The sequence below is a fragment of the Panicum virgatum genome, chromosome 9K, assembly GCF_016808335.1.
Source record: "Panicum virgatum strain AP13 chromosome 9K, P.virgatum_v5, whole genome shotgun sequence".
Classification (NCBI taxonomy): domain Eukaryota; kingdom Viridiplantae; phylum Streptophyta; class Magnoliopsida; order Poales; family Poaceae; genus Panicum; species Panicum virgatum.
The window spans coordinates 61,550,423-61,689,214 of record NC_053144.1 but is presented as its reverse complement, the minus strand read 5'-3'; the positions used below and the strand labels follow the sequence as shown (position 1 = coordinate 61,689,214).

Sequence of the window (138,792 nt, the reverse complement as noted above, 5' to 3'; positions counted from 1 at the left end):
CTCCACATCACCAAAAATCCTATGTGTCATTGCATGAGACGAACTATGAGACGGATGATATGTAGCAATGTACCAGCCCTAATTGACTTTTCCCTGGGTTGCCTCTCCCGCTCGGGTTTGTTTTCGCTGATATCATTTGGGAATTAGGGAAGGTGAAGGGGATATTTATGAAAATATCTCGAAATTTTTGGAAAAATTAAGAAAAAAAATTAGAAAACAACAATTACATAATATCCTGTAATGGGTCAATACTAGGATCATTACAAGACCATAAACGGTGCAGCATGCAATCTGACATCGGATTCCAGAACCTTGACAAACCTCAAATTTATGTTCCTATGCCAGTTTTTTTGTTACATAGTTGGATTGTTTAGCGTTATTTGACATTATGATGTTTATTTGTGATTTTTTAGTAGTGAGATTACTCCGTTCTTGTCGGTGCCCCGACCCGGGGGTCCGGATCCCAACTAGTAAATGCTGTGTGTTTTCTCGTCCCAGATGTTGATGCAAGAGGCAATACAGTAACGCACGGGTTTATCCTGGTTCCGGCCACGGGGCCGTACGTCCAGCAAGATGGTGTGCGAGGGCACTGCATTATCTTGCACCCGGAGTGCTTGTAGTAGGGGTACAAGCGAGGCGAGAGAGGGAGGGAGGCTCCCAAGTCTCTGCTAGGGGAGAAGCTGAGCGTGGCGAGTAGCGTTGTTAGGGCTAGGAGCGAGTGTGTGCTCTGTGAGCGGTGTAATGCCTAGAGAGCCGACCGACCTAGGTGGCGATGGTAGCTAACGTCCCCCTTAAAGGAAGCCCGCCTCTCATTTTATAGTTACAAGGAGGGACGGTGTACATGCGCAGGGGAGCGTGGAAGTCATCGTTTTCCCCAGAATCGCGGGGGTGCAGTGGTCGAATACTGTAGGAAGTACACTGTGGGGTATGGCGTCGGGCGTGGTGGTCATCTTGGGCATCGTCCTTGACCTCGCGGAGATCGCGCCGGCGTCCTGCCAACCCCAGCAGGCGGCGTGGTCATCGCTGTAGGGTGTACAGTCCTCCAGATGTGGCGTGGTGGCGTTCCGTGGGCCCTGCAGGTCAGGATCTTGCGTGCACCAGCGGTAGCGGGGCACGTGGCGATCCCGGACCCCTTTGGACAAAGTGCCGGCGTGCGCACTAAGGTGGTCCGAAGGTGGCGTGGAGGTCCCGGACTCCTCGAGGGGGGAGGTCCGGGCCCCCGGCTGCTAATGATGGGCACCCCTCTTCGAGGGGGCGCGTGGCGACACCGGACCCCTCCCCGAGCGGGAGGCGGGTCCGGGGCCATATGTGTGATGAGGTGGAGTCCGGACGGCCGGAGTTGGCAGAATAGTGATGGGAACTGTGCCGAGCGCGCTTCGTCCCGTGTCGCAGGTCCCACAGTTTTGCCATAGCGCCCGGGATGGCGCAACAGTGACCGGAGTTGGCGGATGGGACTCCGGTCACAGCCACTGTGGAGAATGGTGGTCTGACGCCGTCTGTGTTGAGAGCTGTGGAGGAGTGGTTGGCACTTAATGCCTCCGTACGACGGGCAGGTGAGCGGCAGGGCTGTTTGTCCCTTACGCCGAGGGGTGGCCTCGAGCGAGGCGGAGGTGAGTTTCCCGCTCGAGGGTAGGTTCGCTACCCTCGAGCGAGGCGGAGATGTTTCGCCCGCTCGAGGGTAGATTCGCTACCCTCGAGCGACGCAGAGATGCGGGGCGCAGTCGAGGGTCCCGATGGGAGCCCTCGAGTGAGGCGGAGATCGCTCCGCGGGTTCGAGGGGGGATGCGAATGGGCCGCATGCTGGGCTTCTTTGAGTCCTTTACTTTCTTCCAAATTGGAAGGAGGCCGTGGGCCTTCGGGGGCCCAGTTGACTAACGTGTGTTTTGCGTTTTTAGGGTGATCTTAGTACCCCGATTAGGGTGTCCCTAATCGTAGTACCCGATAGTAGCCCCCGAGGCTTTGGTCGAGTCAAGGGATTCGGCCAAAGGGTATTTCGGCGATTTTCGCCCTTGACGTGATCAGTCGGTGCTGTGCACCTGCCAGGCGAACCTGTATGCCAGCCCAGCCGGTGTGACAACTCGTCGGTGGGGGTAGTGCGCCTGCGGGGAGAGTACTTCAAGGCGCGTGCCTTTTTTGGTTTGTTCCGGGGACGAGACGCATCCGCGTGCTGAGTGGGCCAGGGCGACGATGTCGCCTGCTACTCCGCAGCTGGCGCTTTCGTCGCGCTGCCCCGCGCTCAGGGCCTCGGCCCCGCTTTCCCTGGTCGCCTTGTGACGTGCCGTTCGAGGGCGGTCGGTCTGGGCCGATGCTGTGCCGCTTAGCGTCCAGGGACTCGGCTTTATTTTGCTGCGTCGTGTCTCGGCACGGTAACCGAGGGCATCTTTTGCTCGTGCAGTGCCGCGCCGTCACGGGCTGCCCAAACCTTCGTCCTTCGACAGGCTTTGAAGCTTGGCGCCCGACGCAGCTATAAATAGGAGTCGTGGGACTCCTCTTCCTCTCCAACTTCCCTGCCTTTCTTCTAGCATTGCCTAAGTCTTGTAATGTTTTGTTTTGCCTTTTGTGACCGGCCCCCAGATGGGGCGGACTGGCTTTTTTAGGTTTTGGTGCTAAAAGAATGCTTGCGAGCGGCGGGGGAAAGCCGGAGAGGGCGTGCGCACCATCCCTCTGCTTCAGTGGGATCAGCAGAAGAGCATTGGGCCCATGGGGTCCTGCTTCTGTGATGTCCCATAGCCTGAAGGGAGGTGGAGACGCCTGACCATGGCACTGGTGCCAGGTTTGGTGGCTGTTCTTCGCATCGTCCCCCCCGACAACAAGGTTGCTCTTGGGGAGACGGTGTGGAGGGTGCTGTCTGCCAGCTCGACCCCCCGCATAGTCTTCGATGGAGGAGATGCTAGAAGAAAGCTTGCGAGGAGAGCATCCCGCTGGACCCGTGCGGTCTGGGGGCTGTTCCTCGCATCCCTAGCAGCCTGGCCGTCGCGTCAGCCAGGGGCTTGGTGCTTTTCTTCGTCGCTCGATCCTCCCTAAGACAGGGAAAATTGCCACGCAGGTGGCAATGTGTTTGTACCTTTCGACGTCTTCGCGCCTGTAACCCTTTGCAATCTTTATTTGCATCGAGTAATAAAGTCCCTTTCTTCTTCACGGGGAGGATGACCGAAGGTATAGGGGTATACAGAGGGTTTCAGCCCTCGAATATGTGTGAAGTTCCCTCCGTGAGGGTGCATCAGCGCACCCGTGGGTATAGCCCCCGAGGCCTTGGAGTAGTGTTTGTACTTGTCCAAGGGCTATAAACGTCGCCCGGCTGGGTTGCTTTACTGGGGTGGCCGTCCAACGTCTTTTTCAGCCGGCATCGGCATTGTTTCAGCCGCCCTCGGCATTCTCAGTGCTGGTACAGCGACCTGGCGTTCAGCTTAACCATCAGGCGGGTGCGCGTTAATAGTAGGGGATTTGGTTAGACACGTGGAGCTCCACAATCGACGGTTGTTGACCTATTCGAGGGTACGGCTTAAGCTGTGGTGTGCGAGGAGCCCCCGAGCCCAGGCCTGCGTGAAGGCGTTCAGGGGAACCCTCGACTTTGATTACGACCCTCGTCGCTCTTCCGCAGGGAGGAGGGGTGAAGCGCACCATGCTACCCATGCCCGGGCCGCGAGCTATGGCTGCTTCAGTGAGCTATTAGCGGGTAGTTCAAGCGGACGTCCGTGCCCCGTTCGATAAGGGTCGGCTCGTGGTCCATGGACACGTCACATAAAGCGCTTGCGATGGTTCGCTAGGCGGGGCTCAGACCCGTTCGATAGAGTCCGAGGGCTCGATGCTCTCCCTCGATGAGATCCCCCTACTAGGCACCCTCGACTAGCCTTGAACACTGCGTAGGGTGTCTCGAACTCTGTGTTCGAGGGTAGCTTGTTTGGCACATCCATGCAGTCCCTGACTCTGGTGATCTGGGGCGCCTGTCGAACCCTCGACGGGCCAGACTTCGAACCCCTGATCAGTAAGGCCTCGGAATGCGATTCCTTCGAGGGTAAAGAGCCCCTGGGAGGAATATTCCGTCATAATTCACGAACGGCGCGGAGTCGTGGGTCACGCGAGCGGGGTTTTCGCCGGTCGTGGGCGACGTGGCCCGGTTCGTGCGGTGCGGTGCGGGCGCGCCTTTTCAGGCGTCTACCTTGGGCAAGCGAAGCGGCATGGGCGGCGGCTGACGGATGGAACAGTGCAACAGTCGCGCCGCGCTCGTCAATTACCGCGCCGTAATTATTGCCGAGTGCGTGCGTGGGAGACTCCGTGGTCGTAGGACCCATCCTTCAGCGACAGCCAAATCTCCCGCATTCAATGCGGTAGATTTTGGCCGTGGCGGCGGACCTGTCCGTTGCGGTGAAAAAAAGCGAGGAGGAAGGGGTTGTTTTGGGCTCACCTGGCCATTTGCCTTCGCCTCCCCTGCCTTCTTCGCCTCCTCTGCCTTCTGAGCACGTAGCCGAGAGCGAGAGGAAGTAGAGGAAGGAAAGCGAGAGCGCACCTTAGCCACCGCAGAGCTTGCCTCCCCGTGTCCCCCCTTGGTCTGAAGCAATGGCGGACATCCAGGAGCCATTGCCATGGGGGAGATCCACCGCCACCGAGGCGGCTTTGGAGCGGCTAGTCGAGTACAGGCTGCTCCCGCTGAACCCCAACTCAGGGGCACCGGTGTGGATCTCCCCGCGCCCGGAGGAGACAGAGCTGAATCCCCCCCGCAGGCTACGTCGTGAGCCTCGTGAGGCTCCACGAGCGGGGATTCGGCATTCCCATGGGGCGATTCATGCGGGCGTTGTGCGACCATTATGGAGCGGAGCTGCACAACTTCAGCCCCAACTCCATCTCGCAGGTGGCGGTCTTCGTCGCCATCTGCGAGGGATATTTAGGGATCGAGGCGCACTGGGATCTGTGGATCCACCTCTTCCGCGGTGAGCTCTTCGTCGAGCACGTGTGGAACCAAGCAAAGAGGTACGCGCGTGTAGGCAGCCTGACGCTCCATTTGCGCCCAAGCCAGAAAAATTTGTACATCTCCAACAAGATGACAACAAACAACGCCGGGTGGAGCCGAGGGTGGTTCTATCAGCGCAACTTCAGCAGCAAGCTCCCGGCGTTCACCAATAGGGTGCTCTGGGAGAGGCCCGAGAAGTGGGACTGGGGGGGGGGGTATCGCCCCCAGCGCAACAAGCCAAGCTCAAGGTCCTCACCGACGCGCTGGAGCGCCTGGATCGAAGAGGGTTGATGGCGACTGCCGTCATCGCGAATTTCCACCGGCAGAGGGTGATCCCTCTCATGGAGAGGGTCCTGCCGATCTTCAAGCTCACCCCCGGGGCCTGGGCCTCGGGCTCGAGGACGGCGGTCGAGCTGCTCCCCAGAGACATCGCTGCCCGGAGGGCGAGGAGCGCGGTGGCGGAGTTCCCCAATGACCCCGAAGATCTTTGGAGGATCAAGATGCGCCCCGAGCCGGGGTACATTTCTCTGGTTAGTCTCGATTCCAGATTCGTTGTTGTCTTGTGCTGTTCCTTTCCCCGCCTCCTGACTTCGACTTGGTTGTGTTTTGCAGGGGTTGAAGTGCCACCCCTCGAGGCCTCCGGTCCCGGAAGAATGCCAAATCAACCGCCTGCACACAGAGGCAGTGAAGAAGCGAAAAAACGCGGCGGAGGCGACGGCCGAGAGGAAGAGGAAAAGAAAAGAGAGGCACGACAAGGCGTGCAAGACTGCACGCGCGTAGGGGAAACCGCGGCGCGCCATGCCCGAATCCACGGACGACGAGGAGGAGGCCTCGGATGCCGAGGTTCACCCCCCGGGCGACGACGAGGCGGCGGCGGCGGCGGGCGCGAGTTCCCCACCGGTCTATCAGGGGGATGGCGACGAGGTGTCAGCAACGGCGGAGCGGAGATCGCCCACGCCGGAGGCGGGTCGAGGGTCACCCTCGCCGGCGGTGGGTGGAGAATCATCTGCGCCCGCGACAGAGCGGAGGTCGCCCTAGCCAGCGACGGGCGAGGGGGTCCCCGCGCCCACGATGTCGACGGGCGGCGATGGGTCCGCGGCGAGCGCGGAGGCGTCCATGCAGATGGCCCCGAGGCCTCAGCCTGCTCCAAGGGTGACACCCTCGGATCAGGTGTCGAGGGGCGTCGGTGTGCCGCGGGCCCGAAGGAGCGGCACGGGCAAGCGCAGCATGAGTGCCCGGTAAGTGTCTCTAGTTCTACTTGTCGTGTTTATTTGATCGCTCAACCAATCCTGCTAACCTCGACCTTCCTCCCCCGATTTCCAGCTCCGGGGCCGCTGCCAAGGACGCAGCCCCGCTCGTGCCTGTCAAAGCCCTCAAGACCGGGGCACGCGCCACGCCGCACACGGCGCCGCAACCTCTGCCCGTCGTAGATACCGTGGCGGAGGCCGCGAAGCTGCGGGCGGCGATGGCTCGAGGGACTCAAGCGACGCAACAGGCTCTAGCACCGGGGAACGGGGGCGACGCTGGCCAGAGCGGAGCCGAAGCAACCGCTCCGGTCGACGCCGCGGGGGATGCCGGCCGGGGCGGCGCAGATGACGCCGCCCGGCCGATCGTCAAGGAAGGATCTAGTGGGGGTGCGCAGGAGCGCCCTGCTGGCCAGTCGGAGGTGGAGACCCTCGTCCCCGAGCCCCCGAGGGCTGGGGTCGAGGGAGTCGCAGAGGAGTCGGCGCAGAGGGCGCCGATGGTGGAGGAAACCCGCATCTTGGCGCCCGGAGAGGCCCAGGATGGGGGTGTTGTTGCGGTAGCAGCGGCACTGACGGTGACGGAGTAGGCGGCGACGGACATCGCGATCCCGGTGGTGCAGCTGCCGGACAGCAGTGGGGAATACGGGGATTCGAGAGACATCGACCCCGCTGCTGCGGCAAGCGCCGCCGACAAGATCGCCGAGTTCACGTCGGCCTGCGCAGAGGTGCTCGACGAGGGGGCATCCGGGGGGCCCCAGCATGGGGCAATCGTTCAGTCCATGGTCCCCGTGGAGGTCCTCTGCAATGAGCGAGAGGAGGAGGCCGTCTGGCAGGCGCAGTACGAGGCAGGTTCTCAGATTCAGAACCTCCTCGAACGCGCCATGGAGCTCCATCGAACGATGGATTACCAGATCAGCCAGGTAAGCAGCTCCTCCCCGAGAATCGTTCATATTTTTGGCCCTGACTTTGCTTGCTTTACCCACGCCCTCCCTTCCGCAGCGGCTGAAGGATATCTCGCGCAGAAAGAGCGCCGAGATGACCCGGCTGCACTCCCAGATAGGCTGGCTCGGGCAGCACAATGCCGAGTTGGTTCTCAAGAACATTGAGGCCAACACCAGGATGACGGATTTGGGGGCGCGTCAGCGGGCGCTGGAGGAGGAGTTAGCGCGGGTTACTGGTGAGCGTGATGTCCAGAGGGTCACAGCAGAGCAGAAGGCTCGGGAAGTCGAGGAGCAGACTGCCGAGCTGCAACGCCTTAGGACGGCGCTTGAGCAAAAGGAGACCGAACTTCTCTAGAAAGAGGTGACCGTCGTCACGCTCTCCGGGACCCTCCAGGAAAAGGGCAAAGCTCTCGAGGAGAAGGAGGTAGCCATCCAGAACGTGGAGGCTGCCCTTAGGGAGAAGGAAAACTCCTTGTCCTCGCTCGAGGAGGCCGCCCGAATCCAGAGGGAGGAGGCGCAAAAGAGCATCGTGGGTAAGTACTCGAAATTTCGCAGTAGTTGGATTTTACTTTTTCGCAGCTGATCTTGATTCCTTTGATCAGAGCTGAGGCAGAGGGTGGCAGACGAGACCGCGGCGAAAGAGGCGGTAGGCACCGCGCTCATGGCGGCTCAAACGGAGTACGCTGACCTTGAGCGAACCACCGTGAGCGTGTGCCAGGAGCTCGAGGGGGGAGGGCGCTATATCTGGTAGCTCGGTGATCAGCCGCTTGCGAGAGCTAGGTGGCCGGATCGCTGAGCACGCCAAGAGCACCTTCCGCCTCGGTGTCCTTCGCGCCCTCGCCGTGGCCTCGACGCACTACCTCATGAACTTACAGAGAGTGTCGTTGGGGTACGTGGTTCCAGACGACGCCGATGCGGATGCCGCGTCAACCATCATGGACGACGCCAATGCAGCCGCCGAGGAGTTCGTGCTTGCCGAGAAACTCAAAGCCGACATCCCCCCGATAGCTGAATTCGACGCTGTCGCAGATCCACAGAGGGGGGATGACAACCTGTAGATAGGCTGGGCCTCGAAGCCCATGTAATAGATTAGTGTTCGTTGTAATCGCACTTTATATTTATGAATAAAGAAATTCATTTTTGTTAAATCGTTGAAATCGACAGTGTAGCCCATCGAGGCCTTATGCGTTCGAGCCTTCGTTTTCTTTACTCTACTTCCGTGTTCTCGTATGCGACTTAGGTAAACTTCTGCGAGGAATTTCGCATTCATAAGCGACGTAGGCGTGGGGTGGTGAGGGGGGTGCCGTATCCCGGAGGCGTAGGCAGATCCTCATACTCGGTGAAGTTAGTGCTGATTGAAGAGGCGTAGGTGGTAGCGTTGCGCATCCCGAAGGGAAGGGGCAACGGCGAGGTCGAGCCCCCCTGGGAGGCACTGGTGCTGCAGCAGATGATGATGCCGGCGCAGACGACGCCGAGACGTGTGATGACGAAGCGGTGGTCCTATTGGCCGTGATGCTGAGTTGCGACATGCCAGCCTCAACCCACGTGGGGGAGCTGAGGCGTGCCGCACGGCGCCGCTCTGCGCGTGCTTGTCGCGATTGCTGGCCCGAGCGCCTATTGCGTCGGGCTGGTGAAGTCGGAGTGACGGGGTTGCGTCTGGGCGAGAGGAGCTCCATGATGTAACCGTTGCCGGTTGCTCTGAACTCGAGACTCCCAAACCAGATCACGTATCCCGCCGGGAGCAGATCCGAGACACCCATGGGGAATGGGTTGGATCTGCCCGCCATCCCAGGAGATCAAATGGGAACAAGAGAGAAAATGTCACGCAGCAGCCCCTACCTGGCGCGCCAACTGTCGGTGTCCCGACCCGGGGGTTCGGATCCCAACTAGTAAATGCTGTGTGTTTTCTCGTCCCAGATGTTGATGCAAGAGGCAACACAGTAACGCACGGATTTATCCTGGTTCCGACCACAGGGCCGTACGTCCAGCAAGTGGGTGTGCGAGGGCACTGTATTATCTTGCACCCGGAGTGCTTGTAGTAGGGGGTATAAGCGAGGCGAGAGAGGGAGGGAGGCTCCCAAGTCTCTGCTAGGGGAGAAGCTAAGCGTGGCGAGTAGCGTTGTTAGGGCTAGGAGCGAGTGTGTGCTCTGTGAGCGGTGTAATGCCTAGAGAGCCGACCGACCTAGGTGGCGATGGTAGCTAACGTCCCCCTTAAATGAAGCCCGCCTCTCCTTTTATAGTCACAAGGAGGGACGGTGTACATGCGTAGGGGAGCGTGGAAGTCGTCGTTTTCCCCCGAATCGCGGGGTGTGCAGTGGTCGAATACTGTAGGAAGTACACTGTGGGGGTATGGCGTCGGGTGTGGTGGTCGTCTTGGGCATCGTCCTTGACCTCACGGAGATCGCGCCGGCGTCCTTCCAACCCCAGCAGGCGGCGTGGTCATCGCTGTATGGTGTACAGTCCTCCAGATGTGGCGTGGTGGCGTTCCGTGGGCCTTGCAGGTCAGGGTCTTGCGTGCACCAGCGGTAGCGGGGCACGTGGCGATCCCGGACCCCCTTGAACAAAGTGCCGGCGTGCGCACTAAGGTGGTCCAAAGGTCGCGTGGAGGTCCCGGATTCCTCGAGGGGGAGGTCCGGGCCCCCGGCTGCTAATGATGGGCACCCTTCTTCGAGGGGGCGCGTGGCGACACCGGACCCCTCCCCGAGCGGGAGGCGGGTCCGGGGCCATACGTGTGATGAGGTGGAGTCCGGACGGCTGGAGTTGGCAGAATAGTGATGGGAACTGTGCCGAGCGCGCTTCGTCCCGCGTCGCAGGTCCCACAGTTTTGCCACAGCGCCCGGGATGGCGCAGCAGTGACCGGAGTTGGCGGATGGGACTCCGGTCACAGCCACTGTGGGGAATGGCAGTCTGACGCCGTCTGTGCTGAGCGCTGTGGAGGAGTGGTTGGCACTTAATGCCTTCGTACGACGGGCAGGTGAGCGGCAGGGCCGTTTGTCCCTTACGCCGAGGGGTGGCCTCGAGCGAGGCGGAGGTGAGTTGCCCGCTCGAGGGTAGGTTCGCTACCCTCGAGCGAGGCAGAGATGTTTCGCCCGCTCGAGGGTAGATTCGCTACCCTCGAGCGAGGCGGAGATGCGGGGCGCAGTCGAGGGTCCCGATGGGAGCCCTCGAGTGAGGCGGAGATCGCTCCGCGGGTTCGAGGGGGATGCGAATGGGCCGCATGCTGGGCTTCTTTGAGTCCTTTCCTTTCTTCCAAGTTGGAAGGAGGCCGTGGGCCCAGTTGCCTAACGTGTGTTTTGCGTTTTTAGGGTGATCTTAGTATCCCGATTAGAGTGTCCCTAATGGTGGTACCCGACAGTTCTCGGCTCAGAAGTATGCATTATTCATATCACTCGCTGACATTGTGTATGACAAGGCCTTTCCCGCCAGATTCATCCCAAACAGTGAACCATCTCTCAGTGTACTGCTTGAGATCAGTAGCTTGGTGAGATTTGTCAATGTATGCAGCTGTAGAATCGACTGTATGCAGCTCTAGGCATAAGGTTCGGCCCGTAAAAGCCATTTGAGACCATTTATTAAAAAATCCTTCTGATCTAACCATTGACCGATCACACTTGTACATGTCCTCACTTATTAATTCAGTTATAAATGTCCAAAATCACACAACGTGAATGCAGTCATACTGTGCAGAATCTCTATTTCATACAGATGCTAATGTCTGTTAGCGTAAGCTTTGATTGGTTTGAATTATTAGTACTGGATTCAAGAAATTAAAGAAAACTGTATCAATTTGATCTTATATTGCAAGTGTAATTCTAGTTCCTATATAAGATCAATCCTATCTTTATGGATCTAAGGCCAAAGCTAAAATTATTTCAGCTTTCTTGATCAAGACGGAACAGATTTGCACATGACGACTGTGGAATGGATGATGCATCACCTTAATGGTGTTATAGCTACAAACATCTCATAGATGGGCCATCATGCTGTACCTTGGGCCAGTTAAACACTTTTCAGTGAATTGAATTTGCAGCGAACCTTATCCAAATTTTAGATCTCATCTTGCATATGTATTCAGAACTACATAGATATATTTTGCTTCTTTTCGTCATGTAAATCCAACACACTGACCCGTATGCACAGAAAATAGTAAAGATATGATCAAAGGACAATGATGAGCGGCGCTTGTTTTTCTTTTTGGAATTAGCAGCAATTAAACAAATATTAAGATAATAAAACAAAGGCGCATTTTATTTGTCAAGTAATGGTATAAAAGTAAAATATCAATTGTAGGCTGTCACATTTGTTTACAGAGCAGTACTGTGGAATACCTAGATGCAGCACAGTCTTCATGCTTACATACATATTTATCATAGGCCCTGGTTGGATACTCTAACTAAGTTAGAGGTTAGAGTTAGTATCTAATTTATGAGTATCTATGAACTAACTCTAACTAAAGAGGTGTTTGGATAGAAGGGTTAGATTGACAATAAATACATCTTTCCAATCATTTGACCTCTTTCTAGCAAGAGAGAGACAGGAGAAAAAGGTGTGCCCCATCTAATCTAACCCCAATAAGCACCCCTTGGAGGGGATAGTTTTTTTGAATGTGTTAGATGCATCTAACCAACTCTAACCCTCATATTTGGATATTTCAGGGTTAGATGAGCTCCAAAAATCCAACTCTAACTCTAACCCTGATATTCAAACAGAGCCATAGATTGTGTTCGGGCTTAAGAGGTCCTGTCTTTGCCATCCGTGCTCTGTAACCTGCCATCTGTGACACCGTGCATTGAGGAATAGCGACAGCTCTGCAAGTGATGAATAGCGACATTAGTGAAAGTAGAGATGAAACAATAGGCGAGCGAGGCGGACATGGACCGCCAATGCTTATATTACATAAATATACATAACTCTAAATCTAGTGATACTTGAACCAAATTAAATCTTAGTGACCTGCATTGACCATTTGGCTTTGTTGAATAAGCTGGTTAGAGACGAAGCTCTAGACAGCAGCAATATAAATTCTTTCTTGGATACTGTAGCTCAAATTATAATTTGAATACAAGCTATAGCAGCAATATATAACTCTGAATCATTTCAATTTTTCTATAGTAATTCATTTCAATTTTTCTATAGTAATATATAGGCTTAAAGAAAGTATTCTTGGTATGATTTTTTTTTGTAACAGTTGCAAAGGGTGCAGGAAATAAGTAAAAATTTGTTTGTACTTGCCATTATTCATCAGCTCTTGGAGCTTGTACGTGAGTACGTCTTGCAGCAGCAGCAGTCTTCATCAAATGTGAGCTAAGACATGGCCGCGGGACCAGTGGCGGACCTAGAAAATTTTTGGAGCCCGGGCCACAATAGTTGTGCCTGTTTATACTTAGATTAATTTATACTTGTTGTGTGCATAGCTAGCTATTTATCCTAAGCTTATGTTTATGGTATTCGTTTGCAGAGAGCTTGTGTGCAGATGCTACTCCTAGGTGAGCCCGGGCCAGTGCCCCGGGTGGCCGGGCGCTGGGTCCGCCAGTGTGCGGGACGTCTGTGGTCCAGCCAGCTTTCCTTGAAGACATTTCATCGAGCAGCTGCTGGGCATCGTCAGTGTTGGCGGCCGCTCGGCCTGTCGAAGCAGTGGCCGGCTGCGCTTTGCAAAGCGGAGGGCGTACAGGTAGTTAGCCCTGCTAATGGGTTGGAACCTGTATCATACCCAATTCATCCAAAATTAACATATTTAGATATCCAACTCCACCCAACCCAATTAGTTAATTTCTCAACTCTAACCAACCCGTCCCATTATAAGCGGGTAACCCATAAAAACCCATGGGTTCTACTATGCAGAGGAATTTAGTGGTTCTACATTTAATGTGAGGACCACATATATGTCTAGCCACACTACTTTGCACAGAGTATCTGTCAGTCATATTGACTCATCTCTAAAAATTTCAGTCAATTTCGATAAAATTTTATAGTGTGAACGCGAGGTATTAATTCCAGGGTCCGGCTCTTGATGTGGAGCCCACGTGTAGTTCTAGCCACGCTACTTTGCATAGAGTAGCTGCCAGTCGTACTGAGTCATCTCCAATAAATTTCAGTCAATTTCGATAAAATTTTATAGTGTGAACGCGAGATTTTAATTCTAGGCTCCGGCTCTTAATGTGGAGCCCACGTGTAGTTCTAGCCACGCTGCTTTGCACAGAGTAGCTGCCAGTCGTACCGAGTCATCTCCAACAAATTTCAGTCAATTTCGATAAAATTTTATAGTGTGAACGCGAGGTTTTAATTCTAGGGTCCGGCTCTTGATGTGGAGCCCACGTGTAGTTCTAGCCACGCTGCTTTGCACAGAGTAGCTGACAGTCGTACTGAGTCATCTCCAATAAATTTCAGTCAATTTCGATAAAATTTTATAGTGTGAACGCGAGGTTTTAATTCCAGGGTCCGGCTCTTCATGTGGGGACCACAGGTAGTTCTAGCCACACTGCTTTGCACAAAATAGCTGCCAGTCAGTTATCTCCAACAAAATTCAGTCAATTTCGATAAAATTTTCTGATATAAACACGTGGTTTTAATTTCAGAGTCCAGCTCTCACGTGGGACCCACATTTATATATAGTTATACTATTTTGTAAAAAATATCCATTTCAACCCACCCAACCCGCCTCAACCCGCATTTATATAGAACCCGCCCCGACCCACCCCATTAACTAATACAACCCATTTTAAATCATTCAAACACACTCCATTTCAAAACCCACCCCATAAAACCCATTTCAACCCAACCCATTAGCAGACCTACAGTTAGTGGTGCGGTCAATCCGTGATCCTACTTGCCTGCTTCGTCGCATGTGCTTTCTTTCGGAGCATCGAATACAATCGGAGGGAGGTGAAAATCCAGCAACGACGAGCCTAATTGCCCTTCATCCGGCCATGTGTGTGCTCTTTCCTAGCGATGGAGGCCATCCATGCTCTGCGGCCGCCACGCCTCGTTCCTCAGCCGCGCACCTCTGGCCACCTCTAAAGCGTCCCCTCATAAGAGAAGATTTAAATGTGATAACAACATCAGTCCCAGGAGGCTGATGACACATTTATTAAATTAGATGGTTCATCACCGTACAACTCTATGCGGTAATGGACAGAGAAGCGTCACTATCGCGAGGATTACAACCCACACCCACACAACGATATTAATTACAAAAAGTGGGTCATCAGAGTCTTGCGCCATGCGGTATCTCCTGCGGGTGACCCTAATCCACAGGCAATGCTGGGTGCAGGACGGTACCCTACTCAACATCATCTGGAACGAAGTCTGGGTCTTCCTCTGTAAAAATTAAGAATGGGGTGAGTACAAACGTACTCAGCAAGTCCAACCACACCCACGGAGGGGGAATAAACAGAGTATAATGCTCAGGGTAATTCAAGGATAATGTTAATGTTTACTTTTGCGGAAAGCAATATTTTATGCAAGGATTCATTTGAAAGAAAATATTTCCAAAACCAGTTTTCTTGTACCGAGTAACACGAAGGGTTGATCCACACATGATCTAAGTTTTAAGCTGCTACCGGGCTCCTCATCCGCCGTAGCACACGACACAACTGCCGGACACTTTACCAAAACAACTCACGCCAACCCATCCCAAAATAAACACTAGTTATGTGACCACACCGTAACTTGCCCAGTACCGTGGGCACGGCTATTCGAATTGGTTTTTAACTCGGCAGAGGTGTGCAACTTTACCCACAAGCGGGGTACCGCAACTCGATCACCTTAGTATCGGTGCATATCCCAACAAAGCCATTACCCACCTTAGCTAGACTTGACCAGCCATCACGGGATACACCAAGGGGTCATTGACCTATCACAGAGGTTGTAACCAGGGCATAAGTCACACAGAGCTAATCCCTTCTCCTCGATCACCCGTTGCTCTCAGCTCTCCTGATGGCTATCAGACTAACTAATGGGGTTTATGCTAAGCCGTTGCCCATTCAACGGTCGAGTGGTTTGCACGATAGTGGAGTTAGGTGAGATGACACACCAACTCGGTCCTTAATTGTGACAAAATGGATATCTCCCTTCCTTGCTCTGCCACACAGGCACGAGCACACCAATCGGCAAATCACACAGAAATGCCATCCATCCCGTCTAGACTCATCTTTCGAAATTCCATTTTTATCCCTTCTCACACACGCACACCTTTTCTTTATAAAACAAGTTGTATTGTGTATAAGATCCTAAGCGTTCTAGCAGCGATTAACGTCCAAACAAAACACATTCAGACATTAATCTAGGTGGTCAAGGAATGGTTATAACATATCAAGGGGTGGCTATCCAACCGTGTTTTCAGCAGGCAAAACATATGCAATTTTGTAAAACAGGGCAATAGGTTGTGTCTATAAAAACTAGGACAAAACATGCATCAAAGGGCGGGATTGAACTTACCGTCTTCAAAGCCTTCTGGGAGGTCCTGGTCTAAGGGCCTGTTTGGCATGGCTCCAGCTCTACTTGGAGCAGCTCCACTCCAAAACTCCAGCTGGAGCTAGCTCTAGGTGGAGTTGGAGCAGACTGTATGGTGTGTTTGGCATAAAGGGTGCCTCTAGCTCCACAAAAGAGGATTTTGAGCGTGGATTGTCCTTTTTGCCCTTAGTTCGCGGGACCCACATGTCATACTCTACCCCTCCCCTCTCTCTTCTTTCTCCCAAATCCACAGGCAAGGAGGCGACTGCAGCTGCTCCGATGAGCCCGCGAGGGGAGCGGCGCCGAGACAGCCTCCGCACGCGCATCATCTCGCGCGGTGAGCGAGCACCACGGCGAGGAGGGAGGGCAGCGGCGTGAAGGGGCTGGCGGGATCGACGGGGAGGGAAAGGAGGGCGCCACCGGCGGGGAGCGCACCGTCGGTGAAGGCGGAGCGTGCCACCGGTGGCAGATGGTGGTGTCGGCGGGGATGTCGGGGCCGGCAGGGAGGGAGGGGAGGGCGGGGGCCGGCGGGACTGGCAGGGAGGGCACCACCGGCGGGGAGCGCGCCGTCGGTGAAGGCGGAGCGCGTCACCGGCGGCAGATGGTGCTTTCGGCAGGGATGTCGGGGCCGGCAGGGAGGGAGGGGAGGGCGGGGGCCGGTGGGACTGGCAGGGAGGGCGCCACCGGTGGGGACCCGGGACCGAGGGGAGGCCACCGTGGGCGACGGCGGAACGGGCCACCAGCGGCCGCGGGTGGCACCTACGGGGACGGTTCCCTGCACGGGAGGGTGGCGGCGGTGGCCAAGAGGAGGTCCGCGAGAGCGGAAGTGCGACCGTGCGAGGGAGAAAGAAAAGAATGAACCGTTTTTTTGTGTAATGGGTGGCAATGGTGGGTGATTTCAATCCAACTCCATGTCTAGGTCCATAATAGAAGTTTCTGGAGTTGCAAAAGAGGTGCTCCAAAACTCCAACAAAAAATGAACTACAACTCCAGAGTTTTGGAGCTCCATAGAGTTTTGGAGTTGGCCTGTTTGGCAAGAAAATTATTTGGAGCTGCTGGAGTTCAGCTCCAGAGCCATGCCAAACAGGCCCTAAGTGCTGTCCTTCGAGCTCGGGGTTGCGGAACTGGTCCTCGTTCGCCTGCTCGCAGTACTACTCGTCGACGGGTTCTCCCTCGTTCACACCGTGATCTACGACGCATACAAACATGCACACAATCAAGAAACAGAAATAAAAGTTTTATCATTGAGCTCGAATCGGAAACAGTTAAAATATGGAGTCTGGAGTAATATTTTTGGGCAGTTTCCTAATGGCATGGATAAAACTATGTTATGAGAAGCGTGGTAAAGTTTTAGGTCGATCTGAGATCGTTTGGCGCATGAAATGATAGGTTATATAAAGATTCGGGGGTTGAATAAGGAGTTAGGGACCTGTTTGTAATATTTCTGAGAAAGCAGGGGCTTGATTTGTATTTCAACAATTATCTGGGTCATTCTAGAAAGAGGTAGGGGTCTATTTAAAAATGTGTTATATAGTGGAAGGGTCTGTTTTGAAATATAATAAAGGGGAGGGCTTCTTTTGGAAAAAAGGTTAGAAAGGTGGAAGAGTTCTTAAAGAAATAATGAGAAGGAGAGGGGCCTTTGGGCAAAAAGCCCTTTCCTCTCCCTTCTCCCTTCCCGCAGAGCAGGGGAGGCGCTTGGGGCGCCGGCGGCAGCCCTCGCCGGCGACCCAAGGCATGGCGGCGGCCCGGGTCAGGGAGAAAAAAGGAATAGGGCCCATGGGAGATCGAGTCCCCCCTTAATTTGGGCGGAGGAGGCCCGTGGAGGTGGCTCCACGGTGGCGGGCGGCGGCGGGCGGTGACGAGCGTGGGGGCGGCGCCATAAAGCTCGTCGGCGGCCCGGACCTGGGGAAAAGGAGAAGGGAACCTTGGGGGCTCTATTGCCTACCTTGGTTTGGGCTGGGATGCAGCGGGGAGGGGAGCTCCGCGGTGGCCGGCGTCCTGGGGCGGCGGCAATGGTGGGCGGCGGCGTTGGGGGCTCGGGAGGAGGCTGTGCAGCGATGGAGGCGGCTTGTGGAGCTCGGCGGCGAGGGGAAAGGCCTATTTAAAGGTGTGGCAAGGCGGTGGGGGCTTGGCAGGATGCGGGTGGAGGCCGGCGAGCGGTGCGGGGTGGCTTAATGGCATCCGCCGTCACGGAGCGGCGGCGCGAGCGGCGATGCGGCACAGCGGGATGTGACGGCTCAGGCAGGACCGCGTGGCGTGCTGGGCGTTGCAGACTCGTGGAGCACGTGAGCGCAGTGCTCGTGTGCGGCGAGGGTGCTGTGCGGTCGGCGGCGAGGGCGGGGTGGCGCACGTGGCTCTGCTCGCGGAGCTCGGGCGTCGAGGCAGGCCAGCGGCGTGGCGGTGATGGCGGCCTTGTAGTGCGCGGCGTGGGCAGGCGTGTGCGCGTGGCAGGCGTGATTTAGTTATGTGGATTTTTGGGATGTTACAGCCTCAATCTTTCTCGGCGTGGAGCGCCCGGCCCCGTACTCGGATCGCACAGCGGATGGCGGGAGGAATGCTAGTTCTAGGGACTCCGTGCCACAGCTGCCGCTTGGACGAGCGCCGCCGGTGGGGGTGTGACTGCGAGGCGGGGAAGGGGCGACGAGTCGCCCGGTCAAGCGAGACAACGCTCAGGACGGCTCTGGAAACGCCGGATGCTATGCTCGCTTTTGGATGGCCCGATCAAAATCGGACGGCAACAAAAAAACAGTCGACGTGGCACAATGAGAGGCCTGATCCAGGGTCAAGTTTCGTCTTTTAGAGATTCTAGCATCGTGTTTGTGCAGAAATGGTGTCAACTTTTGAAGGTTGCTGATCAAGACAAGATGCGGGAGGTGGAAGAACGGTTAAAGGCCTAGGTGCACGTCTTCGTTTCAAGCAACACTACAGTTACAGATATTATGGAGCTTTAGCTTCCTGTTTGTAATTGGATATTTGTTTGCTTTTTGTCTTTTTCTTAAACTGTAAAACTGGTAGCCACAGTTCTGAATCTCAATTTGCTTTCAATATAAAGCAGAGTTTTTGCCTAAGGTTGCTAGCCCAAGCAGCGACAGCTGGAAGGCACCCCGCATGTCGCGAATTCGAACCCTGGTTGCGGCGAATTTCCGGCTGCGGGGTAATAAAACCCCCTCGCTACGTGCTCGCCGCGAGGCATGGCCCTCTCGGGCATGGGTCCGGGTCCGGGGGATTTTTTCGTGGCCGGAAAAAGTCGGATTGCTCACTCTTAATGAAAAATGGTGGGGTTCATTCACCCCTTTTTTTAAAGCAGAGCCCCCCCCCCCAAAAAAAAAAGAACTCAACAATGGCTACGAGAATAATAAGATCTCTGGGTCATATGGAGAGATTGATGCCCGATATTTGATTGCACTGAAAGGCTACTAAATTCAAACTGTTGCAAGACTTCCAAGACGAAGACCAACAAACTGAGTCAAACGCAGGCGCAAGGATTCTCTTTTACAGATGATCTTCCGGTTTCCAGTACTGATGGTGAAAGAGCTCACGTGAATGAAGGACAATTTGCATGTCCTGGTGATTATGTGACCTCAGGCAATCAAATCGAATCACATTACCGGGCTCCTGATCGTGTGGTGTCACACTATTCCGTAATGATCAGATCCCCTCACGGCTTGCTCGGCAACATTATATAGCCCGGGTAGCTCTCTAGACTCTAGTAGTTAAGTAGAAGACTATCCACTAGGAAAGGAACATACTACTTCTCAGCAGTTTCTTTTTGACTTCTGAAATCCTCAGCTGTGAAACAACACTCCTTGCTCTGCGGCAATGGAGAAAGAAACGCAAGGGCGTGCTGACAGAACAAGTATGTTTTCCTTGACAATCTGTCACCTTTCCCTTTGTTATGCGCCTTGAACAAGTATCATGAGTAGACGTTACAGGCAATGAACTTCTATGCACACAAGACATTTGCATGACTCCACTCAGTCCGCCTTTCCTGCTTGTCCACTTCATTCATATTTACTTGGTTCGCCTAGCATTATATATGGATACATAGGACCTTACCGCTCATTTCGGTCGTTTCCCTACCTTGTTTTTGACTAAGGCGAATCATAGAAGGTAGGAACTTCACTATCAAAAGAGGCATCTATACCTGCTTTGTACATTGCTACACATAAATCTTACTATTTCCAATAATGAATACAAGAGAGATTCCACACATAGATAGAATCATGGAGAACCACCCTCGCAAGCCTCTTTTATTTAAGCCTCTTTTCTTAAAAAAAAATTGCGAGTAGTAAGCTAGGAGTTCTGCATTCAAAGGAAATATTTTTTAAATACTCATAGGCTTTTTGTTTGGGTATAGACCCGGCTAGCGAGGCAAAGGGCGAAGGCACCGAGAAAAACGGCAATGACAACGAAGGTACCATCTTTACTGTTTGTAACCTTTACCCATAAGTATTTGAACCATATATAAATTCTGCAACAAATTAAAGGCTACCAATTGCGTTCATATGTAAATCTAAACACTAACAGTCAATTATTTGTTCTGGAGCTACTATGCAGTCTCCATCGATTATTTCTGTAAATTAAACCATGCTCTATGCTCATTCGAGCACAAAGGCATCTCTTGGCTTGAATTATTCAACAGGATATGCATGGGTGACTTTTCGTTCTTATACCAATTAGACGTACGTAGAAGTTATATCTTGAGTCATGCATAGAGAGTATAAATGTCATATCATATCGGTTTCCAAGTTCTCTCTGCTGCTATTGTTTACGTCATCAGCAATAATGCAAGTAAGAACTGCAAACATCATCATGTTGGTGAAGAAAAGCCAGTTTTTCTCAACATAAATTCGGAACACAAATTCGAAGGGCTTGTAACTTAAACATTTGTACAGGAGTAAAAAAAAAGATAAGTCATATAACGTGAAAGTTATACAAAACGGAGCATCTCCAAAAGTTTGTCATATTCTATTTGGCAAATCTTGTGATTTGCCAACTCCCAAAATTATTTGGCAAGTAAAAAAACAGTTCCTCTCCAATAGTTTGCTATTTCAGACTTGGCAAAATGAAAAAAGGCAATAGTTTGAATTATTCAGTTACCGCTTTATTTTGGGTATTGATGCAGTTTTACTGATTTTCACTGAATTCTCCATAGGTCGTTCCGTCACTATTAATGTAGTAGACAAGAACGTTTGGCCATCGGCGGAGACGATCCTCAGCAGGCCAAGACTGATGGGAGAAGCTGACACACCAACAAACAACTCGCGGTGCCACATTATGTCTCCAAAAGATAACAAGTAATGAGAGCCATTTTTCAAAAAAAAAAAAGTAATGAGAGCCAGTTAGACAAGACCCACCACGCAGCTCTTTAGGTGCGTTTTGTCAGCTGTAGCCTCTAATGACTTAAGAGTAGTAATAAAAGATTATGTCAGTTGGGTGCCTGCTCGTTGTAATTTAAGGACCTTTGTGTTCAGTTGTGTGCTCTCCGGCGAGAGCTGCGTCTCGACTCCGCCGTACCCCTTGTGTTCGGGATTAGCCCCCTGTTCTGGCAGTCTCGCCTGTTTTCTCTTTCCCTGTTCTTTGTTGTGCCCTCTGTATCGGGTCCGATGCCGCCGGTGTCCATGGATGCCTCCACATCGTAACGTAAACTGTGTTCAGTTTCTTCTGTTTACCCGGCCGGTGCTCTCTGCTCTGTTCTTTCTCCGTGAGAAGCAAATCTCTTTCCAGTTAGAAAACTAGGTATTTTACGGTATATTTTAATTCCGAGATTTAATATTTTATAATTATATATATGCATGTGTTCAAGTTTAATATTCTACTAGCAAAGATGCTCGTGCATTGCTACAGGTAAAAACTACTTGTATTAATTAGTATCATGAAGAAATGAAAGTGCTCAAAGATTTCTAGTCGTTTAAATATTTCATTTATAATATTATAAATGTGAACCTTTCTAGCTAACAACAAGATGTTAATTGTTTAGTTTTTAATAAAACAACGTGATACAAATTTCATAGCACCTTTTCAAGGTTTTTTCTAGGTTTATTCAAGATTTATTGGACTTTATCTGCGTGCAGTTTAAACGTGATACAAATTTCATAGAACCTAGTTTAAACTTGTTTTCCGTAAGATTGACCGCTTTTTTGGAGTACGTCTCTTGACCGGAGTTACGCTTGGGGGCTACACCATAATCGACTGTTTAGAGCGCAACCCGCAGTCTCGCCAATTTTTTTGTTCGCAACCCGCACTCTCATCGACTGCTTTGTGCACGTTGCGCATCTTATTTGTCACCTTGCCGACTTCTTTTCTGTTTTTGTTGTCTCCTCTCAACGGTTGCTAAAGTACTCGAGGAGCCCACGCCTTAATCTGTGAAACCTCGACTCTCCTGTACGCCTATATTTCTACGTGTGCACGCGGCCACGTCCCTACGCTATGGGCTACGGCTATCAGGAGATTAGGTGCTTAAACGTAATAGGCTAATTGCTCGAGGAAATTACATGGCCTAGCAAGAGCAAGACACAGAAAAAATTTTGCATGCATTTCTACAATGTTGGGTTTTACTCCCGATTTTTTACATCTAAAATCTTGGGATTTGCACCTAACTCGATATCATGTATATTATTTTACAACATATTGCTATGTTTGCCTCACAGAAGATCGGACCTGGAGCATGCTGCTGGGTGAAGTATGCTCCTGAGAGCTGCCTTACTTACCTATCACTTCGTCGGCACAGACAACTCGGCGTGTTTCCGGAAGCATGTCCAGCTCTCAGGCTCGGGGGTTGGACAAAAAAAAAACTACTCGACGTGGTCTCTACGGCTCACCTAGCACACAAGCTGATGGGGACGTGGGTTCCCGATCTTCCGTCAAGTTCTGGAAAACTGTTGTTGTAGGCGGAGCGCGACACACCGATCCGGCTTCAGATCCTAAGACCCGAACCCAGCAATCTTAGTACTATAACTCCTTTGGTTATCAACCGTGTCACAATCCGGTTGACCTCGCCACGAAGGCTAATCTCTGCAAGCGCAACGAAGAACACAAGCAAGAATTCAAAAGAACGCAGCAATTGAAGTGACTCTGCAGATGAATGATTAATCTCACAAGTTGGGGGTCTCACAAACCGATCTAGCGGCGAACTGTTCTTGACAGAATAACTGAAGCAAAACTCAAACCCTAATGGTATAGCGGCTGCTATTTATGAAGACTCTACGGTCGTGCAAGACCCTCTGGATGCACCCCTAATGGGTTCCCACACGATACAAGGCCCAAAGACTGAAAGACAGCATCGCAGCGCCGGGACAGATTGTGTATGTCAAATTTCTTGGACGATTCCCGTCGACTCCGAATGAATTTGGGCCCGAGACTAGTTCCATGGGAAGCGTCTTGAAATTATCTTTCCAACCATATAAATATCATCCAAATCCGAGTCCGTATGCAACCTGGGCGTCTATTTTACTGCGGGCTGTTCCTGGAGTCCGAAACGGACTTGAAGTTGATATCGTTTGGCCTCCAATTGGTTTGGACGCCCCTTACTGGCCTCCTAAGGTGGTGGCCAACGTAGAAGATGTCCTGGGCCATCTCTAAGGTGTTCTCCACGTTCTTGAGGCTGGTCCGGGGTCCCAAGGGTGAAGAAGCATTGTTGGGCTGCCGACGAACCGAATGTTGGACTTTGATGAGCTTGCACTTTGAAACACAATTGTACATTCAATCAAATAGAGACATGTACATGTGGAATCAAGTGAATTGTATAAAAAAATCATTATGCAAATGTAAGAACAAACTCACCTTATAATCAATGTCCATATCCGAAGGTGTCATGTCCTCATCACAAGCTCGGGGGCTAGACGCCGCAAAACTACTCGATGTTGTTTCATGTGAAGACTGGAGGCAAGAAAAATTCTACACCATGAGCCACAACGTTTGGATCCTTAATTCTAAATCTTGGAATTTGGATTTAAGGCTCGGAGGCTGCGGGATAAGTGTCATCGACGACTTATTTTTCAAATTCTTGGAGGATAAGGACCAGTAGACTGAAGACTGATTTGACCCTCTGCCTGATTCTGCGATTCAACCTAAGGCTCGGGGGCTACTCCATATGGAGCGCGAAGTTCATCGCTCACCATATAAAAGAAGATTCGGGGCCTGAGCACCTCATAGCCTCAATGCAGCCAAGAAGTACTTGGAAGACTACTCGAAACACTCGACGGGAAGCTCGGAGGTACTCGACAGAGCACTCGAAGCATTCAAAGATGCCTTCAGAAGAATTCGACGCCTGCGGGACTCGGCTACGAAGAGCTCGGGGGCTTGTCAGACTCGAGCCCACGAGACTGTGCACACCGCATAGATCTGGGTAAAGAAGGAAGGAATCAGACGCTTGCTAGGACTCCTCTGTAATCCTACTAGGACTCTACTTTGTAATCTTTTTAAAATTTTACCTTGTAAACCGACTAGTATCCACCCCTGGACTATATAAAGGAGGGCGGGGTATCTAAATCGGAATAAGCTCAACAGAGCCAAACATACTAGCACAGGGCACAATATACCAAATCACCACACAGGACGTAGGGTATTACGCTATTCTGGCGGTCCGAACCTGTCTAAATTTGTGTCTTTTGTCCTTACGTTTACCTTCAAGTTCCAGATCTCGGCGAGTCTCTGCCTACAATCAATTAGCTTGGGGACACCTAGGCTTAGCGGTTAAACACCGACACCCCCTGGACTATATAAAGAAGGGAGGGTACTTAGATCGGCATAAGCTCAACAGAGCCAAACATACCAGCGCATGGCGCAATATACCAAACCACCACATAGAAAGTAGCGTATTACACTATTCTGGCAGCCCGAACCTGTCTCAAGCGCTCTCAAACACGGTCTTGAACCACCACATCGTCTTCTGTCCTATTCCTCTTTCATAAATTGCTCTCCTGTTTTTCAGCCCCAAAGGAACACGGTGCAACGTCAACTTCATGCCATCTTCTTTACTGATGCAGCTCTTGCTCCAGATGGAATTCATGACAATTCTCGTTGTACAGGTCTGGGTGTATACATCTCTTTTGCAGGTTCAAGACTCTCAGGGTCTTTGTGCATTCGTGCAAGAAGAAGAACCAGTTCAGTTTTGATGGCGGAATTGGCGGCTATGACGCTGGCAGCATTGGCGGCAAAAGCTCTTCAGCTGCATGCTGCTATTTTTCATACAGATTGCAAGGAGATTGTTTTGCAATTGCAAAAAAGGGAGGAGGCTTCTTTCTGGAGGTTGAGGCCACTTGTATCTCAATTTTCAAGCCTTCAAGATTGTTGTCCTTTTAAGGTAGTTAAAATCAGTAGACAGGAGAACTTGTTTGCACATTGCCTAGCTATGCAGGCAAGAGCCGTTCATAATCACGGGTCAATAGTCTTCTCTTGTATTTCTTAGCATCACCAACCTGTTTGTGCTGTTCTTACAGCGCTTCAGAATGTTGCATGGGATCAATTTGATCTCATCGATGTACAATGTTCCTAATAAATAAAGTGAGTTACTATCAGAGAAAAAAAACCCAGTCATCTCCAAAAACCTGTCTGGTATCATAACTACTTGATGTTACCATATATGATCACATTTGGGAAATGAAATAAAATTAGTCCAGTTATCTGAACATTCATATCTGAACTCTAAACTGAAGTTGTCTATAAGTAGCTTTATTCTAACTTTTTGTAAAAGCCATATGTGCATAAATCCTTGTGATCCACCTAAATGACGATGTCTGGGAGCATTGGATTCGGGTCCCACCAGGGCAAAGCCAAGTAGAAGGTACTGGGTGCAGCTGCACCACCAAAAAATAAAAATCAGTTGCTTCACTTATTTTTTTGCCTTATATGCACCCCTCAACATAATATTCTGCACCCCCATAGGCTTGGGAGTCCAACAATAGTTTTATTGCACCCTTCTCCATTTTACTCTAGCTTCGCCACTGGGTCCCACAACAAAAGAAAAGGAATAGGCGAAGGGTATAATCAACATTTCAGCTTTCTATTTAAAACAAATATAATAATATGTGTGGTGTTCTATATCTAGTTATACATATTATAGTGTGTTTCGACAAAGATATTTATTATGCTCACGAAAGGGTATGTAGTCTAGTACAGGAGCTATGAGGACTCCTCCAACAAGCAACGATATTGTTGGTATTAAATGATGTTGCGGAGAGAGAAGTCGCAAAAATTACTCAGCTGGCTCTAATCTCACCGCTAGTGCATGACTCTCTTTCTAAACAATGTGATAGAAGGCACAAACATCGAGGAGTGCTAGGAACCCTTTTTGCATTTTTTTTTACCCACCATTTGCTCCATCTCAGCTTTCGATTTCGCCAAGGTTGTTGGAGGAGGCCCGAAGCATCTTAGATTCCAGGCTCGATTTTTTGTGGGAGCGAATATGCTAGAATTTAATGGTTTTTAGTGGTAATCGATGTTTCCGTCGCCAGCGAGCAATCTTCATCAATCTCGAGAATTTATCGACTCAGTCTTTAAAAATATTGATAAGACTAGAAGTTACTATCGTACTTTCATAGAGATGAGTGCGCATACATTATGAATGTCTGAGTTATATTTTATAATAAAAAATATTTATTATGATCCATAGCAAAATTCATATTTTAACAGTATCTACGGATCAATTTTGCCTTTTCCTACGCATCGAAGCCGGCGAGGTCGCTTTGCGGCTGCCGACCACCACTCGTCCCTTCGCTCTGCATCCCCGCGAGCTTCCTTCGAGTTTGCCCCCCCAGACGCTGCCTCTGCCACCTCCGGATGACGGACAGCACTGTGGCCAGGACCAGAAGATCGCCGCGGGCCCGCGGCGGCCTGTCGCCGTGGAGGACGGTGACGACGATATCGGATTAATGATGTGGACACATGTTGGTGAACATGGTGTTGGATTGACCCACTCCAAGACAATGTTGGGATTGTTATTTTGTATGTGCCATCAGTTGTTCTTGAGTGTTATACCTACTGAATCCTTAGACCTGAGATCGCCATTGTTTCTCACTGTGTGTAGTGGTGCATCTTGGGGCTGCTAAACGCTACTCCGTGACTGGGTAGTTACAAAAGCAGCTTACAGGTATGTCATGAAACATGGAATGAGATGTGAGCGGATCAAGATGAAATTTGCCCCTCCTAGATAACGGGAGAGATATCTCTGGGCCCCTCGAGATAGTTGGATTTGAAAGTGCATGGCCATGCCAAAGTGATTAAAGAGTTAATCATGATGACTAAAGGTTAGTTATGAATAGAATCCACTATTAGATCGAGAGAATGGTCGAGCTATCACAAAGGTGGCACGCATCTCGCTTTGAGCTTGACTGATATCGTGTGGCAAAGGGATCGGTGTATGAGTATATCTATGGTTCGGCCGATATGATCTTTATGTGTATTTGTGAGTCACTATGCCCTGCTAGGTGCCGCTATTGACTTGTGATTCGGAAATGATTTCCGATCACGACCACCTACACATGAACCTAACGGGTCACACACTTAAGGGGTTTGGAATGTTCGAAAGCTTGCATGTATGATTGTCTCTAGTGCAAGTGGGAGATTGTTGGTGATATGCCCAAGAGCCCATCATCACAATACGGTTTAAAGGCCCAAGTGGATATTGATCCAAGAAGGATTAGAGTTACTAATGGGCCTATGAGATAAAAGCCCATTAGTACGCCCTATATATATGAGGGAGGGGCTAGGGGGGAGAGGACCTGAGCCGCGCCACCTCCCTAGCCGCCGCCCCTCCCTCTCTCTCGGCCGCCGCCCTTGCCGTGCGTGCGGTGCTAGCACACCGACGCACGGCGTTTCATCCCCGTACGTGTGGACTCCGTGGAGGCGCTGCTGCGACTGCTGCGCTGATCGGCTGCTGGGATCAAGTACGAGGAGTTCGGTTCGTGGGACGTGATCGATTACTTCCTCTACATCGACGCGCGACTTCTTCCGCTGCGCTGCGCGTCTAGTGGTAACGATCTATGATCTTCTACTCGCAAGTATCTTGGGTTTATACGGTAGTGATGCTAGCATAGCCTACCCGTTTCCCTACAGACGAATCACATGAGCAAATGCTTATAGGCTGCAGCTCAGGCACTAGCGCCGGCCCTCTGCTCTGCATCTGTTCGTCGCGGATGACTCTCGAAGCGCAAATGCAGCGGCATCGAAGCTGTCGGAGAGGCCGGTCTTGAATGTGATCTTCTCCGGCGAGGAATCAGGGACGTACACCTGGCCAATTGGCGACGTTCATCTTCTTCGTTCCTTCAGCCGCTCGGCTCGACGCCCAGATGCCGCCGCACGCCATAGCCACAAGATCGCGCTGGGGACGGGAGGAGGGTAGGGTCTCTGCGCCGCTGGTAGCTGGGGCCGCTGCCCCCACCATGGAAAAGCTGTTGCATAATGGAAGGAGCAACACTAGAGCTTTTTTGCCAAGAACGGCTGGAACTTCAGAAGAAGAATTGAGGACCGGAAAGACTAAAAAAGAAGATATTACATGCAACATTTGTGCGACAAAGCACTAACCACAAATTCCGAGTCGTAGAAGCGTGATAAACGACCGCGGGTGCCGATTCTCTGCATTGCAGCGACCCTATTGAACACCTGGCCCGTTGGCTGCACTCCTTCCGGATCAACGAAGACGTGACGAGAAGAATCAGAGGTCCAGAGCGTCTACGTCAAACCCACTGCTGCAGAGCTTCGGGATTTTATTTCTTCTGAAAGTGGAATGCTGCCCAAGTATCTGTTAGGTTGATCTCCTTCCTAATAGGCCCAACGGCCTATTAGTCCCTTAATCCGCGCCCTGATCAGGGGCGTCCAACCCTTAATGGTTGGTGGGCCCCCGTTGCACTGCGCTATAAAGAAAGGTGGAGGCCGGCGGCACACGGTACGAGGTTCACCAGTGCGCCGCCAAACCCACCGAAAACCCTAGCCGATCTGAGGGAGCGCAGGAGCAACGGGAAGCTGCCGCCTCTGCTTCACTGGCGTTTCCTCCGCTGCAGCCGACTCTCTCCCGCCGTCGCCGCCACCGTCCTCGACACCGTCGGCCCGGCGTCGACCTCTCTGCTTCACTCGTCGCCGCCCTTGAGCGGATCTCCATCAACGAACCCGAGATGGCCGCTGGATCGAGCTCAAGCGCTGGTGGTGATGGTCTCTCTCTACTCTCACACAGTGTTCCTTCCTATACCGTCTATGCAATAGAACTAGAGACTTTTGCACTTGATGCAAAGAAAAAAAAGAAATACTACTCGATTTATGCACTGTGTCGATCCTAACAGCTTAACAATGGTATCAAACGCCTACACATGTGTAGATCGAGGTCAGAAAAGATAGTTTCGAGTGCGAATCGAAACAACAGTCAAAGAAAACCAACTCGATCTCGAATCGAAAAGTTTCAAACCCCATCATTCGAACTCGAATGGATAGAATCAAAGAAGAACAGATCGAATCGATGTCAAATCGATCTCAACAGTCAAACCCTAACCCTAACCCTAGAGATCAAAGGGTGCGGGACTTACCTGGTCCGCGCGCCACGCCGTCGCCAGTGCGTGTGACGCACCTGCGCCGCCGTTCGCCGGACTTCGCGGCATAGTGGAGCCGCCCGCTCGCTGCTCCGGGACACCGGGGTTGCGTGTGCGGGGCTCGAAAGCGTGGCTCCGTCCACGGCTGGCTCGACGGCGGCGCGCTCACCCTCTGGCGAGGGCGCGCGCCGGCGAGCAAGCCGCGACGGCGCCGTCCCGCTCGCTCCCCCAGGCCACCATGGCCAGTGGCCGTCGCCGCCGCGTAGTGTGGAGAGAGAAGGGGGAGGAGAGAATGACGCTAGGGTTTGGGGCGCGGCGACGGCGACGCGGTTTTGTTCTGGCGAAAACTGCGGACGTCCGTCAGATCGAGATCAACGGCCGCGAGAGCGTCTCGCTTTCTGGGCCGGCAAGCGGCCCAAGCGGGCGGGGGAGGGGACGCCGCGGCGGGCCGTTTCGGCGGCCTGGCCGTTGGCTGTCGGGCCTAGGGCCCAAGGAAGGGTGGCCGAGCAGGCCGTGGGCTGGTTTTGCTCCTGGGCTGCTGAACAGTGTTTTTCGTTTTATTGTTTTTCTATTTTTCCAGAAGCAATTTCAATAGTTCTTTTAATGGTTTTGATTATAGTTTGATCTCGATTCAATTTCGCACCAACGTGTTTATTGTTTAGAGATAAAAGTTTATAGTTTTGCTTCTGGAAATAGAAATTCCTACATGTTTCCGCTGCTAAGTTTATATAGTTGCTTTTATACTTTAATTCGAACCAACGAGACAATTAAAGTTTAAGAGCATGGTTAAAAGGTTATTTTTGAGGATTATGGTATTGTTAATTTTCTGACCAACGTTGTTAATTACAATACTGTAATTTCATAGTTCTTGTGCATTTATTTCTATTTCTGCCCAACGGTGATATAGATTTAATTGCATAAACAGTTGTATGTTCTATTTTGACCAACGTTGAAATTTTACATACAATTATTGTTATTATGTTCTCACTATTTTTTGAAATTTTCAGCGGGGATGAACTTGATGAGATTCATCAGTCACATCCCGACTCTAAAAGGCGACAACTATGGTGAATGGATCAAGAAGGTTGATCTTGCTTTCGTCTGTGGAGAAGTGGATGAGATAATCACCACTCCAAAGCCCACTGAGCCACCGGCTCCAGTGAGAGGAGATTCTGACACTGATGCTGAGTGGCAGAAAAAGCAAAGGGACTATGCTCCCTTACAGATGGCTTATGATCTCGAAAAGACAAAGTGGAATAACGCCAACAAGAAATGTGTGGCAGTTATAAAGAACACAATTGATCCTAATATTTTGGGTTCAATTGGAGAGTGTGATTCAGCTGCTGAGTACCTTGCAAAGATAAAGAATCAGTTTACTGGTTCTTCAAAGACATATGCCACACAAATCATAGAGCAGTTGGTGACAAAGAGGTACTATGGCAATGCCGGAACCATAAGAGATCATATCATGGGGATGTGCGCCTTGAACTCCAAGCTCAAACCAATGAACTTGGATCTCAAGGAAGAGTTTATGGTGCACCTGGTGTTCGCCTCTCTGCCAAAAGAGTTTGCAATATTCGTTGTAAACTATAACTCACAGCCAGAGAAGTGGAACATGGAAAAGGCAATTGCCATGTGTGCACAAGAGGAAGATAGACTCAAGAAACAGAATGGTGGGTCTGTCAATTTTGTACATAATAACAAGAAAAGGCCTTTTCATGCTGCTTCTTCCTCTAAAGCTAAAGACAAAGCCCCTATGCCACAGAAGTATCAGCAACAGCGTCAGCAACAGCGCACTCCAGCTCAAGATGAGTGTTTTCACTGCTTTGACAAGGGGCATCGTAAAGCAGATTGTCCCGCTTATTTAAAGATGATAATGGCAAAGAATGGTGAGAATGTAATTTCATTTGTTAATGAATCCCTGTATTTAAAGTTTTCTAAATCTACTTGGTGGATTGATTCTGGTGCAACTGTGCATGTTGCAAATTCTTTACAGGGATTCCGTTCGACAAGGACTACACAAAGAAGCGAAAGACACATTAAAGTCGCGAACGGAGTACAAGCAGATGTTGAAGCTGTTGGCGATGTCTCCATCGAGCTAGTTAATGGTTTCATGCTTGTATTAAAAGATGTTTTATTTGTTCCTTCGCTTCAAAGAAACTTGATAAGTGTATCACGTTTAGACACATATAGTTTTGGTTGTCATTTTGCGAATGGCAAATGTGAATTATGGTTTGATAATAATTGTATTGGTGATGCTGTCCTTTACAATGATCTTTATTTATTATCTATGCGTGATAAAGTGCATTATGTATGTAATGTGAATGTGAATGAATCCTTGTCAGAAAAAGAAACAAAGAAAAGAAAGAGAACTCAAGATACTTCATCGAAATTATGGCACTGTCGTCTAGGCCATATTTCGAGGGGGAGAATTGAAAGATTAGTGAAGAGTGAAATTCTTCCACAGTTAGAGTTCTCTGATCTTGAACAATGCGTCGAATGCATTAAAGGAAAATTTGTAAAGCAAATTAAAAAGGTTGCCAAACGAAGTGCAGGAACGTTAGAAATAATTCACACTGATATATGTGGACCGTTTCCTGTGAAAAGTGTGGATGGCTATGATTCGTTCATAACATTCACAGACGATTATTCTCGCTATGGTTACATTTATCCAATTAAAGAAAGATCTGAAGCATTGGATAAATTTAAAATATTTAAAGCTGAGGTTGAAGATCAGCTTGACAAAAGAATTAAAATAGTAAGATCAGACCGTGGAGGGGAGTACTACGGTCGACATACCCCTTATGGACAAGTTCCTGGACCTTTTGCGAGGTTTTTACAGGAAAATGGTATAGTTGCCCAATACTCTACACCGGGGGAGCCTCAGCAAAATGGAGTAGCTGAAAGGCGCAACCGTACACTAATGGATATGGTGCGCAGTATGATGAGTTATTCCTCATTGCCATTGAGTCTGTGGATGGAGGCGTTGAAAACCGCCATCCATATTCTCAACAGAGTGCCAAGCAAATCGGTGCCCAAAACGCCGTATGAGCTGTGGACAGGAAGAGAACCCTCACTGACTCACTTACGGGTCTGGGGGAGCCCAGCTGAGGCTAAAGTGTTTAATCCAAATATTGGAAAACTGGATTCCAAAACTGTAAGCTACCATTTTATAGGCTATCCTGAAAAGTCGAAAGGTTTTCGTTTCTACTGCCCAGACAGACATACAAAGTTTGTAGAAACGAGACATGCTGTCTTTCTAGAAAGTGAAATGATCAGGGGGAGCATGGTACCTAGAGAAATTGACCTTGAGGAGAAGCGGGTGTATGTGCCTACTCCTATGATTCAAGAGCCATTTTTCTCACTACCTGTTGATGCTGCACCAAAAGTTCCTGAAATAGTGACATCAGTACCTTCTTCGGTTGTTGCTGCGCCAACTATTCCAGTTATTACGGTGTCAACATCTGTCGCAACTCCACCCATACTAACTGTGAGCGAAGGTTTGGAACCTGTCATCCAGGAACCGCCTAAACCCGCTGTTGGACATGAGGAGGAGGTGCTACAGCCCCCTATGGAAAATATGCCAGAAGTTGAGGCACAAAATGTGCCACAAGCAGTGGCCCTTAGAAGGTCACAAAGAGAAATAAGGTCGGCTATTTCTAGCGACTATGAAGTTTATAATACAGAAGAGGTTCATATGGAGGGTGATCCCACTTCATATGAAGAAGCCATGAGAAGTATTCACTCATCTAAATGGCCGGAAGCTATGAAGGATGAGATGAAATCAATGAGTTCCAATGGTGTTTGGGACTTAGAGGAAATTCCTAAAGGAGCCAAAACAGTAGGCTGTAAATGGGTTTATAAGATAAAACATGACTCCAAAGGGAATGTAGAAAGGTTCAAAGCACGACTCGTGGCAAAAGTCTTTACACAAAGAGAAGGGATAGACTATAACGAAACTTTTTCTCCGGTTTCGTGTAAAGATTCCTTCAGAATTATAATGGCATTGGTGGCACATTATGACTTAGAGTTACATCAGATGGATGTAAAGACGGCATTCCTTAACGGGGATTTGTATGAAGATGTTTACATGGCACAACCAAAAGGTTTTGTCGTGAAAGGAAAAGAACATATGGGGTGTCGCTTAAAGAAATCCATTTATGGATTAAAGCAAGCCTCTAGGCAGTGGTATTTAAAGTTTGATGAAACCATAAGAAAATTTGGGTTTAAAAAAAATGAGGAGGACAATTGCATTTATGCAAAGTTCAGAAGTGGAAAATTTATTTTCCTGATCCTATATGTGGATGACATTCTACTTACTAGTAGTGATGTTGGTCTGCTACTGGAGACAAAGAAATTCCTGTCCTCAAACTTTGACATGAAAGATCTCGGTGAAGCTTCTTTTGTTTTGGGAATTGAAATTCACCGAGATAGAACAAAGGGGGTATTAGGACTGTCACAAAAGGCATACTTAGAAAAAGTTCTAAAGAAATACAGTATGTATATGTGCAAGCCTTCACCTGCTCCAATAGTCAAGGGCGATAGATTTGGGAAATTTCAATGTCCCAGGAACCAGTATGAGATCGATCAAATGAAAGCGGTTCCGTATGCTTCAGCTGTCGGAAGCCTACAGTATGTTCAAGTTTGTACACGCCCTGACTTAGCTTTTGTTACCGGGATACTTGGCAGATATCAAAGTAATCCAGGACAGGCACACTGGATCATGGTAAAGAAAGCATTACGATATGTGCAAGGCACAAAAGGCCTCATGCTAACATACAGAAAATCCGATTCCCTAGAAATAGTAGGGTACTCAGATGCGGATTTTGCGGGGGACATTGATGACCGAAAGTCCACGTCTGGTTATGTGTTCACACTCGCAGGAGGAGCTATATCGTGGAAAAGCTCCAAACAAAGCGTCACTGCATCATCGACGATGTATGCTGAATTTGTGGCATGTTATGAGGCCTCGGGGCAGGTTGAATGGTTAAAGAAATTCATACCCGGTTTAAGAGTGGTAGACAGCATTCAAAGACCACTCAGAATGTACTGCGATAATGAACCAGCAGTGTTTTATGCTCACAACAATAAGTTAAGTGGTGCTGCCAAACACATTGACATAAAGTTTTATGTTGTGAAGGAGAAAATCCAGAATCACTCTATTACACTCGAGCATATAAGTACAAAGAAAATGCTTGCGGATCCGCTCACTAAAGGCTTACCACCCAATGTGTTCATGGAACACATAGCCGGCATGGGTTTAAGGGAAAGCCTGTGATTTCTGGAAAACAAAAGGGCCCAAAAGATAAAGAATTTGTTTCAAAACAGTGATGTGTGTGGTAGCTGTTGAGTCTATCGGTCTTGGACCGTGATGATAAGGCATGCTCTATTCATTAATCTGTGATGGAACAACTAAAGGAAAAATTTCAGGTTAAAGTATAAAGTTAAAGTACAAAGTGAGATTAAAGGGGAGAAAGTTAAAGTTAAAGTACTGGTAGCTGGGGCCGCTGCCCCCACCATGGAAAAGCTGTTGCATAATGGAAGGAGCAACACTAGAGCTTTTTTGCCAAGAACGGCTGGAACTTCAGAAGAAGAATTGAGGACCGGAAAGACTAAAAAAGAAGATATTACATGCAACATTTGTGCGACAAAGCACTAACCACAAATTCCGAGTCGTAGAAGCGTGATAAACGACCGCGGGTGCCGATTCTCTGCATTGCAGCGACCCTATTGAACACCCGGCCCGTTGGCTGCACTCCTTCCGGATCAACGAAGACGTGACGAGAAGAATCAGAGGTCCAGAGCGTCTACGTCAAACCCACTGCTGCAGAGCTTCGGGATTTTATTTCTTCTGAAAGTGGAATGCTGCCCAAGTATCTGTTAGGTTGATCTCCTTCCTAATAAGCCCAACGGCCTATTAGGCCCTTAATCCGCGCCCTGATCGGGGGTGTCCAACCCTTAATGGTTGGTGGGCCCCCGTTGCACTGCGCTATAAAGAAAGGTGGAGGCCGGCGGCACACGGTACGAGGTTCACCAGTGCGCCGTCAAACCCACCGAAAACCCTAGCCGATCTGAGGGAGCGCAGGAGCAACGGGAAGCTGCCGCCTCTGCTTCACTGGCGTTTCCTCCGCTGCAGCCGACTCTCTCCCGCCGTCGCCGCCACCGTCCTCGACACCGTCGGCCCGGCGTCGACCTCTCTGCTTCACTCGTCGCCGCCCTTGAGCGGATCTCCATCAACGAACCCGAGATGGCCGCTGGATCGAGCTCAAGCGCTGGTGGTGATGGTCTCTCTCTCTACTCTCACACTGTGTTCCTTCCTATACCGTCTATGCAATAGAACTAGAGACTTTTGCACTTGATGCAAAGAAAAGAAAGAAATACTACTCGATTTATGCACTGTGTCGATCCTAACAGCTTAACAGTATCGACAAGGGAAAGACGATAACTAATTAACTAGCATGGGAAGTATTGCAATGCCAAATCGACCGTTGCTTCATCACACCTGATCGGCATAATTTGGCACATCTCCACATTGGTTCTCAATCCTGAAGTACCCGCAAAGAGCTCAAGAATGGCTACAATAATAATAAGATCTCTTGGCAATGGCTTGGAACAGATCACGGACCATCTGCATAGATTGATGCCCGGTATTTGATTGCACCGAAAGCCTACAACTAAATCCAAAGCTGTTGCAAGACTTCCAAGACAAAAGACCAACAAACTGAGTCAAACGCACGGGCAAGGATTCTCTTTACTGATGATCCGACGAGCTGTTGCAAGACTTCAGGAAAAATCTAAGACACGACTGGTCGCGCGACGGCCCGGCTAAGGCCTTTTTTTTTCTTTTTGCATCGCGGCCCAAGCAACCTTAGAGCATCTCCAAGAGTTTGACATTTTTTACTCCCCAAAATATGGAGTTTGCCAACTCACAAATTAGTATAGGGAGGAAAAAAAGAGGTCATCTCCAACAGTTTGCTATAATATACTTCCAAAATAATCAGTTTTGTGGACCCACACACTGATCCATGGCAATGTTTTGTCCCACTTTATTTTTGTGGTATTTTTTTGCACGCAAAAGTCTTCAACGCCGCCGCCGCTCCTCTTCCCTTCGTTGTGCCCTAGCGCTGCCCTGCAGTCCCAGCCGGCGGTGGTTCAAGAAGGCTAGATATGTGTATATGCCATGACGGATTATGATTTGAAAACCTTGTACATAGTAATCAGCTGATACCTACACACGCACACGCACGAGCCGGTAGCTAGCTAGCATGCTTGCGGCCGGCGGCGCCAAGAACTCTTGATGATGGCCTTGGCCCATCGTGCTCGTCCAGCACCACGTCCTTGTAGTAGATTTGCAGCAGCAAGGCAACATACATGTCACAAGACGACACCCACGCACTCCTTGAGCAGAAGATCAGAGACGGGAGGAAGAGGTCCTTGTGCGGGTCTGACGGAAAGAGAAGACGCACATGCATTTGCGCGACGGAAGCCGGCGCGCAAATATGAGCGTTGAGGACCTCTATTTACCATATCAAGTTGCTAAATTTTGCCAAGTCATATGTCAAACTGTTGGAGGCATGTTTTTATTGTTTTTTCAAAAAACTAAGTATAGCAAATCAATTTGGCAAATTCTTGGAGATGCTCTTAGGTGCCAGGTCTAGCGACCCTGCATGCTACTATTATCATATTTGCTGTCCACGTGCGCAGCATGTGTGCTAAGGAAATAAACTTCTTTTTTAAAAGATATTCTAAAAAATATTTTATGTACTTCGTATTACCTCCTTTTTGATAATCGATTGTACCAATATTTTCTAGGCGACGAGACGGATAAAACTAGACCCCACTTGTATAGTATGTTTTAATGATATTTTACACTAGTAGCAACTTATGTGATGACTTGCCTTTTTTAGCAACTTATGTGTATATCAATAAGAACTTATGTATATAACCGATTCTATTTTTGTGACAAATTATGTTCATAACAAATTATGCTTTTGTACCAACTTCATTTTTGTAACAAGTTATAGATATTTTTCTATAACTATTATCTTAAATGTGTGATAACTTATATCTTATATGTGTGGAAACTCATGCGTATTATATTATGTTTTTATGGGAACTTTTTTTAGTATGTCACAACTTTTATTTTTACCACAATTCTTATGAGTTCGATGCTTATACTTACTCTCTTTTTTAGCTGCTTATGTATGACATTTTGTGTGTGACAACTTATATATATGACAGATTTTATTTGTGGCAATTTATGTTTATAACATATTATGATTTTCCGGTAACTTTACTTTTATAATAATTTATAAATCTTTTTATGATAACTTTTATTTTATATGTGTGACAACTTATATCTTATACAAAAGGACAAGTCTACCCTTGTTGCTTCCCCCTCTCAACCTTCACTGACATGTGGGCACAGGGGGTCAGCGCGGCCCAAGCCGGGTCAAGGCAGGCCGGCGCCTTGACCCAGGGCGAGGACACACCCACGGCGCGGCCCCCGCGCGCGCGACGCGCGATAGCGTGGCCAGGCGAGGTCGGAGTAGGGCGGGAGGCGCGCGCATGACGTGTTCCAGGGCGAGGCGAAGCTCGCCACGGTGGCGAACGGCGAGGAACGGCGGCGGACGGCGCACGCGGTGAAGGCAGGCGGCGCCGGCGGGAGGCGCTCGCCGGGGCTCCTGCACAACAAGGGAGGAGCCCGGTTAAGGGGCGGAATCGGTCGAGGGGAGGGAGGAGAAGCTCCCCACACGAGGAATCGAGCCACGGCTCCCTGCAGGCGACGAATCGCGGCGGCGACGGAGCTCCAGATAGCGCCAGCGGCAATGGAGATGGGGAGAAGTGGAGGCTAGAGTTTGGGCAAGGGGACGGTGCATTTAAAGGACGAGGAGGGGAGGCGAGCGGGCAGACGGGCGCCTCGGTGCCAGGCCACGCTGGCCAACCGGCGGCAGCCGAGGGGGCGCCGCCGCCCCAGCAACCCAACAAGCGCGCGAGGAAGAAGAAGGGCGACTGATATGTGGGCCCAAGTCGTCAGATTCTCCTTCAACCTTCAACCATCTTCATCCTTTCTTCCATGGTGGCTGTCTTGGGGGTGAGGACGATGGGGGAGGTGGGGAGGGTGACGAAAGAGGGGTCGCTACGCAGGAGCACCACCGCCAGCCGCTAGGAGCACCACCGCCAGCCACCGGGAGCACCACCGCCGGTCGCCAGGAGGAGCAGCGCTTGTGATGCCCCATGCGCGAACCGGGATGAGAGGATGGGGAGAGGGGACGACGACGAGAGAGGGGCCGCAGGGGCACTTTTGTCCTTTCGACCGCCTATCTTTTGTTTTTTTTTGCAGTTTATTTTAACCAGTACTAACGGTGTTACATAATAGGTGTAGACGGAGGGTTCGTTTGAAAAAAATGAGGATAAAAATGCAAAGTTAAAAAAATGAGGGCAAAATCACCATTGGCCTTCAAAGTAAGGGTAGCATCACCAAATTTCTTATCTATATCAATATCTAAATCTATATTTAAGAAATTTGGCGTTCTTCCCCCTGTTTCTATCTCGAATGGTGATTTTACTCTCATTTTTTAAGTTGTGTGATTTTACCCTACTTTATTGAAACGGAGGCTCCGTTTGCCCCTCCTTTTAACACTATTAGGTGTATGCCCAGTAAAACAATTAAAATAAATGGGAGAAAAACTCAGAGCAACGAGAAAAGACCATACTACCCTTAACCCTATCCTTGTCTCTCTCTCCTTTCTTGTTCCAGAGAGCCTCATGACTTGAAACCCTAGGATAGCAGGCGGAGGCAGCGGGTTTACTGACGATGAGGCGAGCAACGGCGAGCCGGCGCGCACAGGCATGGGCCCAATCCGCCACCAACGCTGCGCGTGCGGGCTCGCGCACTCGCGGGGCCAGGTGGTAGGCGGCGGCAGCAGCTGGCGGCGGCATTAGCAGCATACAGCAGTAGCTGGCGGCATTAGCATTAGCACCAACAGCAGAAAATTTTGAAAAATTATCAAATTTTGGTCATGCTTGAATGTTATAAAAATTTGGTTTGAATTCACATGAGAAAATTGTTTTATACCTGTCAAATTGAGAAAACAGGAGTAAAATCATCAAATTTAGATAATAATAGGGGCAAATCCGCAAGGGAAAATTAAACTAGCTGGAGTGGTAGCTTTATGTTGGGCCATTTGGTTGTGTCGGAACGATGCAATTTTGTGTCAAACATCTCCTAACTTCTATTTGCAGGTATTTTTCAAGAGGACCTTCTGGGCAAGGAAATGGTCGCAGTGATTTAAAGAGGAAGAGAAGAATCTTATAGTGAAAAACTGCTGCATAATGGAAGGAGGAACACTAGAACTTTTTGCCAAGAACGGCTGGAACTTCATAAGAAGAATTGAGGACTAGCTGCTCCTTTTGCTGATCCGTCAACTATTCTCTCTTGTTTTTACTTAAGTTTGATACTTTGTGCTACTGCAATGTTGCTGACAGCATGTTTTTTGTTTGAGCTGTTTGGTGTGTAGTTTTGGGTCTTGTCAGTGTTTCTTTCTGAAGCTATATGCTTGGCAGTCTGAGTATTGTATTTATCTGTTGGTTGTAGACATTCGTTTGTGAATGTTCAAAGTGGAAATTTTTCTTAATCCAAAAAAAAAATATAATTTCCTCGTCGCATCTGTACTTGGCGCTTCCCCCCGTTTCTGCGTTCGGGAGCCCTACCCGGCGGCGTATAATCCAGTGCGTGGGCGGTTAAAGTACGTGCTTGGAGTACAAAGTAGACCTTCTAGTGCTTTACCTAGCTTTTAATCAATTTCCTTCCTCTTAAAGAAAATTGTGCTTAGCCATGGCCGCGAAGAAAAGCTTTTATTCACTTTTCATGGCTGAATATTCTAAAAAATGGAGCTTTTATTCACTTTTCATGGCTGAATATTCTAAAAAATGGAAATAGTTTTCATGGCTGAATATGAATGACAACATTGCTGTTTTTCTATAGTTAAAAAGAACAGTTTTTCTTCCTTTTAGTCCTGTATTCCATATGCTAATTGTCTGTTTCTTTTTTCCCTTTTGTTATATTCCATTACCATTTCAGCATAGAAAGAAAGAATTTTTTAAGATACATGCTCACTGCAAGTGAACTGTACTAGTAAATTTTTAAAGATACGTGCTCACTAAAAGTGAACTGTATTTGTTATATTACAAAAATATAATTCGGAATGTCCAGTTATAAGCTAGAAAGTTTGCGTTGGATACTCTCCCAACATATGCCGGCACGTCCAATACTAGTCGACCACGACTAGTACTTTCCCCTCGCATAACATTCCGATTCAACCGCGGGTCCTCGTCCAAACCCAAACTTCCCCTTCCGCAAGGACAGAAGGACTATATTATACAAAAAAAAAATACTTTCCTCGTCGCATCTGTGTGCTCGGCGCTTGCTGCCGGAAACAAATCCTCTGCAGTAACTGCAGGAGGACTGAGCCGCTGTCACGCGGGCCAGGAGATCACCTGGGCCACACGGCAGTGGTCGAGTCCCTCTGCAGTTACTGCAGAGGAGACTCATCCCTTGCTGCCCGATTCTCCGTTCGGATCCAAGGGGACTGCCCGGCGGCCGTCTAATCCAGTGCGTGGGCGCCTTTGCTATATCTTTTTTTGATGGGGGATAGTATAATCTCCAACTGAGAGCTCCGAACTTGCAGCCGCGCTGTGTGAAATCGCTGCTGGAGATGAAGACGCCGGGACTGGAAGTATCGTGGGTACAGGTCTTCAAGTGCATCACCATCGGCGACGCAGGTCTTTCACTTTGGCATCCTGGCCTCTCCCTATCCAATATGTTGGTTAGATCCCTCCTCTTGTTCCTTCCGTCGGATCAGAGGTAGTAAATTTCCCGGTAATTGATTGATTGCTGCGTGCAGGCGTGGGGAAGTCGTGCCTGCTGCTGCAGTTCACGGAGCAGAGGTTCCGATCTGAGCTCGATCCCACCCTCGGTTGCGATTGTAGCACGCGTATCGTCGATATCTATGGCAAGCCCACCAGGCTCCAGATTTGGGACACGGTCTCTGCTCATAATCACCCATCCTTGCTTATACTGCTTCTATTTCCTGCAACTTATCTGTCTGAGAATCGACACTAATAAATTAATCTACAATGCAAGTAGCTGAAATGCCTGCTCATGCTACTATTATCTCTTTATTTTACAGGCTGGTCAGGAATTATACAGCTCTATTAATAAATCATATTACAGAGGAGCTGAAGTGGCGATCTTGGTTTATGACATCACCAGGTAATTGTGTTGTTTAAGCTTCTGCATACATACAATGCTCCTTGTATATGCTTGACTAACCTCAACAACAGGAGGGCGACTTTTGATCATGTTGCGAGGTGGCTGAAAGACTCAATGGAGGTTGCATCAGCCAATCTGACCACAATTCTAGTTGGAAACAAATGTGATTTGTCTGATAGACGCACTGTCAGCTATGAGGAAGGTGAAAGTTTTGCCAAGACGCATGGGCTCTTCTTTATGGAATCATCAGCAAAAACTTCTCACAATGTGGAGGAGGTGATGTTTTATCCCTTGTGCTTTTGGTACAATTGCATATTTGTTCCTCTTAGGAAAAAAGAAAACACATGTCGTGGTGCAGGCATTCACTATGGCTGCTAGAACAGTATGGGAGAAAATCGAACAAGGAGTACTCGATCCAACTGAAAAGGTATTGAATTCATTCCTGATTCTGCATTAATGCGTTATGTACTTATCATGCCACACGTCTAATGTTGTGTTTTTAGACACCAGAAAAGTGCTTGAATAACATCTCAGTGTGATGGCATTTGTATTACAAAAAAGTCTTGATTTGTGTATTTGACACATTTCTTTTACAAACTGATCTAAAAATCATTTTACGTAATACTAGTATATTTCCTGAAGAAAAAGATCTCTTGCATGTTCCACTTGACATATCTCAAAATTGTGGGTGAAAATCTATGTCCTACAGGACTACTAAAATTTGACATTAGCACTAAGCAGCTGCCTATGCCCTCCTAACTACCATTTACCTGTTATTAGTTGCTGGTCTAATGCTGCAGTACTGCCTAGAACACTGGACATAGGATTGAGTGATAAACATTCTATTCTTTGTTTTCTGTTGGGGAAAAGGGAAATGCTTTGGGGGGGCCCACAAGCTACCTTTCTTTCTGGACAGTAATAGGAAGCGCAATTGTGCTCTTCTTTATGTCATTCAATCATCAGTGTATTGAATGATTGCACAATTTGCTTGCTCAGATAGGTTTCGCCTCAAAGTTATGATTGCTTTTACTCTCCTATACTAGGTGCATATCCATAGTTTGAATATTCTCTACGGTCCTGAGATATTTCTTCCGCTTGATTCTGAAAGATATGTCATTTGCTTAGTGCTAAGGTGCTGGTTACCACTGCTGTTGGCAAGATAAAAACAAAATCCCTTTACAGCGACTCTTGTATCAAACTTATGGATGCAAATTTCTCATTTAGGACAGTTTTCATATTTTTATCATAGTTAATAAGGTTCTTTTCCCCTGGCTGGTGCAGTATGCTGGTTTGAATTTTGTCCCCGATATATCCAGAGGTGGTCGTTGCTGCAGCTAAGCAGACCAAGACAAGTCCAATCAAATCCATGGTTGTGCCTAGTTAAACCATAGTTTGGAGATCAAGACGACGCACGAAGAATTTGCTGAGAAACTATGTTACTACTTCTAGGGTTTGGTAATTAGCCGAGAAAAGTTGTATTGACTGCGTGTGTCTGTTACAAGCCTCGGTCGCACCTATTTGTGCCCTGAACTGTGACATCCCGACCCAGGGCTTAATAGGATTAATAGGATATTCATATCAATAAGTTGCAATTTTTTTTCCGAAAGCCGATCTTGAAAGAACTCCGAAGTTAAGCGTGCTTTGCCCGGAGCAATTTCGAGATGGGTGACCGACAGGGAAATACTTCCCGGGTGCGCACGAGTGAGGACAAAGTGTGCAGAAAAGACATGTGTTGGTCTGTGAGGATAGTCTGTGTCCTAGTTAAGCTGCCAGATGTAAGCGGGCCTAGCCTCGGGGAGGCGAGACGTTACAGAATGGTATCAGAGCCGACTCTCCCGGTTTCATGGGCACATAAGTGCGCGAGCATGAGCACGGTCGCGTGGGGGCGCAGATGCCACCGGCATGTGGACGGGCGCGTGGCGGGTCAGTGCACGGGCATCTGGGATGTGCCGTTAGCACTGGGCGCACGAACATTGCACAGGGACTGTTGGCACTGGACGCACGGGCGTGGCACATGGGCCGTTGGCACTGGACGTACGGGACATGGCTAAGAGAGGATGTTCCTGGCTTGGGATTGACCGACGGGGACGTCAGTCTCTTAAGGGGTGGAAATGTGACATCCCGACCCAGGGCTTAATAGGATACTCATACCAACAAGTTGTAAATTCTTTTTCGGAAGTCGATCTCGAAAGAACTCCGAAGTTAAGCGTGCTTGGCCCGGAGCAATTTCGAGATGGGTGACCGACCGGGAAATACTTCCTGGGTGCGCACGAGTGAGGACAAAGTGTGCAGAAAATACATGTGTTGGTCTGTGAGGATAGTTTGTGTCTTAGTTAAGCTGCCAGATGTAAGCGGGCCTGGCCTCTGGGAGGCGAGACGTTACATGAACTAAAGACTACTACTCCCTCCTTCCCCATTTATAAGGCATGGTGGAACATGACACGGTCTTCTAAACAACACTTTGACCATTTATTTATCATATATTATATCACTTTTGATTATAAACTTATAATTATTGTAAACTATATTTGATTATGAATCCAATCATATGAAATTTGCATTATAAAAATAAAAATTTAATAGTCAAATTATTGGTCAAAGATGAGAAGGTTTGAATCTTGATATACGTGTATGCCTTATAAACGGGGAAGGAGGGAGTAGTTAATTAGGACAAATTACAAAACTTGACTGAAAAAAAATAAAACTACTATATTTACAGAATTCTATAAAAAGAGTTGGACTCCATAAATCCTTTGCTAACGTCCTGATTCTTGTCCGACACGTACTGTTGCGGATATCTGGTGTCAACAGCATGGCCCACAATTTTGAAATAAAATAAGTTTGTTTCGAATTTCTCTCAAGCAATTATGATCCAGCAAGCCTGCAGTGGTCCGCTCCTCCCCGCAGCAGTCGGGTGATGAGCTTGGTGGAGGAAATGTCTTTGCGACGGGCCTGCCGGCAACTTGCAATCAAATTGAGTAACGTGACTCAGGAGCGTGTAGTGGTTGCAAATCTGGAGTAGATCTCTGCTGGTCTCGTCAAAGTTTGTGTTGGCATAAGGCAATCTGCAGTGAAGTTTTGTTTTGTGCGCGCGGAACTGCAACTGCTGATTGGAAGGCTGGATACTCTTGTGAGCGAACGTACTTTCCTTCATTTCTCAGAAGCAGAGTTCTTCTGGGCTTCTGGAGTCAGCTGGCCAGCTAGCAGCTAACGGGCGTCACCGTTTGCAGAAAATGCAGTACACTGTGTTGGCTCAAATTTAGGATCAGATCTTTCCGAAGTCACAACTCTCTCACCCAACTTCAAATCAGACGTTCTATGTATTGATCATCTTAACGAGAGCTACGCAACGGTGTAGTTAAATTTGTATTTTGACAAAATTATCCAGACCGATCTGACTGGTTTGTGCACACCAGTCGAACAGGTTTATTTACCTTCGCCAATTTTTGATGTCAATACACTGCTCCTACTGAACATATGACGACACGCCAAGACTATGTACCTTCGCAAATTTTGGACGTCAATACACTGCTCCTACTGTACATAGATGCGGTCTCTTCAGAGTCTTGGCCTGGGATCTGCATTCATTTGACCCCGTATCTGTAGGCTGGAGTTTCTACGCCCACTGACCTCTTCCGCTGCTCTTTTCTTTTTCAGCGGCACGTACACACACTTCGCAGCTAGTCCTTCAGGCGCAAGATCAGAGGTGGGCCCAGGATTTAGGAGGTGTATATTCAAAATTTCAAATGGTGCACACATTTTTTTGACAGCCTAAAATACACATTAATAGCATATAATTGAGTACTGACAACATAAATGATTTATAACTTGAAATTATTCAACATATAGATAGTAGATGCATTAAATGATCAACATATCAAAGTTGGAACATCTGAAATAAACAGAGGATAAAATTCTAAAACAACAAATGACATTAATTGAGGATACTTACATATTGTAATAACTTTACGATCCCTCATGGCTTGAAAATACTTGATGATGTTCTCACCCTTTGCAAGAAGAATTCCCTTTTCAATGAATGTGATGTGACTAAACAATTATTCAATTTTTTTGCCCCGTCTTGCTATTCTTCCTCCTTTTCATGGTTCAGACCTACACCTACAGATTACGAGCAATCGAGTTACAGAAATAATTTCTCGCTAGTTAAATGCTCGTGCGTTGCTACGCGAGCTAAAAAAAATCAAATGTAAAAGGATATAAATCTGCCAACAAATAACAATATTCATCATATATAACATTGTCGCTAAGGAAACTATGCAAATAGAGTAATATAGGTCCATGCACGTACATTGCTACGGGAGGCAAAACATTTAGAATAATAAGAGAAACATAATTACATATTCTATCTCATTTTAACTGTTTGAGTCACGTTTAGATACACAAGCTGACACATGACAGTATAAAAAAATAAACAAACAAAAAAATGTATTCAAGTATAAAGTTTAAATTAAAGGGGGCAAGTTAAGTTACCCTACAAAGGCTATACATCAATATGAATGATTAATATCGCATAAATCATGACCTTTACAACATCATGTTCAATAGGGAAAAAGATCTCCGTACAAAGGAATGAAAAAAGTCGTCCATAAAAAGATACAACTTATAATCAAGTTCATCGGTGTAACGTATACAAAAGGAACATGTCTATATCGAAACAACACCAACAAATTGGATCAACCTATCACCTCTGGTTAGTTGCAGGGATCAGGTGGCGCAATCTGATCAACCCATTGGAGCTCCACGCCTGTCCTTATGTCATGTTGAATAAGTATTGCACGGAAGAATCTTAAGTACTCAAGCCAGTGATTTTCAGCAACTATGATCTGACCTCTACAATGCAAGTAAGATATTTATAAAATCCAGGAGATGCATGTATCATCTAAACATTAAACTATTGAAAACAACTTAGTATCTCTGGAATGAGAGAAAAACATAAAACATTAACTTGAGCCAAAATAAAAATGCAAGTGCAAAGAACACGAATTGGATCAAAGACAGAAACACTTGTTTTTTTGAGGAAAATATAACTGGAGCTTTATATCCCATATTGAACATAAGAGACATTGTCCCAGAATGGATTCAAAGCAGGAGCATGCTTCATGACTATATTGGACAGGTTATAAGTTTTGCATTAAAGTATGCAGCCGGATACTATCAGTTTAAAGCATACAAAATCTTCTCAAGTGGCAGACTACGATAGTCCAGTATTGGAAACAATACAGCTTACAGCCTACCATAATCTAATATTAAACTTTAAAGGATCTAATTAAAAACAGTGAACAATCCAAGATCAGAAAAAAAAAGATCTCTTGCATGGCAGAGGCTACTCAATTAGGGCAATGGTGTCTGTCGGGTGGTAAACCCAGCCAGGTGGCAGAATGCACCCGCCTAAGACCTCAGGGAGGATGAACTCGGGGGTAGCTAGGATTAGTCCGATCTAGATGCAAGAACACGATGAACACAGAAAGTTTAGAGTGGTTCGGGCCGCCGGAGCGTAATACCCTACATCCACTGTGTGTTGTATTGCCTGTCCTCACAAGAGTTTGCTCGAGAGTGGTTCTAGCCGGTGAGCTGAGAGTGTGAGGGAGAGAGTATGAGTCAACTTGTCCAGAGACTAGCGTGTGCTCCCCTTTCATAGTCAAAGGGAGGCACATACATAGCCGTTGGGACCCCGACAGGTGGGCCCAACGTGGATGTATTTAAATAACATAACGCCTAGCACTATTATGATGCTACGCCTGGGGAAGATCTTATTCCGGGATTTCACTGCCTCGTCTGCATAGATGTACTGACCGGCGCAGATCCTCCGACCGGCGTGGTCTTGCCCTGTCTTGACCGTAGGGGTCCGGCTGCTCTGCTCTTCAGCGCGTAGTTTAGGATAACTACGCGAGTCCTTACCCAGACGCAGTAGGAGGGGGTACCCCGGTCCCGGGCTACCGACAGTGGTCCCCTGGCCCACCTCGGGAGAGGCTACGAACCCGAAGGTGGGGCCACTACTGTGACCTTGCTTCGATCAACTTGGTTGCTTCCAGCGCTCGACTGTGCGCATTGCAGGAGTCTTGTCCGGCTTCGACCATCCATCGGATTTCTCGTTGCCTCATCACATCGCAACGGCTCACTGACTCGTGGTCCCCACACACAGTGGTACACCTAGTCATGCGAGTGACGCTCGGCATTGTTGCAGCCGGGGTAAATGGAATTTTTACCACCAGCGCAGCTCCCGAAAAGTCTGGTCTTGCCAGCGCTTCGTGCGCGCACGTCAGCTCAGCTTCTGCCTCGCTTAGTGCGCGGGTGACGGTTCAGATCCCGCTTTCTCACACCCTCACTTGTTACCCGCGTCTCATGATAGGTGGGCCTGGGCCCCCTGTCATGGACTAGGCGTCTAACTCTAGGCATGAGTGTCGCTTGACTTCCAGCGACGGTTTCGGGGCGTGCCGGATTGGTCAGGCTTTATTAAAGGACCGTGCCGCTGAACGCGACTTCCTTTTCGCATTCACCTTCTTCCTTCCAAGCCCTTGTTCCCCTTTGCTTTCAAGCCTCCTCGCCCCTTGCTCTTCTGCGCAGATTGTTCCTCGCCTCCACAGCAAAATGACGTCCCTCGTCCATCCCCGCCCTTTCCAAACTGAGGCGGAACTAAACGTGGTGCGCCGCCTGCTTGGGTGGAGTCCACGGAAGACCGCCTGGGGAATTCGAGCAGGCTCGGTTCCCCTCCGTGATCTGCGCACCGGGGAATTTGTGCTGTTTGTTTCGCACATTTCCACCGTCATGGGGCTGCCAATTTCTTCGTTCTTCCTGCTGCTGCTGGAGGATTTCGGCCTCCAGCTCCAGCATCTCACGCCCCACTCCATCCTCCTGACGTCGATCTTCGTCCACCTATGCGTGATGTTCGTGGGGGTGCGGCCCTGCGTCATCCTCTTCCGCTACTCCTTCGTCCTGGTGAAGTCCGGGAAGAGCAAGGATGAAGTCAGGGCGTACTACTTCCAGACAAGGAACGATCTGCAGACGCCCTACATCCCCGGCCTCACTGGCAGAAAGTGGGAGGATTGGCGCAGGGAGTGGGTGATCGCCACCACCGAAGCCAACGAGCGTCTCGTCATGCCGACCGAGGGGCCCGCCTCCGACCGCCAGTCCTGGAGGGCCAAGCCATCCCTGCCGACGGCGTTTGAGCCCATGCTAAGCAAGATCAAGACGCTGGCGGAGAGCGGCCTCACCTCGCTGCACGTGCTCGGGGACTTCCTGAAGCGCCGGATTGCCCCTCTGAAGCTGCGGCCGTGTCCTTCCTGGAGCTTCACCGGACCCCAAGACTGCAGCAGGACCCACCGCGGGGAGGACAGCGATCTGACCCAGGAAGGCCTGGAGGTCGTGGTGCGGGCGGTGACGGGGGAGATCTTCGTTTCGGAGCACCTGATCCTCCCTTAAGGCGTCGTTCCCCTCTGCGAGGACTCGAGCCTGAGGGCTGCGGTGCTAGCCAATCTGCCGACCCTTGACGACGGCGGTCTGGCACCGCGCCAAACGGGAGGCGACCCCAACCGCGGCATCCAGATCCCCGGCGCGACTGGGGGCCTAGCCCAGACTGGCGCCACGAGGTCCGACCCTTCTGCCAAGGGCAAGCAGGCTGTGGCTGGTAGCTCTGCCCCGAGTGGTTCCAGCCCGGGCCGAAGCAGCTCCGGCGCTCCGCCGGTGGAGGTGAGTCGGCGCAGGTTGCACCGTAGCGACTAGACCCTAGTTACGGAGCCCGCCGCAAAATGTCAGAGGGCCGCTGAGGACGCAGGCCAGAGTAGCTCCCGGTCCCGCGGCTCATGCGGGACCCCTGGTGTAGCTGTGCCGCCACCACCACCGCCGGAACATGCCTCTCCCCGGCGGCAGCAGCAGCAACAACAACAACCTCCACCACCACCGCCACCACAAGGGCAGCAGCAGCAGCAGCCATGAGGTGCGCCTCTGCCACCGCCACCGGAGCAGCAAGAGCAATCGCCTCATCGGACGGCGCCCTCGTCTCAGCAGCGGACAGCGCCACCACCACCTCCGGCGCCACGGCTGCAGGATGATCTGGCGCCACCGCCACCACCGCAGCAGCAGGATCCGCCGCCGCCGCCGCCACGGTAGCAGCGGTCTCCCAGCCTCCGTGGACGCTGGAAACCCGGCGCTTCGGGGTAAGTGTTCTTCCGTCCACTCCCCTTATTCCCAGTGCTTCGCTTTTTGCTGAAGAGCTTCTTCTCTTTGTTTGCCAGGGCCTCTCGCCCAGGCAGCTCTTCCGCCGCCCCGACCGGCTCCAGCTCGACGCCCCGAACCACCGAGGGGGTTCCAGCGGGGGTCCAGGCGATCGGTGCCTAGGCAGCAACGACAGAAGTGACGGCGGATGTGGGAACCTCGGGTGCAGCGACCTTTGCTGACCCGAGGGCGCCTAACGCAGCGGCGACGGATGCGCCAGTGCCAGGCGCAGTGACGCCGGATGCGGTGGCCCCCGAGGCCCCGGCTACGGCGGCAGACGGGCCGACACCGGGCTTGGCGACGGCGAACACAGCGGCAGCAGACGCAGCAACGACGAGCACATCGGTACCCGAGAGCCCGGCGTGTGTGTCAGATGCTCCCACCCCTAGCTCCCAACCTGCAGCAGAGGAAGAGCTGGAGGTGGTATCTGGTAGGCGGCTCTTGCAGGGTCCCCCAGAGGAGGATGCGGTTCCCCTCCCCCGTGTGCTGGTCCGGGTCCGGCGGACAATAGAAGAGGCGACTTCTACCGCCGAGGCAGCATTCCGGCGGGACTGGACAGCTCTAGAGAGCGAGCATCAGCGCCTCGGCGACTGGCACATCCGCCTGGAGGAGCACACGAAGGCTGAGGCCTCCCGTGCTGCCGCCGCCCGGTCCGAGCTTGAGGCCGACCTTGAGTCCTACAGAAAAGGGCTTCGGAAGGTGTTCGACCGGGAGCTCGCGGCGGCGGGACGGGAGAAAGCCCTGGAGCAGCGGGAGGAGGCTATTGCCAAGAAGGAGGTCAGCCTTGCGGCCCAGCGATCCAAGCTCGAGATTCGCAGCGAGGAACTCGAGGTCCGCAGGCAGGAGCTCAATGAACTCTCCGAGTCTCTGCATCGATGACGCCAGGAGCTGCAGGAGACCGCCAGCCAGCAGGCTGTTGCTGAGATGGACCTCGAGGAGGAGAGGAAGTCCCTTGCATGGCGGGAATCTCTCACCACCAGCATGGAGCGCGCCCTTGAGCGCCAGCGCGACTCTGCTTCAGAGAGACTCCGACGCCTGGATCAGAGAGACTCTGGCGCCTGGATTAGATCCTCATTGGCCACCTTGAAGCTGAGGGCCGTGAGCTGTGCCGGATGGTGGCGGAGTACATTTTGACCTGCCTCCGGAGCCACGACCCTGCCATCTCGGTCGCCCCTGTCGTTGATGGTCCAGTGGCGGAGACGGAAACCTCCGCTCGGGAGAGCGTGCAGGAGGTCGTCGACTTTGTTGCTGCTTATTTCAAGTGGGAGCCTGTGTGACAGAACCGCCAAGTTAAAGGGATTAATTAAGCGTAATGTGCATCATTTGAACGCATCAGGCGCAATAGCTTAATTAAGTGTAACATGACAGCTTGTTTCCAACCCACAGGTAGATTGAAACACACCAGAAGTCTCGCGCGACGGCGAGCGCAGACGGTACCAACATGATACAATTTTACAAAATAGTAAATAATATTAAGGTATTTACAAAATGACTTTTACAAATTAAAGTTCATATAATAGATAACAGCAGCGGTAGAGAGAGTCTAACCTGAGGAAGATTTTCATTAGAAACCAACTGAAATAAATTGAAATAAAACGATAACTACGGGACGTGAGGACGTCACATCGAGCCCACCGATGTGAATCCGGGTTAGCTCCTATACCTGAAACCGGGTAAACAACAAACCCTGAGTATACTAATACTCAGCAAGACTTACCCGACTAAGGGTATACTTAGCCCATTATCTAGACATGCAAGGCTTTTGGCTGGTGGGTTTGTTTTGCCAAAAAGCATCTAAAATAGATCCTTAACTTCAAAATTTTAGCTCCAAATTATAACAATAAATTGGCTAAACATCTATGATTTGCATATCTATAGCAACCAAGGTGGAAACATAATTAATTAGATAGCATCAGTATTTATCAACTCGTTTTGTTTCATTTCCTTACTACGATGTGACTCGGAGATCAAGGTGCTCATGTCCGAGAGCGACTGATGGCGAATCGATCCGATTTAACCTTGCAAGGTGGACCTAACCAACACGGCACGCATTTGCCCCGTCGGACTATACGAGCCAACCATTCCCTCCCTGCCTCGAACTACAGAACCGTCCCACCTGCATATAGTCATCCGAGCCCTACGAGAGACCACCAAAAGTAAACATATGCATCTCAATTCTCCGCGGCCACTCGACTGCCCTAAGGGGTGGGTAGAAGTTCTGTACTTTCGAAACAAGGCAGTACTAGGCTTACCGGTTTCGACTACCTCCTACTCCTGGCATATAATCTAGGTACGCTAGATGTGCGACACGTGGAACCGGAGGGCAATGTTGAAGCCGAGCCAGAAGATGGTGCACGGGTGGACCAATCCAGAAGACAGAAGGACTGACTGAAGTGCATGCTTGGACTGGGATGATGTCAAGCCGGTGCAAGACTACAAGCTAACTAACTGACTTTGTGTCAAACCCAGGCAAGCCCCGGAGCATAACCTTTACTTTAAATTTACAAATTGTTATTAAGTTATGTACTTGTGCATTAAGTTTCTAGGAGTTGTATGGAACCCTAGCTGCATAATCTCTAGATTACCCTGTGTTTCTTCTAGTGTGGGCAGATTGATAGCACTGCTACGCTTGAGTTAAACCCGGTAGAAGACGGGTGATTTCCTGTCACCCGCGAGAGATAGGTTTGGTACTTCAGTAAAAGAAGTGAGAATAATACTGTATGAATGAAAATGGAGACCGGGTGGAGGAAAGTTGGACATGGCTATGGAATAAAGGAAAACCAAGACTCCACCTGTGTCGATTGAGGACCGTACCGTTGTTGGCACTATTGATCGAGGATTGAACAGTACTAACCACATGCCGGGAGTAGGAGGTAGTCGAAACCGGTAAGCTAATTACCTAAATTGCGCCGAACTCTGATTCTCGATCTGCGGTGCTGGGTAGGGATGACGGATGGTGAAGTGGTCCACGGGTTCACCGGGTGTTCGCACATGCGGGGCTCATCATCCGCGTGTTTGCGGGCTTGATTCAGATTTCGGGGTAATAATGGGAATGGTTGCTCGGTGTGACTCGACGGGGTTGCACTTGGCGTGTGAGTTAGGTCCACCTTGCAAGGTTAAATCGGATCGATTCGCCGTGACTCGTAGATATGAGAACCTTGATCTCTCTGTCACATCGTAGTAAGAATTGAAATGAGAATGGAACGATGATGAGATGAATATGATGATGTTATGGTTGAAGGCTTAATGTAGTCCACCATGCTTGTTCTAGCTGTTGGTGCAAATCTAGTTAGTATTGTATAATAAACTTGAGCTAAAATATTGAAAGTAAGGATCCACTATTAATAGCTTTTCAGCAAAATAACTCCAGAGCCAAAGAGCTTTGCATGTCTAGATAATGGGCTAAGTATACTCATAGATGGGTAAGTCTTGCTGAGTATTAGTATACTCAGAGTTTGTTGTTACCCTGTTTTCAGGTATTTGTTGCTGGTTGAAGCTAACCAGGATTCACACCGGTGGGCTCGATGTGACATCCTCACGTCTTCATAGTATCGTGGTTTTTACATCAAACTTTTATTTAAAATTTGCTGTAGTTTGAACTCTGATATTTTACATAAACTTATTTTGTTAAGCTCTGTTTGTAAATAAAAATTGAGAAATTTCTGTATGCTTGTAATCATCTGTGCTCGCCTTCGGGTGAGACTTCCGGTGTTTTCGATCCTTAACCCAACAGGCTGCCAGATTACACTGTTTTAAGTGAGCGGTTACTTGATTAATGCTTAAGATGATAGTTATCGCACTTAAACCGGTTTAATTTAGGCGGTTCTGTCACAACAGAACCTTACCAGCTCAGCGGCATCCTGGAGTATTGTCGGCCAATAGAAGCCATGCCGAAAGGCCTTACCAACAAGCGTGCGAGATGAGGAATGACTTCCACACTCGCCTCCATGGATCTCCGCGAGTTACTCGCGGCCCTCTTCCCGGGAAATGCACCGCATGAGGACACCATTGGTGCCACGGCGGTAAAGATCCCCTTCTACCACGGCGTAGCGTTAAGCCAATCGTACTATGCGCTCAGCGGCTACATCATCTTCAGGAAGGACGTTGTCTTTCAAGTAGTCCCGGATCTCGGAGATCCATGCATCGGAACTTCCCTGAGTAATTGGTGGTGGCCCTATGAGGTCTCCGGGATCCTCGGTAGCACACACGACCCCTGGCGGGCTCCATGGATGGATTGCCGCCGGGATCGCTAGTTTCGAGGTGCTAGATCGATCCCCTTCACCCAGTTCGGCAGGCTGGGTGGTAGGTTTCAGCAGCCGTCTTTCGAAGACGCCCTCGGGCACGGGTGCCCAGGTAGATGCTCTCGTGGAGAGGTCATCTGCTGCTGAGTTGAATTCGCGGGGAACATGTTGCAGTTCCAAGGCGTCGAAGTCCTTCTCGAGCTTCCTCATATGTATGAGGTATGCTGTGAGCTGTGGATTGTTGCAACTGCACTCCCCTCGGACCTGCTTAATGGTCAGCTGAGAATCTCCCTTCACCAGGAGCTGTCGGACCGCCATAGACAGGGCTTCTGTCAAGCCAAAGATCAAAGGCTCATACTCTGCCATGTTGTTGGTGGCCTTGAACTCAAGGTGTACCATGTACTTCAGTTGATCTCCATTTGGGTCGATGAGGACCACACCAGCTCCGGCCCACTGCTTGCGGACGGACCCGTCGAAGAAGAGTGTCCAGTGGGGCTTGGTGAAGACTGGTGTCCTGACTTCCGGCTCCGAGGGTCCGGCGTTAAAATCCGGACCCCCAGAATTGCTTGGGGAAGGAGTCCATTCTGCTATGAAATCAGCCAGGATTTGGCTTTTGACTGCGTGGCGGGGCTGGAAGTCCAGCTGGAACTCAGCCAACTCTGCTGCCCACTTGGCGATGTTGCCCGTGGCATTGGAGTTGTGTAGGATCGCTCTCAATGGATAAGAGGTCACTACGACAACTCTGTGCGCCTGGAAATAATGGCGCAATTTCCTGGACACAATTAGTATGGCATAGATATGCTTATACGTCTCAAGATATCTGGCCTTTGCTTCATGGAGGACTTCGCTGGCATAGTAGACTGGCTTTTGGATGGTCCGGACCCTGGCCACCGGGTCCGGCTCGCCCTTGTCCACCACGTCAGGTGCTTGGGCCCCCAGCGGTTCTGGGCTCCCTCTGGGCTGAGGCTCCTCCGGACCCCCATGTCTGGGGTTCGGACCTTCAGACAGAGGTTTGGCTGCCGGACCCCATGTCCGTGGTCCGGCAAATCATCGTTGGCCGGAGGGACCCCCGGTGTCCCCCTGGCGGGCTTGCTCAGTCCTCTCGGCCACCAGCGCCATGAAGACCGCCTCTGCAGACGCAGCAAGATACAAAAACAATGTCTCACCTGGCTCTGGAGCCACCAATACTGGTAGCGAGTTGAGGTGCCGCTTCATTTCTGGAAGGCTCGTTCAGCCTCTTCAGTCCAAGAGAATGGACCGGACCTCAACAGCTTGAAGAAGGGGAGAGTCCTCTCTGCCAGCCTTGAAATGAAGCGGCTAAGAGCAGCCAAGGACCCGGTGAGCTTCTGTACATCCTTGATGCGGCTAGGAGGCCTCATCGCCTCGATCGCCTTGATCTTGGCTGGGTTTGCCTCGATGCCTCGATGTGAGACCAGGAAACCCAGCAGCTTCCCTGCCGAGACGCCGAAAACGCACTTCTCGGGATTCAGCTTCGTGCGCGTGGTGCGTAGTCGGTCGAAGACGAGGGACAGGTCCTCAACTAGTGTTGACCCTACCTTAGTTTTGACTACGATGTCATCGACATATACCTCAACTATATCTCTAATTAAATTACAGAAAGTTTTGTTCATAGCTCGCACAAACGTGGGTATTGCATTCCGCAGTCCATATGGCATGACAATATAGCAATAAAGTCCATCCACTGTTACAAAAGCAGTATGTTTCCTATCCTCCCTAGACATCTGTATCTGGTGGAAACCAGAGTAAGCATCTAAAAAAGACAAAAGATCCCACCCGGAGGTGGAGTCCACAATCTGATCGATATGTGGAAGAGGATAGGGGTCTCTGGGACATGCCTTGTTGAGGCTGGAGTAGTCGATGCACATCTGAAGCTTCCCGTTGGCCTTTGGGACGACGACCGGATTGGCCAACCACTCGGGGTGGTGGACCTCCTCGATGATGCCAGCGTGTAGCAGCTTGCAGACTTCTTCACGGATGAAGTTCTGCCGCTCCACGGACTGCTTCCGAGGTTTCTGGCGTACCGGTTTGGCGTCGGGGTAGATCCTCAGATGGTGCTCGATCACTTCCCTGGGGATCCCGGGCTTCTGTGATGGTTCCCAGGCGAACACGTCCTCATTTGGCCGGAGGAAAGTGATGAGCGCATCTTCCTATTTTTCCTCCAGGTTTCCCGCGATGCGGGTGGTCCTAGAGGAGTCCGCTCCGACCTGCACGGTCTTCACGGGTACATTATCTGGGTCAGACGGCTGAACCTTAGGTGCCCTTGCGGGCGCCTTGGCTCGCGAGGTGGAGGGGGTATCCTCCTCGGAGCGTGCAGCCTCCGCCGCCAGAGCATGCAGTTTCTCAACTACAGCGATGACAGCGGTGCGGTCACCCCACACGGTGAGGACACCAGCAGGGGAAGGCATCTTCAAGACCAAGTACTGGACGTGAAACGGTAGAGCGCCGGCCTGCCAATGATGGCATTGAACGGGAGGTTTACCTCCGCGACGTTGAACTGGACGTTCTCCGTGCGGAAGTTCTCCTCAGTCCCGAACGTGATCGGTAGAGTGATGCTCCCCAGAGGGAACACCGGGTGTGGACCCACTCCTGAGAATGGGCGAGAGGGAGCCAGCTTGGACTCCGGGATCTGTAGCTGCTTGAACGCTGCATAGCTGATGACGTTGAGGCCAGCCCCACCGTCGATCAGCACGTGATAGAGTCTGATGTTGGCAATGACAGGGGCGGTGACTAGAGGTAGTACACCAGCCCCGGCCATGTTCTCCGGGAAGTCAGATGGCCCGAAGAAGATGGTGGTGCTCCGCCACCTGTGGTGAGGCGCCGCCCTCGGGACCCCCGGCTTCACCGAGAGGACCTCTCGGCGAAGGGTCTTGACATCTCTCCGGGAGACAAGTTCCGAGCTTCCGCCGTACATCACGTACAGCTTCTTGCGGCGCTCGTTATCGCCAGAGTCAGTGTCGCCATGGCTGTAGACGCCTTTTAGTTTTCAAGCAAGGGATTGGTACCCCAGCCCCTTCTCCACGGCAGCGGCCTCACTGTCGGAGGCTTTCTCTTTGCCAGGCCGCTGGCGAGGAGGGGGTGAGCCGTCCTTGGAGGCCCACTGACCCGCTTCATGAGTTTCTGGATCTCACAGCAGTCAGCGGCGCTGTGGCGAGCGGTGGGATGAACTGGGCATGAACCACCATTGCCACCCTGCGGGCGCGGGCGCTTGCCGTTCGCATTCTGGCCCCCAGCTGCCACTGCTGCAGCTGGTGCTGCTGCCGCAGCAACTGGGGCTCCAGCCTGGGGCCCCCCGCGACCGCGGTTCTTGTTCTTCTTTTTCTTGCCACCGCCCTGGATGGTAGCTCTGGAGCCACCAGCCTCGGCGACTCCGTCTTGGGGGGCTGAGTGCCATGCGCGGCCCTCAGTGGCCCTGGCACACTTGTCGGCCAGGGAGAAAAGCGTGGTGATGCTTTCCACCTCGTGCGTTGCCAGTTTTTCGAGCATCTTCTCATCACGTACTCCCTGATGGAAAGCAGTAATGATAGATACATTAGAGATACGAGGAATAGTACCTCGTACCTTGGTGAAGTGCGAGATGAATGCCCGGAGCGTCTCTCCGGGTTTCTACCTCATGGCTTCGAGGTGAGCCTCCACACCATGCTGCTGATAAGCACTGGCAAAGTTCGCCGTAAATCTAGCGCAGAGCCCCTCCGAGGACTAAATCGTCCTAGGAGTGAGATTCATGAGCCAAGTCCGGGCTGGCCCAGTCAAGGCTACATGAAAGTAGCTTGCCATGACAGCGTCGTTGCCACCAGCTTCTGTGATGGCGGTGACGTACACCTGCAAGAATTCCGACAGATTAGTGGTACCGTCGTACTTCTCCGGCAGTTGTGGATGAAACTTGGATGGCTAGGCCACCGCACAGAGATGATCCGCGAGTGCGGCACAGCCCACCCCAGCAACCGGGGCAGCCGCTGGTGCCCGGGCGTTTCCCGGGAGCTTGGGTGCCGCTGCATCCAAGTCGGCGTTGAGATTGCGGCCCTCGATGTTGAGGCGGCGTTCTCGCAACCTTTCCACGGAGACGCGGGCATCCTCACCCGCGCGCCTGCGGTTGAGCTCCGCCCGCAGGTCTTCTGTTCGCGCACGCCTCACCGCGGTGGAGCGCACAGATGCCGACGGGCCGCCCTGGCGCCGGTGGTAGGGTACCACCGCATTGCCAGGCGGAGGTCTTTGCCCAGTCCTTGTGGAACTGGGGGAGGCCTGAGCCAGATGGAGGAGACGATCAACGTCGTCCCGCCACTGTCTCAGGGCGTCGGGCGAGGCTGCAGCAGCCGGAGGGTTGCAAAGCAACTCCCTAGCTGCCGCCAGCGCCCCGCTGCTCGCAGCTTGTGAGGGGACCTTTGACGGGCGCCTTGATTCTCGTTGGCATGCCGCTGCCATCGGTGGCTGCTCCACGGGCACGGTTGCCCGTGGCGCAGGAAGGCGAGAGGCGCGTGGCGCGGATGACACCACACCCTCCACCATCTCCACGTCGTCGTCGTGGTTGGAGTGCTCAACCACCCGAACCATGGAGACGAGCAAGAGATGAACTAGAACTAGCTAACCTGCCCCAACCTGACGCGCCAAATGTCGGGTGGTAAACCCAGTCGGGTGGCAGAATGCACCCGCCTAAGACATCAGGGAGGATGAACTCGGGGTAGCTAGGATTTGTCCGATCTAGATGCAAGAACACGATGAACACAGAAAGTTTAGAGTGGTTCGTGCCGCCGGAGCGTAATACCCTACATCCACTGTGTGTTGTATTGTCTGTCCTCACAAGAGTTTGCTCGAGAGTGGTTCTAGCCGGTGAGCTGAGAGTGTGAGGGAGAGAGTCTGAGTCAACTTGTCCTGAGACTAGCGTGTGCTCCCCTTTCATAGTCAAAGAGAGGCACGTACATAGCCATTGGGACCCCGACAGGTGGGCCCAACGCGGATGTATTTAAATAACACAACGCCTAGCACTATTATGATGCTATGCCTGGGGAAGATCTTATTACGAGATTTCACTGCCTCGTCCGTATAGATGTACTGACCGGCGCAGATCCTCCAACCGGCGTGGTCTTGCCCTGTCATGTTGGTGCGGCGCTTGCAGCTAGCCGGGTAGGCTGCACCACGCATGCTGTTCATGCCGCGTAGCTTGCGGCGTAGGCGGCATGATGGAAAGGGCCGTGCCGTCGTATCCATTTAATGCGGCAGACTAACGTGCAAGCGCGCGGCGCCTGCGGCTGCACTGTGCACCTTGATAATATGTGATCAATAGTGGAGTCTGGCAAAGGCTACCCCGTACTCTGCAATGGCAGAGCACGCCTCAGCCTCCCGCATTAAATGTGGTGGGTGGGCGAGTCTTCCGGCGGAAGACTCGTGCCCGCGCCCGCGGACACGTGGCGGCTCCGGACCCCTCCTGGGTGAAATGCTGGTTCGCCGCGCGCCGGGGGTCCGGATCCGGATGGCATGGGGGGTCCGGGGACCCCCGGCTATCTGCGCCGAGCGCTGCCTTTTCTGGGACACATGACGTCACTGGACCCTCCCCCGAGCAGAGAGCAGGTCCGGGGCCGTTGGCCCGGCGAGGTGGACTCCGGACCGCAGGGGTCCGGCTGCTCTGCTCTTCAGCGCGTAGTTTAGGATAACTACGCGAGTCCTTGCCCAGACGCAGTAGGAGGGGGTACCCCGGTCCCGGGTACTGACAATGTCGAATCTAACTTAGTAAATTCTAGGCTCAATTGTGTTTTGCGGCAAATTCTAGGCTCAATTGTGTTTTGTAGCATAAACATTTAGCATTCATATAATCATATCACAGTGGAGACAACTGAAAGACTAAAATTTAGGAGCACCTAAGACTATATATATAATCTGCCATAAGAAACAATGTAGAGTGACTTTGAGATATAATTGTTACCGGTCTGAAACATCATTCTGGACAATTCAGTGTAATTAAATTCCACCAAAACGGAACCAAGAGTACAAGAGTGTACTTACTCAAAAAAAAAAATGAGTACAAGAGTGTACCTGCAGGCGTTGAGGGTGGTCGAGAAGGCAACTAAAATCCTCACAAATATAGCTTTTATTTCTACAAAGCATTGGAGATAACCATTGAGCCTTTCTCTAAAAAATATAGGCTACTGTATCAACAATCAAGACCATTATATTTTCTACAGATTAGGAAAAATTCAAAACCAGACTTCCACTTTGAATAATACGATCTCCACGAACCATGTATTAATCAAATTCGTATATAACTCAGTTGAATGGAAAAAATAACTGTTGCTGAGACACACTGAGCTTAGAGTTTGCAGTAAGCTCCTACTATGTTCGACAAGTTCTTTGTTCCGCTTTCCAAATTTCTTCGCTAAGAAATAGAATTTAAAATTTTTGCATGAAGAAAATGAAAGAAGTCAACCAAACTAAGTATGTCTGTCTCGAACATATAGCAGCAAACAATCAGGAGAGTACTTGGTTAAAATTTAACTGGACACCATATAGACCGATGCCGGCATGCTTCAGTGGAAGTGTTGAAGTCAGAAGCCATACAAAAAGTTTATCCAAAAGAATAAGGGAATAACTTAACAGTACTAGCTCCTCCAATACTTGCTTGTGATGTGCTTTCTCAAACCTTGCCAAGAGCTGCAAATATCGTACACTCATTTGAATTCAACCTTTATACATCACTTAGGTCAGTCTCATTGGGAGTTTCATAGAGGGTTTCATGACATTAAATATTATAGGAGAGAATAATGAGATGTATTCCTCCAAACCCTAAAAGGGTGGGATATATAGATCATATACATGGGCCTCTAGATGGGCCTCTATACATGGGCTCACATATACACCAACACCCCCCCCCCCCCGTAGTCTGAACTACCGGCGCAGCGGTGTTCAAGACTGGACAACAAGAAAGTCAACACCCCCCGCAGTCTGAACTACCGGCGCAGTGGTGTTCAAGACTAGACAAGAAGAGAGTACAAAGAGAGCACAAAGGGCAAATACCCCACGCAGCCACAACTAGCCACCTGCTACGTTGAGGCTGGAGCGAAACTCCGAGAAGGTCGAGGAGGGTAGTCCCTTGGTGAAGATGTCGGCAAACTGGGAGGTAGTCGGGACATAGAGTACCCGAACATCACCGATGGCGACTCTGTCGCACACGAAGTGTAGGTCGATCTCCACATACTTCGTCCGCTGATGTTGGATGGGGTTGGTGGAGAGATACACGGCGCTAACGTTGTCGTAGTAGACGAGCGTGCTCTTGGCGAGCGGGCTGTGGAGCTCCGTCAAGAGCTGTCGGAGCCAGGACACCTCCGCCACACCGTTAGCGACAGCCCGGTACTCCGCCTCAGCACTGGAGCGGGAGACAACTAGCTGCCGCTTGGACGACCAGGAGACCAGGTTGCCGCCCAGGAAGACAGCGTACCCGGAAGTAGAGCGGCGAGTGTCCGGGCAACCAGCCCAGTCAACGTCGGTGTAGACCACCAGCTCAGAGGTGGGAGAGCGGTGAAGTACCAAGCCGAAGCCAACGGTGCCACAGACGTAGCGGAGGAGACGCTTCATTACAGCAAGGTGAGACTTCCGGGGATCATGCATGTGAAGACATACCTGCTGAATGGCATAGGTGAGATCTGGCCGGGTGAAAGTCAGGTACTGCAAGCCACCGGCAAGGCTCCGGTAGGCAGTAGGATTAGCCACGGGATCACCCAGATCAGCAGACAGCTTCGCCTGAGTATCGACAGGAGTGGAGCATGGCTTGCAATCAGTCATCCCAGCCCGCTCCAGAATGTCAAGTGCATACTGCTGCTGGTGAAGGAACATGCCAGACGGGCGAGTCTCAACAGTAACGCCCAAGAAGTGGTGGAGCTGACCAAGATCCTTCATAGCAAACTCCTGCTGCAGAGAGGAGATGACACGCTCAAGTAACTGCTGACTGGAGGCGGTGAGCACAATATCATCAACATAGAGCAGCAGGTAGGCAGTCTCATCCCCACGGCGGTAGATGAACAGAGAAATGTCAGCCTTGGCCTCGGTGAATCCCAAAGTCAGCAAGAACGTGGCAAACCGAGAGTACCAAGCCCGAGGAGCCTGCTTCAGACCATAGAGGGACTTGTTGAGCCGGCAGACCATATCAGGACTACTCGAGTCCACAAATCCCGCTGGCTGAGAGCAGTACACTATCTCTGACAGAGTGCCATGAAGAAAGGTATTCTTCACATCCAGCTGATGCACAGGCCAGGAGCGAGAGAGTGCGAGCGAGAGGACCATGCGCACCGTAGCGGTCTTCACCACTGGACCGAAGGTCTCATCGTAGTTCACACCAGGCCGCTGGGTGAAACCCCAGAGAACCCAGCGAGCCTTGTAGCGCTCTAGTGTGCCTTAAGCCCGACGCTTGTGCGTCCAGATCCATTTGCCGGTGACCACATTGCAACCAGACGGATGCGGCACGAGGTCCCACGTCTGGTTGGCAAGGAGAGCCGCATACTCCTCTTCCATCGCGCGACGCCAGTGAGGATCCGCTAGGGCGTCGTGGATAGAGGAGGGTACCGAAGAGACCCGCGGCTCGCCCTCTGTGGCGGAGAGAGTCGCGGCCTGAGAGGCCATCCGCCGAGTCACCATGGGATGGATATGCCAAGAATCCCGATGGATGACTGGCGGGTGGTACACCGCCGGCTCGACTCGAGAGCGAGTCGACGGAGGTGGCGGCGGCGACGGCTCCGGTGTAGGTGGCGGCAGTGACGGCTCTGGTGTAGGCGCCACAGGAGCCTCCGGAGACGGAGGCGGCGCCGGTGTCGGCGCCGAACGACGCCGGTACACCTACACCGGCTGAGCATACCGCGGCGGCACTGGAGTCGGCGCCGAACAACGCCGGCACACCTGCACCGGCTGAGCGTACCGCGCAGGTGCAGGGGAAGGCACCGGGGCCGCGCGTGGTGCAGCAGGAGACACCGGGTCCGCGCGCAACACGACCGAAGGTCTGGGGGCCGCGCGTGGCGCGACCGCGGGCACCGGGGCCGCGCGTGGCACAGTAGGGATCACCGGAAGCGACGCTGGTGTGCCGGGAAAACCTGTAGGGAAAGGACAGACAGGAAAAGGTGGCTGAACCACCGAGTCAGTCGGAAACAGAGACTCCAGCTCGGAGTCAGGAGAAGGTGTGGATGAGGTAGAGTAGGGGAAATTCGACTCGTCAAACACAACGTGTCGGGAGATCAGGACGCGGCGAGAGATGAGGTCTAAGCATCGATACCCCTTGTGGTCAGGGGAGTAACCAAGGAACACACACCGAGTCGAGTGGGGCGCCAGCTTGTGAGGAGCAGTGGCGGAGGTGTTAGGATAACACGCACATCCGAAGACCCGAAGGTGGTCGTAGCGAGGAGGGGTACCGAAGAGAGCGTGGTGTGGAGTGGGAGCAGGAGAAGCAGTGGACGGAAGACGGTTAAGCAAGTAGGTGGCGGTGTGGAGGCTCTCAGCCCAGAAGCGCGGGGGCAGAGAGGCCTGGATCAGAAGGGTGCGCACGATGTCATTCGTCGTGCGAATCATCCGCTCAGCCTTGCCGTTCTGGGGAGAGGTGTACGGACAAGACATACGCAGCTGAACACTCCAAGAGAGGAAGAAAGAACGGGAGGTGGAGTTGTCAAACTCACGCCCGTTGTCACACTGGACGGCCTTAATGGTGAGGCCAAACTAAGTGGACACCCAGGCGAAGAAGTGGAGGAGGGTGGGAAAGGTCTCAGACTTGGCGCGCAAAGGAAAAGTCCAAGAGTAGTGTGAGAAATCATCGACCACCACTAGATAGTACTTATAGCCAGAAAGACTGAGAACTGGAGAGGTCCACATGATGAGAGCACGACACCTTCGGATATGACCATTGATTATAAGGTGAGCTCGTTCCAAATAAATTTGTCATCTGGATTTGAGAATAAATTACTACCTAATGATTTAATTATTATTAGAAACCATGGAGATGATGAAGAGGACGTTGCCGAGGAGTTTGGAGGCGTGGTGGACTAGCAAGGGCAGCCAAGCCGACTTGGAGGCCCAATCCAAGTCGAGTTCGAGTCTGCTTCGGAGTCCAGGAGCAGCCCGCACCAAAATCAACGCCTAGGCCGCATACGGAGTCCGCTTTGGATGCTCTTTATATGGATGGAAAGATAATTTCAAGGAGCTTCCAAGGCAAATGTTAGGAGTCGCTCGGGCTACTAGCAGTCAAACCATCGCACAAGGCCCAATAACTATATTTTGTTCTGGAACAATTTTTTTTTGTTCCCGAACAAATTTTTTGTATTGCTAGAACAATTAAAAAATTATTCCGGAACAAAATAAATTTATACTAGAACAAATTTGATTATGGGCTAGTTTGTTGGGCCAGTTTAGGCCCAAATATATAAAATCTGGAGTGGGTGACAAGTCCGCTGGGGGTAACACGTGTGACCCCCAGCAGCCCCCGCTTCCAATGGCACTGTTTTGAGGCCCAAATTCATTCGGAGTCGACGGGAATCGCCGAAACAATATGACGTCCAGAATCTGTCAGGGCGCTGCGCCGCCGTCTTTTGGGCTGTTGGCCCGTGTACGGTGTTGGCCCAAGTGGTGGACGCCCCCTTGGCCTCCACCAGCAACCTTAGAACCTCCCTTAGGATATAAACTCAGTAGCCGCCGCCTTTTAGACTTGGGTTTTGTTTAGTCTTGAGTTTTCCTTTGTGGAACAGACATTGCATCGTTGTATCTGTGGCGACAAGTCCTTATACATTGATCTAGGGCCCCCGTTCTTGATCTCCTCCACTGTGTCGATTAGTCCTTTGAATTCGAGTTCTTGAACCCCACTTTGATTTTCGCTTCATACACATCTGCAATTTTAGATTACGTGTTTATCCTTTCTTGCTTGTGTTCTTCGATTCGCTTGCAGGAAAAGCCTTCTTGGCGAGGTCAATCAAGTTGTGCTTGGTTGATAACCAGCAGAGCGGTGGTGTAACAGTTGCAGGCTTCGAATTCGTGTCTGATTAGAAGTCGGATCGCCAACGTCATGTACTCCATCAATCGAATCCACCCTACCTCTCGGAAGATTGGGCCGCGTCTACATCACCACAGGCCACAGTGAACAAGATCAAAGGTATGCGCAGCATGCGAAGAGGAAGAAGAAAAAGGAAGCCGAATATGACGACCGAGCTGGCACGCATGGCAGAGGTGCTCAGCAGGAGCCCTAGTACCAGGAACATCGGTACTACGACTGAGCTGAGCCAGAACGTCGCGGCCAGGGTGACCAAGACGGCGGTGCCAGGTGGTGGAAGACGGCGTCGCGGCAGAACAAGACGGCCAGGGCGAAGAAGAAGGTGAGAGTGGTGCAGCGGAAGAAGGAAGGCGAAGGGTGTAAAGGGGCCCCGTGCTGTCACACCAGAGTAGCGGACGTCGGGAGGCCGAATCCTTTACATTGAGGCCAGAAGAATCAAACTCGATGGAACAAGAATTCTCAGCTGTAAACTGACGAATGGAAAGAAGGTTATGAACTATCTGAGGAGCAACAAGGACATTGGGAAGACGAAAAAAGCCAGGAGCAGAACCCACGGCGGTGACAGGAAGGCAAGACCCGTTGTCACACCCTGAAATTTTTGGATTTCAAGATGTGATTGAAATTAAAAATAAATAAACAATTTTCTCATAGTTTTAAATTTTTTTCCAACATTTATTTTCTTTACAGGGAATTTAGTACAAGAAAATAAATATTGGTTGTTTTTCCAAATTAAATAGGGTCTTTTTGTTTGTGTTACATTCATGCTGCAGTGCGTTGTCTATTTGTTTGGGTTTCAATTTGAATTTGAATTCCTTGAATTCGAATTTTAATTGAATGTGTTTGTTTCTTCTCAAGAAAATGCCAAACCTTTTCCGTTTCCCTAACTCGTTTTCAGCCCGGCCCAATCCCTCTTCTCTTTTTCTTTTTCTTCTCGGGGCCCAGGAAACCTCACGCCGGCCCGTTTACCTTCTTCCTTCCCGGCCCAACCCGCTTCGGCCTCCTCTCCCGCAGCCCACCGATAGGCGGGGCCCGCCTGTCGTGGTCGTCCCCGAGCTTGGGACGAGCTCGGACTCTTGCAGAGTCCAGCTGCGCCCCGCCTCGGCCAGCCTGCCCTTGGCCCGCACGCCAAGGCGGTCCGCTCCACCCTATAAATAGCGCCCCGCGCCCCTTGAACCCTACCAAGCCGCAGCACCGTTTTTGCCTTGCATAAACCCTAGCTCCGCCGCCAGACGAGCTTGAGCTCGGAGCCGCTGCCGTCCCACCATTCCGCCACTCAATTGACGCAGACGACCGCCGCCAGAGCTTCGTCTCGATGTGAGCAACCTCGCCGGACACATCCCCTCTCTTTCTCCCTCTGTTTCGTGCGGGAATAGCTCGTCGGAGCTTTTGCTCCGCCTCTCACCGGCGCACGCCCCGCTCCGGACCCTAGCTCGCCAAGCCGAACCCGCAGACACGTTCGCCGTGTCGCTTTCTCTCTCCCAGTCCAAACCCGAGCCCAATCCGTGCCCGGACGGCCGTTTTCGGCTAAGTCCGGCAAGCTCGCCGCCGCGTAGAGCCGCTGCCGGCGACTGCGCTGCCGCCCGTCGCCCCCCTTCGCCCTGAGCCGTCCGATTGATATCCTAGGGCCCAGATTAGATCTAACGGGAGACAACCGAGCTGATACCGGTGAACCCTAGTCCATTTTGCAAAAGAGCCCTTCCAATTTTCCAATATCAATCCGCGATCCACAGATGTTCAAAAGTATTTACATGGTAGCCCTTTATTTTCTATTTTAGCCTCTGCCTTTTCCTAAAATCTAACCCGCCGCCTAGGATCTCTAGTTTTGCCTTCTAGCCCCTGTAGTTTAGGTTTAATCTCATTTTAGTCCCTATTTTATTTAGAGCTAGCCCCTAGAAGTTTAGATCTATCACAAACAAGTCCTTGGAACCTTGTTTTAGCCATATCTTTCACGTTTTAACTCCGTTTTCATCAATTCTCGCGCTCACGTGATCCTTGCAACGTGTGCGATAGCTTTATGACCTTGTTATCCTCTATGAGCATAGTTTTTTGTGTCTTGCAAATCTTTTCCGCTAGCTCTTAACTCTATAGTTAATCGCGACTAGATCCCTGAAGCATCGTTTATCCCATAGAATCGCCGTTTTAGTTCCGTTTTCCGCGTTTCTTGAGCTCTCATAACCATAGCAGCGAGCCCTATCCTTTAGTACGTTCTTTTAAATCATTTATTTTGTTATGGTGTAATGTTCTTAGTTGTATCTTTTTGTTTGCTTTGTATGGTTGCTCGTTGATTGCTCCGAATAGAAGTATCGCTGTTTGAAGATTGAAGATCAAGAGTTGCAAGCGAGTAAAAGCTAAGCAGCAGTAAGAGTACATTTTTCGTTGGAGAAAGGCAAGTGACCCTAACCATACTTCTATCTATGCTTATTTATGAGAATACTTGATTTAATTGGAACATGGAGAACCACCCAAGAAAACCGTACAACCACAATACTACATGGCTCTGGTCTTGGCTGATTAATTAGAGACTCTAGCTTGTGACAGTCTTACCAAAAGGGCAAGAGGGGATGCATCGATAGGGTATAGCTCGGTCCTCTTGGGGCAATTGGTATTGTTTAATGGTCCTTTGGCAAGGTACCACCTCATTAGAACAGTGTTATGACCACTTTGGCTTGAAATCTTAGCGGATTGTCACGGGTTAGGGAATCTTTGTAAAGGCCTCGTAGCGTCCCTATGCAATCACGCCTCGGAAGTGTGATATTGTGCCTAGCTAGCACATTGCGTGGTTGGGTTCAAAGTTCTTCGGAACTTTTACGCGAATTATGGTGAAAGTGTACAACCTCTGCAGAGTGTAAAACTGATATATCAGCCGTGCTCATGATCATGAGCGGCTTGGACCCTCACATGATTAATAAACTTAAAGATGAATATAAATCATATTCTGGTTATTTCTTGTGGCCTTGCTGAGTACCAACCATAAGTGTACTCACCCTTACTTACTGCTGCTCAGAAGGAAAGATGTGAGAAGTATTTTGAAGATGATGCTGAGTTCTAGGCATGCGCAACCCCCAGTCGATTGCCTGTGAAGTTTGAAGCCTTCGTTTCCAGGATAAGCTGTAAACTCTGATAGTCTTTTAGTTGTTGTTTTTCTTTTTTTTCGTGATATTGTTACTGATTATTCACTTATGATGTCTCTATATGTATGAAACTTGATCCTGGCATACATATAGTTATGCATTCGGTTTTGTCCTTAAAACCAGGTGTGACACCCATCACCAACCATGATGGAAGAAGGACAAGAAGGGTGTGGGGGTCGGACAGAAGAGAGGATACCGGCATCTGGGGTGGTGTGGAAGGAGGCACCCGAGTCGGCGATCCACTCGGTGCTGACCGGCGGCGTCCACCCCATGGCGCTGAAGGACTGCGCCAGTGCGGCCTGGTCCCACCCCCAGGCCAGGTCAGCTGCTGGCTGGGTGGAGCGGGTGGGGTCTAGAACAGCGCGAACAGGGGAGCAGCAGCGGTGAGCATGGCCGCCGGCTGGGGCTGAGGATGAGGGGCCCCCCCCCTTGACGCTGAAACGGCCACATCGGGATGCGCCCTGGCCATGGGGCGCTGAAGGATGGCCAGGGCGTACCCCCAGGGCCAGGAGCAGGAGTGGGAGCCGGAGTCGGGTCCAGAGTGCCCCGAGCACCACCACCACGTCCCCTCCGCCGACGACGCCCTCGGCCTCCGCCACCCCCGATCTGGCCGGTGAGAGGAGCACCAAGGAGGGAGCCGGACGCGTGCAGGGGAAGTCTGGCAGCAGGGGCGGCGCCAGGGGCCCCGGGGAAGGCGGATCCGGCGGTCGGGACGGCGGCGGCGCCCTGGGGCAGCCACGCGTCGGGGGCGGCGGCCTGTGCGGCGCGCGCGGTGGCGAGGGAGGAAGCGACCCTCGTGGGGTCCCTGGGCGCGATGACCTGCGCGGCGGGCGCGATGGCCTGCGCGGCAGCGAGGGAGGCGGCGGCCCGCGCGGCGGGCGCGACGTCCTGCGCGACGTGCGCGGTGGCATGCACACTGGCCCTAGAGGGGTCGTGCGGCGGCAGCCATGCGCCACCAGTGCCAGGGGAGGCAGGGGACGATAGCGGGGGCCAGGCGCCGGCCACACCCACGGCCGCACCCCCCACAGCAGAGAAGGCAGGGGCCAGGCGCCGGCCGCACCCGCGGGCTACTGGGCGGCCATCGCGAGGGAGCTGGCGGGCGTGCAGCCGCTGGTAGAGGTGCTCCCGCCCGCCGCGCGGACGGCCGCGCCCACGCCCGCCACGCGCACGCCAACAGGGGCCGCGGGGCAACAGGGACGGCGGCCGTGGCCGCGCCAGCCGCGCCCGCAGCGTGGGTGGCCGCGGCGGCGGCGGGAGGCCGAGCAGAGGAGTCGGCGGCTCCAATAGCAGAGGAGGTGGCGACGCCCTGGATCCACGCAGGAACAGGGGTGTGGCCGCCGGGAAAGAAAGAGAAGCCGGCCACGGCGCCAGATCCGGAAGCAGGGAAAGGAGGGAAGGAGGAGAACACCGGCGGTGGCGGCGGCCAGCCAGCCATGGTGGCGGCGCACGGTGACCCGGCGGCTGGAGAGAGAGAGCACTAGGCTATTGATACCATGTATGAGAGAATAATGAGATGTATTCCTCCAAACCCTAGAAGGGTGTGATATATAGATCCTATACATGAGCCTCTAGATGGACCTCTATACATGGGCTAACATATACACCAACAATTATCATTAATTTTGCTGGCATGGCAAACAGGGAGAAGGATGAAGTTTCATGGGATGTGAGGAGAGTTTCATCACTATAAAACTTATCTGGCACGGTTACCTAGTTCTCAGTCTATATATCTGTGACTATGAAACTTCCACTGAGACTGGACTTATGAGAACTAATGGAAAATTGGCACACAAAAACATGGCTTATCATTAAAAAAGGATGATAAGTCATGAATGACCATGTAAAGCAAAAAGGTTAAGCCTTCAAATGCGGTAAATCAGTGGTCTGCTTTTATATGGTCAACAAACAGAAACCTTACAAATAGATTAGGCAAACGTATGTGGATTAGACAAATGGATTACGCCCATAAAATAGCCCATGTACACATTTGATGTGGGGGGATTGTGTAACCTGCTGCTAGGTAAGGAATCAAATTCAAAGTGACGTGATGGCCAGGGTCAGGGTTCTGGATAGACCGGCGGATGGGGTGAGGACCAGCCCAGGAGGCGACGCGGATGGCACGGCAGGCGGGGGTAAACAAAAATCAAACGGCAGGCGGATGGCTCGGCAGGCGGCGAGACGACGGAGCGGAGGAGCGCGGTGTCGCAGGCGATGTACGTTCATCTTCTTCATGTTTTCGATGTAAGTCTTGCAGGAGCTGTTTGGTTGGGTGGCTCTGGACAGGCTAGTGGTATGCAGGTTCGATATGTTTGGTTGGCTGTATAAGCTCAAGTCAGACTTCATCAATGCAAAAAGGGGTTGTGGTTTGGCTTTCTAAAAGGTAAAATTGAATTCATATCATTAAAAAAATTAAAATTTAGATATATACTATTAAAAATGTCCTTAGTAGATATATGCTATGAAAAAAATTGAATTTTACAGTTATTTACCATTTTGTTAGCTCCCGTCACCTTCATCCGTTAAATTTAGATTTAATGAGCTTGCTCGCTTCGACTGACTGCGGCTGCCGCTGCCACCAGCAATAACCGAGCACACCTAATGAAGTTACGTTTTTGCCCTTGGCCTTTGTATCCTCTATTCTCCATTCCCACCATCCACTGAAGCACCGCTTCAAATTTTGCTCCGTCCACCCCGCATCCTGCCCCCGCTGAGGTACCAAATCCATGTGCACCAACAAAATCTACCCAGCAAATCCCCCCGCAACAAAACGAACGGGTCAGATTAGATCACTGTGAAATCGAATGACCCAGACCAAAAGGCTTCAACGCGCCGCGGGCTCCAAATCCCCCACCCGCGCCCGCCCCAGTTCGAGTCGCGGCGCTCCTATCTCGCGAAAAAAAATCACTCGCTTCCTCATCTCCCGATCCCCCGCGCGCCGTCGCCTTTGGTCCCCTCCCGCGCTGCCAGGCGAAGGCAGGTCCTCCGCCGGCTGCGGTGGGGCGGCGCGAGGACCGGGGGACGGCGGCGCTGCAGGAGGAGAAAAATTAATTGGTTTTAAATTTGATTTTGCTCTATGGATGTTGTGCAATCAACATAATAACTCCTTTTTGTGAAATCACGTGTTGTTTGACACACTTAGTCAGAAAGAAATAGGACGCAGAGGCCCACGAAAGCCTGGCGCTCAGCTCGGCCCTTCGTCACTCGATTCGCCTCGCGCGGAGGGGCAGGCGACCGGCAGCACGCTCCCGGCGGCACCTCCCCAGCGGCGCGCTCCCCCGGCACTCCGGCAGTAAGGCAGCCACACATCTCAGATTTGTTGAGGCACTCATTGTATTTTCAGATGCTGCAGCTGCTGCTGTCGATACATGATTTTGACTTATTTGGTTGTTTAACTGACCAATGATCAATCTCTCAAATGGTAGGGGGAGATTAGTTTAGTCCTGTCCCCGGCACTGGTAGGATCCAAGCAGCCTAGGTCACCGAACCATCACCATCACCAGCAGGCCGCCATGGAGGAGTTGGCGGGGAGCAGGAGGCTACAGCAGGAGCACCACCACCTGCAGCACCAATGTTGAGGACTAACCCTGATTCAATTCAAAAATTTCTCTCGGTATAAGAGAATCATCCCAATTTCCAACTACCTAAAGTTAGTAATCCTCTTCTGCAGGATGACCAAAATTGGGACAATTTTCTGAGCCAGATAATGATGAATCTAATCTAGTACTCATTGCTGGAGCACCGCTCTCTTTCTTGGCAACTCAACAATTGTTGCTTCTGGGGTAGTCATCTGAGATGACAGACTGCAATAGAAAACAAAAGGCATAAGTGTCATGCTCCTGCAAACATAGAGCAGGAGAAAATATATCATAGCGATTATTTATGACCAAGATTCAGGATCTGCTTGAGTGTGTATGGAACAATCTAAAAGTTGAAGCCAACTTTTGACAATTTCAGTTGAAACAAGAGCTCGAAGAGGATATTAATCTGGTTCAGCTACTTAAATGTAGCTTCACTATCTCTCATAAGTACTATATGCTTAAATGGTTTAACCACAACACCACATGTATTTGACAAAAAAAAAGAATCAAATATGAAATAAGAGAAAACCTTGCAGCATCTATCAGGGCTGTCCTGATCAATTTAAGCAGGTCAATGATACCAGCCTTCACCATATCCACATATTCACCTAGGTTGGAAGATAAGTTTGCATAACCAAAGTTAGAAACATAACCCGAGTCCCCAAGGGTCAAGGTGATCAACAATGCACCCTACCTTTAGCTGAATCGTAGCCTAGACAAGTGTTTTCCTGTCCCAAAAGCTTGCCAGCAATAATAGCTCCTTCTGCATCTGCATTTGAAGCAATAGTCTGCACCGGGGTCTGCAAGATCCTCCAATCATCAGATGATGGAAACATGAGCGGTTCATCTGAAAAAGAATCAACTTCTTCAAACCTTCAAAGCACTTGGCATGATTTGAACACCAGTCTTTTGATCAAAGTTTGTGGTCTCCAATTTATCCAGGTCTTTTGATGTGTAGAGAAGGGCAATACCACCTATGTGCATCATACACAAATAAGATTTTCTGCCATGCTTATATACTGATACAGGTTTATATCAGAAAACTCAACACTGGAGTTCCAGCTCAGTACTTGGCACAATGCCATCCTCAACTGCAGCTTTGGTTGCATTTGGTGCATCAGTCACTCTATCCTGCTCACCAACTTCCACTTCACTTGCGGCATCAATCTAAAGAAAGATCAAAACACATTATCAGTAACCCAGGGCATCAGAATCAATATAAAATGCAATGTCAATTCTTTTACCAGAACTACAATACCAAGTACCTACTGAATACTCCAGACATGATACATGTCTGCCAATTTACACATTATCTAATCTATTATTTGAGTAATATCCTAGTAGTTTAGACTGATAGGTTTAATATTGATATCAAAATTGAAGTTGCATGATTCAACATGGATAACAATTTTCACCTTTAGAACAGCAACACCACCAGAAAGTTTTTCCAATCGCTCTTGTAGCTTTTCCTTATCAAAGTTAGAAGTGCTTTCCTCAATAGCAAATCCCAGCTGTTGAAAACATTATTTTATTGCAATAAGCATATAAGAGTCCAAATTGACTCACGGACACTAAACTGATAGAATGAACCTGCTCAGTTCTCCCTTCAATTGGCTTCTTATCTTCAGCTCCATCCAGGATGGAAGTGCCATCCTTACATATTTCAACCTGCATTTCATCACCAGCCGATAACGTTAACACTGAGCTCAATAGTGTTAACATGATAGTAAGAAAAATACAATGAAGTCCTACCATGGGAACATGGCATATACAAGAGCTAATAAAGATAAGATCATCCAAGTAAGCTGACTACATACACTAGCATCTTCAATGTCACTTAGATCCCAATAACTCCCACATGTAAAGTTATTGTGCATGAAAAAAGTATGTACTACCATATTGGCTATAATAATAGCCATAGAAAACAGTCCAATAAGTGTGGTAGTGACAATTTACACACCAATAGTAGTAATATGATACAGAATTATATGAACTCCGACAAACAGCATGTACAATTCAGAGATCATGAACTCTGCACAAGTTCATATTCCAGATTCTCCCTCTCTTTGGATTTCCACTATCATGTAATTAGCATATTAGTTAATTTGAATCAAATCCTTCCCAGTGCAGACTTTACTCTTCACACATTTAAAATATTTCACTTCCTGGAATAATAAGACAGTGATCATTTAAAACATATATGCGTACTCTTGGCTGGAGTAAGCAACGGTTGCATTCCATGTCGAGTGTGCGGGTATTTTGAAGCTTAACTTCATCAATGGTTGACTGGTTGACAGAGATTTGGTGGATCAGAAATATAGTTAGAAATATTTCATAATGGGAGGTAGGTTTATAAATAATTCAAAAGAACTAAAATTTGATAATGTACTCACTTCAAAATCATATCTTCCACTGTATGGGGCACACGCATTAACCTGTTTATTGGTAAATGTTGGCATCAGCTTTGCTGGCATATTAATACATTCAAGTTCAAGCAAGGCCTCAATTTCTGTTAAGTCTTGTCTCCATGACCCTGTTAACTGGCCATTTACCCCTAATGAACAAGATTAGTTAGTCATCAAGTTATTGGATATCATCCATTTTAATAAAGTTTATCACAGTAATCACGTTATTAAATAGTATACATGTTAATAAAGGTAATCACCTTTTTCCCATGATCTGCTAAGGACAATGGGATTGAACAACAAGAGACCCTCAATCATTCCTATTCCACCCACAATCAGCTCCCCATTTTCATCACGGAGGGCACAAAACTCCTTCCCCCATGAATTAAGAAAGATATATATTGTGCTGCCCTGATAAAAGATTGCCCCAATGAGCATCACAGCATGACCCACAGCATTACTCACTGGAGGTGAATAAACTTCGCCAAACTTAAGTAGATGTAAATTTTTTCCTACTGGAAATGCTCCGACAACACCACGACCATCAGCTATACACTGACAAATGTGCTCAAATTTGCCCAAGTTCACAGCAACAACATCCGAATGTGTTGCTCTTTCTGTGTCCTGAATTTAGAACATAACAGTAAAAGAGTGAATAAGCTAGTCATTCCTAAAGCATAGTTTTGGCAAATAAATTTATGAAAAGTTATACAGTTAATTTACCTTCACGGTTCTCCGACTACACTCTTTTAGAATAAGACCTGTATAAAGCATTTTGTGCAGGCCAGAATACTCCATTATCTTTTCATTCTCACCAAACATCATATTATAGGTATCAGCTAGGATCATAGGATCCATAGCATCAATCGGAGAATCATCATCTAAGATAATGTTTTCCATGATGTCATTAAACTCTTGAGCATGTGCGAATGCATAAAAAGCACAGTCCGCTGAAACAAAGAATGCAAAATATAACTATATCACCATCAAATTTTTGAATGAAAGAGTAACTAATGAAACAGCATATTTCAAACACTTACGCTTTCCTCTTTGATGTTTTACTTCTGGTAAAATAGACTTCCCATTAACTTCGACGTCAGCCAAGTTAAAGTAAATAATACCATCGTACTGAAAGCGGGAAAAAATAATAATTAGTATCTAAGTACAATAAGTGAATTTTAAGCAAATACATGGCCTAGCATCTAAAGTACAAAAAGGTAAATGAAGTTTATCAAGGCCTAACCATTTTCTTGCATCTTCCACAATAGAAGGCTGGGAGATCAAAAATCAAGAAATGATTGATTTTGTTGAAATTCCCGCAAACTTCACATGACCAATCTTTAGCTGCGTATTTTTCACTTCGCGTTCCTCGTATGATTTGGACTACCACTGTAAATATAAAAAATAGACTTACAAAATTGTCAAATAGCTATAAATAGAAATGGATGGGTACAAAGTTTTCACTTACTGATTGGTAGCTAAGAGTATCTTTTGTACTTCAATAAGACCCTATTGAAAAGTTCTTATCCTGTTAAAGAACATTGAGGGAAAGATTTAAGAGGAGTAAAGAAAACAGGAAGGCTAAGAACAGCATGGCTCACTAAGGCTATGAAACCATGAAAATGGAAGATGCAATCTGTTCTAGAAGCTTTGTCTTGACCCAGTAATTTATCTAGTGCTACAGGATCAAGTCATCATAAAGTAAACGCTAGTAGGCCTTCAACATGAAAAGTGGCTGAGAGCATGCTGCAAGAAAAGCTGAAATAATTTCCCAAACTGGAAGAAAGAGATTATTACGATTTCATCTAACAGGGCTGGTAGACATTATTTTAGGTCGTAGCCTGATACATATATTTAGTACTGCTCACCAGAACTCCTAGAAAATATATGAAATCTGAAAATTAGCAGCATTGTTAGTATTTTAGTTGTTGGCACAAGTCAGAAATACGATTCGTCTCCAACTCTAACCAGTGAAAAGTAGAAACAATGTATTTAGGATACAATTATGATGTAAAAATGTAGAAATAAAAAGGCGTAGATAGTTTGATCCTAACTTTCTTAGCTTGAACTGCATATTTTGTCTGCAATTTGAGCATGCATTCTACCAGCAACTAGAAAGATCGATGTATCACAATAAGATTAGAAACGTATCACAATAAGATTAGAAAGTTGATGTACTCCCTTCTGTCATCACAATAAGATCGAGACTATGCAGCTAATGAACAAGTCATATATCTCTAAACAAAGCAATCCTAAATCTTTAGAATGCAATACTGAATTATGCATCTAGCAATGATCAATTGACTAGATCAAGCTGAAATGTTCAGAGTAAACTGACTGAATTGCTGAATAGCCAAATATCGATGGGTGAGATTGCACAGCATGCCAGTAATGCAGTAATGCAAACAACTATGAGACAAGACCATCACTTCCATAACATCTAGCTGGACAATTTTAAGCAGTGTAAATTCAGAGATCTAAGTCAATTTAGAGAACTGTTGTCACCCAGACAAATGCACACGTTGCCTATTTCAGAGAAGAAAACATCATGCGATGCTATGCTACCTGGGCAGTCCACACACACAAATCTTGATGCAAAGTGATTACTCCTACTAAAATGGAATTTTCCCAGACTAATTAACAATCATCATATCATGACAACACCAACTATCTCAGCTAGAAAGAAATTAGGAGTACTGGAAATAGGCAATACCATGTCAGTGGCCAATCATAATGAAATAGAAGGTTACATCAGTTAAGAACAGAAATTCGACATAGACCTAGGTAGAATCGATCTCTTAAAACACAACTAGGGGGTTCCTACAAGCATTTCTGTTCAGAATTTCCTCCACTCATTAGCCACAGCTAGTCGTATCCCACCTGTAGTCTGTAGTCAGTAAAGAGGGATCAAGTTCGCAGGGACCTACAAGAAGTGCTACCACGCCTGCTATCTGCTGAACCGGAGGAAGTCTAGATGGCTTGCGGCTAGAAAATCAAACCAAGAACACAAGCTACAAGAAATCATAGGGCACGGGAGAGGAGAGGGGAAGAGGAGAGCGGCGCGATTACCGGTGGAAAGCAACCGGAAGGGAGAGCGGCGTGGGGCCGTCGCCGTCCCGTCTGAGGCCTCGGCAGCCAGCCGCAGGAATCGCCCGCCGCGTCGCCGCCGCAGGAATCGCCCGCCGCCGTTGCCGCAGCGTCTCCCGAAGATTCGTTCCAACTCGAGGTTTGTTTTCCCGGGCGGGCGGGAGCAGGGCGAACCGGTGAAGCGCTGGGTGGGGTGATAGCATCTCCAGCCGTCCCCAGTCTCCAACCCAACTATTATATTAAAAAAAAGATAGATAAGAAAAATAGTGCTACAATAGTCTTTTAATTTTTTTCTCTTTTTTCAATGATTATTGGGACAACCCAATAATTCGCCACAACTCTCCCTAAATAAAAAAAAAGTTGTGACTCTTTCAATAAAATAATTAAATTAGAAAAAGATTATTGAAAGACTGCAAAAGCAAATTTCTCAATTAGTGGCGAAACTGGAAAGAAATTTTAAGAGGGATTGAACAAATTCTGATAATATTTGTAGATACAAAATTTTTTTTAGTAATTTGCACTAACCTTTTTTGACCGTCAATATGCACTGGCTACTCACAGTAGCCCATGCATACGCTGGAATAGAAGAAACCAAACGTGGCCGCACCTCCCTCCGCCACCGACCAATAGCGAGCCGCCGAGCTCAAGCATTCTTCTCATCAAGGGCATGAAGCGAGGCTCGAACGACGCGTCACGAATTGTGCCTCCACGTAGCAGGGGTGGATCTACTGTAGTAGCATGAGGTACAGTTGCACCCCCCAAGCTTTTGCTAAAATACCAAGTATATACAACTCCTAGTATATTGTATATATAAAATAGCTTGTAAATACGAAGTTGCCAATCGAGAGTAAAGCAATCCAAACAGCTTGTGCAGGTGATGCCGTGATGCGGTATTCTGCTCTTGAATTGATCATGCATGATGTACACTTCTCTCTTCCCTCTCCCTTGCGGCCTTATCCAAATTATTGGTAATAAAGTCCGGCTAGTTTACATACAAATTTTTTTGTTAACTTTTGTTATGGCTAATAACAACTAGGTATCATTCACACACACAATTACAAGTTAGAAATCTGCGTATTTTAACTTCTGTTAGTTTATGAGAAACATTGGGTCCGTGATGACTGACGACATATGGAAAACAAAGCATTACGGTACATGACTTGATATGGTAGTGATGAAGCTTTCAATACTACTTACTAAAAAACAAAAACAACTTTTAATTTTCTTTTTCTGCTTTAACTTAAGCAACTCAAAGTTTTCGATATAATCATGGAGATATCATTTTAGACCCATAGTCATGCAGAATATTCCACAAACTACAAAAGTTCACGATGTTGTAGCTATTTTAGAAAACAATGGTACAAAAACTGTAGTTTTATAAGCCATAGTTTGTGGTTTATAAAAAACCACTTTTGAAAACGAAAATGTTTTTCAAATTCATAATATATCTATCAAATTCTCCAAAAATATATTGCTTGGAAACGGAGATTAAAGCCGTGGAAGCCCATGATGAAATCCCCTGCTTTAGCCACGGTTGAGGCTGTTGGATACTGTTGCAAGTAACAGCCAACTCTCTCTCCTCCGGAGTCCGGACTACGGACGGGAGGCCCGACATCGACGCATCCCCTGCTTCTCTCCAAGTCCAATCCACCCCTCGATCCTCCGGCCATCCCCCTCCCTAGCGGCGAAACCCTAGCCCGCCCCCCGCCCCGCGCCGCCCGGCCCGTATGTCGGCTGCTTGATCGGCCCAGCAGTCCGACCCACCTCTGCCCTTGGCCCCCCATCTGATGTTCCTCTCCCGCATCGTCCTGCGCGACCTGGACTCCATCGACTCCCCAGCCTCCATGGCGTCCTCGAAGAAGGTGGTGACCCGCGACGAGTGGGAGCGGAAGCTCCGCGACGTCAAGATCCGCAAGGAGGACATGAACCGCCTCGTCATGAACTTCCTCGTCACCGAGGGCTTCGTTGACGCCGCCGACAAGTTCCGCATCGAGTCCGGCACCCAGCGTATTGCTCGTTCCTCCTCCGCTGCTCAAGTTCCATTGGGCAATTCGTCTGAGTGTCTCGTTTTACTTTTGCAGCGGAGATTGACCTAGCGACCATCACGGACCGGATGGAGGTTAAGAAAGCAGTACAATCGGGGAATGTTCAGGAGGCCATCGAGAAAATCAACGATCTTAATCCCACGGTTCGATTCTGACTTTGTTCCTGTCAATATTACTTCACTTCCGGCAGATTTAGTTTCCATCCTTACTGAGAGACTGAAATAAATACCGTCAACTAGGGAAACAGTCAGTTTTGCAATGTGGGCAATTTGGATGCCGTGTTGGTGATCACTATATTTGCCAGCAATTAAGAGCAGCAACTAGTTTGGGATACAGGAACAAAATCCTTACCCACCACCCATATTTGCTACCCAATTTGGTGTCTTGTTGTGTGTTAATTTAGACATTTGATGTTTGGACTTCGTTTATTATTAGGCAATATTAGTTATCTACGGCAATATTAGCTTCCATTCTATCAATTGATATGCTTCTGATTTGGTTAACACTTCTTGCTAGATATCCTGCTCTTTATATTAGTTATCCACGTTTGGCACACTTGCTTTTCAGATAAGAGCTGTCCTTCCTGCTGAGCAGGCTGCATTATTGAACATCTTTGCGGTGATAGGAACAATTGAAAATAAGCAGCATCCAATATAGCTCGTACCAATTTAGGAGTTAGGGCTGAGTACTTTTAACATGAAAAAAAAACAGCAGTATATAGACCACACATCATGGGTTATTGATAAAACTCAGAGTTGACAATGTTTACCCAGTACTAACGAGTGATGAAGTGAGGATCCCAACTTGACGTTTTTTTCACAAACATCGTGTAGTATAGAACAAGAGTTAATATATTAACTCATCTGTTTCAGAAGCCACCCTCCTATTGTCTTACTTGGAAATAGCTAACAAAGTTGTGAGAGGATTCTTCTTGTTTGCAAATACAAACAACTCGGATAACGAGATGGCTAGAAAAATTTCAGTCGGAGTGCAGGGATAGCTGATCTAAGGTGTTCCATTGATTATGTGAACCAATCAAGTAGATTGCTAAGCCAAGCGTTGTGAGAACCATGTTTTTATTTTGGTCTTCTCCCTTTTTTTAAAAAAAAAAAGATGCCGAAGCCCTACCCTCTTGGTCCTAAAGATCAGTCATCTAACGTTAGATTTTTTTTTAATATCAGAAGCATGCATTTTTCCCCATATGTGTTCTTCTGATGGGAGCTCAGTGAAGAAAACATCATTAACTTATGGCTCCTTATACTGACTTGGATGATTATATGCAGATTCTGGACACGAATCCCCAACTATACTTTCATCTTCAGCAACAGAAACTAATAGAGTTGATTCGCGCGGGAAAAATAAGTGAAGCTTTGGAGTTTGCTCAGGAAGAGCTCGCACCAAGAGGCGAAGAAAATGTATTTATTTCTATATTTACTGTTATTATTATTTAATTTAGGTTTCAGGATTCAAATCTAAATTATTCTTCAGGCAACTGAATTTCTTTAAAGAAACGACTGTGACTTCTGCTTTTCCCTCCGGTTTTGCAGCAAACATTTCTTGAGGAAATAGAGAAAACCGTAGCACTACTGGTTTTTGAAGATGTCAAAAATTGCCCTTATGGCGAACTGTTGGACGTTTCTCAACGTTTGAAGACTGCAAGTGAAGTTAATGCTGCTATTCTTACGAGTCAAAGTCACGAGAAAGGTTAGTAAATTTTGTGGACAAAAGGACATCAAGGAATCTGTATACTAGGATATGACTGATATCTACTATTTACTTGGAGATTAGATTTAGCAGAATTTTATACTAATCTTTTCATGTGTAAATGTATATGCATCTAGTAGTTTGCTATTTAAAATAGTCAAAGTTGTAGTTGGATAAAACAACGCGGGGTTAATGCCAATACATGTTAATAATCAAGAAGAGGGATGGATGGACATATTATTCTCATTTTGCACCTCAGAAATTTGACATTGAATTTTTATCAATTATTAAGTCAACAATGTTATCACAAGGGTGTAAAAAATAGATTAAAACCAAAATGGAATGTATTATCACGTCTGTATAAAGGAAATAAAGATTTTTATCACTAGCTAATTTGAATGTGTCCTGGAATGTACTATCACGTCTATTGACCTGGATTCTGTGCATTTGGCAATACATATATGAGTGGAACTTAAGCAGTCAGCTAGACTGAGAAACACGGTCAGACAGATAGTAATTACCTCATTTTTTGTTTTGTTTTTGCAATGTACTGATTGTAGAGTTAATTAAGGCGACATACTGGAATATTTTAAATATTCAGAATTTGTGTTTAAGATTTTCAGGCATTTAATTTAACTTAATTTTTTGGACGTTAGTTATTCAGGTTATATGTTGACTATCATTCAGTACCAAGAGTAATTATACACTTGTCTTCTTTGTTAAGAACCCATAAAGTGCCATTTGACTATCATTCCGTACCTTGCTTTCCCCTGTCGCAATATCTGGCTTTACTTACACTCCTTTGCATATTCCTTTTCCCACAAATGGCAGATCCGAAACTTCCAAGCCTGTTAAAGATGTTGCTTTGGACTCAAAATCAACTAGATGAAAAGTCGTCATATCCACGAATCAATGACTTGACCACTGCAGAGCTGCAAGATCCATCGATATGAATATGCTGCCGAGGATGTAACGGAGGTAGGCACCACGCCTGCTTGGTGCCTCCACACGTTATTCCCTGGATCTGTCAATAGGTCATCGCCTGCAGCGATTGAGTGCACTTCTTTCTTCAGTGTTTGAGCTCAATGCAAGCAGTTGGCCAGAAAACTTCACCTGTGCTGTACCTGTACATGATGTAGAAGACATTTTTTCGTCGCCTTCCAGTCAGTGGAAAATTATTGAATTTGATTTTTCAAACTTGTTACCTGCAAACACATGTGTTCAATTGAATTTTAGGCCGTGAAACCGTGCTCCTGCTGTCATTTGACGCCACGCAACTATGCAATGCGAAGTGACTCATCCCGCCTATCGGCTATCAGGACTCGCAGAGCGCGGTCTAACTCGGCGCGCCCGGCGCCCCGTTCGTCTCGTACTCTCGCCGCGGCGGCCATGCATGCGGTCGCGCGCCGCCTCTCCCCGCATGAAGCGCCCCTCCTTCTCAGTGTCGGTGACCACGGCGTCGCAGGTCCACGACGCCATCGATCGACTCCTCCCGCTGCTCCGCGCCGACGCCTCCCACGCCCCCGCCGCGCGCGCTCTCGCCGCGGCCGCCGCCTCGCTCCGACCGCCCTCCACGCTCCTCTCCAACCGCATCCTCCACCTGCTCTCCTCCCACCCCGCCACGCTCCCGGACGCGCTCGCCCTCCTCTCCTCCCTCCCCAGCCCCGATGTGTGCTCCTACAACACCCTCGTCGCGGCGCTCGCCCGCTCCCCGCGGGGTCTCGCCTCCGCGCGCGCGCTGTTCGACCGAATGCCCCGGAGGGACCACTTCTCCTGGTCCGCCATCGTCTCCGCCCACGCGCGCCACGGCCAGCCCCGCGCCGCTCTCGCGCTCTACAGACGGATGCTGCGGGAGCCCGGGAGCGCCGCCGCTGACAACGAGTTCACCGCGTCCAGCGCGCTCGTCGCGGCCGCGGCTGCCCGGTGCGCGCGCGCGGGGAGGGAGCTGCACTGCCACGTGGTCAGGAGAGGGATCGACGCGGATGCCGTCATCTGGAGCGCGCTCGCAGACATGTACGCCAAGTGCGGGCGTGTGGACGACGCGAGGAGCGTGTTCGACGAGATGCCTGTCCGGGACATTGTTTCTTGGACAGCCATGGTGGAGAGGTACTTCGACGCCGGGCGTGGCAGTGAAGGTTTCAGGCTCTTTGTCCACATGCTGAGGAGTGGCGTTCGACCGAATGAGTTTACATACGCAGGGGTTCTGCGTGCTTGTGCAGAATTCACCTCCGAGAAACTCGGGAGGCAGGTGCATGGTCGAATGGCAAAGAGCAGGGCAGGGGACTCGTGCTTTGCAGAGAGCGCGCTTGTGCACATGTACTCCAAATGCGGGGATATGGGGACTGCGATTTGCGTCTTTGAGGCGACGCCAAAGCCAGACTTGGTGTCGTGGACAGCCGTGATATCTGGTTTTGCCCAGAATGGGCAGCCAGAGGAGGCGTTGCGTTACTTTGATATGTTCTTGAGGTCTGGATTCAGGCCTGATCATGTCACGTTTGTTGGTGTTCTATCTGCGTGTGCTCATGCCGGTCTGGTTGATAAAGGTCTGGAGGTCTTCCATTCGGTAAAGGATGAGTATGGCATCGAGCACACTGCTGATCATTATGCTTGTGTGATTGATCTCCTCAGTCGTTCAGGTCAGTTTGAGCTAGCAGAACAGATGATCAACAAAATGTCTGTGAAGCCCAACAAGTTCCTATGGGCGTCCTTGCTTGGTGGTTGCCGGATTCACAAAAACATCCGCCTTGCAAGATGGGCAGCTGAAGCATTGTTTGAAATAGAACCTGAAAACCCAGCAACCTATGTTACACTAGCCAACATTTATGCGTCAGTTGGTCTGTTTGATGAAGTTGAGAACGTGCGACAGATCATGGGGTCAAAGGGCATAACTAAAATTCCAGCCTCAAGTTGGATCGAAGCTGGGAAAAGAGTGCATATGTTTCTGGTTGGGGATAAGTCGCATCCTCAAGCTGAAGAAATATATGCACTTCTGAAGAAACTGTATGTGAAGATGAGGGAAGAAGGGTATGTGGCAGACACCGGCTTTGTTCTCCATGATGTAGAAGATGAGCAAAAGGAGCAGGACATTGGTTACCACAGTGAGCGGCTTGCTGTTGCTTTTGGCATCATTGCCACTCCGGGAGATGTTCCTATCAAGGTTTTCAAGAATTTGCGCATTTGTGGGGATTGTCATACCACTATTAAGTTTGTATCACGGATTGTGCAGAGAGAGATCATTGTCAGGGACTCTAACAGATTCCACCACTTCAAGCATGGGAGTTGTTCTTGCAGGGATTATTGGTGATCTGTGCTTCATATATGTATGATTGACTTTTGAGATTCAGAACAACTATCTATGGTCATGCGCGGCAGCTACTGTTGTAGCAACAACTGGCAGGTGTGGATATGTAATGCAAGGTGGTTAGCATGTCATATGGGAAATTCTGCTTCTTTTTGCTGTAATATGTGATGTGGAGTTGATTACTAAATGTTCATTTCACTTGCTCTTTTCTCTCAGATAAGCATGAATATACAATAGAGTTCCTCTCGGCAAAGCAGAAGAAAGGTGAGGAATTCACAAAGCGACGAACTGAAATTTCTTTCTTAACCTTGCACTATTATGCTAGAATATTGGCTTTTATTTATGCATTCATTTTTCCTAGTATTTGTTAGTAATAATTCCTGGAAATGAGGAATTTAGAACTCCATAGCAAATGGTTTAGTCTTACCTGTATGCTGTTATTGTCTTTCAAATGGAATTAAGGCACTAATAAAAAAAAGGCAAAACATGAAACAATTTCACTGAAAGACAGCTGAAAGCATCACGGGCTACACATTCTATTCTGTACAATTAATTGCTTTTGATAAATATAATGTCTGAATAATTGACTATACATTAAATGCAATTACTGGGCTTTCTTATACCTGTATCTTGAAGCACAACCAATGAAAACTATCAAATTCACAAAGCTTATCCCTGCAACCAACCAAAAGAATCGGTCGAGATGGCCTTCGTTCAGGTTATCAGGTATCCACCCAGGACCTCCTCCTTGAGTTGTAATGTATGAAACCAGTGTCAGTATGATTGAACTTACGTAGCTTCCCATTGAACCTGTGAGAAGCGCAAATGCACTACAAAAACTCCTCATGGCATCTGGACCCTGATCGTAGAAGAGCTCAAGCTGACCTATAACAGTGAACACCTCAGCAGCACCGACCAAGAAATACTGTGGTATTTGCCAAAGAATGCTCATAGGAACATCAGCCTTCTCATGAATAAGACCTTTGGACCTGGCAATCTCTAAACGCTTCAACTCAACAAGAGCTGCAGATACCATTGCAAGAATGGACAGAACCAGTCCAATTCCCATGCGTTGTAGCTCAGAAAAACCCTTATCCCTTCCAGTGAACTTTCTAGCCATGGGCACGAGAATGCGATCATAAAGAGGAACCCAGATGATGACACTGATTACATCAAAAGTTGAGAGGGATGCAGGAGGAATGTTGAATGATCCAACCCGCTTGTCAAGAACCATGCCCTGCTCCACAAACAGGGACGAATTTTGGGCGTATACAGCAAAGAATATGATAGTAGTCGCCCAAATAGGAAACATTCTTATTAGAATCTTCAGTTCTTCCACCTGGGTGACTGTGCAAAGCTTCCATGGATCTGTAGAAGTGCTCTTCAAATCAGCAGATGAGACAATGGCGGCTCTATCGAGGAACCTATACAACAAGAGATAGGTAAAAATGTTATTATTGTCATACAACAACGAAAAATAGAAGTATGTACATCAGGCTACTTATAGACAAAGCACAATTGAAAAAGGTACACTTTTAGGAGAGTAACATATGTGGGCTTGCCCTACCCTGAACCTCTAGTTATGTTACATACTTATATTCAATGAATTTACAAGCTTAACATCTGCAGAAGACTCAGTACTAGGTGACGCAATAGTTTTTTTTTTATCCACAGAATCTCAGATCAATCATCACCACTAAGAATTCATTTACACCCAGTATGCTCCTATTGTTTTAGGAATCAACACGATGGTTTTGCCTAAAATTCAACTTTAACCATTAATTTCTTTTGCAGTATAGATTATAACATATAGCAAACTATTAATATGGTCCTAGTATTATTTTTGAAAATACACTTTTCAAGGAGATATTGATTGCCAAAGTTTAGACTGTTCAAGTACAATCAGCACAACATTTCTTCATATTTTTTTGGTGAGTGGAGAAAGCATCAGGCTGTCTGGCACCATCCATAATTCTATATTCTTTTTTGTTGCATTTATGTCCTTACTTTCCAGTACACTCAAACTGAAACAGTTAAAATTTGCAAGAAAGAAAGAATAAAATGAAACGGTAAAAATTTATGTTGAAGTTCAATGTTTAATTGGGTGTGATTAATGATGTCATTTTCAAAGATTGTATGAACACCTAACACTAAAAGCAAGAAAGTGATTCATTGCAAAATGAGAATTACCCAAGTTCATTTGTGTGCACCAGCTTCCTGCTTCCCTCAATTGCTGAAGATTGGCCATCAACTTCGTATAGAAGAGACATATCATTTGGTAATTCGACATGCCGCTTACAGAATGCTGCTACAACTACCTGACACACTCTTGTGAGTGGGCTCCCACCAGGTTTCTGAAATCTGTACATATCTGAGGCTGCAAAGAAGGATGCAATAGCTAGTGCCATAGATATAGTAGGAATGGCAAATCCTATCCCCCAACCAGAGTTATCTTGTATCCACACTATGACAGTGCCTGAGATGAATGAGCCCATATTTATACAGAAGTAGAACCAATTGAAAAAGGAACCCTTCTTTGCTCTCTCTGCTGGATCAGTATCATCAAATTGATCAGCCCCGAAGGATGAGACACAAGGTTTGATCCCTCCGGTCCCTAAGGCTATCATATAGAGACCAATGAAAAATACGCCATACTGAAGTAAGCCAGCTTCTGGGCAAGCAGTTCCAGAACATGTAGGTGGCTGCAGTTGTGGAACAGATGCTGATAGCGTTAAAATAGCCAGTCCCTTCATTTGGAATAAAAATAAATTGGTTATAAAGTGGGCAAATTCTTTCTTCTTCCACAAATAAAATCACAAAAAATTGCAAATATTTAGATGCTCAAATTGATCTGAACTACTACTATACGGCCAAGGGCGGAGCCAGGAATTTGTTTTTTTTCATTATTAGGGGGGCCAACCATACTAATTTATATAAAAATTTAATCAAAATTCAAATGTTCAATGTAAATTTGGGAACCATAGGGGGGGCCAGGCCCCTGCCCGCCCCCTGTATACGGCAATCCAAGATCCCAGATGTTCACAATAAAGTTGAATTCTAAAAAACTAAAAATCAAGTTTTCAAATATAAAACTATTCACCACTAAGTAGCATATGCGCCATTTGATTTTATGTTCTTTTTTTCTTGGTCAGCATATGTTGCTTAATGTACTAAAGTTGGGTTGTAACTTGAATGGTAATGTTTTGTACTCACAATAAAATAAATTGATGAGAAAACAGCAATAGTCGAGTATTTTCCCCAACGAGAATCTGCTAAGATGGCTCCAATGAGGGGAGTGAGATAGCATGTCCCTTGCCAAGTGGTAACAGTTCGTGCAGCTTCGAGATTTCCTAGATGAAGCTTTGCTTTCAGATAAGTGATCAGGTTTTTGGCAATTCCATAGTAAGCCAGTCTCTCGCAAAACTCATTCCCTGTCAAAATGACAATAAATGCTTAAACTGGACAAACTTCATTGCTGAACTTTAAAAAGTATCCCTACAAGTTTCAGTTTGATTCGTAGCATATTCTGTAGTATTTATGTTTATTTTTGAAATGGTCTGTACATTATATTCTGGGCTTCTGGCTAAATGCCTAATATATGATCGTGCTGAGAGTTCAAAATTTCATGGAACAAACTTCCTCCATGGGTCAAATGCAGGTGTTTTTGGAGAGATGCTTACACAAAAAGAATTAACTGGTTTTCTTGTTTTATCCCCACATAGGGTAAATAACGTTAGCATGTGCTTTATTAAACATCAGTGAATGGCAGGTGCCTATGCAGTATCTTCGGTTTGCAGAACTATCTAAGCACCATTACAAAGAGGTGCTCAAAGTTTGAGCTCCTAGATTGATGCTTGACATGGCATCTCAAACACCTTAAGCACTGCTTTCATTTTACATGCCATTAAAAGACTGAATAGTTGAAATTGCTTTATGGAAGTGGCTGCCTGCTATAAATTATTATCTGATTTGAGGCAAAAACTGCCTTCTCAGCAGCTATATAGCTGAAGCTTTACTGCACATGCATCCGGAAATAGAGTACCTAGAATAGAAAAGCACGCTCTCCAATTGCCTGTTATGTGCTTTGATGCAGGACTCCCTCTGATATCAACAGTTCCATCACCTGTGATAAGACCAACATCCTGCTAAAAAATAATAGCACTTGGTTTCAAACCCCCAAAGGAGATCCTGAAAGAAAATGCATTGATCTTCCCTTAATGAATTAGCAGAGCTCCTGCTATTTTCCTAAAATGAAGGGACTGGATTGCATCACTAAGACTGGGAGATGGGGAATGGAAAGGCAGGCAAAGCCGCAACCACATCAATCTTCCCAACATGGACAAAGAGGTTAAGAATTAAAAGTAGGCCTTAACATTTTTCTGGAGAGTCAAAGTTCCCACATCACTTGCCTGAGCTAGAATTTAGGAGCCAGCATGTAGGTGTAGCACCAACTATAGGATTGTTACAATAAACATGATGGACAAAGAGGTTATGAACTGCCTCATCTTGCAGACTCTATTTGAGTTCTGACTTTTGACTCGGATGATCGATTCCTTCTGCAGGATTTTTCTTTCAGCAAAAAGAGAAGGAAACTGACTGGCAAGGGCCGGAACACGGATTGAATCCTAGGATAAACCGGCAAGCAGCGGAGTAGAGAACCACTCACGCACACAACAAAAGAAAATGGAAACGGGGGACTTCACCCGTGGAAGGAGGAGCGGCTCTTGATCTCCAACTCCACCCTCTTCTTGCAACAGCAGCCTGCTCCCCTCGGCTGCCTCATCCATGGAGAAGGAGGCGCTCCGCCGAGGAGTCCGGTCAGGGAATCAGCAGGACCGAGCAGGTGGCGGAACGGCGCGCAGGCGGCAGGCAATGATTAGAGGGTGTTCGGCTGGTAGAATAAATAGTTTTCGGCTGATAGAATGAATAGTATTATATGAAAGAAAATAAATCGAAATAAACCAAACCGGCTGGTAGATCAGATCAGCCGAACAGCCGAAATAAGACTGCGGGCCGCAGTGGACTTTACGTCACGGCGAATGGAGACAAATGATTGGGTTGGGGTGTGGACAGTTTTTTTTTAAAGCCTCGTGCGTTTTTCGTGCCCATGAAATGCGTTTTTTTTTAGCAAACACCCTCGCCTTTTCTTCTTGAGATAACAAGATGCGGAGATAAGCACCCCTGCAATTTTTGTCGCCCTCCAAGCAAATTCCTAGAGCACTTGCAGTGTGAGCAAGGACCAATTTACTCAGGATCATGGCACCCCTGTGTGACTGTCCATTGTTTTGCTCCTCTCCCAGTGACCTAGCCCATGTGCCAGAGCGAGTGTTGCCACTTACAAACAGATCAAAACAATCAAACAAGTAATAGTGGTTAAATTGCGTTGAATTCTTATCGAAAACTGCTTCCTGTTTGAAGTAAAAAAAATTCTTAGCAACATCAATGGATGGGATATAAAATAGAATTCACTATAGTTTTGTTTGTATACGAGTGCGCCTCAGTGACAATGACATATCTATGGATTTATTTGGAACTATATGTTATTTATTGGTATGTATACAGAATGCCTGTGTGTATCAAGTATACTTAAGCATTTATAGTTATCTCGGTCGCTGATATGTTTGTTCATGAATTTTTTTTACCCGTAGCAACGGGCGAGCATGAACCTAGTATAGTGGTTAAATTGCGTTGTTCTAATGGTATACTGTCTTTTGTGAACCGGTGCCAAAGACAAACCAAACAACTTTCCCAGAAGGCCAGAACTGTAACAAGCGCAAATGCACTACACAAACTCCTTATGGCAGATGGAAGAAGAAACTCGACTTGACCAATACAAGTAAACACCCGAGAAGCACCGACCAAGAAACTCATGATGCCATCAAAGGTTCTAAACGGAAGTTTTCTGACCCAAAAGTGTTGATAAATATCTACAGGAAATATTTATAGAAACGATCTAGATAAAGCATAAAGCAAAAATGTTGTCCAAAAAGTCTGCAATGGATCCAATCTTCCCCAATGGAATGCCCTTGCCGTGCGATACGGTTTAATTCTTTCTGAATGCAGTTCAGGCAACTATAGCTCAAAAAGCCACAAGGCAGAGCCACTGTACAAATTTTCTCTAGGGTTTTCAAAAGATAACTGAAGCAGCACGTGTTACGTTCTAGCATGATTCAATGCATTTGATGAACATGGTATCTGAGATCAAACTACAGGAACTGACTATACATTGTAATATAGTTACTGGGCTTTCTTATATCTGTATCTTGAAGCACAACCAACGAAAACCACTAAATTAACAAGGCTTATCCCTGCAATCAACCAAAAGAACCGGTCGAGATGGCCTTCATTCAGGTTATCAGGTATCCATCCAGGATTGCCTCCTTGAGTTGTAATGTATGAAACCAGCGTGAGTATGATTGAGCTTACATAGTCTCCCACTGATACTGTAACAAGTGCAAATGCACTACATAAACTCCTCATTGCATCTGGACCCTGATCATAGAAGAAGTCAACTTGACCTATAGCAGTGAACACCTCAGCAGCACCAACCAAGAAATACTGTGGTATTTGCCAAAGAATGCTCATTGGAACATAAACCTTCTCATGAATAAGACCTTCAGACCTAGCAACCTCTAAACGCTTCAACTCAACAAGTGCTGCAGATACCATCGCAAGAATGGATAGGACCAATCCAATTCCAATCCGCTGTAGCTCAGAAAAACCCTTTTCCCTTCCCGTGAACTTTCTAGCTATTGGCACAAGAATGCGGTCATAAAGTGGAATCCAGATGATGACACTGATTACATCGAAAGTTGAGAGGGATGCAGGAGGAATGTTGAAAGATCCAAGCTGCTTGTCGAGAACCATGCCCTGCTCTACAAACAGGGAAGAGTTTTGGGCATAGACAGCACTGAATATGATAGTGGTGGCCCAAATGGGGAACATTCTTACGAGGATCTTCAGTTCTTCCACCTGGGTAACTGTACAAAGCTTCCATGGCTCTGTAGAAGATTCACTCTTCACGTCAGTAGATGAGATAATGGCAGCTCGATCAAGGAACCTAGACAAAAGGGAGATATATAAAATATTATCATGTAAAACCACAAAATACAAGTCCATAGATCAAGCTACTTACATACTTCCATTTTAAAATAAATGATGTTTAGGACAAACTAACAGTTAACTGATTACCTTGTCCTAAATTCATTTATTTATGAACGGAGGGAGCAACATTCTTAGAACAAACATAAATAAGAGGAACACATTGTCTGGCCCCATCCTGAATCTCAATGTATGTTACATACTTAAATTCGATGGATTTACAAGTTAAACATTAGCAAAATACTCTTTAACAGGTATTGCATTAAATTTATTTTCATCCACAGAATCTCAGATCAATCATTACTATTAAAACCTCAATGGCATCCAATAAGTGTTATTTTAGACATCCAATAAGTATCAGTAAGTGTTTTAGAAATTTACAACTAATCTCAATGGTCCCTAATGTGAACTTCTAAAATGCTACCCCACCCAGTTTCCATAAGTGTTGTTTTAGACATTGACAACTAATTTCTGTTATAGTATGTATTTCAAAAATATAGAAAATTTACAAATTGTACAAAACTACATTTTGAGTCAACTATACTCATATCAATGGCCAGAGTTTAGACAATACAACTACGATCAACACAAAAAAGCACATTCTTTCTTTCTTTCTTTTGTAACTGGAGGGGGTATCAGGTTTTCTGGCCCTATCCGTAAATCAGTATTCCGGTTTGTTGCATTTATGTACTTACTTTCCATTACACACAAATTGAAAAAGGAAAAGTTTATTTTGATGATTTATGTTTTATTAGATATAATAAGTCTTGTAATTTTCCAAGATTCTATCAATACAGTGGCACATGACACTAAAAGTAAGGCAGTCATGCAATGCAAAAATGAGAATTACTTGAGTTCATTTGTGTGCTCCAGCTTTCTGCTTCCCTCAATAGCTGATGTTTGTCCATCAACTTCATATAGAAGAGACATATCATTTGGCAATTCGGCATGCCGCTTACGGAATGCAGCTACAACCACCTGACACACTCTTGTGAGCGGTCTCCCACCAGGTTTCTGATATCTATAAATATTTGAGGCTGCAAAGAAGCATGCAATAGCTAGTGCCATAGATATAGTAGGAATGGCAAATCCTATCCCCCAACCAGAGTTATCTTGTATCCACACTATGATAGTGCCTGAGATGAATGATCCTATACTTATACAGAAGTAGAACCAATTGAAGAAGGAAGTCTTCTTTGCTCTCTCTGCTGGGTCACTGTCATCAAATTGATCAGCCCCAAAGGAGGAGACACAAGGTTTGATGCCTCCAGTCCCTAGGGCTATCATATAGAGGCCAATGAAAAATACGTCATATTGAAGTAAGCTTGCTTCTGGACAAACAGTTCCTAGACATGTAGGTGGCTGCAGTGCCGAAACTGATGCTGATAGCGTTAAAATAACCAGGCCCTTCAGTAAAAATAAAATGGTCATATAGTTGGCAGAAGTACACATTTTTCTTTCACAAAATAAAATTACAAAAATTGAATAGAGATGCTCAAGTCAAACTGAATATAACGCAAACACTGCAATCTAACATGCCATGTGGTCATGTTAACAATGAACAGTAAAAGCCAGGTATCAAATACAAAACATTAATAAAAATAGCATATCCACAGCATTTGATTTATTTTTCGTTTTCAGGACCGCAAATAGTGCATGCGTACCAAAGTAGGGTCATAGATTGGGTGGTGATATCTTTGCACTTACAATAAAATAAATTGATGAGAAAACAGCAATAGTCCAGTACTTTCCCCAATAAGAATCTGCTAAGATGGCCCCAATAAGGGGAGTGAGATAGCATGTCCCCTGCCAAGTGGTAACATTTCTTGCAGCTTCGAGATTGCCTAGATGAAGCTTCACTTTCAGATAAGTAACTAGGTTTCTTGCAATTCCATAGTAGGCCAGTCTCTCACAAAATTCATTGCCTGTCAAAAAGATAAAATGCTGAAACTCGAGAAGCCTCATTCCCTGTCAAGAAGGTAAGATGCTGAAACTCGACAAATCTCATTGCTGAACTTATAAATATGCGAACATCTTTCACTTTGATTTGTAGAATATGATAGTATTTAGGTTTATTTTAGTGATTTATACCAAATGCCTCCAAATGTTCTGGCTAACTAGAGGACTTAAAATCTCATGAAACAAACATTCTATAAAGAAATGTACAATGCAGGTGTTTCGACAGATGCCAACATAGGATAAATAAGGTGCATAGTTGATGAGGACATCCTCCACTATTACCCGCTGGCAAAGACGCAACAAAATGGGCCAAGTGGCCCAGTTGTAGTCGGGCGGCGACCGTATGAGCCTCTAAATAATCCCACCTTGCTTAGCTTGGGAGGAGGAAGCCACCTTAAAAGAGAGAGCCACTCTTCCCCTATCAGACTAGTCTTTCAGGGAGATTGGGCCTTCCCCGAGTGGGTGCGCCGGAGTGCGGTGCTAAGATTGCCGAGGCACAACACGAGGCCCTAGTGGCGTTGTAGGCCGGATCGGTGCGTCGTAATTTCGGATGCTGGTGCTAAGATTGCAGGATTCGGAGAATCCGGATCGGTGCGTCGAGCTTTTCATCCATCCCCACCTGGGCCGGATGCATAATAGTCCACCACATCGTGTTTGATTAGACACCGGTGCTTGGAACAACTTATGCTGTATCTTGGGTTTGTGCATTGTACATGGCATACAACGACGGATAGTTGAAATTGTTATAAGGCAATAATACATTGGAAAAAAAAGGAACAGTTTGGATAACAGAACAAGAAAATTCCCCAACACTACAAATTAGTATGTGATTCGAGGCAAAAAACTGCCTTCTCAGAAACTATACTGCTGAAGTTTTATGGTGTGTGTATCTGAGAAAAAAAGATTACCTAGAATGGAAAAGCATGCTCTCCAATTGCCTGTGGTGTTCTTTGGTGCAGGACGCCCTTTGATATCAACAGATCCATCACCTGCGATGAGATCAGCATCCTGCTAAAACAATATAACACTTAGTTTCAAACCACCTAAGGAGATTCTGAAAGAAAATTTATTAATATTCCCATAATGCATTAGCAGAATTCCTGCTGTTTTTCCTCAAAAAAGGCACTCAATTGCAGAACACATCAATCTTCACGTTCAGGTTAATAACTAAGGCCAGTCTTAGTGGAAGTTTCATGGACACAGATACCTAGACTGGGAACTAGGTAACTGTGTCAGATGAGTTTTATGGTGATGAAACTCTCCTCACATCTTATGAAACTCTCATACTTCTCTCTCCTTGCCACGTCATCAAAATTGATGATATTTAATGTCATGAAACTCTCCATGATAGACCCACTGAGACTGGCCTAAAACTAGGAGTTCGACAAAGCGCTAATGAAATTGACCCATCGCATTTATTAGGGAGCCAAAATTTCCACACCACTCCACTTGTCCGAACTCAGAATTCAGGGAGATATAGCAGGAAACATCAAAATAATGATTATCATCGATTAAAAAATAATTCAGGATTATCATAGTAAACATGGAATGTACACAGAAATTATGAACTGCCTAATCATGTAGAGTTCGTTTTTGACTTTTGACTGGGTGATGGATGCCTCGGGCAGCATTCTCCTTTCAACAAATAATATAAAAAAAAGAAACGAAAGAATGACTGGCAAGGACGGGGGGAACGGATCAAATCTCAGGCTGGGTGGGATAAACTTCGAAAGAAATTAGAACCACAGACGAGATTATCAGGGGGACTTCACCTGTGGAAGCATGAGGAGCCGTTCTCGATCTCCGTCTCCGCCCTCTTCTTGCAACAGCAGTCTGCTGCCTTCTGCTCCCTTATCCATGGAGACGGAGGGGAGGGGCTCCGCCTGGGAATCCGTTTCAAGGAAGAATCAGTTGGACTGTTGGAGCGGATCAAGAAACTGGGCTGCTTTGTTTGCATCAGAATTCAGACGGGCCGCAGTGGACTTCACGTTCAGTCCAAGCGTGTTTTGACGCAAATACCCCCGCATTTTCTTTTGAGGTATAGCATCTGCACTTCTGCAGTAGTGGCCATTGGCCAAGGATATCAAGTTCAGTCCGGATCATAGCAGTCCTCCAGCCCATGTAGACATCAATTGCCACCAAAAGTTGGTGTAGCGGTTGGAAAAAAATAAATTTATACTACTTCATTTTGTTCGCAACAGAAGCTTGCACCAAAGTACTTCTTATTTGGCTCATGAAACCTTAAAATTGGCAGTGTCTTTCTATTTTCTTTGGCAAGTATTAATTGCTTATTTTTCATCCCCTTCGGTGAGAGTATTTCTTACAACTATCTATCAAACGTTCACTATATGGCATAATTCTTATACTTGGAATTTCAATTTTCTTGTGAGCATTTTGATTGTTTGTGTATGACATGTGTTGACCTATTTTATGATGATAGAAAGCTTCTAAACATGTCGCAATAAAAACTAGTAGGTAAAATTTATATTTTTCAGGAGGTGATAGTTTAAAGTAACCTGAAAAAAGTACCATAACAACGGGAAAGAAAAGAAACTATTCATCTACGAACCCTGCAGAATACATGTAACTAACTAAGCCGTCTAATTGAATATTACAGGGCCGTGACCTCGCGGCCACCACAAAATTATTGATAGCAATTCGATTCAGGAAACACTCTTGCGCTTGTAGTGCGTCGCGCAGTAGACGAAAGCCGCCAGGTTGAGCGCGCTCATCGCCGCGAGGAGCCAGAAGAAGCGCTCGAGATGGCCGTCGTTGAGGTCATCGGGTATCCACCCGGGCCGCCGCCCCTCGTCGTGAGCCACGCCACCGCGGTCACCACGAGCGAGCTCGCGTAGCTCCCGAGCGCCACCGTCAGCAGCGCCAGCGCCGAGCACAGGCTCCGCATCGACGGCGGCGCCTCGTTGTAGAAGAACTCCGCCTGCCCGACGCACGCGAACACGACGCTGGCGCCCACCAGGAAGTACTGGGGCACCTGCCACAGGATGCTCGTCGACGACCGGCCCTCGCCGTGCGCGCTCGCCGTCGCCAGGGCCAGGCGCCGCGTCTCGACCAGCGCCGCGGTCGCCATCACCAGGACCGACACGAGCAGGCCGGCGCCGTAGCGCTGAAGCTCCGAGATGCCCCGGGCGCTTCCGGTGAGCTGCCTGGCCGCCGGGACGAGGACCTGGTCGTAGACGGGCACCCAGATGAGGACGCTGACGGCGTCGAACGACGCCAGGGACGCCGGCGGGATGGCGAACGCGCCGACACGCCTGTTCATCGACCTCCCTTGCTCCAGGAACGTGGAGGAGAACTGCGCGAGGACCGCGAAGAACACGATCCCGGTAGTCCAGATGGGGAGCATCCCGATGATCACCTTCAGCTCTTCAACTTGCGTCACGGTGCAGAGCCTCCACGGATCAGATTTAGACGGGTCTTCAGCTGGTGAGATCACTGCAGCCTTGTCAAGGAATCTGAAGAAAGAAATTGCTATGTCACAGTAATTAAAGATGGAGTCTATGAAAAGATGGTTCCGATGCACATCGGGTTCAGACAACTAGTACCTGAGAACAGGCGTGTGCTGTAATCTATGGATATCCGCCGCCATTGGTGTCTTCTCGGGGAGCTCGTGGAGAAGAGAATCGTCGTAGGGCAAAACTGCATTCCATTTTCGAATAGCTGCAACTATAACCTGAAAAACTCTTACGATTGGACTCCCCATAGGCTTTTGCACCCTGTATTTACTTGAGCCCAGCAAGAAGCTTGCAATGGCCAACGCGATGAACAGAGTTGGGAGCCAGAGGCCAACTGCCCACCCGTAGTGATCTTGCACCCACACAACCGCGGTGCCCGAGACAAAGCTGCCGATGTAGACTGCGAAGAAGAACCAGTTAAAGAAGGAATACTTCTTCAACCTCTCAGCTGGGCTGGTGCCATCGAACTGGTCAGCGCCGAAAGACGAGACGCATGGCTTTATGCCACCTGCTCCTATGGCCATCATGTAGAGGCCAAGGAAGAACACAACAGACTGAGATGAACCACCCTTCAGGAGCGATGCTGAAATAGACTTTGCAGCCATCCCCTGGTGTTGTACAAGAACGACAACCACAAACACGAACTAGTTAGATGTTGCTTCTAGAACAATGACAGCATTCAGTTCAAAAAAAAAGAACAATGACAGCATGGATTACAATTCCTCGAACAAAAAGGCAGTGTGATGAATTTGCTTGAAAGTTTCTTGAAGGGTGAAACTTGTGTGCTTACAAGTAGGTAAACTGTGAAGAAAGCAACTGTAGTCAGGTATCTGCCCAGATAGGAATCTGCTACGATAGCTCCAACCAGTCCCCTGCCAATTTGTGTAGTTTCTTGCCGCAGTAACATTGCTGTCATGCAGCACTGTCTTGAGAAAAGTGACCAAGTTGAACTGGATCCCAAAGTATGCTAGCTCCTCAAAGCATTGTGTCACTGCAATTCGTGAGAGGATTGGCAGCAGGAAATTAAAAGGTGTTCACGCGAGAAAGTATCAGAGATAAGAGTTCTCAAACTCGTTTCGAAGATTTTTGAGATTCAAATTCAATAGCTTTGTGTACCTAAGATGTAACTGCATGCTCTCCAACTGCTGGTGTGGTGTTTTACTCCCTGGATGTCAGTAGTCCTTTCGCTTGTACGCGCTATTGAATTCTGCCATAACACAAACCGAGTTCTCTTTAGGACATATAGAAGGAAGAGATATGCAGTACTGGTCCAAGGAAAAGGGCCTAGAATTAGAGCTCAAGTAGCAAGAAGAAATTGGTCACTAGCTAGTGGATTTCTTACAACTCTGTTGGTTCTCATTTCTACATCATGGATACAAAAACGAACTCTTTTTTCAAGAATTATTTAGAGCAAAGGACAAGCGACCAAATGGCATTGTACAAACGCGATGATAATTAAAACAAAAGTTCCAGAACCTTTCAAGAGACAATTGCACCTTTTCCAGACAAGTATAAGGAAGAGATATAAGATCATTTGCAGTAAATATAATTTACAGTTTAATCGGAGATATTGATAGAAAAAGTTTTAAATGACCGTGCACATTTCCAAAACAATACGTATTTAATTTGTGAACAGAAGAATTTATGTTATCATGAAAAGACATCTGTTTCCTTTGTGTTCATGGTAAGCATGTGACGCCAAAAGGAAACAGAAAGCACTCACGTGAAAAGGGTACCAAAGAAAGAAGTGTTGTAAGCTTGTATCAACCAGTAAAATCTGAAGCAGACTTGAACGCAAAAGAACTAGTAGATCAATTGAATTTTACCTTAGGAAATGGCTCTTGACTCTCTATCTCCATGGTAACTTGTACAAAATATTGAAGGAACCACTTGAATGCCCAGAACTAGATACTGTTCTAGAGATGAAAATAATCTAAAAGTAGACTAAAAGGTTGATTTTGAATCCACGATAGCAAAAGCTTAATCGAAAGCTCAAAAAAGAGATCTAGTCCAAGATCTACAATAGAAACTTCAAGTTCTATTTATAATGGAAAGAGTGCATCTGAATTACATGAGTGTATTGCCTCTATTTATATGTTCCAAAGCCTTACACTCTCACTACTCACATGCAACTATATGACAAATATTACCAACTGGATGGCAGCCAAATTGACAGCTGCTCCCACCGTTTCAAACTTTTAGATCATTTTGTTTTTTCTAGATGAATATTCTTTACTATGTATCTAGACATGACGTATATATAGGTGCGTAGGAAAAAACTATATTCTAGAAAAACTAAAGACAACCTATAATTTGGAATTGAGCGAGTAGATGTTACTTACAACAACTCAGCTATGACCCAATGACACCTAAGATACCATTTTTCTAGGACAACAAAGTAACTTCTAGCAACATAACGGCATAGGCAATGATATCACCATACAACCCCTCATAAAGGAGAACTCAAGTTGATTTCTTACTCTTAGTCGCAAAATTAGGATTTGCTTGTAAGGCTAAAAGTTTCTTTTTTATTTTTTGAAACGAATCAGACAGGAGAGCTGCCAATCTATTCTTCTATCTATAAAAAGTTGAAAGAATTAAGAACATTTCTCACCAAGATTTAGGCACCCATACCTCTCACAGAGAGGTCCACAAGTCAGGCCGGAGGTGTGATAGGATCAGGGTGGACCGAAAAAAACGAGAGAAGGAAAATGATTCCGTCAAATTGAAAAACGATTTTGACACCGCAGACTCTACTTTACCCGCGTGATGTACCCACCGAAAATTTCCTTCTCTCACCTGACGTTTGCATCGTAAATTCAGCCACCAATCATATAGCAATCATCAATCAGCTAATACGAAGTCTGCCAAAATTGCAAGATCGCGGCCACAGGTTTCCATTTGATTTTGGGCCTTGTGCCCTTGTGCGATCAGCCTACCCTTGTGCAAAGTACTCAAGCTTTGCTTGTTCTCCCTCTCAATGCGAAGCTCCCGGCTGTCTCACCACTGATGCGCTGCCTGCGAACTCCATTGCGTCAGTACTCAATTCAGAAAAGCTGCATGCTCTAAGTCTGAACCGAGGAACAAGCAGATGGATGCATGATTAGTACAAATATAGCATGATGAATGGACTCCATGGAGCCATTTCATCGAAACTGCCATGATGTTCTTCCATCTACCAAATACCCCGGCGAAGTGTACAAGTGAATTGCTCATCGAATTGGCTTAGCATGAGCCGAGAAAGAAATCAAAGCATCATCTTGCTCAATCTACTGCACACCTGCTAGCTCAAGCTTCTGAAGCCTAGACCAACCGACCCACTTGAGGCACTGCACAAACTCGCTCCCCTCAAACTCAGATTGATCACCAGGCCGGGAGAACGCAAGACACTTGTCTCCGTACGTCTCCATGGCGCCCGTCGGTTCCTTCTGGTGTCTGCCAGCTTCCGGAGACGGACTCCGTCCTCGTCGCCGATCCTGGGGCAACTTCCTTTGTGGGCGGCGGCGCGTCTAGCTAGTGGAACCTTGGTCCTTGGCGCAGCAACGCTGCAGCAGCGCGTCGTCGAGGGGGACGGAACAGAACGCCGCGCGGCGCCCCGGCGCGAGAGGAAGACGAAGGGGACGTTCTCCACCTGCAGTTACTCACGTCGATCTCGGCCGCACAACTGCGATCGGACGGCTACGAGAGGCCCAAGGGGTGGACGGTATTTCATCTACCGTCCACCCCGGGACGGTACGTCCGCCTCTTGTTCGGGCCGGCCAGCGCCACGGACGGCAGCCACGACGTCATGGCCTCCACCGCTAGCTCTCCTGGGCTCCAGACGGTGGAAGGACGTGTTCCGGAGCGTGAGGGAGGACGTGGCGTCAACGCCGGGCGGCGAGGATGAGCCAGGACGACGGGGCCGGCCGGCACGCGAGCCGTGAGAACATGGAGATCGCTGTGGATTTTGGACGCGTGGGACACTAGGAGATCGCTGGCGCGAGCGCGAGCAAGCTCCTCGACGCTGTATTCGTTCCGGTTCGGCATCTAGACGGTGGCGGGCGACGCGAGTCATGTTCCAAGCGTTCGCGGCGTTGATGGTGACAGCATGAACGCGGCCGAGATCACCGGATCGTGGCCGGTGTGTGCTTCAAGCCCGGCATCCAGGCGGTGCACGACGACCGGTGCGTTGCCTTGGTAACGCGTTAGGACTCCGACTCTCCGAGAAGGGGACGAAAGGTCCCGTCGGTCTCAACTTTGGTTCATCAGCGAAATCTATCAGTCCACAACAAGGCGCCGCCTGCTGGTTCAGATAGATGGGCACGGCCGGGCAAGCCCGCCCCGCGATCACTCTCCGGTCTCCATGCCCCGATGCCCGTAGCTTCCTTCTCGCTGCCAGCTTCCAGGGACGGACTCAGCCTTTGTCGATCATCATGGGAGCTTTGCGCAGCAGCGGCGTCGAAGGGGGCAGAGCGGCGCGCGGCCCGTCGCGAGAGGAAGACGAAGAGGGGACGTTCACTGCCTGCCGCTATCCTTGTCGATCTCGACCGCAGGACTTTGATCCGACGGCTACGCGAGGCCCAAGGGGTGGACGGTATTTCATTTACCGTCCACCCCCTGGACGGTAAACTGAATACCGTCCGCCCCTGGCTCAGGCCGATCGGCGCCATCGACGGCAGCCACGCCGTCGTGGCTTCTACCGGCTGTTCCCCTGTGCTCCAAACTGTGCGAGGACGTGTTCCGGAGTGCCAGGGAGGAGACAGCCTTCTTCGTCGCAGACAGGAAGGCGCCGTCGCGGCACCGCAGTCCGGCGCGCCACGCCGCCGGCACGGGCACCGACCGCCAGCTGCGGAGCTACTCGCTCAGACCGATGCGTGCAACGGCTGGGGCGGCGAAAAACGTGATCGCGAGTCGTCATAGAGACGAGCTTCCTTGACGCGCTGCGGCACTGCTGGGGCTGGCCGCTGGGCGGCTGCCGGCTCTGGACCGGAGGCCGTCGCCGTACTGGTGGAACTGTCGCTGCCCGACAGGCGGCACAAGCGGGTGTGTTGCAGCCTTGCAGGAGTGCGCCGCGGCGATGAGCCTGGACTTGTGGCACCACAAGGCCGACGGGCGTCCGATCCACTCGACTTCGTCGACGAGCCGCAGTCCCTGCTGATCGACGGCCGTCGGCCGAGGAATGTTCAACTGCTCCTTGCTTGCTCCCGGCAGGCGCTTGCAACGCCTCCTGCCCGGACTGCGCTGCGCCTTGCCGGCGCGATGTTCACTGCCGTGCCGGGGAAGACCTACCGCCTTTCGTCGCAGAATCAGACATTCCTATTTTCAGGAAAATAGTAAATCAAACCATGCTTATCACTGCCTTTGGTGATGAGTGTGATTGAGCGATGATGGATCTTTTTTTTTTAGTAATTTGCGATTTGCGATGATGGATCTTTAAGCCTCATTCTGAACCTACAATTAGTCCTAACTGATGGCCGAAAGGACAGATTGCCATTTGCAACCACCCTTGCGTATGAAAGTTATGAATTCAATGTAATTAACAACTTGCAAAGACCAAGTGTATTCACGATCTACATGCCCTGTTATTGGAGGACACATCTGTCTGCATATTCCTCATGAGAATTGTTGCGTTGAGCTTCTGCCTGTCAACGTTCACGTCTGAACATTTCAGTGAATGTCCATGCCCATCTGTTATTCCTTTTGATTAGCCGCTTTCCTGGTTTTCTGAGACTTTAACTGAACAACGCCCCTTGTTTGGCATTCAGCATTCAGGTCCCCAATGCAAACACGCCATCACCTATTGCTTGTTAAAATAGTGTTGCAATCGAGCAAAATTCACATCAGCCTGTAAATCCTTTTCAGTTAATTCATTTCAGATGTTGTAATCAGGACAGCCGATTACCTGTTGAAACACCAAATATCATTGCTGAAGCAGCCCACAGTCAATTTGTCCAATGGAAACATGAGGTCGTGCTAGGCATCAGTATCAAGCTCAGTATTCTGTAGATAGGAGGAACAGTATGAGGTTGTGCCAGTGGTGTCCTCACCTGATTCATCATGCAAAAAAAAAAGAAAGTGGAACAGTCCCCAAACCACCTTAGCTACAGTGCATTGGAAGAATGGATGACCAATTGATTCAGGTTCAGAGCAAAAATAACAAGCAATCGTCCGCACCCCACTTCCTCCAGATCATGTTATCTTTTTTTTTGAACGTAGATCATGTTATCTTTAGTCAAGATAGTTTTTTGTTCCAAAAGCCAGGGCCAGGCTGGCCTGCGCCGGCGTCGTGCACTCGAGTGCTCGACATAGCCATGTCGAACTCTTCTGCCCCGGACAGCAAGCTCAGTCGCTCGAGCTTTGAGCTTGTGATCTCAACCGTGTATAATCGTCGAAGCATTGGCCTGCTAGATTCAGACGTCAAAGGCCACACTGCCACAAGCCCACAACGTCGGGGCACGTTCTGTCCGCGTTCGCCGAGCACGGGCATCGACCTCATCGTCAGTTGTCACGGCCAGTCTACGATGACCTGGTCCCGGCATTGGCCGGTCGTCGGTGGCCGCCAGCCCGTCCCAGGCGCTGCAGTGGCTCCTCGCCGGCGTGCGGCTGTACTTCCTCGGCCCCGCGCGCGAGCAAGACCGGCGTCGCCGTGGGCAACGAGGTGTTCGTGCAGCCGGGCGCCGGTCCTGCTCGGGATGGACGCGTACGTGCGTGGGTTCACTCCGTCGCCGCGCTCGCCACCTTCCACCGGCGGCAAGGATGGTGAGGTCGCCCCGACGGCCCCGCTGTCGTCGGTTGGCCAAAGGCCCAAAGCCGTGTCCGGGTCCGTCCAATCAACGGTTGCCCAGACCAGAGCAGGGGGGGCGAAGCGGCGAAGGCGTTCCCCGCGCCCTCGCCCGACGAGCCCGCGGGGGTGGCCCGCCGCGTTCTAGAGATCCGATGTGACGGACCTGGGCCTCCGTCCTCCCCTCCGCCATGGCGCCGGTGGGGGATTTTAACTTTTTATTTTTGCAATTATAAAATTAGCACGGGAGAGAGAAATTCTTTATATTTTTATCACTCTTGCTCGCGTGGCCGGCGCGTGGTCGAGGGCGCGCCCTCAAAGACGAAGTCCACAGAGGAGTCCAGGAACGGAAGCCGGCGGTCGTTTCCCGCGACGGCGCTGACCACACCGAGCTCCTGCAGCGCCAATGCCTCCTAGGCGCCGCCGAGGCAGACGGCGGCGCGGCGCCGATGCAGGGCGGCGTGGGCGCGGCGACGGGACGACGTGGTAGAGAAGCGCGGCGATGAGGTAGACCGCGGGAATGAGATGGCAGCCGCCGCGGGCGACGCAGATGGCCTCTTTCTTGCCCCATCCTCTTTATCTTTACACAGCACAAGCAGAAACCGCCGCCGGTGACCAAAATCCGGCCAACTCGGGCCATCTCTCTCCAATCGCTCGGACCAATGGCACCACAGCCTTCCTAGCTTGCTCCCCGAGGCCTTCCACCTCCAACTCAGCCGCTCCCTTACCAGAAATTTCAGATGATGCAGTGCCATTGCCGTGCAAGCCGAGCTCCACCAACCACCACTGCCGGAACTTTCGGCCCTTGTCCTTGTCATCCAACCCCTCAAACGGATTAACGAAACCGGTGAACTCCTTCTAAATTAATTAGCTTGCTTATTGCCTATCTAAACAACACGGAAGGAAGCGGAGCCTGCGGAAGGCATTGAAGCTCAGCTGCTCATGTCACATGACCGCCGGTCACCACCACGATGGCGAGGCCGTAGTTGCTTCGCGGCCGCGCGGGTGGATGCAAGCGAGATGTAAGGCTGCCTGGACGCGCGCTGAGGAAGAGAAGCCAGAGAGCACTCCGTTGTGGACGCGGCCACGGTGCCCGCTGCGTCCATGAGCACTGCCGCGTCGCCGATGTCCTCCGTCTCCTCCCACGTCTCGCCACACTCGTCCAGCACGCGCACCACGAACCCCTCCCCGCCCGTCGCTGCCACGAGGCGTCAGCTCGCCGCGGGGGACTCAACCAGGAAGCTGCGCTCCACGTACGCGCTCGGCCGCCGCGTCACGGAGGGGATGATCTCGGGGGACGCCGACCCCAGCCCGTGGAGCTCCGACGCGGTGGCCGCCGCCGTAGCTTGCCGTCCTCGACGAGGTGCTCTTCGTCTTTCCTGCTGCAGGCCGCGTGGTTCCAGGCCCGAGTGGAGAAGAAAGAGGGAGGCAGGGGTGTCGACGGTCATTTTCCCTCTGGTGCTGACTCGGATCCACGCTGGAGCGACGACCTGGCGTGCCACGCGAGCAAGAGTTGTAAAAATGTAAAGATTCAAGAGTTGTAAAAATGTAAAGATTTTATCTCTCCTGTGCTGATTCTGTAATTGTAAAAAAAATGCTATCTCAGGACGTAGCGATCTTATAATGGTATAAAGTTAAAATCCCCGCGCCGATGGCATCCAGCTCCCGCACGGCCGCGCCTGCCTGACAAGTGACAAGAACAACTGAGTCGTCGCCGAATCTGGACCGTAGGAGACCAATCCAACGGCTGGTGGGTACGAGGACCAGGGGTGGACGGCATTTCAGGCCTAGTTTGGAAGCCCAAATCCCCGCTGGGAACCCCGTCGATTCCCGGCGTCGGCAGCCCGCGCGGAATTCTTCCACGCGAAGCCCATCATGCGCTTTTGGAAGCCTTGTGCGTGGGGTTTTTTGGCCCGGGTAAGCCCAATTTCCCCGTGGAAGCTGGCCCGGCCTCTAGACATCGGGCGCCGCTCCCCTCCCTCGTCTCGCTCGGGGCGACTCCGCGAGGACGCGAGGTCGAGCGGAGAACGCCGCCGCCGCCGCCTGGATCTCCTCCCGGTGTTCCTGCAGCCATCTCCTCCTTCGCATCAGGTGATTCCCCTCTCCCTGTCCCCCTGCATCTCCTTGCTCCCATGCTAGGGTTTATTCTCTCCTCTCCTCACACCTTTTCTTGCAGATCCTGCAAAAAATTGCGGTCGAGGGAGCCTACGGCGGCTATGAGGGACCCGACGTCGAGCTCCGGGGCCACTTCGTCGGTATGTACGCACTCCTCCTCCGCATCACCCCCCGCACGCACATGCACCTGGGCGTTGTCTCGTCTTCCCGTCCGCGTCACGCTGCGCCTCCGTTCACTGGCCGCACACGGTGTAGGGTAGGAGTATGCAGTCCAATCTTGTGTTATCATTGGGTATATGATTCCCAGATGATGAACTAGACTTTGCAGGTCAAAACAAAATGTATGTGCAGATAGAATGCAATACATATTCAATGTACAGGGTTTACAAAATATCGATCTATAGATATGGTCCTGAGATACTATTCTGATGTTGCATTCCAGCTAACTCCCGCAGGATTTTGGCGTGCATGTTGCCAAAATGCCTAATCATGCTTACTAGTAAGACCCTTTTTTTAGCGTTGTTCTCCCTACCCATTGTGCACGCAATGAACAAAATGAAGCTCAATCTGCTCCAAGTGAAGGAGGAAGTGGGAGAAAGCGTAAGCAAAGTCACATTGGATCTGCACTTGAGGATTATGTGGAGTTTAAAAAGAGTCAAACAAGCAAAACTTTGGAAGCTCTGAATGAAAAGAAAAGGCGTGCTGAGGAATTTTGTTTTGAGAAGTGTGCTGATCAAGTGGATTCTATAAATGAATTAACAAATGATGAGAAGTCATATGCTATGGAGCTCTTTGAATCTGATACAAACATAGAAGTGTTCATGAAGACCAAAAATCCTGAAGTTCGTCTAATTTGGCTAAAGAGAAAAATCAGGTATGTTCTTTATACAGTTCAGTTGTACTTTGGAGCAGCTTGTACCTGTTCTTGTATCCATGGTAGCATGGATGATACATCTATGGCAGTTCATGCTTTTAGTTTTTGGTGTTTGGATTATTTGAATGCATAACCATTAGATTTTGTGTTTAGAAAAGTAATATTGACATGCATGCTTGAAGCTTTGTGTCATTACTTTTTCATATGCTTTGGTAATTATATAATTAATGCAAATTTTCTTTGTGCTATTTTGTAGAGCACTTGCTGCAAACAGTGCATAGAAGGTAGAAGTTATTTCGTAACAGGAGTGGCACAAATGCAGAGTGAGTTACTCATTTATCTTTTCTTGCCATGCAAGTTGATCGGTCAACTGGTATTTGTATTTTGCTATGTGGGATTAGCTGTACTGTTTCTTCCAAGTTATGCACTTGTTTCCTGTGCTACTATTATGCCGTTCCTGTACTGCCTTTTGCTTGTTATAGTTTCAGATCTTTAGGATATCTGTCTTGCGATCTTTGAGAATGTTCAGTGATTGGTTTATGTTCATGATTACTATGCATGGAACACTGGTGTTCTTTGAGAATAGTTGAGTGCTGATGTGGAACTTATTCCATGTTTCGGGGACCACGAGTATGAATGGATGGATACAAATGAGTGCAGGTGCTGTTGCCTAACCAAACGTTCAAACTGAAAAAGTAACACAAACCTGCATTTTCCACACTGTTCCAGACCAGTTTGAAATTGTGTAGACTGCAAGGGCAATTGCACCAATTGGATCGATCCACCAGTAGAATCTATCGCCAAGGACAGCAGCAGCCAAACCGACGACATTTGTGACAACATCAAAATAGTGATCCTGTGGAAACAAATCCATAAAAAAATATATGATAAATCATGTTCAACTGTTAATATAAGTAAAAAAAATTCAATCCAAGTTGACAAATGAAACTAGACACCAACCTTAGCATAAGCACGGACGATCTTGTTACCAGATGTTCGGCAATAGAGCCAAAGAGCTAGTTTCACCACTGTTGCAAAGATCATGATTGAATATAGCCACAATAGTTGTATTTGGTTCAGTTTATCTGGAGCTTCATTCACTATCAGCTTTTCAACAGCTTGAATAAATACTTGGAAGCCTGGATATGCAACTCAAATTAATGTATGGTATCTTGACAGGAAGATCACACTGAGTAAAATTCTAAGATGGCAGTACACATAAGCACCTCCATTTGGAGAAAAAGCAAGCATACCTAAAGTGGCCATGACAGCAGCAAAGATGATAATGCCTACAGGCTGTACCCTCAGTTTGCCAATGGGGTACTTGTAGACATTGATGCTCTTCATTGACAGATGTGTGAACCAAAGGATACCACCAGCCATGAGATCAAGCAGTGAATCCAGTGTTGAGGCAGCTATAGCAATTGATCCACTTCTAATTGTGGCGTATACCTGGAGAGAGAGAAAAAAATCGAGCAAGTCTAGTGATCCTTGAGGAGTTCATGCATAGGGAAAGGTGGGGCGAGAAACCAACCTTCAATACTAAGAGAATAATGTTTGCATGTTCAATTTAGTTTAGTTTCGTCCTTGGGGACGCCGCCGTGGCTCGCCGGAGAGCCGCCGCGCGCCAGGCTTCAGTCGCCTCCTTCTTAGCGAGCACCTTGAGGTCGTACAGAGCCGGCGCGGCAGGCCGCCATCGGCGATGTGCCCGACCAGTTACGTCGCGTCCTCGGTGCCGTCCGGCGCGAGCATCGCGCCGCGGGGCATGGTGTGCGCCCTGATGCCCGCGCGCACCCGCCGCGGACGGGCTAGGCCGACGCCGGCGCCGGCGCCCAGGTGGAAGTGGAACTGCCACACGCGTCCATGCAGAGCCAGCTCGCCATCGCGGCTGGCCAGACCAAGCCGACCTGCGCCGGCGTCGCGCATTCGACGCTGGCGCGGACTGGCGCGCAGCTTGTCCTGAGTACGGCCTGAAATTCAGATAGACGCCACCTCTCTTTAGCTTTGTGCGATTGGGACCTGAAACACTCTTCCGATCAACCGGATCCTCTTAATTGCTCCATGTGTAGCTGAGTTCGTTAGTTAGGACTCAGAAGTTAGAGAACAGCCCTAACCCTGATGTATCTCAAACTTCAGATTTCCTCCTGTCTAAACGAGTAGTCGAACATCCTAACTAGTTCAATACGTCGAATCCTCAACACTTTGAATTCCATTACAGTGAGACAAAATGACAGAGCTTGAAGTAGCACCACTGCTGTGAGCTTGTGACAGTGACACAGCTGCTTCTTGTGTGCTAAGGCTTTGTTTAGTTTCCTTCAAAATTTCAAAACTTTACAAGATTTCCCATCACATCAAATCTTTTAACGCATGCATGAAGTATTAAATATAGCTAAATAAAATAACTAATTACACAGTTTGTCTATAATTTACGAGACGAATCTTTTGAGCCTAGTTAACTCATGGCGGGACAATAATTACCAAATACAAATGAAAGTGCTACATTGCTTTACACCCAAATCTTTACGCATCTAAACAAGCCTAAATCCGAGGAATCAGAAACTGAGCAAACAACAGTGTATTTGTTGTCTTATGCGGGATCAGACTCACATTCAGACATCATCAGTGCAGTAGCAGTTTGAATCTAAAGTTGCAAGGGTGGGTCGTTTCAGACCCAGTTTAGTTAGTGAAAAGTTGTTAGTTTTGGTACTGTAGCACATTTTTGTTGTTACTTGACAAATAATGTCTAATTATGGACTAATTAGACTTAAAAGATTCATCTCGTGCTAATCAGTTAGACTGTGTAATTAGTTATTTTTTAAACTGTATGTAATGCTTCATGCATGTATTTAAACATTCGATATGATAAGTACCGTAGAAATTTTTTTTGGGAGCTAACGCCCTGTTCGGACTGGAGTTACTGTAGTTACAACATCACTGTCGCTACAGTAGCCACTTATTATGCCGCTCCATTTTGTTTCAAACATGCGCAGTACCAAAACGCTACAATAACAGCTGCTACAGTACTCGTTCTCTCGCAAATTCAGCTGCTACAGTATCAGCCCAGCCCATCCGGTGCAACCGAACAGGCTGTAAACAGGGCCTGGCTTTCAGCAGCTACAAACCACACAATGTTTACTAGGATTAGCATGTGCAGATCACAAACACCATCTTCCATTAGAGACTTAAAACAATCATCAACCGACCATAAATTTTTTTCCCTGTACAGCTGAAGCATGGCTAGGAAACTAGGATACTCTGATAGTCTGATGGTGTCCTACGGGCTACAGCACCTCAAAAGAAGCATAACCACGGTCTCTCCACTGCATCCGGTGGGCATCGCAGCGGTAGGAATCCTATTGTCTTGAAATTGCTCGTGAATTCACTGATGGGACTGATCTCCTCGCATCCTCCTCAGAGTTGCGGCCCGTTGGCCATTGCCCTGCCCGGTGAAGCCCACTCCGGCGGCGGCGACGAAGTACAATACGAGCCGGCGGCCGCTACGGATGCTTGCCCAGACCAGAGCATGGGAGGGCTGTCCTCGAAGGAAGCGACGACGACGTTCCCCACGTCCTCGGCCGCCGAGCCCGCTGAGTGCTCCACCCCGTTTCAGAGGCGCGACGGACCTCGGCTCCGGCCGCGCCCCTCCGCCATGGCGCTGGCGGGGCATCCAGCTCCCGCCCGGGCCGTCGGGCCGTGCCTGCAGGACAAGGACGACCGAGTCCTCGCTCGATCTGGGCCACACGTGACCAATCCAACGGCTGACGGGTACCACGGGTGGACGGTATTTGAAACACCGTCCACCCCCGGACGGTATTTCGAGTACCGTCCTCCCCAGGTCGTTGCGTGGACGCCGCCTTGGCTCGCCGGAGAGCCGCCGCGCGGCCCGGGATTCCGTCACCTACCTCTCCGCAAGCACCCTGACGTCGTAAAACGCCGGCGCGGCAGGACGCCATCGGCGATATGCCCGACCAGGTATGCCGCGTCCTCGCGTCGCGGGACATGGCGTGCGCCATGATGCCCGTGCGCACCCGCCGCGTCCGCGTCCGCGCAGAGCTAGCTCGCCGTCGCGGCTGGTCAGGACCAGGCCGACCTGCGCCGGCGTCGCACGCTCGACGCCGGCGCGGACAGGCTCGTAGCAGTCCTCTAGCGTGTGGGGGCATAGCCGAATAGGAATAGGGACAGCCGAACAGGGCACCTCTGGAACGTGTTGCCGGCTGGGATGCAACATGTGCATCGCCGATGCGCTCTATCCCAAGCTCGTCCTCAGCAAGCTTGGCAAGCTTTCCAGTACAATTTGGCCTAAAACAAGAACGTCGTAGATTAACATGGCCTCCAGCCAGTCCCAGGCGCTGCAGTATCTCAGCGCCGGCGTGCGCTTGTACTTCCAAGGCCCCGCGCGTGATCGGCATCGCCGTGGGCAATGGGGTGCAGCTCGCAATGGACGCGTGTACGTGCACGAGTCCACCCCTCGCCGTGCTCGCCACCTCGTACCCGCCGGCGGCAAGGGCGGCGCGGTCGACCCGACGGCCCCGCGGTCCGGTGGCCATTGCCCTGTCCGGTGAAGCCCGCGCGGGCGGCGGCGGCGAGGTACAATACGAGCCGGCGGCCTTTGCCCAGACAAGGGCGCACGAGGGCTGTCCCTCAAGGAAGCGGCGACGGCCTTCCCCACCTCCTTGGCCGGCGAGCCCGCCGGTGTGCTCCACCCCGTTCCAGAGGCATCCAGCTCCCGCCCGGGTCGCGCCTGCAGGGCAAGGACGACCGAGTCCTCGCTCGATCTGGGCCACACGAGACCAATCCAACGGCTGACAAGTACCGGGGTGGACGGTATTTGAAACACCGTCCACCCCCGGTATTCCGAGTAGCGTCCTCCATGGTCGTCGCGGGGACGCCGCCTTGGCTCGCCGGAGAGCCGCCATGCGCCCGGGATTTGTTCGCCCCCCCTCTCCGCGAGCACCCTGAGGTCGTGCTCGGCGCCGTTTCGCCTGTCCGACATCACCAGCGCGCCGCGCCAAAGGTGCGCGCCCAAATGGATGCCGCTGCCGCTGCCGCCGGCGCGCCTCGTCGGCCGGTGCTGCGGCACCAACCGGGTGCACGGCGTGCTCCTGCGATGCTCACCGAGGACCAGCACGGATGCTCGCCGAGGATGTCGCGGTTCAACGAGGTGCGCCTGCTGGGTGGTGGCCAAGATGTACGGGCGCGGGCTCGCCTCCAGTCTCCATGCATGCCCGGCGCTTCCTTCTCGCTAGGAGCATCTGGACAGACTCCTCCTTCACCAGCGATCCTTGGGGCAAGCTGGCAACTGCCTTTCTCGGCCGCGCCGCGTGGTACGCCGAACAGCGCGTCGTCGCAGGGGCAGAACGCCGCGCGGCCGCCCCGGCGCGAGAGGAAGACGAAGTGGACGTTCTCTGCCTGCAGCTATCCTTGTCGATCTCGGCCGCAGGACTTCGATCCGACGGCTCCGCGAGGCCCAACGGGTGGACGGTATTTCATTTACCGTCCACCCTAAATTGAATCCCGTCCGCCCTTGGCTCAGGCCGGCCGGCGCCATCGACGGCAAGCCACGCCGTCCGACCTCCACCGCCATCACTTCTGTTCTCCAAACGGTGCGGGGACATGTTCCGGAGCTCCAGGGACGAGGCGGAGCCATCGGCCTTCTTCGCCTCGGACAGGAAGGCGCCGTCGCGGCACCGCGGTTCGGCGTGCCACGCCGCCGGCACGGGCACCGACCGCGAGGCGCGAGCTGCGGAGCTACTCCCCTTGCCCCATGCGGCCAAGCCATCCACGCAGGATCCTCCACCAGCTTGAACGTCCTCGCCGGGAACGGCGCCACCCAACGAGACGCAGATGCGGCGGTGCCCATCGCCATCGAGAGCGCGTGTGCCAACCATGTTCCGTATCATGGCGACCACGGCAACCCGAACCGGCATGGCTAACTACTGGGGCTCTGCTTTGTATATCAGTGGGAGAAGAGCGTATGTTTGCTGGCCATTCTTTAAGAGAAGAGCGTAAAATGACAGGTGCTATGAAAAATCTGATCCTCCCGGCTAAATCAACAGATTCAGAACGCTTAACTCTGAATCAGGTGACAGCTCACAATCTGCTTTTACACTTTCAGAGTGTAATTGTAGCTGGCTGCCATGCACTTACGGCTTGCATTGCTAGTTTGTACTAGAGGTACACAGCAATATAAAGTAGTTCTCCATTCTTGGTGATGTCTTCATTCTACTAGATGATGACATTGGTCGCCACTCACTCCCCATTATGTATTAATTGAAGTGCATGCCTTAATTTGTTTTGTTGTTGTGTGTGTGTGGGGGGGGGGGGGGGGGGGTGAGTTTCCTTTATCCAAGTAATGCTGTATCGGTACCAAAGATGATGAGATACTGTACACTCCACAGGTAATTTTGCATTCATCGTCATTTTTCAGCATAAGCAAATTGGACATATAGATTTTCTGTACAAATACAAATAAATAGCAAAGAGGAAAAGGAAACCCAGAACTTTAAGCAACAGAAGCTCTCTTGCACTTGTATTGTTGGGCATAATATAGGAAAACTAGGAGATTAAGAGAGCTGAGGCCGGTTATCAGCCAGAAAAAACGGTCAAGATGGCCTTCATTCAAGTTATCAGGAATCCACCCCAATTTCCCATTTCGAGTCGTGAAATATGACACCAGGGTCAAGATGAATGAGCTGAGATAACTCCCGAGTGACACGGTAACAAGAGCAAAAGCTGAGCATAGGCTTCTCATGGCGTCTGGTGACTGATTGTAGAAAAACTCAGCTTGACCAATTGATGTGAACACCTCCCCCACACCGACCAGCAAGTACTGAGGTGCCTGCCAAAGGATGCTCATGGGAATAGGTACCTTCTGATGAACCAGATCCTCCGCCCTTGCGACCTGCAGACGCTTGATCTCAACTAATGCTGCAACTGCCACTGCGATTGTAGACACAAATAAACCGATTCCCATTCGTTGAAGCTCTGAGAAACCTCTCTCTTTTCCAGTGAATCGCCTGGCTATGGGCACAACTAATCTCTCATAAATTGGAACCCAAACAACAACACTGATAACATCTAAGGATGACAGAGTGGCTGGTGGAATCTTGAAAGAACCAATTTGGTTATTGAGGGCCATCCCCTGTTCTATGAACATTGATGAGTTTTGAGCACACACGGTGAAGAACACAATGCCTGTTGCCCAGATTGGAAACATCCTCAGCAATATTTTAAGCTCTTCAATTTGTGTGACAGTGCAAAGTCTCCATGGATCATTAGAACCACCGTGTTCATTCCACAGAATGACTGCAGCTTTGTCAAGGAAACTGTTGAGGGGAAAGAACATGTCAATTGAGACAGTATGCAAGTTTTTCATATGTACAAATCCTGCGTATCCTTACCTTCCGTGGTTCTGAAAAAGGTTGCTGTGTCCAGGATGTTCCAAGACACAAGCTTAAAAGCATGAATTGTCAGGACAAAAGTGTAATAAATGGAATCTGTATATGTTATATTTTAGTAAACTTTTATCTTTTCTAACTTAACAAATACGTGTTTTTATTTCCAAATATGTATCTAAACACTACTGAATGTTTTTTCCCTTAGTTGAGTAAAAGGAATAGATCTTACAAAGCAGAGTAAATGATTCTCACTGATAACCAAGAAAAGTACCTGAATTCACTACTGTGCTCCAGCTTACGACTCCCCTCAATAGCTGAACTCTTACCATCAAGCTCATAGAGAAGAGAGCTATCAACAGGTGAATCCGCTTTTCGCTTGCGAGTGGCTGCCACAATTACCTGGCATGCTCTTGTAAGTGGGCTTCCTCCTGGTATCTGAAATCTATATATCTCTGAGCCTATAAAAAAGCTCCCAATAGCTAAGGCAATGAAAAAAGTAGGGATGCCAAATCCAATGCCATATCCACAATTCTCTTGTACCCAAATAAGAACAGTGCCAGAGATCAAAGAGCCAATATTTATGCAGAAATAAAACCAATTGAAGAAAGCGCCTTTCTTTCTTTTCTCAACTGGATCAGTATCATCAAATTGGTCAGCACCAAAGGATGAGACACATGGCTTAATACCTCCAGCTCCCAAAGCAATCATGTATAGTCCAACAAAGTATACAAGATACTGAGGTAACGTCGGTTGTGGACAAATAGATCCGACACATTGAGGGGGCATGAAAGAAGGAACTGATGCTGAAAGTGTCAATGCTGCCATCCCCTTCATTAAATGCACATGAAGAAGCTGTTAGCATGGACTATCTGCAGGAGTAAGTGCTTAAGCAAGATAAAAGACTCACATTTTACAGATAGGGCAAGATAAGTAGGTCCCTTCATGCATCATGAATATGTTTTCAATGAACTACCATGCCAGTAAATATGTGTAAAATAATAATATTACTTATATGCCATAATTGAACAAGATATATTTGTTGAAATCTATCCAGTCTTTTTTAAATTCTCAACCATGATTTAATTTTAGGGTGCCTAATACATGGACATGACACTAAGGCACTATAACGAGTTTCTTGGGATAAATGTACATTTGTAACTTACAAGAAAGTAAATAGTGGAGAAAACAGCAATAGTTCTGTACTTTCCCCAGTACGAATCTGCTAAGGTTGCTCCAATAAGTGGTGTGAGATAACAAGTTCCTTGCCAGGTTGTGAAGTTCCTTGCCGCAGAGACATTTCCTTCATGCATTCTTGTTGAAAGGTAAGTGACCAAACTTTTTGAGATGCCATAGTAGGCCAAACGTTCACATACTTCAGTTCCTATATCATATAACAGAAAGTCAATTTCCAATTGGACATGATATTAGATCTAAGTATGAAAAAAACTTGTGTTTCTCAAGTTTAGCGCATCAGAGACAGTTAGATTTACAAACACTAATAAGCTCAAAAATGCTTATAAGGTTTCCACTTAAACCAGTTGCATATTAGAAACAAAGAAGTCAGTTGGACATGGTTCCATAAATAAGTTTACAGTGATAATGATCGCTCAACTGGTTTTCATTTGAAGAAAAAAAAATGTGTGCATGCTATTTCTCAGTGGAAAGCTCTGACTGAATTCTTACCAAGAATCAATGAACACGCTCTCCAGTTCCCTGTGTTACGTTTTAAAATAGGATAACCTCTAAAGTCAACTGACCCATCACCTGTGTACTCAGCAAGATCCTGTGTACAAAATAAAGTTGTTTAAATTTATTTGTAAACCGTTTGACAGGTGGGTGCTTCCTACAACATCATCAAAATCATAAAGCAAAGGGAACATAGAACACAGATTACTGAAAGAAACAAAAGGAAAAAACTAGCAGATAAATTGTGTAGGAATTAGCATTCTATAGTTGATCACAGTCTTCCATACCTGCCAACTATGATCAACCTCGACTAGTTTTACAATATGTTGCGCAGAGGATGTGTCGAGCATGACAGTTCTCAGGATCAACAGAAGATGCTGTCCTAAGTGTCCTTGCTGGGTGTCCATGACTCTACACTGTTCATATATAGTTACTTCTCAAACCAAAAATCTAACTCATCATGCGCTTCGTTAGTTGTTCATCAGTAGATAATTCCACCACTGTTGCTAATGTTAGGAGAACTACTCCAGGCAAAACGAGGAGAAATTTCCCTTTATATCAAATGGAAAGATTACCTCCAAGAATTATCTCAGGATATCATCATTACTCTGCATTCTGAACACATAGATAACTTATATCCACAAGGTGAAACATATCACATCTCCACAAGGTAGCTCTTTGTATATTTTAACAATGATGCTAACTTCGACTCCATGAACTATCTAAATTTCAGATCCCCTCTTTACTCGTCTAACCTCACTTCACTAAGTTTTTTTTCCCCCTAAAATTAGTCAAGGAACCTTTATTGTTGGTGTTCCGACAACAATATAACAAAATTTTGGTCCATAATTAGGTTGGTAACTGCCTCTCAATGTGAATTGTCACTTTAAATTTGAACAGTTGAGCATTACAAATATCTTCTTTTACTATTTTTGAAAAGCTATAGTTGACAAATATATATTCTGCAAGAGCATAAACTAGTAGGAATATCCACAGTTGAATAGTGGCTATATGATAACAATTATTTCAATTTTAATTAGTAATCGGAAATAGCATGCTGACCAATATTTTGGTTGAAAAGCAAAGATTTTTTTTCTGCAGAGGGTAGATTTTGAAGCTGAATAACCAAAATGACAGTGACAAGAATAGATAAACGGGTCTAAATCATTCACGTTTCAGTCAAACATGTACAGCCCATTCCACTCCAACTGTTTCAATCAAGATTTTGTAGAAAAAGATATTCAATACCAGTAAACTTAAACTTCAGAGCTCTCAAGCAAAGCAACATCAGCATATCTTGTACTTATAAGTAAATCAAATTTCTGGAAAACTGATTTGTCTCACCTCCACAAGTAACTTTCACAAGTCAATGGATCTATAGTAGTCCTTAAAACAGTGGCGTGTTGCAATCTAATACATCCAATCCATGATTCCAAGACGTATCCTATTTTTTCCATTTCTTATCCAGCGTGTCAGGAGGAATCCCGGATTCTACAGCTGAAGTCTGAACCTTCCCCCGTTTCCCTTGTAGGCTTGTATTTTCCTTTAAGATGACTATTCAGTTTTGCAACCAACCAATTAAAAAAGCACATGCCAATCAATTCAAAGGTCTACACGATGCCAAGAATCCCAGGAGCTGAGCAATCGGAGTATCATTTCCTCCTCCTCCCTCTCGCGATTCTGGCCAATTTAAGCATTTGCACTCAAGTTGAATTTAACTAAAAGAAGAAACTAAAGAGTACCAGAAAAGAAACCCTACGGATTCTTGAATCATGGTGGAAAAAACAATCAGGAAAAACAACAAAATCTCCATACAGAAATGGATGAAGTACCTCTGGCTCCGTCGCGCGCACCAGCAGGCTCTGCCGCCGCTCCCCCTCCGGCGACGACTCCATGAATGCAGCTTTTGAAGCCTTGGGCGATTGTCCCCTCCTGGAGGAAGATAGAACTTCGAGTTTTGAAGGCTGATCAGCGATTCCTTCTTTGGCAGCAGCAGCTGCTGCTGCTGCTTCAACTAATACCAATTCCCCGAGCAGAGACGACGAGGCAACGAGCTCATCGTTTGAGTTTTATAATGACTTCGCTGCCATTTAGGTCCGGCAGAGTCGCCATGTTTATTGGAAGTTCAGAAGGAAATGCTTGTCGGCAATATTACATCCATGTCCTCTTAAAACTATGTAACTGCAAAAGTGTTGAGCACCGGAACCTTTGGAGCACAATTCATTATTCAGGTTATTTTATTTAATTCTGTACGGAGTATCTACTAATTGGTTAGGGTAATTCCTGCAACTGAGGTACTATAATAACTTTGGATAAAACTATTGTTAAGTTATTAGTGTTCTTTATATACATGTTTTTTAGATTCTTTTTTTTTGGAATTACATGTTTTTTAGATTCAATCGGTGGATACACCAATGTGATTTTTATGTGGATACACAATTAATGTAGACAGAAGCTTTAAGAATAAGCTTAACTAGCTCAAGATAGGAGTGATGACAAACGACATGATAGCTTGGTGCAGGTAGGTGGTAAGCACATTGCAACTACGAGCTGCTAACATTGCTGTGCTAAGGGCCAGTTGGGATGGAGCTAAAGTTGTGATATAGTTTTTAAATTTTAGTTAAAGTTTAACCAATTTTATTAGCACTCCTATTTGAATAGAATAGTGCTAAACTTAGCACTTTGAAGTATTAGCACTTGGATTCAAACACCTCTAAGAATGTTTCCTCTTATTTTTAATTTGTATATACATGATCATCACTAATATGAATATGAACGTGTCTCACTTTATGTAAAATTTAATCTTACCGAGCCCTCTCGCGCAATAACTTCTCTTCTGCAGTGCCTCCCTGTGAATTTGCACTTGGCGTCGTGCGGCCACGCGTCATGGAGAGCCCCTCGAGCTACCGGATGGTCCGGATGGGATAGGCCATTGCTGCCAAGAAAGGCGTGGGCCGCAAGAGGACGACGGCGATTTCAGGCAGCAGGTGGGCGCAGAGCTCTTCCCTTTTAGAGCAAGTTTTATAATCCCAGCCGGCTGGGAGCACGCCGCTTCCCAGATCGTAGCGCGCGTTAATGTGTTGCAGTGAAAGCAGGAGAGTTTTCGTCGGCTCCAGCAAGCGATTCGCAGGCCGCCCGCTCCGGCTCTCTCTCCTTCCCACGTCGGATTCCAGCCGGCTCTCGATCGCTTATAATACCTACTCTTATGCCATGTTTTTATATGTTCAGCTATTGTCTGCACTCGGCAGTTGATAGGAGTCTATGGTTTGGGGATGTGACTAGATGTGGCTAGGCTGGGCGTGGTAAAGAATTTTAAATTTTGACTTAAGATAATTTAAAAGTCGAATTCTAATTTTATATGAGCTAAAAATATATGAGTCAAGCTGGATTATGAAAAAATTACTAGTAGAACTATGATCCATTACCACCTCTAGCTGTGGGTGATGAGTGGAGGAAGATTTGAATAGAAATGTTTGCAGGAACCCCTAGTTGTATTTTAAGAGATCGATTCTACCTAGGTCTATGTCAAACTTTTTTACTGAGATTCCAATTGCCAAACCCGAACAGGAGTGAAACGGATGGTGTAAAGACAATAAATCAACGAAACAATAGCAATGGTGCTATATTCCAAATTTGATCCTTTTTTATAGTCGAAGGATGTGCTTGAGCCTTTGAAGAAAATTGAGAGATAAAATTGCACGTACCTTTTTATTACATCATAATTGTATCCTAAATATGTTGTTCTACTTTGCTCCGGTCAGAGTTGGAGACGAATCTTATTTCCGACTTAGCTTGTGGGAACAACTAAAATACTAACGATGCTGCTATTTTTCAGTTTTTAGTTTTCGTATATTTTCTATGAGTTCTGGTGACCAGTACTAAACATATGAGTTCTGGTGAGCAGTACTAAACATATGCATCAGGCTACGACCTAAAATAATGTCTACCAGCCATATTAGTTGAACTTGTAATAATCTCTTTCTTCCAGTTTGGGAAAATATTTCAATTGCGATAGGATGCCTAGCCGGATTGGTTAGGTGGCCTCAGTAGCACTCCTCAGATCCTGGGTTCGACTCCCGGTGGGAGCGAATTTCGGGCTGAGATTAAAAAAATCCCCTCGCCTGCCTACACACCAAAGCACATGGAAATAGGTCCCAGCTCACCCCGGCCCGCTCTCACACGGGTTACGGTATGGGTTACGGCGCCCTTTGTAACGGTGGGACAGGGGTTCGGGGTTTTTCTCGACCTGCACGAGAGATCCTTTTTCTTACATTAATGCCCGGGGCGGTTTGTTCCTCGCGGGTCGAGTTTTTTTTTTTGGAAAATATTTCAACTTTTCTTGCACCTGCTCCTCTCAGCCATCGCAAAAAGAAAACAAGATAAAATCCGTCTCGCGGTGAACCCATCGCAAAAAGAAAAATCAGCACGACCTGTACGGACCCTTCGACCCACACCCACCCACGCCATCGGACCAAAATGTTCGGGTCCGGACCGGGCTGCCCACCGTTTCTTTACGCGTATTAATAGTTGGAAAAAAAAAATCAAACCGGGCCGAACGCATCCAAATCTTTTTGGGGTCGGAAAAACTAGTGCCATCCTATTGGAGCCGCGGACCGAGCTTCTGGGCCGTCGGGTCGGTCGGGCCGGCCTCATTTGCTCTCCTGAAACCATCTAAATTCAGGCATTGACTGAAAATATTACAATAAAATTCTTGATATTCTCTTCAATAGACAAACATTGTATTTCACTCCTGGACAACTACTCCCTCCATTTATAGCTGAACAGAGGGAGTAGAATTTATTAAGCGACAATATTGTAGTAGGATTATTGTTTACTCCCTCCATTTTAAATTGTAAGTTAAAAATAATCGAAGGCTTACAATTTAAAATGGAGGGAGTATTTCTAACTCACAAACAAGGGCAGTAGTTGTAAGCATGGCGGGAAAATTGTGCATGTCGAGGAAAAGTCCATTTGACCCCTCGCGACAGTCCGATTTTCCCTCTACTGTCGTTATCGCGGCCACTTCTGGATTGTGAGGTCTTCCGCCGTCAAGCCCACGGAATGCATGTTGAGGTTGAATTATGGCCAACCTATACTTCTACCTCTGAAGTCTAAACCTGACACCACATGATGACATAAACACCACATGTTGAATTGTTGAGTTGAGTTTGCACGAGCACGTGAGGACTATTTATCTTTATACGCAAGCTTAGGCCGTCGGGGATAAGAAGTCCTAGAAACATATGTTGAAAGCAGAAAATCTAAGTTCTAAATAAGCACAGCTGGCGGGAATCTGTGGAATGAACAGCTGGCGACGACCCAGTCGCATTTCCGTGTGTATATATTAGTAAGGGAGTCCGCAAAGACTAGCTATTTAGCTAGCTAGATCTGATGTGGCAATGAAAAAGTAAGAAAGAGAGTAGTCACTAGCAACGAGCAAATAGCTAGTCTATTTCACGTAGCTCAAGAACATGTGAGAGGAGCGTGTGGGTCCAATAGTATAAAATAATTTGAACCAAATGATATAGTTTGGGAGATAAAATGAACCAAACAATAGTTTAGGAAATTATCCAAACATTGACTATAATTGAGGGGAGTAATTTAGACTTTTTTTTATATTTGATAAATACGCTCGTATGTTGCTATGGTAAAATTGGTATAAGTATTAATATTTATATAGTTGTTCGTAGAATCTATAGGTGATGCCCAACTCGCATACGAACGTACTAGTCAGACTTCGCTATTGTCGACCGCGCGGATCATCATAAGCAACAAAGTAGCAAATACGCGTCAGTATCACATAAAGAGGATTTTCGACATACTCCACAAGAACATTAGTTCCTAGGTGTGGTTGAATCAGAATGTTATACGAGAAGGAAAGTAGTACTTGTCGGTGTCCCGGTCCGGCGGCCCGGATCCCAACTGGTGAATGCTGCGTGTTTTCTCGTCCCAGATGATGATGCAAGAGGCAATCACAGTAACGCACGGTTTACCCTGGTTCCGGCCGCGGGGCCGTACGTCCAGTAAAGGGGGTGTGCGAGGGCACTGTATTATCTTGCACCCGGAGTGCTTGTAGTAGGGGGTACAAGCGAGGCGAGAGAGGGAGAGAAGCTCCCAAGTCTCGGCTAAGAGTGGAGTCGGTGGAGATGAGTGCTCTGTAGACCTTGCGCGTCCTCTTGAGGAGAGAAGCCAGAGAGGCCAAGCAGACTAGAGTCCAGACCAGAGAGATTAGCCCGCCCCCGCTAAAGGAAACCCACCTCCTCCTTTTATAGGCATAAGGAGGGGTGGTGTACACGAGTGGGGGCATGGAGGTCGTCGTTTTCCCTTAAATCGCGGGGTTACAGTGGTCGGATACTGTAGGATGTGCACTGTGGGAAGGCGGCGTGCGTCGCTGTCATCCTGGATGTCGTCCTGTGAGGATTGCGCCGTACGCCCTGCAGTGTTCCGGTGGTAGTAATGGCGCGGGATGGCCCCGGACTTCCTGGTCGGAGTGCTGGCGTGCACACTAGAAGGTCCGGGGGACGTGTGACGTCACCGGGCCTTCGAGAGGAGGGGGGAGGTCCGGGATGTCGGCGGGAGCAGTACCGAGCCCATCTTGTCCCGCGTCGCAGGTCCCAAGGCGCTGCCACAGCGCCCGGGATGGTGGTGTGGTGACCAGAGTCAATGGATGGGACCCCGGTCATATCTACTGTGGGAGTGGCGGTCTGACGCCGCCCGTTCTTTGAGCCGTGGTGGAGTGGCTGACTTTGAATGCCTTCGTACGGCGAGCGGTTGGGCGGCGGAGCCGTTTGTCCTTTGTGCCGAAGGACGGCCTCGAGCGAGGCGAGAGATGAGACGCCGCTCGAGGGTAGATCCGCTACCCTCGAGCGAGGCGGAGAATGAGTTACCCGCTCGAGGGTATATCCGCTACCCTCGAGCGAGGCGGAGATTGGTTTTCTGCACGGGGGTAGTTTCGCTATCCTCGAGCGAGACGGAGATTGCCCAGCGGAACCGAGAGGGACCCTCGAACGAGGCGGAGATTGTTCAGTGGGTTCGAGGGGAATGTGAATGGGCCGCACGCTGGGCTTCTTTGAGTCCTTTCCTTTCTTCCGGACGGGAAGCAGGCCGTGGGCCTTCGTGGGCCCAGTTGCTTTAACAAGTATTTGTGTTTTTTAAAGCGATCTTAGTACCCCAATTAGGGTGTCCCTAATTATGGTACCCGACAGTAGCCCCCGAGGCTTTGGTCGAGTCAAGGGATTCGGCCAAAGGGTATTTCGGCGATTGCTCCCTTGATGTGATCGGAGGCTGCCGTGCCCCCGCCAGGCGCGCCGGGGCGCCGGCCCGGCGGATGTGACAACTCGTCAGACGGGGTAGTGCGCCTGCGGGCAGGGTGCTCGAGGCGCGTGCCCTTTTGTTTGTTTGTTTGAAGGACGAAACGTGTCCGCGTGCTGAGGGGGGCCAGGGCGACGGTGGCGCCCGATGCTTGGCAGCTGGCGCTTTCGTCGCGCTGCCCCGCACGCAGGGCCTTGGCCCCGGCGTTCCTGGTCACCTTGCGGCGCGCCGTTCGAGGGCAGTCAGCCAGAGCCAACGCTGCATCGCTTGGCGTCCAGGGGCTCAGCTATGCTTTATTTCGTTCGGTCGCTTCTCGGCGCGGTGACTGAGGGCATCCTTTGTTCGTGGAGTGCCGCGTCATCACGTACGATACAAGCCTCCGCTCTTCGCCAACCGCGAAGCTTTGTGCCCGGTGCAGCTATAAATAGGGGTCGTGGGGTTCCCTTTCTTCTTCAACCTCCCAACTCTTTTTTCCAGCGTCGCCCAACTCTTGTAATGTTTCCTTTGCCTTCTCGTGACCGGCCCCCGGACGGGGTGGCCTGGCTTTTTTAGGCTTTTGGCGCTAGAGGAATGCTTGCGAGCGGTTGGGGAAGACCGGAGTGGGCGTGCGCTCCATCCCTTAGGTTCAGTGGGATCAGTAGAAGAGCATTGGGCCCGTGGGGTCCTGCTTCTGCGATGTCCCCTAGCCTGAAGGGGGATGGAGACGCCTGACCATGGCGTTCGTGCCAGGTTGGGCGGCTGTTATTTGCATCGTACCCCAGGCGACAAGGTTGCTTTCGGGGAGACGGTGTGGAGGGCGCTGTCCGCCAGCTCGACCCCCCGCGTAGTCTTCGGTGGAGGAGATGCTAGAAGAAGGCTTGCGAGGAGAGCGTCCCGCTGGACCCGTGAAGTCTGGGGGCCGCTTCTCGCATCCCTAGCAGCCTCGCTGCTGCGTCAGCTAAGGGCTCGGTGCCTATCTTCGTCGCTTGCTCCCCCCCAAGACAGGGAAAATTACCACGCAGGTGGCAATGTGTTTGTATCTTTTGATGGCTTCGCGCCGGTAACCGTTTGTAATCTTTATTCGCATTGAGCAATAAAGTCCCCTTTCTCCTCTGCGGGGAGGATTACCGAAGGTATAGGGGTGTACATAGAGTTACGACCCTCGAATATGTGTGAAGTCTCCTTCGCGGGGGCGCGTCAGCGCACCCGCGGGTGTAGCCCCCGAGGCCTTGGAGGAGCGTTTGTGCTCGTCCAAGGGCTATAAACGTTGTCCCACTGGGTAGCTTTACTGGGATGGCCGTCCAGCGTCTTTTTCAGCCGGCATCGGCACTTTTTCAGCCGGCCTCGGCATTCTTAGTGCTGGTACAACGACCCGGCGTTCAGCCTAGCCATTAGGGGAGCGTACGTTAATAGCGGAGGGTTTGATCAGACACATGGAGCTTCACAATGGACGGTCGTCGACTTATTCGAGGGTGTGGTTTGTACCGTGGCGTGCGGGGAGCCCCCGAGCCCAGGCCCGTGTGAAGGCGCTCAGGGGAACCCTCGACTTTGATTACGACCCTCGTCGCCCTTCCGCAGGGAGGAGGGGTGAAGCACACCATGCTACCCATGCCCGGGCCGCGAGCTATGGCTGCTTCTGTGAGCTATTAGCGGGTTGTTCAAGCGGACGTCTGTGCCCCGTTCGATAGGGGTCGGCTCGTGGTCCATAGACACGTCTCATAAAGCGCTCGCGAGGGTTCGCTAGGTGGGGCTCGAACCCATTCGTTAGGGTTCGAGGGCTCGATGCTCTCCCTCGATGGGATCCCCCATCTAGGCACCCTCGACCGGCCTTGAACACTGCGTAGGATGTCTCGAACTCCGCGTTCGAGGGTAGCTTGTACGGCACATCCCTGCAGTCCCTGACTCTGGTGATCTGGGGCGCCTGTCGAACCCCCTGAAGGGCCAGGCTTCGACCCCCTGATCAGTAGGGCCTCGAAACGCGACTCCTTCGAGGGTAAAGGGACCCCCAGGAAGGAATATTCCGTCGTGATCTGAAAACATCGCAGAGTCGCGAGCCACGCGCGTGCGTGAGTCTTCCGCCAGTAGCGGGCGGTGCGGCCCGATTTGTGCGGCACGGTGTGGGCGCGCCTTTTCAGGCGACAGCCTCGGGCAGACGAAGCGGCGTGGGCGGCGGCTGACGGATGGGATAGCGCAACAGTCGCGCCGCGCCCGCCGGTTACCGTGCCACATTTGTCGGGCGTGCGCGCGTGGGAGACTCCGTGGTCGTGGGGCCCACCCGTCAGCGATAGCGAAATCTACCGCATTCATTGCGGTAGATTTGGGCCGTGGCTACGGATGTGCCCGACTAAGTGAATAAATACGAAGAGAAAGTGGGCATTTTGGGTTCACCTGGCCATTTGCCTTCATCCTGTTTCGCCTTCTCCGCCTCCGTCGCCTCCTGAACCCATAGCCTAGAGCGAGAAGGAGAAAGGAGAAAGAGAAAGAGAGAGAAAGAGACTTAGCCATTTCGGAGCCTTCCTTTTCGCATCCCCCCTCGACTCTCGGAGATGTCGGACATCCAGGTGCCCTTGCCATGGGGGAAGTCCTCCGCCATCGAGGCGGTGCTGGAGCAGCTGGTCGCCGAGCGGCTGCTGCCGCGGAACCCGGACTTGGGGGCTCCGGCGTGGATTTCCCCGCACCCGGACGAGACCGAGCCGAAGCCCCCGCAGGGCTACGTCGTAAGCTTCGTGCGCCTCCACGAACGGGGCTTCGGCGTCCCCGTCAGCAAGTTCATGAGGGCCCTGTGCGAGTACTACGGAGTGGAGCTGCACAACTTCAGCCCCAACTCCATCTCGCAGGCGGCGGTCTTCGTCGCCGTCTGCGAGGGGTACCTTGGCATCGACGTCCACTGGGATCTCTGGATCCACCTGTTCCGCGGCGAGCTCTTCATCGAAAACGCGCGGAACCAGCCGAGGCGGTTCGCGCGCGCCGGTGGCCTGACGCTCCATGTCCGCCCGAACCGGAGGAACCTTTACATCACAAGCAAGATGATGACAAACAACTCCGGGTGGAGCCGAGGGTGGTTCTACCTTCGAAACTTCAGTGGCACGCTCCCGGCGTTCACCAACAAGGTTCTTCGGGAGCGTCCGGCGAAGTGGGACTGGGGGGTGTCGCCCCCGGCGCAACAAGCCAGGCTCGAGGGCCTCACCGATGTGCTGGCGCATTTGGCGAGGAAGGGATTGACAGCGGCGGCTGTCATCGCGAACTTTCACCGGCAGAGGGTGATCCCTCTTGTGGAGAGGGCCCTGCCGATTTACCGGCTCAACCCCGGGAGCAAGGTCGAGGGCTCGAGGACGTCGAGCAAGCTTCTTTCCCACACCAACGCCGCCCGGAGGGCGAAGTATGCGGTGGCGGAGTTTCCCCAAGATCCCGCGGATCTTTGGAGGATCAAGATGCGCCCCGAGCCGGGGTATATTTCCCTGGTGAGTTTTGGCTTCGAACTCGTCGTGCATCGTGTAGTTCCCCTTTCCTGACCCCATCTCGGGTGTGTTGTACAAGGTTTGAGAAGCGGCACCTCGAGGCCCCCGGTCCCAGAACAGCGCCTGATCAATCGCCTCCACGCGGAGAAGATGAAGAGGCGGAAGGACGCGGCGGAGGCAAAGGCCGAGAGGAAGAGGAAAAGGAAGGCGGCGCACGACAAGGCGCGCCAGCTCGCTCGGGCGGAGGGGAAGCCGCAGCCCGCCACACCTGAGTCCTCGGAGGAGGACGAGGAGGAGGCCTCGGACGCCGAGGACCACGCTCCGAGGGGGGACGGGGAGGGCGCGAGCCCCCCACCGTTCTACCTGTGGGATGATGAAGAGGGAGCGACCGCGGCGCCAGAGGAGCCGAGGGCCGCAGGGGGGTCATTGGCGAACCTCTCCCCCGAGGGTGCGGCGCGGGGGTCATCCTCGCCGGCGGCCGGCGAAGTGTCGCCTGCGCCCCAGTTGCTGATCCGTGGCCACGAGGCCGCGGCGGGAGAGGAGTCGTCCGTGCTGGTAGCCTCGAGCCACCGGGCCGACACGAGGGGTGCAGCTTCAGGGCTGACTTCGAGGGACAGCACGATGCCCCGAGCCCGGAAGACCGCCACGAGGAAGCGCAGTATGAACGCTCGATCTGGGTAAGTATTTCGGATCTCGTTTTCGTCACGTATTTGGCGGATTTCTCGATCCTGCTCAACTCGCGTCTCTTGTTTTCCAGCCCCGGGGCCGTTCCCAAGGACGCAGTGCGGCTTGCCCCGGCCAACGCTCTCAAGACCGGGGCTCGTAGCACTCCGCACACGGCGCCGCAGCCCCCGCCTGCCTTGGATCTCGAGGCGGCGGCCGCTAGGCTACGGGAGGCAGTGGCCCGAGGGGCCCAGGCGGCGCAGCAAGCCCGGGAGAAGGAGGGTGACGCCGGTCAGAGCGACACCGGCCACCGTGGCGCCGAGGCGGCTGCTCAAGCGGCCGACGCCGAGGAGACCGGCCAGGGCGGTGCTGGTGGCGCTGCCCAAGCGGTCATTGATGTTGGGGCCGGTCAGGGCGACGCAGATATCGCCGCCCGACCGGACATAGAAGGAGAAACCGGCGGGGGCGCGCAGGAGCACCCTGCCGGCCAAACTGCGGAGGAGACCCCTGTCTTCGAGCCTTCGAGGGCCGAGGGCGAGGGCCTCGCAGAAGACATGGCGCAAGAGGCGCCAGCGGTAGAAGGAGCCCCCATCTCGGAGCCCACCGAGGCCCGGGACGAGGGTACCGTCGCGATAGTGCCCGTGCCCACGGCGCAGGAGGGCGCAACGGCGGTGGTGGAGCTGCCAGACAGCAGCGAGGAGTACGGGGACTCGATGGATATCGACCCCACTGCTGCGGCGAGCGCCGCCGCACATATTGCCGAGTTCGCGTCGGCCAGCGCGGGCGTGCTCGAAGCGGGGGCGTCGGAGGGGAGCCACCTCGGGGTTATCGTCCCGTCCGGTGTCCCCTCCGAGTTCCTTCGCAAGGAGCAGGAGGAGGAGGAGGCCTGGAACAAGCAGATGGGCGTTGGGCGCGAGATCTTGCAGGCCCTCGACCGCGCTTATCAGCTTCATCAGAACGCGGATTACCAGGTCAGCCAGGTAAATATTTCCCGCCGAAAATTAATCAGATTCGGTTTTAGTTTTTTGCGTGTCTTCACCCACGCCGTCCCCCTTTGCAGCAGCTGAGAGAAATCTCGCGCGAGAAGAGCGCTGAGATGAACCGGCTGTACTCCCAGATGAGCCAGCTCGGGCAACACAACGCCGAGCTGGTGCTCAAAAATATCGATGCCAACACAAAAATGGCCGATCTGGGAGCGCGTCAGCAGGCGCTGGAGGAAGAACTGGCCCGGGTCACCGATGAGCGGGACGCCCAGAGGGCGGCAGCGGAGCAGAAGGCCCGGGAGGCCGAGGCGCAAGCCGCCGAGCTGCAGCGCCTTCGGACGGCGCTCGAGGATAGAGCTCGAGAGGCTGAGGCGCAGAGCGCCGAGCTGCAACGCCTCAGCGCCACTCTCGAGCAGCAGAAGGCCGAGCTCCTCCACAAAGAGGTGGCCATGGTTGCGCTCGCCGGGACCCTCCAGGAACAGGGTGTGGCCCTCGAACAGAGGGAGGTGGCCCTCCAGAACATGGGGGCTAGCCTTAAGGAAAAAGAAGCCTCCTTGTCCTCGCTCGAGGAGGCCGCCCGTACCCAGAGGGAGGAGGCGCAGAAGAACATGGCGGGTGAGTACCTTCGATTTTTCATTGATTTGTTTCTTTTCGTAGCTAATGTTGATTTCCTTTACTCAGAGCTGAGGCAAAAGGTGGCGGACGAGACCGCGGCGAAGGAAGCGGTTCACACCGCGCTCACGGCGGCACAGATGGAGTTTGCTGAGCTGGAGCAGACCGCCGTGAGTGTGTGTCAAGAGCTCGAGGGGGATGGTGCCGTCTCGGGCAGTTCGGTGATCAGTCGCCTGCGCGCGTTAGGCGGCCGGATTGCCGAACACGCCAAGAGTACCTTCCGCCTTGGTGTCCTGCGGGCTCTCGCCGTAGCCTCGACGCATTACCTCATGGATCTCCAGAGGGTGTCGTCGGGGTACGTCGTGCCCGATGATGCTGATGCGGACGACGCATCGGCCATCATGGATGAAGCCGACGCGGCCGCGGAGGAGTTCGCCACCGTCCTTGCCGAGAAGCTCGAGGCGGACATCCCTCCCATCGCCGAATTCGATGCCCCTGAAGACCCGCAAGGGGGGATGGTAGCCTGTAGAACAGTTGGGCCTCGAAGCCCATGTAAATAGATTAGTGTTTATGTCATAGTCGCACTTTGTTATCGCATCCTATGAGTATAAGAGATTTCATAATTTGAATGTGTGGCCCGTCGAGGCCTTGTGTGTTCGAGCCTGTGTTTCTTTACTTTATTTCCATGTTCTTCGTATGCGACTTAGATAAACATCTGCGAGGAAGTTCATGTTCATAAGCAACATAGGCGTAGGGTGGTGAGGGGGGTGCCGTATCCCGGAGGCGTAGGCGGTCCCTCGACTCGGCCGGCCCCGTACCGTAGTTGCTTACGCCTCGCGTCCGTTTTTTCCAAGGATACGAGAAACTTAGGGTCGAGACGGAAATATTTCGAAAAACATTGGCGACTTTTTTGGGGACGTTCGGGGGTTCCCCCCATAATAGCCCCCGAGGGAGGCTCGGCTTTGCCGAGGGTAAAGCCGGGCGTACCTCAGTGGTAACGCGCATCCTAGCCTTCGAGGGCCCGGACGGTTCCCAAAAACAAGCCAGTAAAGCATACTTTATTATTTCGGGAAATTGAAGATACAAGTACGAGCAAATGCACAAAAAACTTGAAATTTCTAGGGATAAAAACGACGTAGCTGTTGTATATTCCAAGCGTTGGTGAGGACTTCGCCTTTTTCGTTGGCCAGCTTGTACGTGCCGGGCTTGAGCACCTTGGCGATTATGTACGGTCCTTCCCATGGAGGTGAGAGCTTGTGGCGGCCCCTGTTGTCTTGTCGAAGCCTTAGCACCAAGTCCCCTTCGTTGAGGTCTCGGCGCCGGACCCTCTGCGCTTGATACCTTCGCAAGGACTGCTGGTAGCGCGCAGAGTGGAGGAGCGCCATGTCTCGAGCCTCGTCCACTTGGTCCAACGAGTCTTCGCGAGCTCGCTGGTTTCGTTGCTCTTGATATGCCTTGAGCCTCGGCGATCCGTACTCCAAGTCAGTGGGGAGGATAGCCTCGGCACCATAGACCAGGAAGAACGGAGAAAAGCCCGTGGCTCTGCTCGGGGTCGTCCTCAGGCTCCAGATGACCGAGGGTAGCTCTGTGAGCCACCTCCGGCCAAACTTGTTCAGCTTGTTGAAGATTCTTGGCTTTAGTCCTTGGAGGATCATGCCGTTGGCACGCTCCACTTGCCCGTTCGTCTGCGGGTGTGCCACAGCCGACCAGTCCACACGTATGTGGAAGCTGTCGCAGAACGCCAAGAACTTCTTGCCTGTGAACTGGGTGCCGTTGTCGGTGATGATCGAGTTCGGGACCCCGAACCTGAAAACGATGTCAGTGAAGAATTGGACTGCTTGCTCGGATTTGATCTTGCCGATGGGTCGAGCCTCGATCCACTTGGAGAATTTGTCGACCGCCACCAGCAAGTGGGTGAAGCCCCCGGGCGCCTTTTTTAGCGGACCGACGAGGTCCAGTCCCCACACAGCAAACGGCCATGTGATGGGGATCGTCTGCAGGGCATGAGCCGGGAGGTGTGTTTTTCGAGCGTAGAATTGGCAACCCTCGCAAGTCCGTACGACGTCAGTGGCGTCGGCGACCGCGGTGGGCCAGTAAAAGCCTTGCCGAAATGCGTTACCCACGAGGGTGCGTGGCGCGGCGTGGTGGCCGCAGACGCCAGCATGGATGTCGCGGATCAGCTCCTTGCCCTCGGGGATGGGGATGCATCGTTGCAGGACACCCGAGGGGCCACGCTTGTGTAGCTCATTGTCGATTAGGACGAAGGACTTGGCCCGCCTGGCGAGGCGTCGCGCCTGAGCGTGGTCCGAGGGTAAGATCCCTCGAACTATCCAGTCAAGGTACTGGACGCGCCAGTCTTGCGAAGTGGGGGCCTCGTCAACTTCCATTGCTTCGGCCTCGTCCGAGGAGGTGGTCCCGAGGTCAAAGTCCATGGGCTCGACCCCGTCCGCCGGGGGGTTCCCGCCGGAGGGCCCGGCGGACGAGGGGCTTGGCTCCGTCGGTTGATTGAACTCGACGGAGGGCTTGGGGATGTCGCGAGCGAAGACGTTCGGGGGGACGGTGGTCCGCCCTGAAGCTATCTTGGCCAGTTCGTCGGCGTCCTCGTTATACTTGCGCGGGACATGATTGAGCTCAAGGCCGTCGAACTTGTCCTCGAGGCGGCGTACTGCGTTGCAGTACGCCTCCATCTTCGGGTCGTGACAGCTAGACTCCTTCATGACTTGATCGACGACAAGTTGAGAGCCCCCGCGTATGTCGAGGCGTTTGACGCCAAGTTCGATGGCAATGCGGAGGCCACCAAGGAGGGCCTCATACTCCGCCATGTTGTTCGAAGCAGGGAAATGCAAACGGATTACGTACCGTATGTGTTCGCCGAGGGGTGAGATGAAGAGGAGGCCGGACCGGCGCCGGTTTTCATCACCGACCCGTCGAAGTACATAGTCCAGCATTCGCCCTGGATTTGCGATGGGGGTAGCTGAGTGTCCGTCCACTCAGCCATGAAGTCAGCCAAGATTTGGGACTTGATTGCCTTGCGAGGGGCGTAAGTGAGTGTCTCTCCCATCAGCTCCACAGACCTTTTGGCAATTCTACCCTCGGTTTCCCAGTTGCGAGCTATCTCTCCCAAGGGGAAAGATGAGACCACGGTGACGGGGTGAGCCTCGAAGTAGTGGCGCAGCTTGCGCCGAGCCAAAACCACTGCGTAGAGCAGTTTTTGAATCTGTGGATAGCGTGTCTTAGTTTCAGACAACACCTCGCTGATGTAATACACTGGTCGTTGGACGGGCTGAGCATGGCCCTCCTCTTGTCTTTCGACCACGATCACCGCGCTGACCACTTGGGTCGTCGCGGCTACGTACAGATAGAGGGGCTCGCCGTCCGTAGGCGGTGTGAGAATGGGAGCTCGAGTGAGCGATGCCTTCAGCCTTTCGAGGGCTTCTTGAGCTTCGGGGGTCCATGTGAAGCGCTCGGTTTTCCTCAAGAGTCGGTACAGGGGTAAGCCTTTCTCGCCGAGACGCGAGATAAAACGGCTAAGGGACGCTAGGCATCCCATGACCCTCTGTACCCCCTTCAAGTCTCGGATCGGTCCCATCCGAGTGATGGCCGAGACTTTGTCAGGGTTGGGTTCGATGCCCCGCTGGGAGACAACGAAACCCAAGAGCATGCCTCGAGGCACCCCGAATACGCACTTCTCAGGATTTAGTTTTACCCCTTTGGCCCGTAGGCAGTCGAATGCGATCCTGAGATCAGCAACCAGGTCGTCCATCTTCCTGGATTTCACAACGATATCGTCGGCATATGCTTCTACGTTGCGCCCGAGATGGTCTCCGAAAACGTGGAGCATACACCGTTGATAGGTGGCTCCGGCGTTTCTGAGGCCAAAGGGCATCGTAACGTAGCAGTACATGCCGAAAGGTGTGATAAAAGAAGTCGCGAGCTGGTCGGACTCTTTCATCTTGATTTGGTGGTAACCGGAGTAAGCATCAAGAAAGGACAAGAGCTCACATCCCGCAGTAGTGTCTACAATCTGATCGATTCGTGGCAAAGGAAAGGGAACCTTCGGACATGTCTTATTTAAACTAGTGTAGTCTACACACATCCTCCAGCTCCCACTCTTTTTCTTCACTAATACTGGGTTAGCTAGCCACTCGGGATGGAATACCTCTTTGATGAATCCGGCCGCCAGAAGTTTCTGCAACTCCTCGCCGATCGCCCGGCGCTTGAGCTCGTCGAAGCGTCTTAGGCGCTGCTTCACCGGCTTGGAGTTGGGTCGGACATCAAGAGAGTGCTCGGCGACCTCCCGTAGTATGCCAAGCATGTCCGCGGGGCTCCACGCAAAGATATCTACGTTGGCGCGGAGGAAATCGACGAGCACTACTTCCTATTTGTCGTCGAGGGTGGCGCTGATCTGCAACACCTTGTCGTCAGAGCGGCTTGGGTCGAGGGGTACTTTCTTGATACCCTCGGCGGGCTCGAAGCTCCCGGCGTGTCGGTGCGTGGAGTCTAAGGCCTCGCTCGCCATTTTGTCGAGGGTGGCTGCGAGGGCCTCGTCCTCCGCTTGAGCTTCCGCGCGCTCAACGCACTCAACGTCGCACTCGTAGGCGTGCTCGAACGAAGAGCCAATGGTGATGACGCCCTTTGGACCCGGCATTTTGAGTTTGAGGTAGGTGTAGTTGGGGACGGCCATAAACTTGGCGTAGCAAGGACAACCAAGGATGGCATGATAGGACCCTTGAAATCCCACCACCTCGAAAGTGAGTACCTCCTTGCGGAAGTTGGCTGCTGTGCCGAAGCACACAGGCAGATCGATCTGGCCGAGGGGTTGGACTCGCTTCCCCGGCGCAACGCCATGGAATGGCGACTTGCTGGGGCGAAGCTTGTCTAGTCCGATCCCCATGAGCTCCAAGGTTGGGGCGTACATGATGTTGAGGCCGCTGCCTCCGTCCATGAGCACCTTGGAGAAGCGGGTGTTGCTGATGATGGGGTCGACAACGAGCGGGTACCGTCCCGGATGTGGGACGTAGTCGGGGTGGTCCTCGCGGCCAAAGGCAATGGTATCCTTCGACCAGTCGAGGTAGGATGGCGTGGCTTTGGTGACGGAGAAGACCTCGCGGCGCTCGCGCTTGCGCTGCCGAGAAGTCATATTCGTCGTTGCTCCTCCAAAGATGAAGAAGGCGTTCTCCACTAGGGGGAACTCGTCATCTCCACCTTTGTCGCCCGCATCCTTCTTCTTGTCTTCGTCGCGATGTGCGATGCGGTTATAGTACTTCTTGAGCATTTCGCACTGCTCGAGGGTATGGTTGACCGGCCCCTTGTGATAAGGGCACGGTTTCTTAAGCATGTCGTCGAACTGGCCACCGCCACCTCGAGGGGGGCCTCGAGGACCTTTGCGGTCTGGGGCGGCAGCGAAGGCCTCCTCGGAGTCCTCCGCCCGCCCCGACTCACGCTGGTTTGGTGGGACCGGCTTCTTTCCCCTCCTCCCCCGCTTCAATTTCTTGGCGGGGGCGTTGGGCTTGACGCTGCCGCCCTCCGCGGGCGCATCGTCCTTGCGCTTGCTCGATTTGTCGTCGAAGATGGCACCAACAGCCTCCTCGCCAGCGGCAAAGTTGGTGGCAGCGTCGAACAACTCGTTGGTATTAACGGGTCGGCTTCTCGCGAGCTCATGCACCAGATTCCTGCACGTCGTACCCTCGAGGAAAGCGTTAATGACCTCGACGTGGGTGACGCTGGGGAGCTCGGTGCACTGCTTGGAGAAGCGCCGCACGTAGTCACGCAGGGATTCGCGGGGCTTCTGACGACACCCTTTGAGGTCCCAGGAGTTCCCAGGGCGCACGTACGTGCCCTGGAAATTGCCCACGAAGATGTGGACCAAGTCGGCCCAGTCGTGGATCTGGCCCGCAGGCAGGTGCTCGAGCCACGTTCATGTGGCGTCAGCAAGATGGAGAGGAAGGTTGCGGATGATGGCCGCATCCTCCGTCGCGCCGCCTAGCTGGCATGCTAGGCGGTAGTCGTTAAGCCAGACTGCAGGATCAGTCTCGCCCGAGTATTTGACGAGGGTGTTGGGTTGTCGGAAGCGCGGGGGGAAAGGCGCAGTTCGAATCTCCCGGCTGAACACCCGGGTGCCCGGAGGCTCCGGTGACTCACCCCTGTCGTGCTCAGGGTCGAAGCGTCCACCCCGTCGAGGGGTGTACCTCCTGCCGTCGATGATGTTGCGGGCGTCGCCGTCGCCGGTGTGTCCGCGAGTGTCACGGATTCGCTCCCTTACGGGAACTCTCCCGATGCGCTCGTGCACCGAGGGTGCCCTCGCAGCGGGCACTACGGCTGCCTTGCCCCTTCCCGCTGGGGGTGTGTGCACAGAAACCTCACAGTCCTGGTGCGCGGTCCCATCACACTGCTCCGGGGCCTTCGAGCGCATGCGAGACGCAGAACTCTCGGCCTGCTGCACGGCAGCTTGCTCGATGAGCTCCTGTGCCTCGCGGCGCAGGTTGCGACCCGAGGGTGTCGATGGCTCGGGCATAGCTTGGAGTAGGTAAGCCGCAGCGACGAGCTTCTTCCCCGCCGTCTTCAGTTCCGACGATTTGTCGACGTTGTCGTCGGCCATGATGCGCTCCCGGGCGACACGTCCCGCCGCCTGGGCATGTGTACCGCGCGTGGTACGCTGCTGCTCGAGTGCGGCGCGCAGCTCCTGGGTTTGTTGACGCTGCTCATCGAGCTTGGCTTGAAGCTCTTTGAGCTGCGTCATCTGGGCTTGTCGCGCCGCCGACCTTGACGAGGAAGGTGCTGCAAGCGGGTTCGCCGGTTGCTTTGCCCGCGCGTTCGCCCCGGCGTCCCCGTCGTTGCTTGGGGCGTTGTCGTTTTGCTCGCCCGCAAGGTCCACCATGAAGCATTCCCGGGAAGGATCGAAATCCCCCTCGCTGGAGTCTTCGGAGCAGGTGAGGCAGTAGGCCGTCGCCAGCTGGAACGAGCGAAGAGCGTCGTGGTCGTAGACCCCGGAGTAGTCCTCGGCCTCCTCGGCCGCGAAGTTGTTCATGAAGAAGTTGACGTCGTCGGCGATCAAGCTCGCCGTCTCAGGGTAGGATTCGTCGAGGGACGACGTAATGAGGCTGCGGATCGATAGAAGATGATGACCCGGCAGATCCTCATACTCGGTGAGGTCAGTGCTGATTGAAGAGGCGTAACTACGGGCGGCAGTGTTGCGCATCCCGAAGGGGAAGGGCGAGGGCGAAGTCGAGGCCCCCCTGGGAGGCATTGGCGCCGCTGCAGGTGACGGTGTCGGCACGGATGATGCCGAGGCACGTGATGACGAAACGGTAGCCCCGTTCGCCTCGATGCTGAGTTGCGACATGCCAGCCTCGACCCACGTGGGGGAGCTGTGGCGTGCCGCGCGACGACGCTCCGCGCGCGCTTGTCGCGAACGCTGACCCGAGCGCCTGTCGCGCCGGGCTGGCGTAGTCGGAGCGATGGGGTTGCGTCTGGGCGAGAGGAGCCGCATCAGGTAACCGTTGCCGGTCGCTCTGAACTCGAGACTCCCGAACCAGATCACAAACCCAGCGGGGAGCGGATCCGAGACACCCATGGGGTATGGGTTGGATCTGCTCGCCATCCCCTGGAGATCAAATGGGAAAAAAGAGAGAGAAAAAAGAATGTCACGCGGCTCCCCTACTTGGCGCGCCAACTGTCGGTGTCCCGGCCCGGGGGCCCGGATCCCAACTGGTGAATGCTGCGTGTTTTCTCGTCCCAGATGATGATGCAAGAGGCAATCACAGTAACGCACGGTTTACCCTGGTTCCGGCCGCGGGGCCGTACGTCCAGTAAAGGGGGTGTGCGATGGCACTGTATTATCTTGCACCCGGAGTGCTTGTAGTAGGGGGTACAAGCGAGGCGAGAGAGGGAGAGAAGCTCCCAAGTCTCGGCTAAGAGTGGAGTCGGTGGAGATGAGTGCTCTGTAGACCTTGCGCGTCCTCTTGAGGAGAGAAGCCAGAGAGGCCAAGCAGACTAGAGTCCAGACCAGAGAGATTAGCCCGCCCCCGCTAAAGGAAACCCACCTCCTCCTTTTATAGGCATAAGGAGGGGTGGTGTACACGAGTGGGGGCATGGAGGTCGTCGTTTTCCCTTGAATCGCGGGGTTACAGTGGTCGGATACTGTAGGATGTGCACTGTGGGAAGGCGGCGTGCGTCGCTGTCATCCTGGATGTCGTCCTGTGAGGATTGCGCCGTACGCCCTGCAGTGTTCCGGTGGTAGTAATGGCGCGGGATGGCCCCGGACTTCCTGGTCGGAGTGCTGGCGTGCACACTAGAAGGTCCGGGGGACGTGTGACGTCGCCGGGCCTTCGAGAGGAGGGGGGAGGTCCGGGATGTCGGCGGGAGCAGTACCGAGCCCGTCTTGTCCCACGTCGCAGGTCCCAAGGCGCTGCCACAGCGCCCGGGATGGTGGTGTGGTGACCAGAGTCAATGGATGGGACCCCGGTCATATCTACTGTGGGAGTGGCGGTCTGACGCCGCCCGTCCTTTGAGCCGTGGTGGAGTGGCTGGCTTTGAATGCCTTCGTACGGCGAGCGGTTGGGCGGCGGAGCCGTTTGTCCTTTGTGCCGAAGGACGGCCTCGAGCGAGGCGAGAGATGAGACGCCGCTCGAGGGTAGATCCGCTACCCTCGAGCGAGGCGGAGAATGAGTTACCCGCTCGAGGGTATATCCGCTACCCTCGAGCGAGGCGGAGATTGGTTTTCTGCACGGGGGTAGTTTCGCTATCCTCGAGCGAGACGGAGATTGCCCAGCGGAACCGAGAGGGACCCTCGAACGAGGCGGAGATTGTTCAGTGGGTTCGAGGGGAATGTGAATGGGCCGCACGCTGGGCTTCTTTGAGTCCTTTCCTTTCTTCCGGACGGGAAGCAGGCCGTGGGCCTTCGTGGGCCCTCGTGGGCCCAGTTGCTTTAACAGGTGTTTGTGTTTTTTAAAGCGATCTTAGTACCCCAATTAGGGTGTCCCTAATTGTGGTACCCGACAGTACTCGTAGTCGACTAGTATTCCAACATGTCGACACCTCATCTTTTATCTATTTGGTTATACTTATTGTTATTGCTGAATTGTTGATTTGAATGTGTAGCGAAAATGGCCTTTCATGTCATATTCCAATATATTGTTTTGGCGATTGATGACACACACAACACTTGGACTAATATGATTGTTAAGATGATCATTCTCAGACTTTTAGATTCAAGTGATGACAAAGAGAAGATAGGCAAAATTAGGCCCGAAGGGCCGCCTCTGCGGCAGGGGCAGCGCCCTGAAAGCTCTTCGGACGGTAGCACCGGAAGAACCGACGCATGAGCATCGGTGCATCCGATGGTTGTCGGAAGAACCGACGCCATGGTATTTTGGTGCAGAAGGAAATCGAAGCCAAGTCAGCTTATAGGCACCGGTTGAACCGATGGTTCAAAAAGAGGCATCAGTGCATTGGGCGTACTGTGTTCCAGAGACGATGCAAGTCGCGCAAAGAGCCAAGTCTTCAGCACCGGTTGAACCGGTGATGCATCGGTGCATGCCATCAGTGTAATGACGTCAGCAGTCAGGAGTTCAACGGCTACTTCGGGTTATGAGTGACCGGATGAACCGACGCTACCCCTGCCAGAGGCATCGGTTCATCCGATGATACACAGATTTTCTGCTGACCGTTGGAGCAACGACTACAAGACTTGGTGGCCTATATATATGCCTCACCCCGGCCATTTGAAGCTTGCTGGAGTTGCTGAAGATCCCACACACACCCAAGAACATCTCCAAGCCATACAAGAGCATCAAGATCATATCCTTAGATTTTAGCACTAGCTTGTAAAGTGTGAGTGCTAGAATAGCTCTTAGTGAGTGAGATTGCAAGGCCTTGAGCCTTTGTGCTGTGGTTCTCTAGTGAACCAAACAAGAGCTTGGTGCGCCGGCCTCCTTGGAGCTGCGAAGCTCGCCGGCAACGTCATCGACCCTCCGACTTGGTGTGGAGCGGCGACGACATCTTTGTGCGGGGGACGTGGAGACCCCCATCCTTTGTGGAGAAGCTCCTTAGTGGAACCCGAGGCCAAGGTGAACGTGATTGTGTTCACGGAAAAGACTTGGTGGCCGAGTAGCAATACTCTTAGTGAGTGCTACAACAACGTGGATGTAGGTGTGCCTTTGTGGCTAACCGAACCACGGGATAAACACCCGCGTCAAGAGTTTGCTATCTCCAATCCCGCTTAAAAATTTCCGCATTTAATACTTGCAACCTTTGTGCATTTACTTTCATAGAATAGTTTCTTGTTAGGAAAGACTATAG

General features: G+C 49.9%; 10 protein-coding genes and 1 pseudogene across 22 annotated transcripts in view; 4 read left to right on the top strand and 7 right to left on the bottom strand.

Annotated features, from left to right (window-relative positions):
- Nucleotides 1-5,378, bottom strand: part of LOC120648204 (glycine-rich RNA-binding protein 2-like) — a 6,273-nt gene extending 895 nt beyond the window's left edge. The window contains exon 1 of the mRNA XM_039924941.1: nt 5,205-5,378. Within this exon, the coding sequence (XP_039780875.1) occupies nt 5,205-5,378 (174 nt within the window). The remainder of the gene's footprint in view (nt 1-5,204) is intronic.
- A 641-nt stretch (nt 5,379-6,019) lies between these two features.
- LOC120648203 lies at nt 6,020-7,488 on the top strand. The gene is made up of 4 exons (XM_039924940.1): nt 6,020-6,186; nt 6,272-6,607; nt 6,875-7,112; nt 7,192-7,488. Exons 1-4 carry the CDS (start codon nt 6,020-6,022, stop codon nt 7,486-7,488), a joined length of 1,038 nt encoding a protein of 345 aa, XP_039780874.1.
- Nucleotides 7,489-40,424: 32,936 nt separating this feature from the next.
- On the top strand, nt 40,425-45,415 carry LOC120646738 (ras-related protein Rab-2-A-like). Of its 3 annotated transcripts, none has more exons than XM_039923187.1 (8): nt 40,425-40,526; nt 40,658-40,715; nt 40,792-40,885; nt 41,008-41,147; nt 41,293-41,375; nt 41,447-41,651; nt 41,734-41,802; nt 45,033-45,415. In XM_039923187.1, the coding sequence occupies exons 3-8, from the start codon at nt 40,819-40,821 to the stop codon at nt 45,057-45,059; spliced, it is 591 nt and encodes a 196-aa protein (XP_039779121.1). In that variant the 5' UTR covers nt 40,425-40,526; nt 40,658-40,715; nt 40,792-40,818; the 3' UTR covers nt 45,060-45,415. The 3 variants fall into 3 exon arrangements, with proteins under 3 accessions (XP_039779121.1, XP_039779119.1, XP_039779120.1); XM_039923185.1 differs by lacking the exon at nt 45,033-45,415 and adding an exon at nt 42,657-42,986 and having other exon boundaries at nt 40,427-40,526; XM_039923186.1 differs by lacking the exon at nt 45,033-45,415 and adding an exon at nt 42,657-42,986 and having other exon boundaries at nt 40,469-40,526; nt 40,658-40,733; nt 40,787-40,885.
- Nucleotides 45,416-71,314: 25,899 nt separating this feature from the next.
- Nucleotides 71,315-77,258, bottom strand: LOC120646736. Of its 6 annotated transcripts, none has more exons than XR_005664552.1 (16): nt 77,055-77,257; nt 75,454-75,513; nt 75,229-75,374; nt 75,026-75,113; nt 74,709-74,935; nt 74,246-74,609; nt 73,974-74,134; nt 73,789-73,866; nt 73,171-73,248; nt 72,996-73,091; nt 72,651-72,747; nt 72,454-72,554; nt 72,275-72,380; nt 72,110-72,188; nt 71,644-71,802; nt 71,315-71,559 (listed from the first exon to the last, which is right to left on the bottom strand). XR_005664552.1 is itself a non-coding variant. In XM_039923183.1 (16 exons), coding segments are annotated over exons 2-16 (1,593 nt in total). In that variant the 5' UTR covers nt 75,455-75,513; nt 77,055-77,258; the 3' UTR covers nt 71,315-71,726. The 6 variants fall into 6 exon arrangements, 5 of the variants coding, with proteins under 5 accessions (XP_039779117.1, XP_039779115.1, XP_039779116.1 ...); XM_039923183.1 differs by having other exon boundaries at nt 71,315-71,802; nt 74,246-74,396; nt 74,502-74,609; nt 77,055-77,258; XM_039923181.1 differs by having other exon boundaries at nt 71,315-71,802; nt 74,709-74,899.
- A 1,397-nt stretch (nt 77,259-78,655) lies between these two features.
- Nucleotides 78,656-82,069, top strand: LOC120646735 (protein GID8 homolog). The gene is made up of 5 exons (XM_039923179.1): nt 78,656-79,079; nt 79,154-79,260; nt 80,401-80,532; nt 80,665-80,821; nt 81,653-82,069. Exons 1-5 carry the CDS (start codon nt 78,860-78,862, stop codon nt 81,772-81,774), a joined length of 738 nt encoding a protein of 245 aa, XP_039779113.1. The 5' UTR covers nt 78,656-78,859; the 3' UTR covers nt 81,775-82,069.
- Nucleotides 82,070-82,156: 87 nt separating this feature from the next.
- Nucleotides 82,157-84,326, top strand: LOC120646733 (pentatricopeptide repeat-containing protein At4g37170-like). The gene has a single exon (XM_039923176.1). It carries the CDS (start codon nt 82,215-82,217, stop codon nt 84,123-84,125), a length of 1,911 nt encoding a protein of 636 aa, XP_039779110.1. The 5' UTR covers nt 82,157-82,214; the 3' UTR covers nt 84,126-84,326.
- Nucleotides 84,327-84,597: 271 nt separating this feature from the next.
- LOC120646734 (protein NRT1/ PTR FAMILY 8.3-like) lies at nt 84,598-89,005 on the bottom strand. 2 transcript variants are annotated; one of them, XM_039923177.1, is made up of 5 exons: nt 88,826-89,005; nt 88,165-88,264; nt 87,336-87,553; nt 86,313-86,869; nt 84,598-85,546 (listed from the first exon to the last, which is right to left on the bottom strand). In XM_039923177.1, exons 1-5 carry the CDS (start codon nt 88,907-88,909, stop codon nt 84,727-84,729), a joined length of 1,779 nt encoding a protein of 592 aa, XP_039779111.1. In that variant the 5' UTR covers nt 88,910-89,005; the 3' UTR covers nt 84,598-84,726. The 2 variants fall into 2 exon arrangements, with proteins under 2 accessions (XP_039779111.1, XP_039779112.1); XM_039923178.1 differs by having other exon boundaries at nt 86,313-86,824.
- A 1,298-nt stretch (nt 89,006-90,303) lies between these two features.
- Nucleotides 90,304-95,250, bottom strand: LOC120646731 (protein NRT1/ PTR FAMILY 8.3-like). 3 transcript variants are annotated; one of them, XM_039923173.1, is made up of 5 exons: nt 94,955-95,250; nt 94,091-94,190; nt 92,931-93,148; nt 92,074-92,630; nt 90,304-91,182 (listed from the first exon to the last, which is right to left on the bottom strand). In XM_039923173.1, the coding sequence occupies exons 1-5, from the start codon at nt 95,039-95,041 to the stop codon at nt 90,360-90,362; spliced, it is 1,785 nt and encodes a 594-aa protein (XP_039779107.1). In that variant the 5' UTR covers nt 95,042-95,250; the 3' UTR covers nt 90,304-90,359. The 3 variants fall into 3 exon arrangements, with proteins under 3 accessions (XP_039779107.1, XP_039779106.1, XP_039779108.1); XM_039923172.1 differs by having other exon boundaries at nt 94,091-94,193; nt 94,955-95,092; XM_039923174.1 differs by lacking the exon at nt 94,955-95,250 and having other exon boundaries at nt 92,931-93,191.
- A 386-nt stretch (nt 95,251-95,636) lies between these two features.
- On the bottom strand, nt 95,637-98,371 carry LOC120646732 (annotated as a pseudogene).
- An 8,700-nt stretch (nt 98,372-107,071) lies between these two features.
- Nucleotides 107,072-107,965, bottom strand: LOC120646729 (metal tolerance protein 4-like). The gene is made up of 4 exons (XM_039923170.1): nt 107,939-107,965; nt 107,658-107,856; nt 107,365-107,543; nt 107,072-107,260 (listed from the first exon to the last, which is right to left on the bottom strand). The coding sequence occupies exons 2-4, from the start codon at nt 107,785-107,787 to the stop codon at nt 107,087-107,089; spliced, it is 483 nt and encodes a 160-aa protein (XP_039779104.1). The 5' UTR covers nt 107,788-107,856; nt 107,939-107,965; the 3' UTR covers nt 107,072-107,086.
- Nucleotides 107,966-112,785: 4,820 nt separating this feature from the next.
- On the bottom strand, nt 112,786-117,593 carry LOC120646728 (protein NRT1/ PTR FAMILY 8.3-like). 3 transcript variants are annotated; one of them, XM_039923169.1, is made up of 6 exons: nt 117,320-117,591; nt 116,832-117,167; nt 115,485-115,584; nt 114,965-115,182; nt 114,073-114,629; nt 112,786-113,729 (listed from the first exon to the last, which is right to left on the bottom strand). In XM_039923169.1, the coding sequence occupies exons 4-6, from the start codon at nt 115,109-115,111 to the stop codon at nt 112,907-112,909; spliced, it is 1,527 nt and encodes a 508-aa protein (XP_039779103.1). In that variant the 5' UTR covers nt 115,112-115,182; nt 115,485-115,584; nt 116,832-117,167; nt 117,320-117,591; the 3' UTR covers nt 112,786-112,906. The 3 variants fall into 3 exon arrangements, with proteins under 3 accessions (XP_039779103.1, XP_039779102.1, XP_039779101.1); XM_039923168.1 differs by lacking the exon at nt 116,832-117,167 and having other exon boundaries at nt 117,320-117,593; XM_039923167.1 differs by lacking the exons at nt 116,832-117,167; nt 117,320-117,591 and adding an exon at nt 115,775-116,790.
- Between the last annotated feature and the right edge of the window lie 21,199 nt (nt 117,594-138,792).

Coding starts and splice junctions, on each gene's coding strand:
- LOC120646738 (XM_039923185.1), top strand. CDS start 40,819: ATGAAGACGCCGGGACTGGAAGTATCGTGGGTACAGGTCTTCAAGTGC. Junction 40,886..41,007: donor CATCACCATCGGCGACGCAG/GTCTTTCACTTT, acceptor TGCTGCGTGCAG/GCGTGGGGAAGTCGTGCCTG. Junction 41,652..41,733: donor CTTCTCACAATGTGGAGGAG/GTGATGTTTTAT, acceptor GTCGTGGTGCAG/GCATTCACTATGGCTGCTAG.
- LOC120646733 (XM_039923176.1), top strand. CDS start 82,215: ATGCGGTCGCGCGCCGCCTCTCCCCGCATGAAGCGCCCCTCCTTCTCA.
- LOC120646736 (XM_039923180.1), bottom strand. Junction 75,114..75,228: donor GTGGAAGATGCAAGAAAATG/GTTAGGCCTTGA, acceptor TCCCGCTTTCAG/TACGATGGTATTATTTACTT. Junction 74,936..75,025: donor AAAACATCAAAGAGGAAAGC/GTAAGTGTTTGA, acceptor TCTTTGTTTCAG/CGGACTGTGCTTTTTATGCA.
- LOC120646728 (XM_039923167.1), bottom strand. CDS start 115,894: ATGGACACCCAGCAAGGACACTTAGGACAGCATCTTCTGTTGATCCTG. Junction 114,630..114,964: donor TCTCCACTATTTACTTTCTT/GTAAGTTACAAA, acceptor CATTTAATGAAG/GGGATGGCAGCATTGACACT. Junction 113,730..114,072: donor GAGCACAGTAGTGAATTCAG/GTACTTTTCTTG, acceptor TCCCCTCAACAG/TTTCCTTGACAAAGCTGCAG.
- LOC120646735 (XM_039923179.1), top strand. CDS start 78,860: ATGTTCCTCTCCCGCATCGTCCTGCGCGACCTGGACTCCATCGACTCC. Junction 79,261..80,400: donor TCAACGATCTTAATCCCACG/GTTCGATTCTGA, acceptor GATTATATGCAG/ATTCTGGACACGAATCCCCA. Junction 80,822..81,652: donor GAGTCAAAGTCACGAGAAAG/GTTAGTAAATTT, acceptor CACAAATGGCAG/ATCCGAAACTTCCAAGCCTG.
- LOC120648203 (XM_039924940.1), top strand. CDS start 6,020: ATGTCGACGGGCGGCGATGGGTCCGCGGCGAGCGCGGAGGCGTCCATG. Junction 6,608..6,874: donor CAGGAGCGCCCTGCTGGCCA/GTCGGAGGTGGA, acceptor TGCTGCGGCAAG/CGCCGCCGACAAGATCGCCG. Junction 7,113..7,191: donor TGGATTACCAGATCAGCCAG/GTAAGCAGCTCC, acceptor TCCCTTCCGCAG/CGGCTGAAGGATATCTCGCG.
- LOC120646731 (XM_039923172.1), bottom strand. CDS start 95,041: ATGGATAAGGGAGCAGAAGGCAGCAGACTGCTGTTGCAAGAAGAGGGC. Junction 94,194..94,954: donor GGCTCCTCATGCTTCCACAG/GTGAAGTCCCCC, acceptor ATATTGTTTTAG/CAGGATGCTGATCTCATCGC. Junction 91,183..92,073: donor GAGCACACAAATGAACTCAA/GTAATTCTCATT, acceptor CCTTTTGTCTAG/GTTCCTTGATCGAGCTGCCA.
- LOC120646729 (XM_039923170.1), bottom strand. CDS start 107,787: ATGGCTGGTGGTATCCTTTGGTTCACACATCTGTCAATGAAGAGCATC. Junction 107,544..107,657: donor TGCTGTCATGGCCACTTTAG/GTATGCTTGCTT, acceptor TTGCATATCCAG/GCTTCCAAGTATTTATTCAA. Junction 107,261..107,364: donor TCGTCCGTGCTTATGCTAAG/GTTGGTGTCTAG, acceptor TTGTTTCCACAG/GATCACTATTTTGATGTTGT.
- LOC120646734 (XM_039923177.1), bottom strand. CDS start 88,909: ATGGATGAGGCAGCCGAGGGGAGCAGGCTGCTGTTGCAAGAAGAGGGT. Junction 87,554..88,164: donor AGCGTGCTTTTCTATTCTAG/GTACTCTATTTC, acceptor TCATTTTGACAG/GGAATGAGTTTTGCGAGAGA. Junction 86,870..87,335: donor TCTCATCAATTTATTTTATT/GTGAGTACAAAA, acceptor TTCCAAATGAAG/GGACTGGCTATTTTAACGCT.